The 133,381-nt window shown below is 34.4% G+C and overlaps 1 protein-coding gene across 1 annotated transcript; it reads left to right on the forward strand.

Moving 5' to 3' along the window:
• The first annotated feature begins 68,223 nt into the window (after nucleotides 1-68,223).
• On the forward strand, nucleotides 68,224-110,387 carry LOC149086720 (homeotic protein ultrabithorax-like). Its single transcript, XM_089231073.1, has 2 exons — nucleotides 68,224-69,037; nucleotides 107,436-110,387. The coding sequence occupies exons 1-2, from the start codon at nucleotides 68,554-68,556 to the stop codon at nucleotides 107,798-107,800; spliced, it is 849 nt and encodes a 282-aa protein (XP_089087199.1). The 5' UTR covers nucleotides 68,224-68,553; the 3' UTR covers nucleotides 107,801-110,387.
• Nucleotides 110,388-133,381: the final 22,994 nt, after the last annotated feature.

The raw sequence follows: 133,381 nt of genomic DNA on the forward strand, positions 1-133,381 counted from the left end.
TTTTTTTAAAGTAAAAACTCAAGAATTGGCAAATTATATTATAGATATTATGAATATAAAAATAATGTCGAGGGTAGTCATTCTCATAGGGTGTGCAGTGGCATCAGCAAACTAGGAAAGGGGCTAGAGACAGGGGAGGCGTACACAGGATTGACTTTTGCGGGGGGTACACCGGGTTCGGGGGTGTTCAATGTAGTATCACGGCTCTAAAATCAGGAAGTGACTCTCAAACGATGTCAAGTTATTTTTAGAGTGGCCTACTACTACTAAATCTGCATTCAGCTCGTACACATTACTAGTACTCAACCAAACATGCATCTGGTACGGGATAAGAAAATTTCGCCTTCGACATTTCGCCCCCGAAAATTTCACACCTGACATTTCACTTGTCCTGAACGTATGAGTGAATGACTGACTGTGTGAGTCACCAAGTGATTCGGTGAGTGGCCATATAAGTGGGTGAGTAACAATTAATGTGACCAAAAGTGTGAAATTGGCTGTATAAGTAAGTGGGTGAGTGACCATATAAATGACCAAGGGAGTGACTTATGTATGAGAGTGCAATTGACTGTAAGGGTGAGTGACCGTGTGAGTGACCAAGTGAGTGATGTATAGTGACGTATGAGTGTGCAATTGACTGTATGAGTGAGTGACAAAATGAATGACCAAGTGAGTGACTGTTTGAGTATGTGAACGTGAGAGATTGCATGATTGAGTTAATGACCATGTGAACGATCTAGTGAGTGACCGTTTGAGTGTGTGAGTGAATGTATGGTTGAGTGAATGACTATGTGAATAGCCAAGTGAGTGAATGTATGGTTGAGTGAATGACTATGTAAATAGCCAAGTGAGAGAATTTATGGTTGAGTGAATGACTATGTGAATAGCCAAGTGAGTGACCACATGAGTGTCCTCATGATTAGCCAAGTGAGTGACCACATGAGTGTCCTCATGATTAACCAAGTAAGTGACCATGCCATCATAATTGTTCACTCATACTGTTAAGGCAGGCGAAATCTCAGGGGTGAAATTTCTGGGGGTCAAATGCATTGGGGACGAAACGTGATATGAGTGAAATTTTATTTATTTATTCAAGATTAGATGTCGGGCACTAAATGTTGGGGGCAATGTTTCCGTAAACAATCTGATACACATTCCTCTGCAGAATTTCCAACGAATCAGTACTTGTCAGAAAGAGTTTTGAGTTGCTTGTGGGGGGCCAACTCATATTGTCATAGTCGTGCTTGTTTCATTTTCCGCTTGTGCTACCACCTGCCTTCCATATTTTGAAGAGGAGATGGTGAATGCTTGAATTTTTATGTTAGGAAAGTATCATTTTTAAAGTTTGCCTGCTCTTTGAGGAGAGACTTTTTCAAATGGGACACAGGTTCGCGCATTCACGCACTGGGCGTAATATTATTAAATATGTAAATTATATTGTCCCGAAGCACCTTGGAATCGGATAAGATTGTGTCTCAAGGTATTGAAATGCTAATCTCGTACATAGTTCTTTAAATTAACTTAAGTATTTAGCGTCTTTTCCTTCTTCAAATGCTATTTAAGTTTTTGCAAAATTGATATTCAATATTTTTATTCTCCAAAAACTGTGGAAACTGAAGAAATTTTATAAAAAGCGCGAGAAGCTTAAGCATATACATTTGTATACGTTCTACGATAATCTCAGCTTATACTCTGCGAAAATATCCAGGTTATTCCCATGCAGATAAGCTATCAACGCGTCTATGAAGTAACTGTATTATCATTATTCTTTTTCTTTTAAAAAGTGAAGAGCTGAATTTTTTTTTAACCTTCATTAAGCCTAATTCATCTCTCACGGAGACTGTATTTATAAGTATGAGCTTCTGAACCATATGGTAAAAAATATATCAAGAATACATTATTGCGAAACAGATCAGTATATTGGGCAGCAATAAGTTTATGAGAGAATACTAAAATCCAGACTTTTTTCATGAATTTCTGAATGAAACTAACTTGTATCAAAAGAACTCTAGAGATTCTTTTCACCAGGGTGCACAATCTCCAGCTCGCGGGCCAAATACGGTCCACCAACAGAATGCGCGAAATCCACCCTCCGGCCGCGAAATTTCGGTAAAGTGTCAGTAGCGTGTAAAAGCTTACTCATATTTCCTACATAAACATACGGGAAATCGGAATTCGTATGGGCCATCACCATGCCAATAAATTGTCAAAGTAAGTAAAGTTGCAAAGTCTAGCTAAAAAGAATTGTCAAAGTAAGTAAAGTTGCAAAGTCTAGCTAAAAAGAATTGTCAAAGATAAGTAAAGTTGCCTACTATAACCAAAAAATTGTCAAAAGTGTAGCAAAGGAAACTAAAGTTGCCAACTCTCACTAAAATTGCTGGAAAATCGCCAATGGCGGGAAATAGAGGCTACTGTAAGTCGCAATGCATTAAAATGTAAAAAAAAAGTTATATGTTTCCCAAATATGTGAGATGAACATATGTGCATATGACTACAATTGATTATGATAATTATTCATAATTACCACAATATAGCTCATTTAAGTTGTGAAAATAATTTCAATCTTTAATTTCAATAAAGAACAAAAATTCAAGCTTCATTGAAAATACAGAAAAAAATGGACATTTTATATATAAAAACGCCGAACAAAATTACGGGAATATCTCGTAAAATATGGGTCATACGGTCAGTATATATTCCAATTTCTTTCCCGTGAGCAGCAGAAATACTGCATATCTGGCACCTGGACTAAAAATGTTGTGCATTCTCTTGTCTTAAATCGATTATACATCGATTTATTGACACCATATAAAAAAACCTTGCTATCACACATCTTTCGTACCTATTTTTTTCCCGTACAATTTCTGCAATTGTATATAATCTTATAGTGCATCAAATAATCGTTGCTTATTGTATAGGGTTATACGTAGGCCTATAAATTGATATTTTTGAACGTGAGCAGCTTACTGCTCCTTGGTAAAATTATTTGAATTATTTATATATGCTATCATAAAAATAAAATAATTTGATTTGAGAAATCAAATCAAAACTTATTTGTTTATCCTTGCAGACAACAAACATCACGTCTAGATTATATAAACAAAAGAAGCTAAAAGCAATTTTTTTATTGCGGCTGTATATCTCTAAGTATTCAGATTTTACGCCCCAAAATTATTAATTAAATGAGAACAAAAATCTGTGGGGAATCTGAAACCGTATTTTTTTTAAATATGCATTCCAGAGAATTCTAATTTTTTCTTTTCCTTTCTCTCAAGCTTCCTTTTGCTCTCTTATCTAAATCAGAATATTTCGCTTCGTAGGATTAGGGAGGTAGAAAGAGAGCTCAGATAAGAAAGTTCAATTTTTAACAGGAGTATGGATCCACTCCTAGTCGCTAAGACAAGTTCAGCATAGAAAATGAACGAAAAATAGAGATAGCACAAATAGAGGAAACCAAGAGGAAAAAGACCAAAAAAAAAGTAAAAATATATAAAAAAAAGACTTTGGTAAATGCACGTGGGATGGAGATTGAGCTCTCCTCGCGGAATTACTTCTATCTATTTCTGGACAGCCCCAGAGTTCGATTGCCGATCGTGCTGCGGGTACCGAATACATGCAGATAACTTCATATTGATGCAGAGTTTCTCCGCGGGTCTTGCCTTATCACGCTCACAGAAGCAAAAAGAACAAAGTGAGCTTCCACACACACACACACACACACACACACACTACCACCAATTCCCACTTTTATCCACTACACCACCAAGTAACCCATCTACGAAGAAGGAGATGTTTTTTCCACTTTTCTGTTTTATTTTATTTGTTCCACTTTTTTTTTTTTAATCTAGAAAAATTGAGGAATGGAACTTTCCAAAAGTTCGAGGGCATATATCCGTCGCACGACGAATGTGGATTGGAAATGAAGTTTCGGGTGATGCTCTTAAAATACCAAACCCAAAAAAATGAAAGGGGGGGGGGGGAAGAAAAAAATTGTTGAATATAGATGCCTCTTCGTTCTCAAAGAACATTGAGAAATTTCGAATATTCCTGAACTTACAAAAAAAATTGAACGATGTTTTCGTATAAGCTACGGACTGAATATGAATTATTAATTTTACTCGTTAGATATCTGAGTTGGAATCGGAATTTCGTGAGTTGAACGTAAAGTTGTTTCCAGGCATATAAATTTGCGTTGTCATTTAATATGTATGTATATATACAGGGTGTTGCCTTGAAGTGGCGACAAACTCAGAGGGGTGATATTAGGCATCAAGAAGAACAAAAATTTCCATCGAACATGGTATCGCAAACCCCGTTTAGTCGGTGAAAATTGCAAAAATACTTATGAAGGGTGTGAAGTCATTTGATCATTTTTGTCGCACTACGGTCATTTTCTGCGCACGAGTGTTAATTAGACCGGGGCCTATTTCCGATTCCGAACGGCTGGCTTGTTTTTTATACTCATCGAGGTGCTGGTGCGCTAACCCTTCGATGGGGGACTCCTTGCAGTAACAATTTTTTCCGGCAGTCTTGTCGCCGTCTTTGTTGTACCCCTGTGTCAGGAAATTTTTCTGATAAGGACGCGCGCGAATCGGGTATCGAAACCTCTAAACATCCTTTGGTATTTCAGGCGAGCATCTTACCGCGCCCAGGGTGCGAAGTCCAGTGAGACAAAAAGGCCAATAATAAGTAGAAAAAACATTTATTTGACAGCATGATTACAACACAGCCTGTGATGTCAACAACTCCTGTAACCATTTCTCATCGTCTACTTTCTGACATTGAACAGCGTATTGTAATTGCACAGGCTGTATTGTAATCATTCTATCAAGTAAATGCTTTTTCTACTTATATATTTTACATTTTTGTAGGCTACTTATTTTGCACTTTATTTCGTACACCTCAGGTTCTGTTGTAATCAAATAAATGTTTTTTCTACTTATTATCGGCCTTTTTGTCCCACTCGGCGTCACACCCTTCATAAGTATTTTTTGCGATCTTCATCGACTAAATGGGGTTTGCGATATCATGTTCTGTGGCAAATTTTTATTCCTCTTGATGCCTAATATCACCCCTTTCACTTTGTCGCCATTTCAAGGCAATACCCTGTACATATAAGTTGTTTTATTAACGTGGAGGCATGTCTGGCTTTTCAGTACATATAAGTTGATCGCACTTTCAGAAGAATGAAATTTCAATTTTTTTTCTTCTTTTAATTATTTTAAACGATCTGGAGACGATGAGAGTAGTCTATATACAGTACAAGCGGAGTAGCTTCTATGATATTTGCGTACCGTATATACCGGGTAAACCGGTTCTATTGCAATATATCATTGTTTCCACCTTTTTATTCTTTTTTTCGGCTTAGCTTCATATTATTATTTTTTGTTTCTTCTTGTCTAATTTACGAGGGAAACCATTCTACCGTTTCACAAGATTGCAGTGGGGAGGCTAAATAATTAAGTCTGATTGAAAGACACTAGCTCTGAGATCCTCCTCCGGTGGAACAATGTTCAGCATGACCGATCTTGTAGACAACTCGGCCTGTGTCCTCGTAAATGTCACAAATATAAATCATTGTATCATTTTATGGCGTTCGACTTCACTAATATTTTCGCACTTTCTCGCTCTTGTAACATGCACCTCTCTCCTCCACCGTTCGCCACCGCGGTCTTCCCGTCAACACCGTGAGCAATAGATTGTATCAAACCAGAAATCCTTACGATTCTCCAACTATGATTTCCTGTATATCTCTATCCACTCCATACTCGCTTGTAAATGCATGTATGCTTATGATGGTTTCGATATCTATACACACATAGTGAAATCAGTCTTTGATCATGAATTTATTTAGAGGATATAACTTCAGTGAATAGTATTCGTATTTTATAGCTATTTTTAGACTTTTATCACTGTTTCTCGAATGACTCGATTTATTTGGATATATTCATGATTGAAGTATGAAACCAATAGAGAGATTTTCAGATTTCTGCATACGGGAAATTAGAAGTAGGCTATATAAAACATATAAGGCACTGGAAATTGCAAAATTAATCAATCCTCTTGAGAGCAATAGCCAACGTACGCTATAAATACAGATACAACGCCACAACAGGCAAAATTCCAACGAGGTAGCTATATAAACAAATCAATTTGAGTAAACGTTATAAAATCTCTTCTACGAGATTTAGTATACCCTTATTACTATGATACACGCGTGCTTTCAGTCATTATGTATCTAATTTTCAAAAATTGTCCATTGCACTGCTTTGTAAGAATTAAATTCATTGACTCTTTTAATTCCAAACCAAATCGGTAGAGTAAATAATAAACATTGCTTAAATCATAATAAATTTAAATAATATATATCTTTTTTATTTTTCAATTAAATTTCACGATATTACAAAGTGTGTGTGTGTGTGTGTGTGTGTGTGTGTGTGTGTGTGTGTGTGTGTGTGTGTGTGTGTGTGTTTTTTTTAAATATATTAAGTCTCTGCTTTGACTCGCATTAAGTAAATTTGTAATATTTTTTTGGAAGATCAAACCCTTTTGTGAATAAATGGCATTGAATAAAATTGTTTCACTGAATAGAAAACATTCGACAGATTGTACAGATTATCACTGGTCATGCTAACCTAGCGAAACACCTACACAACTGTGATTGCAGATTCACCTATTTGTCCTGTGTGTGGAGAGGAAAACGAAACTGGATGATATTCTGGCCTTTATCCTGAGAAGGAACTACTTTGGTGATCCTCTCAGGTGACACTAACTGGAGTAGTAAATGCAGCCACAGCATTTACAATTTGATAAATTTTCTTAATTATACTAAACACCTGAACTCATGGTGAGTATCTATTCTCTGCTCTAACTAGAACTTTCATGTGTAATTTTTCAATATCTTCATGTTGAGTTCTTGGTCATATCCCTAGGAAACCTCCTTTGTTCCTTTTCTTAAAAAGGGTGTCGCAGACAGGAGTCCTCATTTATTTAGATATGGCCTTCATCCGTTGCAGTTTTACTATACTGTAATATCCTACGTACAGGGTTTCAGCAAAATGGTGAAAGTTGCCATACTTTTCATTCCCAACGCTGTTTTACATAACATGTGGGAAATCTCCACAGTATGCTGCTACTTCACATCTACATGATCCACAATTCATGATATACTACTTGGTGTTAGAGCAATGGGCAAAATTGCATGAGCTCTTCCCACATGGGACACCATAGAATGATGATGATAATGAATAAAACTAGTGGAGAAAAAAATTCATTGTCTTTTGATTTGGAGACTTTCAATAAAAAAAACTGAATTCATTTAAATAATCTGTTGATTTATTCGATATCAACTTCTATTGTTTATATCTGTGGGAGCCATCATCGTCAATTTTGAGTTTTGATTTATAAGTAAATAAAACATTTTTTCATCAAAATACTGTTTAATAGTAGAGCTCCTCTTCATTTCTACCGTAGGCCTATTTATATTTAACTTCCTTTTAATATTATTTTCGTCTTTCTTCGAGAACGAAACTTTTTATTTTATTAGTTCTTAGAATTTTTTATCCTACAACATTCAACGTTAACATAACAAAATAAATAACATATAGCATGTATATTTACATTAATGTCAAGAGAAAGATTTTGATAATGTCTTAAACCCTTTTTAGTGTGTTAAATATGCTAAAATTTTGACTTGAATAAAATTCTAGTTCAAATTTTTTCAGATGTGTTTTATGCGAATCGCATTAACATTTCAAAATTCGTCAATAAAATAGGCGATGCAATAATTTATTGAGTTATTATTCATTGAGATTATTCCCATTGAAAAGCAAACGGTAGAAACAATTCCCCATTATCTCTGTATTTATTAATTTCTCACAAATACACCTTTTATAATTATTTTCAAGCTTAATATTCCAATAAGTAAGATGCATTTAGACACACTTTATCATTTTATTTAAACTGGCAGTTTTTATCTAAACATCTTTTAAAAATCAGCGCGTAATCATTGATTTCTTTTTTATCCGTCAAATCATGGAATTAGATTGTTAAATAAAAAAAATTGAATTTTCTCTTTTCAAAACGCAGTTTCATCACAAGAAACACTACTGTCAATAAAACTATCAGACAGGAGAAATATACAAATTCATATAAATTTTTAAAGTAGAGGTTCCACATCAATTTTTTCTAGAGCTTCGATGCGTGAATGAATTTTTCAAATTCTTCATCCGCCAAATAAATTATAAATTACACTTTAATTTGTATGCTATTGCATTGAAATCTGTTAACGGTTATATTGAAATTCACTTAAAATTTCGGAACATTCACTTGACACTTTCTGTTTACTTAACTTGCAATATACATTTATTATTGAATAAATATTGGCAAGCATATTCACTTGCAGTTGTGCTGATAGATTGCTAAATCACCTGCAGAGATAGCTGTTTCAACTTTTTGTATCTCAGAAATAAAATTTGCTTTCTGCTACTAATTCTATTTCTATGTATAAATTTATATTATGGTTTTTGAATGATTTGCTTGTCTTAAAATTATCAGACATCTATATTTTCGAAGCAATTGCAAATCGTTCACATTTCGATTATATAATTAGGCTACTGGGAGGATTGGCATTGTGACATTCCAGGCTATATTAAACAGTAAGATGCGTTCTACGATTGTAATTCATTCTTAAAGAATTCACAATTTCGATCATAAGAAAGACTGAATTTAGGTTCAATGACTGAAAATTAGTTTCAATATAAAGTAATTACCATTTTTCTTTTGCTCTTACACACCTACCGTATAGTTTTTAGAATAATTCTTACATTAAACGTCAAGAACTCTTTTAATAATGTTAAAATTGAATCTTTTATGATTTAGATGAGTCACAATTTGAGCCAATGCTGATTAACTTGCATGCATTTAAGTTTGAACTAAAAATAGAATGTTCTCCGTGTTTGAAGAATCAATCAACTGTGATTTTGATTATAGAAACCTTTAAATAATTTTCTGTTCAAGCTCAGGATCAAATCTGAACTCCAAAAAACATTTCATCACTGTCTATTTCTATTAATGTTAATTTTATCATGTCGACATTAAAATAGAGAGATAGGCCCGAAGAAGTTAAAAAAGAAAACCAAGGATTTCATAAATTTATCAAACCAAAAGAAAAACCACTCAAATTCATTATCACATACCCCTTCAAAACCAAGGCCCCATTTCAATTATTTGTCTTATATTTTGCGTTATTATAGAGTCAGACTATAACAAATATGACCCCCCCTTCCCCACGGATCATTATTTTCTAAGCAAATAAACATATTCATATATTGAATTGAAAAACGAAAAAAAAACGTACTTTCATAGTTTTCAGTCCCCTCTCGGCAGTGCTAAAAAATTATCCGAATTTTTTAACCTGATTTCCTGTACTAAACTGATTGAACTCTTTCCTATGCTGCCCCAAATACTGCAAGGTCAAGTTATATGGGCAGTACACAAATCGCTCTTAAATCACATAATAAGTTGTGTTAGTGTGGGAGGAAGGGAAGGTGGGTGAGTTTTTCTCAATAATTTTGCATTAACCACCCTATCAATAAAGTGCTCTCTCCCCCCCCCCCCCAATTATAAGAGATCGATTTTCATTTCCAGTTGTCAATGCCATGTACGTATATATGTTTTTCCACATCATTCATTAGAGGAGTGCAGACAAAAGTGTGGGAGGGAGGAAAAAATTCTAAATGCCCTCAACACCAACGCATCCATTTAGATGGTGGATTCCCATTGGCGAGCATAGCTATTACAGTTCAGAAGCACTAGAGTGATTGACGGGCTGCGAGCCAATGGGGTAAGAGAAGCTTCGCTATCTCGGAGGCCATAAACAACAGGTTATCTTCAGATGGCGACTAAAGAAGAGAGTTTGTCTTTTATTTAATGGCCGAAAAGAAACATCAAAAACCCGCTTTTAAAACCCAGAACATAAACGTGAAACATAAACCTGGATCATGGTAAAACGGCTGCATCGCGCACATAGCCATATGTGCGGGTGGTAGCCGAGAAGAAAACACACGCCACACCAAAACACACTCAAGACTAGTTCTCACACAGAAAAGTTAGGCTTAACAAAATATTTCACCGCTGGCTATCACCATAATTATTATATATGTACAGTATTTATGTATAAATTCAAGAAATATCAAACAGAGTAATTAATCATGGCTGTGATAAGTGCGCTTGTATATCGAAGTAAAATAAAATATTCCGAGTGTATAGCTCCACGTAGGCCGTGGCCAGGGGCGGATCCGTCACTCTTAAATCTTACGCATTTCCTGTTACATAAGGTGAGTTGAAGGACGTTGATATTATATCATCGATTAATCAACGCGCAGTCATTCTAAAAATTCTTATCTTCCGAATGATTTTAAGAATTTTTCAATAAATAATATTGTGCAATCATAATAAAAAGAAGATTCGATAGTATGTTATTTTGAGGAATCTTGAAATGATTAAAATAAAATTGTAGGCCTACATGAAAATACAAAGAATTATGCGATATTATCATGTCCAACTTTAATTGCAGAATTTTTTTTTCAGAGATTTTAATTTACTTACAAATATTTTGATTATTGCTCATACGTTATGTAAATGAAGAAAAACTGATCTATCCTCATTTAAAAAAGAACAATATTGCATTGCGCCAGGAAATCAAGTCAAAAAGGGAAATTAAGGGATTTACATCTTATACGAATAAGGAAAAGAAATGTATCTTTTATGGAGAGATGACAAATATTCATGCACATTGATATTTTAGTTTTAATATTTAAAAGTCAGCAGGCTACAGTCGGCGTGATTATTTTGGAATATTTACATGGATCACATTCGGTTTGTATCAATATGATGTCAATAAAATCATGTGCTACATTATTTTAACAGTCTTCTGGGTAAGGATATTTTTTAATGCTAATATCATTTGGTAGCCATAAGTAAAATTAAAAATATAATTAAAAAAAGCTTTATCATACCAATCCTTCTAATTTGAATACATAATTTTAAGATGACTGTCAATCCAGATAAAATTTTATGAGCAGCAATCCACATTTCTTTTTAATATATATACATGAATGAAGTTTTATATATATATATTTTAAAACTTCATTCCTCTTGAATCTTCGAGTGTTTGTATTTGAAATCTGTATCAATATAGTATAACATTTAGAATATAGGCTACAATAGATTTTGGAAACAACTTATGGTTGAAATTAATTATCGAAATCCAAAAATTTGAAATAAAATTCTGCTTCCCAATCAAAAAAATACACCTACATTTCATTTTTTAAATTAAAATAAATATGAACATTACTTCATTTTAATTATTGCTCATACGTTAGGTAAATGAAGAAAAAACTGATAAATTCTCATAAGGATATCGTATATGAGGGAAAAAATAACATTGCTAGGAAATTACGGCAAATTAATACATTTTACGAATAAAGAAGAAAAGGGGATCTTTCACAGAAGATGTGCATGCACAAATATTTCAGTTTTAATATTTGAAATTAGTAGGTCTATCAGCAGTGATTAGTTTCGAATGTTAATATCTATCATATAAGATTACCTATCATATCAATATGCAGTAGTATAAATCAATCATGAACTACGCAACTCAAATATTATTTTGTCAACAAGATAATTTTGAAATATTTGATTTTTTTACAATACTAGAATAATCCAGTCACTGATAATCAAAAGAAAAAAAAAAAGGAATCGCGTTTTCACATCAATTCCCCGCATTGAATGGGTAATTTTCATTTGATTACCGATCTTGATCAAAATTTTGTGAGGGAAAAATATTCACATTTCTTTTTACTACCCCAATTCCAAATTTTTTCTCCCTAAATATAAGCGTTTACATTTTAAATCTGTATCAATATAGCACATAAAATGTAGAATAAACTATAAGCTGTACAGAAGGTTTTGGAAACCGTTTGATTAAAACAAAATGATTGAAATCCAGAGTTGAAAAGTTTAATTCTAGATCATTAGAATTAAGAATTACACCTACAGTTAGTTTTTTTAATTTTAAAAATGCAAACATTAATTTAATTTACTTAATATGATAATTTTTCTTATATATCTTGAAGGAATTTCTATTAATATATATATATTTTAAATAATTTTACGAAAAAATATTTGAACGATATCCATGGATATCTTACCTTACAAAAAACACTCAAATTCTTTTCAATATTATACCGCTCAAAGTATTATTTACAAACTTTATTTCGTATCATCTATTGCAGAGATTTTAAAAGTTTTATTTCGTGCGAGACCCTTCATTTTTAAGAGATTGTGCGATAAAACAACACGTTAATATCTCTCTAATATGGATGCTTTTATTACAACATCTGTGAAAAATTCTACAGTAGAGCCCTAGACAAGCCCTAGAAACCCAGGGTTCCACGGAACACCAGTGGGAACTTATGTAATCCGCAGTGTATTTAAAAACCAGATTGCAATGAAAATATCCTTATAACTTCAAAGACAACTAGATGCAATTAAAGATTAAAGCCTACTACTACTACTATAGAATTGAATGCCACTTTTTCTCTTGTCATTCTGATATTTATTGGTATTTTTGTGATCGAAATAGTATGACACAGATATATTTCTAAAAATTAACCAAGTTTTCTTCGTGATTCTATATGAGTATAAATAATAGAAAAAGGTTTATATATCAAATGATGGGAAATGAATTCTGAGATTCCATATGGTTCTTCGATTGAAACTAATCCGACAGTATGCTAGTTCTATCCCCCCCCCCCAATAGCTAATATATTGTTTGTATATTTTTTATCATAATGTTAAAAAAATATATTAGTAATATAAATGAAGTTATGAATATAAGGTGGCTGAATATGAACTGGGACTCTCATTGAATTCTAACCCCCAAACCATCGAAAAAATTCAGTTTTGAGAAAAAAATCAGAATTGTTTGAAAAATCATAAAGATCCAAGAGAGGATTAATTCTCGTAGAAACAATAAAATATTTCGTATAAATCATCTAAGAAAGTTTCCAATACCAGCGCATCACGATGAATAACGCACATTTTTGCCATCAGTCATGAATCAATACAAGATTTTAAAGAAATCATATATATATATACATATTTTAGTAAAGCTATGGGGGGGGTGAGAAATTGATCTTTTCCCCCACTCAATCGTTACTTATATATGGGGTTTATCATGCACATTGAATGACTATCTGTACCATGCAAAATAGTAGCCTACTAATTTGTAAACGCTACCGTATGTATATAACCAGCTGAATTACTAATATTCAGGTTACGGTTACGTATAATATAGTGTATAATGGCATATAGTGTGCTTTTCATAATTCGTGAGAATTGGGTCTCTTTTACAGGTGTGCGATGTTAAAAGAATCTAATCTTTTTTTTATAAAAAAAAAATCAAAAGGTTAGATTTTTATATTTTTTTGATAAAATCAATCTTTTTGCTAAGTATGTTATTTTCTCTATTTTGAGTGCAAACTTCGAACGAATATAAATACGAATGGCAAAGTCACAGTAATAAAATTCCTCAAATATCTCATAGAGAAATATCATAAGTGGTGAATGCAACTCGATTTACAAGAAAGATTTTTTTTGAAAAATATAAGCTACTATATTTTTGGATCAATAGTAATAAGATCAATAAAATAAGTTTTCATTTTTTTAGCGAATTTTGTTTTGAAATAAGATGCTGAAAATTATCTGATCTGTGTAGAAAACGTTTCACTTTTTTTAACACTGATTCTTTGTGAGTAAACGCGTTTTACTTATCAACTCAATTGCAAGATAATTTAGTAAATCATGAAAGCCGTGTTCATTTCATGTTTTAGAACAATTTGTTCAGTGTTATTTAGACACATGCTCAAAATAAACTGGTGTAATAATATAAAACATTAGAAATTGCAATGCTGGTGAAAAAGGCGTACTTACCTTTTACTCCTTGTCAATAAATAGGCAGTATCATGATAAAGTCCAAATTATACTCATCAAACATTGAACATATTATTACATAGAAAGAAGCTGGAATGCACAAATAATACTATGAATAAATACATATGATCAAAATAAAATACAAATGATCAAAATAAAATACAAATGATCAAAATAAAATTCAAGTGATCAAAATAAAATACAAATGGTTAAAATGAAGATATATATAATCAAAACTACACATAAAAATATGTTGTCATTAATTTTTCATATATCAAATCATTCATAAAGATTATTTTTTTTAAATAAACTCCAGTTTAAAAATTCGGTTCATTTGCATAACTAAAAATATTTTTATCGATTTCAACAAACAAAACTTTACGATTTGATCATGTATTTGGGCGTCTGGTACATCATATAATAAAATTTATCAAAATAGTTTGATTATTATTTAAATATACACCTTTTCTTAAAAAGGAGCACCGCTTGAAAAGCGTTGAAAAATTCGAGAGATATTGCATTTTAATATTTTAACACTCCACGTATACACACACATATTTTTACACTTACTTAATTTTAAAATCTCCAAGAGCATCTTGCATCACATGCTAATCAAATCGCGTGTTAATTCATTTTCAAATCCCCTTCCTCCTGTCACTTGTAGGGTACAAGAGCAGTGAGAATGATGAGAAATAGGGGGGCACCTGCTGGCAGCTAATTGGTTGAGGTAATTTAGATGCCTCCCCCCTCCTTCCCTGAACCCTAACTTCATGTGATTACAATTTATTTTCTCAAGTGACATTCATCAGTGTTTATGACATGGAGAAATTGTAGAAAGAGAAAAACTACATGGTTCCAGGGTATGGCCCTTCCCCCCTAAAAAAAGCATTTCCTTTGTAAGAAAGGGCCATTCATATTAGCTGATGATGCGCTCAGTCTTTTGTGTGTTTTATTACTTCCCACACAATAACCGAGCAAGTATAATTCTACATATAGCTTTAATACTTTTTATATTAAATTAACGTACTTGATATTTATGGTGGTGCTAGTCAGAATTCCCATTTACAGTAATTTTAATATTTTCTCCATCATATAGCCTATATAATGTTTATAAAATTAGAAATGTATGGAATAGTTGTAATTTTTTCAATAGTTATATTAATAAATAATGACCATTTCTCTGAAAAAATTTAATAGTGAAGAACTGTATAAAGTTGCATGTAAATCTTGTTCTCAAGGAAAAAAAACATGCCATCGGATTCATAATAAAGAAAGGAATAAATATATCGCAGTGATGATTTCACGTGGTTCCCAACTCCGAGGCACAAATGTGGGCCGATCTCGGGCCGTAGTAGTATAGTGATGATTTCATAATTCATGAAACTATAGGCCTACCTGTATTTGATTTATTTCATGATCACAAAAAGTAATAGAGAATGTTAGGGATTATTGTTTCCTTTCAGATAGAATGTACTTATTATTATTTATATGTTAATAATTATTACGTAATTAAAAAAAAGAGGCATAAACAAAATATATTATGTGATATGAATTTCCGTTTGTAAAAAAACCCGTTCATATTCGCTAAGAAACAGTGTATAACTAACATGGCCATGAAACCAACCTATCCGCCTTCCATAATAATCTTAATTGCGATAACTGGAGTCAAAAAAGTTGATATGCAGTGAATCCGGAATTGAAATGGCAGAATCTTCCTCAAATAAATTATGTTATGATGCCTCAACATGTAGCTGTGTACATGTGATACAGAATATGAGTATTATCTTTTCGAAATAAGTAAAATTTATGTTATAGGAGATACCGGGGATATAGTTGTCACACACACTTTTTACATTTCAAATAAAAAATTTCGCGTGTGTAATTTATAGGGCTGGGAATCGGTTAAAATTTTTAACAGGTTAATCAAAAAATTTTAATCGATTAATCGAATTTTAATCGAATATTTTCAAATGCTATTCATGCATAGCGAACGTAGTGCTGGTAACTATATAATATTAACTGATGCTATATAAAAATATATTCTACTCATTTTACGCATCTATCCACTGAATGAATGTAAACAAATATAGAAATAGATTAAGATATAAACGCCGCTCACTTGAAGCTATTTAATATCCCCCTTTGCCAGAAACACGAATGTGTATAGTCCTCCGACCACGAGATGAATTTTCGCTGCGTCATGTCACGTCACGTCGGATGATTATTTTTTTGGTAAAATGATTGCACATCGAGAAAAGTTCATCAGTGACTGAGTTTTCACGATTGGCATGTCCTTCTAGGATAAAATAGAATCGTTTGACGTGACATGACGTGCCGTAGCCAAATCTCATCTCGTGGTAGGAGGACTATACATTTTTGGACCTTGGAAAACGACTTATGAATGTTAACTCTACCCATGTAGAGTTAAATTGGAAGTTCCTAAAATGTTTTGTAAAATGCGTTTCAATAGGGGATATACATTTGCGTTTCGGGAAAAATTTAGATAGCAAAATAAGTGATACAACCAGCTGATAAACCCAAAAGTGAAAATTTGCACATTCATGTCTCTGGTATAAGGGGGACGATATGCTGAGCATGCTTGTCATAGTCTGGAATTTCTTAACTTGGATCTTGTTTTTTCCTTTATCAGTAATTTTATAAATCATCGCTAGTTCTCGCTGAATCGACTTCTGCTTCCTCATGTCAAAAAATTTGATCAAAATACTGATTGAAATATTTTTATATGCGGCCACTTATCTGAAATGTTTTGTATAGGAACATAATTTTAACTAAGATATTTAGTCGGGTTAGCCAAATAAATCAAGTTAAATCATAAAGTTTTAATCGAATTTTGATCGGATTGATTGTGTCAATCGACTAAACTAAAATTTTCGACTGCGATAAACATTTGATCGATTAACCGACTTGATTAATTGGACCAGCCCTAATGTAATTCAAACCAATACAAATATGTTTGATATATCGACATCGTTTGAAAAATTAATATGCACCAGAGCATTTTGCGAATACAAAAAATCAATCTTTTCATGAAATATGAATTTTTTAAAATTTCTTGTCGAGTGTGACAACCCACCTCATATGCGGGCAATTTGTCACAGACCATGGATACATTATCACACAACGTTAATTAGGTATTCACCCAATATAAAACATTGAAAAACTCCATTTTATTGTAAATCTGCCCATCAAAATGGGGGGGGGGGAGGGGGGTATTCAACTATCAAAAGTTGAAATAATTATATAGTTTATCAGACTTATATAGTTTTTTCTACTAGACTTATATAGTTTTTTCATCTATCCCACTTCTCTTTCTTGTTACACTTGGAAATTATGAATGGTGACACAGTCATTGAACTGCAATTTGTTTGAATTTCTTCACTTATGGACATTTTTTTAACAGTAATTTTTGCTATTGCGACAAACTTTGCCTCTTGTACACAGTGGAATTTTAACAGAAAGAGTGGGGGCGAGAGAGGTGCAATGGGTTCTATACCGCACAGAGTGAAATAAAATTTAGAAATTCAAAATTTAAAATTCAAATGCCAGAAATTGTAATTTCTCAGGCTGCATTTTGGAATGAAGTTGTTATATATTAAAAAGTTTTTATGTAAAATCCACTATAATATACTGTGTAGTACTATTCTTTCATTATACATACATATTAAAGGAAATCAACCAAGTGAAGGCAAACTAACACGCTGTAATTCCCTTAGAGGTACATTGTCACATGAGAAAACGAATCCCCGTTTTGTGAACTAGTGCCAGATCCACATGTCTAAAAAAAATCCAACAACATGTTTGCAACTATGCAAAAATAATAGCTTATACATGCTTTATAATAGACACACTCGATGAAATAGAGTAGTAAAGGCATGTGCTACTTGAATAAAGCAAAAACTGAGACAACGAAATGTTACTAATCAGTTAAAATTCGGAAAAATCTTTCTAAAAATTTTCTAACGTGTCCGAAGCAGATGAATACTGCGAAGAAGAATCTCCTTTTAACTAGATGAGCAAATTACATATCTTATTATTAATGGATAATGGGTGCCATCTATGCTCTGAGAAATAATGCGTGTGACAAATACTCTCCCGTGTGAGAACTAGCCCAGGTCTCCCCTATATTTCATTTTCTCTTAAACGTTTATATTTAATATTTCTAACTTCATTTAAATTTTATTTTTAATTTTCAATTTCGTAATTTTATTTTTAATTTTCAATTTCGTAATTTTATTTTTAATTTTCAATTTCGTAATTTTATTTTTAATTTTCAATTTCGTAATTTTATTTTTAATTTTCAATTTCGTAATTTCATTTTTAATTTTCAATTTCGTATAATTTTATTTTAACCTCCCAATTTCATTATGAGTCCCAAGCTTTTGTTATTACGTTCTGAAAATAACAAGGGGTTTTTTTTTTTTAATTTTTAATCTTTATAATCGAATGAAATATGAAGAGTGACTCACGCAGATAATCAATATAAAACGCACTTATGGTGATTTAACCATAATTTAAGTTTCTTCAGAGCCTCATTTATGTATGAATTTCATTTCTACTATCAAAAGTAGTTTTTGTTTTACATATGTTTAAATACTTATTGTTCAGTAGGCCTACGTTACATGTTTGGAAAAAGAACAAAAATGATGTAGCTAACAAGATATATATAGTTCTCCTTGTTCCACTATCATTCGTCAGTTAGTTGTAAAACGGGATATTTTCCGACTCATATTTTTCCTGTTATAGGCGTTTACAATATCTAAAGGAAAGTAAAATTCAGTTGGCAGTAGCAGATAAAAAAAAAAGGTTTTTTAAAAATAAAAATTCCCGCTTACAAGAAGCACTAAAAAAAATGAATATTCATTTCCACTAAACTTGATAGTGCCCAAGAAAATAATAATTATAAAATAATATTAGTAATAAACTAAAAAACTTCGAGTTTCCTCAGATTTGTTGATTTCAAAAACAAGTTCATGAAGAAGGGTGTAAATTTGTGGAGTATTTTGACTGATTCACATGCACCATTCATTCTAATAGTGTATCAGAAGTTTTACAATTCGGATATCCCTACAGAAGTAAATCTTAGCTCCATCATAAACTAAACTATTCGCCTCTTGGTAGTTGAAAGAAGTTGATCCCAGATTATAGACGATATTTGGTCCTTCATTTTTATGTTGATATTAATTTATACTGTGTACCAGCAAGGTGATAGAAACAGCAGCAATATTCTTATCCTCTTCGCTCAACTTTTAACGATTTTTTAAATGGTTTTATAATGATTATTTTTTCAAGTTAAGACCTTAAGTACACGTATGTGATATTAAAGGTCTAAGTACACGTATAAAGTACACGTATCTGTACTTAGTTCAAATGTTCCTGGTAACGATATCGACCCGAATTAATTAATTGGTATATATAGTAGGCTATTAAAACGAGTAATTTTTTTAATTTCTAATTTATTTCATTTTCAAACTTTTTTAACTTAGTTATTTTACTTTAGCCTCTCAATTTTATTACGAATTTCACAGTTATTACGTACTGAAAATACCAAGAGTGTGCTTCTAATTTACAATTTTTTATAACGGAATGAATTATGAAGAGTGTTAACGGAGCACCAACACAGACTATTGATATAAACCGCACCTATTTATAGTGATATCATAGATATTGAGGTAATTTTATTGCGAATTTCTTTAAATCATTAGTTTTGTATGAGTTTCGTTTCTCTCCTCAAAAATAATTTGTGTTTTACTTATGGGTAAATGCTTATTAAAAAGAATGTGTCTGCATCTTAAAGTTGAGTGTTCAACATATATGTACAAAAATTTATCACACGAATTCGGTAAATTCAAAATATTCATAATTTTTCACACTACAATGAATGAATTAAAATGTATATAATGAAGTGAAATACAAATGGTGACCCCCCCACAGATTATCTATGTAAAACGTACCTATACAATCGTTGTCAATAATAATAATAAATACAAGTATGATCACTAAAATACTTTTTCTGAAGCAGAAATGTTTCTTCTGAATGATTTTAACGCATTTGCAAAGAGCTTGTGAAAGTCAATGAAAAAATGGTCATATCTAGTGAGTCTAGAATGTTGTCTAGTCTTTATTAAATAACATGTATATAGCTATAGGCAGTGCTCGTATACCCCTCCTATAAATACATTTTTTCTTTGAGCATTACTTATCCCCTCATTATTACCCACTCTTACACTGAATGTTAAATCAGTGTAAAACGAATGACAGCATTGAAACCAGTGGTTCTCAAACATTTGTCATCCATGGCTCCCTTGACCAATGCATGATTCGTCTGCGTCTCCCCAGACTAAATTAGTAGATATTTCCACACTAAGAACCCCCTCAAACCATAAATAGGCATGCAAATCAATATCTACAGCTCACCGCGACGACCCTAACAAAGATTGGTGACGCCCATAGGATCCGCGACACACACTTTGAGAAACATTGATCTAAATTGATGCTCTCTTTTTGGGAAATTCTAATATAGAGGGAAACGAATGTGATTATAAGGCAGCGCAAGATTTTCCTTCTGCTAAAGAACACTGTTTAGTTTGTTTTTCCTTCATACACTAACTATTGCTGTCAAAGTAAGAATACGTGTCGTACCGTTAGGAAAAAATAATCACAATTCGGCTTTGGAAGTTTTCACTTTTAATTAGTTATCCGAGGTTTATTGGTGTTAGTTATTTGATACCTAAATGGCAAAAAAAAAACTATTTTTAAGCATACAATTTTATAATCTATTTATCTAAAATTGATTTTCTTTGCGTCTGTCTGCGTGTAATGCAGTCGGGCTCGCTTATAACGAACACAGATATTACGAATTTTTACATATAACGAAGTTTTTCGTGTCCCACGAATTTCGTGTTGCTTGTCTATGTTATTTTGCTAGCTTATAACAAACACCGATTTCAGCAAATTACGCCCATAACGAATTTTCGACCTTATTTTCAAATATGGAATTGTCACGAATTTCTTTGTAATCTTATTGAAATCTTCTTATCTGTAAATTTACTTTTCTACAACTGATAATGTCTTTATCCTTTCTTTTCATGGAAGAAATTTCAGTATTTTTTTTTTTTTTTGGTACTGTATAATCTTATTTATTTTTTCTACTTTTCTATGTTTGTCTTATTTTGTTTGCAGAAAACCTCATTAGGAAGACGGGGGGAGGAGGGGACTGAGGTTATTTATTCCCAAGAATCTAATCTCAAAACCACATTAGGTGTATATTTGTCATTCCTAAGCTAGATTCAGTCATTGGTTGTGGTGATATCATTGCGTGAAAAATAATTGGGAATGGCAAGGTGCAAAACATTGTTTTAACTTTGCTTCAAAAATTGTAGTATATACAGTTCGTTCGAATCCACTAATGGAAAAAACAAGTGGGGCATCTCTCAAAAACTTCGAGATCATCTGAAGTATTTTATTTTTTCACCGAATGGTTCGAAAAGAAAACTTTCCGATGCCAGTGCGTTCTCTTACTAAAAGAAAAGAATGCTAATTTGGCAAAAATTATTTAAATTCAAATCGCTTGAAGTCCTCAAATATATCAAGAGGGGGGGGGGGGGAATGATTGACACATATTTTTGTTGATGTATTTCATTTACGTGAGATTTCAAGTTTTTAATCTTATTTTTTTTTAAATAAGTTTAGTAAGTAAGTAAACTCAAGTTTATAATCTTATTAAAACATATTAATTTAAAAACGTTTTATTTTGTTACGCATCATTTTTCAAGCCATTATGGATACAACGAAGTTCACGTATAACGAATAGTTTCGCTGTTTTTTCAGACATCGTTGTAAACGGGTATACAACTGTATATATAATTGGTTTCCTGTCTGTGTATTTTCTCTATACAAATCTACATTTTAGACCGTGCGTCGACAATTTTTACATATATACCCAACGGGACCCGACTTAAAAGAAAATCTACTTTAAAAATTCACCAGAGCTGGGCAAATGCCCGAAATGGACAAGAAACTGTCAATGACATTTGGAAAGTTTACTTTGGTTACCGGTGTTTCTAAACAATGCATTTCAAACATCTTTATCACTTTACACTGGTTTTTCACTTCTTTAATCCCCCAGTATGTAGAAAAAACCCGGGCAGCCTTGGATATTATAGTTAGTAAATAATATTCACTATTAGCAGAAACTGAGGCCCGCTGTGAAGTAATGTGTTTATCGTGAGGTCTTCCCATGCCCAGTTACGTGGTCGGTAACGGTGAATGCCCGGTTTTTTTCCGAGGAGTGAATCGGAGCCGGAATGTCTCATCACAGCTGTAACAACAATGTTTCATTGTGAATTAAAATTAAACTTAAAAGATTGGACTTTCAGGAGCCTCAAGAACAATGTTTATTTCTATGGATTTCGTTTGATATTTATTTTTCTAAAAACACTTATTTTTTATTAATCATATGATCTCTGCTATAAATATATAATATGTGTAGCGCATGGCTCATACATTTGAAGATACGTTGTCACTATCTGTCTTTTCTGTTTTTAAAATTCAAAGAAATTAAAAGCAGGCTTTTTCATGCTTTACTTCATATTAATATTTTTCCTCCAAAATAGAGAATTACTTACGTCTGAATCTTGGGATTTTACAAATAACTTGTGTCTTCATATTTTAAATAATCAGAAATAACTTGAAAAACGTCATTCAAGAAACTTATTATGGTTGAAAGAAGAAAGAAAATTATATCGTTAATGTTTTAAATGTGAACGTGCATTTATTTAAATGTTCTTGGATATTTTGTTTTTACTTTTCAATGTTATTTGTTTCCAAGAAAGTGGTTTACGAAAAAATATTAATAATTCCTAATCATACAACTTAATAAACATATTGTTTGCATTTTACAGATGCTACTGAGAGAACCAAGTAAATTTAATGTTGGGTGCATTATGTGTTATTAAATTGATCTGAATCGAAATCATAAATTCTTTGTGGAAATACATTTGAGTGTTTCAACAAGAGCGAGATATTTTTTTAATTTTTCGAGAAATTCTTATTTATTTATTTCGTAAATTTGATGGAGCAGTAGTAGATTTTGAGATAGCTTAATAACAATTTTATGACCAATTTGATGAGAACGAAACAATGAATTGGTTCGCACTCTCGTCAATTTAATTACGCAAAATCCATACTTTAATCTTAGTAGTTAGGTCTATCTGTCTCTTTCTCTCTCTCCCTCATTTGTTATTTCCACTTAAAAGGTGTGAAGTGAAACGTAAATGTGTGTGTGTGACAGCTATGTGTATTTGATACATACGCGTACCGACTGATTTTTCACGAGGATTCTTAAATATCTTCTAATAAAGATGAAAAAAATATATACCATTTATTCATTCTTTCACAATCACAATTACGCTACTTAAATTTTCAAAATTGTTAAAACACTTAACTATGAATATTTTGTTAATCTATAGTTTATAAATTCTGAGTTCGTCAATTTGATGACAATAATGGAAGCTCAGCAAATAAAGGGATTTAAAGAAAACTTAGAAATCAATTTTGCCTAGAGCAACGCTTAGTCGAAATTAAGTATTTAGTACCTGAAACTTCACTGAAAAATTAAAAATAAATAACATAAAAAATCATGAGTCCCACATTATTATTATTCGAATATAATAATTGAAACTTAGTAACAACTCATCACTATGCATCGAGATCTGCTTTCATGAAATGATGTGCAAACATATGGAACATGTTATAACATGTAACATATAACAGTATATGGAACATATATTCATTCGAATCTCTTTCACTGATTGAAATACTTCATGAATATCTGCAAGTATATCGGCATTGGAGTGACGTCTATCTGAAAAGAATTAAAAAAATACGTTAGTTGACTGTTTATTTCGTAGCGATGTAGTGAATATATATGCCTACGCCCAGATATAACTCTGAGCTTTGAAAAATACATGTGCATTCAAGAGAGATTTTTCGATAGCAGCAACCCGGGGAAAATATGTTGTAAAAAAAGTTTGTATGTTTTTTTTTTGTTTTTTTTTGACACTAAATAAAGTGTTCCAAAATCTGCCACGAAGCTGGGCTGGAAGAGATCTCGGCAACGGGATAAGTCCAGTGGCAAAGTTCTGGCGTTCATTCATTCATTCGATAGCAGCAATGTAATGTTCCCGTATGAAATCAGGATTAAATATGCAGAACTGTATTAATGCAAAAGAATTAAAATTCTCCTGTGATTAAACTTCACAGAAAAATATTTTATTAATTCTTTAAGCGGCAATTAGAAATCACTAAACCCCCCCACTCAAAATGTCATACCTTTTTTAATGAAGTGTTCCTTCTTCCGACAGATGCAAACTAAGGGATATAGGAAAAATTGTTCCATTGAGAAATCAACTTCACAAAACATCTGGGCTTGTCAATGCTGAAGTAAGAGTTGAGTATGCTGAAGTTAAGTATGGAGGCGAGATAATTCGCCATTGCCGCTTAAAGCATTAAATATCATTCTTGAATATTTTGTTTCACTATTTTTATTCATATTCCATTTTTAACCACAATAAAGTAAAATTTTTCAACACCCCCCCCTCCCAAAAAAATTTTTTTTGTACATTTTGATTCCTTTTTTTTTTATTTACCTTTTTCTTCCTGCTATTTTAAAATTTCATCATGTTTGAGTCTTGAAATTTATATTATTACTTTTTTTTTACTTCACAGACAAAAAGGCGATGAAAAAAAATAAATCTGTTCTGGAGACATTTCAGTTTTTTTTTTTTCGAAAAAAGATCGACTTTTTGTTGTTGTTTTTTTCAAGCTTTCTTCAGTCATTGATATGTTTCTCTTCAACAGAAGAAGTTCGTTTTTTACCTACCTACACTTCATTTTTTTTTTCACTTCTGTACGTTAATGCTTTTTTTTTTCGTTGCTAAAAGTAAAATAAAAAATCGTCTCATTTTAAAAAACAAATTTCGTGTTTACGGTGAGCTTAAAAAAACACGAAACTAAATATTACATTAGGAACATAAGTTTATAGGATAACATTTAACATCTTTTTTTTTATCAGATTATCTTTTCATTTTTTTCGAATTCTGATATTTTTCCCATAATCTTGATTCATGTTTGAGTGCCAAAGAATATGGAATACAATAATTTTGAAAACATCAGTCTATACATTTGGAAGTCTATACATACATAAAACTACAATGTTAGCACCATTTAGAAGGTTTTATTTTGAAATCATTTCCATTCAAACTAATAACCTTGTCAATTGTTTAATAAATTGTATAAAGTGTTTATCTAAAGACTTTTCATAAATTTTTACGATAAGTTTCTGTATTTTGATTATTTTATGTCACAGTTGTTTTTTTTTTTTCCTTGCATTCGAAACATTTCGTTTCACCTAGCAGACGTTAGCTAGGAAAATCAAATAAAAAAATTATATAACTCAAAGATTATCACATTTGACGGCAATCAATCTGGAAGTTTTCTAAATTTACATTTAATTTATCCGAATTTCTCATTTATGTTGACCCTGTATAAAACGGCTAGCGTTCTCAGACTCCGGTCTGCAAAGATGAGACACACGGTCCACAGATTTCAAAATTAAACTCTAATTTGAACAATAATTTCCACCAACCATCAACAAATACAATATAAACTATAAGGGATAATCGTCCGTCAAATAATTTCAGATATTTCTCTAATCCTTGTATCAAAAAAGGTTTAGAAACAATTTTATAAATGATATTAAAAACTCTTGCTAAACTTTCAACATCATTTCAATGGTCTTCATGTGGAATCGTCGAATATGGTTCTTCGTCTTCCTGTCCTCTTTTTATCATTAGCTCGTTATCTATAGCAGCTGATAACTAGAGGAAAAAAATACACACATTATTTTATATCTCTGCTATTGTATTTTCTGATAGTATTATCTCGATAAGTAGTTTAATGGAAGATATAAGGGGATACAACCATTCTAATTACATGAGATTTAAAAAATAATTAAGAATTATGTATCGGGGATTCTAAATTAATCAATTTAATCTTTTCATTTCCAAAAATATAAAAAAATCTTTGAATAAAAACCTATAGTTGTATAATTGGTAAAACGAAAAGTTTCAATTATTTTTGTCTCGAACAATTTCAGTCAAATTAACATCGAATGCATTCGGCAAAACAAATAAATAAATAAATAGGTATTACATAGCCTATACGTACTGTATATACAGTAATATTATCATTCATTTATGCGCCTTTCACGAGACAACTTAAAAATAACTTTTTGTGTAAATGATAAAGGCATATGGTATTACAGAAATAGTCGCATTTTGCTACATATAATTCGCACAGATTAAATATTAAAAAACATCGGAACCTAGCACTGATTCTATACCGCTTCGTATCATCTGTGGCTCATTTCTTTTTCTGAGAAAGGGGAGAATAGAAATAATTATTTTAATAATTAACTTGTAAAAATTATGTTTTTTACTTTTTATTGGTAATCGGGTATAAAAATCGACTTTTTTTTCCAACAAAAACGTGACAAACTATTCTTTCCATTACTTCAAATTTTATCATTGATGAATAAAATTCACATGCGTTTATTATGTGCAAGAAATTGCGATAAGGGTAAATTTTGAGTTAACTAAATGTTTCACCATAAAAGCCTACTGCAGCCTATTGCATGCACTTGATATTTGATTCTTTTTTCGGATTTTTGAAGTACCTGCAGCAGCCAATTATCTGTATATTATTTCAAAACAGTCAATATCATTCAAAAATTAATTTTTCAAGCTGCTCTGAACTTGGAAATTCAAAGGAAAAAAAAACTTGTATAGCTATTGATCTAATTTCTTACTTCAATTACGATGTTAGCATCTCATCGAGAACTCATTGAAATTATCTAGAGAAATCGGTTAGATCTCATTAACATGCCGAATTGGACTTTGTATCGCATGAAGTTAAATTCTTGAGATTAGTATTTTTTGGGCAGTTATTAGTATGGTTGGGATTTGAAAAAAAAAAAAAAAGGCTTCTCAGCACGTATTTCAAAAAAGGCCATGGTATTTATTATTTGAAACATGGTACAATTACTTTAAAACAAAAACAAAAAATTCATGTAGGTCTCTATCTTTTTCTTGAAAACTGCATAAAATAAAGCCCTTTTCTTTTCAGGAATTCTAGCATTTCTGAGTTTAATATGAAATTGAAGTTGCTTAAAAATGCAAAAAGTAGGCCTATAATCCAAATTGTGTGTAGTATTTATTCATTTTTTCATTAAAAAAAAATAAGATCTGTGAAATTAGGACAAACTAGAATAAAGTACAAGTAAGAAATGTTTGTATGACGGCCTACTCTCTCTTTTTATAATCGTATTATTTAAATGAATTTTTCTTACCGACTTTTATAAGCTCTTTTTTTTTTTAAATATATTTGCAAGATAAAGTTCTAAACAAAAGATATGTTATTGCTCTGCATAAATCATCGTTTATGGTAGGTGCAAATATTTTATTATTAAGATTTCGTGAATTGCTTTTTGTTTTCTATATGACAGCCACAATCAAAATGATAACTGCTATTTGTAGAATAACTTCACTCTTTGAAACGAATAATACGCATAGCATGGAGATTTCGGGGGATATTGGCCATACTTTGTGCATAGGCCTATACAATAGGCCTACTTTTTAAATAGAAAACCAAAAATGTTAAGACTTTTATTAATGGCCTTCCTCTGCAAAGGAAGAGGTTGTTGGTTAAGGGGGTAAGAAAGAGCACCCCTACAAAGGAAATGTTTAGCGGTCAGGGCCTGTAGGAATGAAAATAACATCCTCCCTTCTTCTTTCCAAGAATTCTGCAGAAAATGAGAGGGTGTTTTTCTGCATAATCCTTTCCTCAGGTCATAAAACAGAAGGCGTCAGACTTTCTTCTGATTGGTTTGAGACTTACTTATGCTAGGGTTTCTTGATGATTCTTTTTTTTCCCTTCTACCATTCTATCAATTAGTTTGATGGACGCTTCTAGACACTTCTATTTATTTCTGTACAAGTTGTTGGTATTCCAAAACCGTAGCCATTTCATTTCGTCTTTGCAAAGAGATATATTTTGTGACTGTTGGATCAACTTAATATCATGATAGGAAACTGTTTCGGAATCGGGGATTTTGGCACGTATGTTGAAGCTATGCCAGCGAAACCATGGCCGTTTTTGTACTACATGGATCAAACAAACTTTGTAGGTAAGTGTTTTTACGGTACATAATTTTCATTACTAAATTATTATGATGGTAAAACTGTAGGCATCTATCATAACAAATAAAATGAAAAGAAGAGAGAGCCATTTGCCTTGAAAGAAATTAATTTACATCTGAAAGTCTAGGTGATAAAATATCGATATTTTAAAAGTACTAAATTAAAACTATAGATTTTTATTTGATATTTGATTGAATTCATTTGAAAACATTCTACTTGTATAATTAGAAATCTTTATTCCGTACTTTTAGGAATTCATTTTACATGTAGGCTATTTAAGGGAGAAATAAAGTCGATCTCGCTTATAACGTACCCACTTAGAACGCTTTTCCGCTTAGTAGAACTCATTTTCGTGGTCCCAACTCTAACAAATTCTCATTAAAATTTTCTGTTTAAAGCGTTTCTTGCTTACTATGTCTTTTATGTAGTTTTTAAAACGTTTTAACTGGGATCCACTGTATATTTTTGAAATTATCACTTGTAGAAAAAAATGTATCATTGAAGAAAAGAAATTGTTTTTAGAAAGCAAGAAATTTGTTACTTTATGTCTTGTTTCTTTGTCATAAAAATTTTTTTAGTCAGAAGTTTCACCGGTGAAATATTTTACAATAATTTTTTTCATTTTACAAAACTCTAAGGCCTATATTTTACCTTAGACCTTATTATGCCTTATTTTACGTTCGGTTTACATCATTCATATAAATATCCATATCGTGCTAAAATTAAATTCAAATATTATTTTAAAAGAAAAATACTGTGTTATCCACTTTTAACCGGAAAAAGTTCAATACATTATCAAAAACAGTACTTGGATACAAACTTTGGTCCTTGGAATTGTTTGGTTCTTTGGATTCTGGTTGCTGGACATGAATTAAGTTTTTCTCTGGATTAGAAGTAAAGTTATATACATTTGCAGCGAATCAAACATCTTGGATGTCATTCTAAGAAATTGAAAGAAAAGGAATTATTTATTTGTATATAACATTAATATATATAAAACGTTTTTCCACACCATTCTATTTATACACGTACCATTTATTTGTGTAAAGAATTAAAATTGCCAACCAGATGAAAACACTACGTAAAATTTTTAAATACCGTAACATTTTTTATTTACAACATAACGTTTACTCAAAAAAGGTAAATCAAAAAATCAAATATACTTTCAGAGTAATAATTTGAAATAGGCCTATGATATTGATTAAAGCTATTAGCTAATTGGTATTGGGTATACTGGCATTTTAAGTGATTATATCAATAATGTAGAGCCAGAAATGCTTTATTGACGCCATTACTGGACTGATTTTTTCGAGGCGGTAAAATTTTGTTTATCTGATGTGAGAAATACATTTTCCGTTGCAATCGATATATAAAAATAGGTATTTCATTTCATACAAATTTCTTAGATGAAGTAAGACCTATCACATGATATTGTGAAGCAATCGTGATACCGTATTTGCTGGGATATCCCCTCTGACTCAAATTTAATATTACTGTATCACCTAGAAAATTTTAGGCGCCAGTTCAAATCCTTTAGTCACCATGGTGACCGGGATCTTCGTTGTTGGTCGAGTCCTGCCCTACTCAATAGCAACCGACATGTGTACCAGTCCATAATCAGCAAAGTCAATCCTCAGTTGTAGTCAAAAATTCCCGAAAAAATATAGCGATTCTTTCGAACGACTTAAAAAAACTCGCTCATTAGGCTTACCGGTTTCTGATTTTAATATGTATGAGAATCTTAATCTATAAACTCGCTTACAACTAACTATAATGTCATGGTAAAGTCTTTTTTTCGGACTATCGTTTTAAAACTCAGCTACAAGTTGGTTGCGGATAAATTCCATATTAATAGCACACCATAGACATTAGAGATTTACAAATACACGAAGTGCATAGCAAGCAGAGGTGTATGGCATTTCACTGGCCCACCGTTGATCCTAGGGGTATACTTCCAGTTAGAAAATGTTTCCAAATAGCGTGTTGTACTCAGATACGTCATTCATGTTTTAAGGGGGTGTAAAATTATGAAAATGACAAAAATTAACTTTTTATATGTTCCCCGTCTGCCGCCGAAACCCAATTAGAAAGTTATTGCCCTGTCTCTTGTGATGAAGAAAAATTCCATGTTTCTAATTGCAATATTTACAGAAATATTCGAATTCGAAAAACGGATGAAAGTTAGAAAAAAACAGCTGTAAATGCGGAAAAACCGTTTTACCCTCATTTAGCGCAGTTTTTTTCCCCCAAATTTCCTCCGTTTTTTGAATTTGAATTCTCTGTTTATCACTTAGAAACATGGAATTTCATGTATTTTATTTTTGTTTCAATCCAAGTTTCAAACCCAAACAATGTAACACTGGCGATGTTCAAAATCTAAATCCGGGCATGTTTCTCAATAGTTCGGAACCTAAGCAAACATGAATTTTCAGAACTCCACCCCTTGATGTATAGATTTCCCCGCAGAATTTTGAAGTCATTGGTTTAATTTATTAAGTACAGTATAGCTACTTAGGATTCCACTTACGATAATATTTTACAAAAATTAGAAAATATACTAAAATACGAGATGGTCAATGTTTACCCCGATGAGATGTGCATAAATAAATACATACAGCCAATTTTTAAGGCCCTTAAAATGTTTTGGGATTTTCGTACGTGCAATAGCTGCCCATGCAAGGAACAAGCACTGGTCAGAAAAAATACGATTTTCAGACGAGAAGAAATGCATATTTTTTCTAATTTAATTGATATTTTTAGGGTACGAGAAAGGCATCTTTGAAATATGTAACGTTTGACAATCCTTAATGAGAGCAATAAGAAAAAAAATGAGTTTCACCAGTAAGAAATTTAAATTTTGGAGCACGCAACTATTTCTGACCTCGAATTTTATACGCGTTACAAAACTTTGGCCACTAGTGTTATATACAGGGTAACTCCATAATTCACCTTGCCGCATTTTACTGGCGAACCGTTGATCCTACAGGCATACTTCCAATTGGTATTGGATATAACGTATTCAAATAACGTGCAGAACTCAGGTATATATACATAAGATATACAGTAAAACCTCTCTATAACGATACGGTAGGGACCTCAAAAAATATTGTAAAAGACAGGCTATCTTTGTAGACAGTTTGAGCATTTGCGCGTTTAATGTTTATGCACGTATAATGTAATGGACGTACGAATATGATATAACGTTATGTAGTGCTAACTAATTAATCAATCTTTCAAATACTCGCTTATATAGAATTGTATTTTATGAACTTTAAATTATTCAAACTTTTTTTTAAGAACTTTAAAATGGGAATTTTATTTTAAAATTTTTACCAAGAATATGCATAAAAGGAAGAAGTGAGCATAATTTTATTTCATAATAAAATCACGGGAAAAAATCTGTTAATTTTTTTTTTCTTTACTTGTTTGCCGCTGTGGTGGTCGAGTGGTTATAGTGACGGACTCGCGATGCGAGGATCCGGGTTCGAACCCCACAGTGGTGGTCGGCTGAAGTTGGTTTTCTGTGGTTCCCAACTTCAAGGCGCAAATGCGAGCCGATCTCCCCGTTAAAAAGTCTCGCCACAGAGAGCAACAGTCCTACAACGAAAAATCATTCATTCATAACACTTCACTCATAGTTTGAAAAACTGGTGGCAGATGGCAGCACTACACATAACAAGCATTACAGAGAAACAAAAAAACTTCACGTCAGGTTTCACTACACGTACACGCACATTCCCGCATGTACCGATTCGTTGGGGGTTCCGCGGGGGGTTGTGGGCGGGGTGCATTTGTGGTGTAGCAGTAGTAGGTAGGGTAAAAAAGGGCTCGGGGATCCATGATGTTCTTAAGTCAGCCACCTCGTTGGGCCTGTTGTGGTGTTGTATTTGTATTTGTTGATGCGCATCATCTGGACTAAAGGGTATCGTTTTCCTAAGTAAAATAAATCGGGATATATAATACAAATATACAAACAATATACAAATACAACGCCACAACAGGCTCAGCCCAACGAGGTGGCTGACTTAAGAACATCATGGATCCCCGAGCCATTTTTTGGAGGCCCTACCTACTACTGCTACACCACACATACACCCCCCCCCCCGCGAAACCCCCCAACGAATCGGTACATGCGGGAATGTGCGTGTACGTGTAGTGCAACCTGACGTAAAGTTTGTTTCTGTGTAATGCTTGTTATGTGTAGTGCTGTCATCTGCCCCCAGTTTTTCTAACTATGAGTGAAGTGTTATGGTTGAATGATTTACCGTTGTAGGACTGTTGCTCTCTGTGGCGAGACTTTTTAACGGGGAGATCGGCTCGCATTTGCGCCTTGAAGTTGGGAACCACAGAAAACCAACTTCAGCCGACCACCACTGTGGGGTTCGAACCCGGATCCTCGCATCACGAGTCCGGCACTATAACCACTCGACCACCACAGCGGCACTACCAGCGTTTTTCTAAAGAAGTAAAATTATCATTATAGGCAGGTACATCTAAGAAGTCATTATCGCTGTAAGGCAGGTTGAAAATACATTGAATAAATAGGAATTTCCCGGGACCAAAAAAAAAAAATCATTATAAAAACGTTTATCATTGCCTGTGTATATCGTATAGACAGTATCGTTATATATAGGTTTCACTATATACCGTCAATACCGCTTAAAACGTTCCCACTTTTAAACGTTTTCCTGCTTAGGACGACTTATTTCCGTCGTTTCAACTCTACGTATTTCCCGTTCAAAGCGTTTTCCCGCTTACAACGTTTTATTATGACGGATTTTTGAAAAACGTTATAAATGCGATCCACTGTATATATACAAAAATTTTAATTTGAATTAGTTCGAATTTAAACTTTTAATTGAATTTTTTTTTAATTGGACTGACCACAACACATAAAATATACAATCAAAACAACTGAGAAAAACCAAAATGGCATTACGATGACACAAACCACTTTTTGGAATCATTTTTCTAATTTCAAGATATTCAATGAAAATATGTTTTATCGTGCAGATTTTTTGAGATTTTTGCATTCAGAAATGTTAGCGCCCTCTAAGGGCTCTACAGAAAATAAAATAAAGTAATTGAATGTATGTACTGAAGACAGCCAAGGGCCATATTCACCGACATGGTTTAAACTGTAGTCACAATTTTTGGATAAGAGATCAACATAGATTGGTTAAAAACCTTAATTTAACCAATCCGTGTCGATCTCTTATCAAAAAATTGTGGCTATAGTTTAAACCAGTGGTTCTCAACCGGGGGCCATATGGCCCCTTTGTGGTACTGGGATACTTCAAGGGGGCCACGGAAGAAAATGGAGAAAGGTTACAGTGAGAGAGAGAATCCAATAAAACCACCCATAAAACCAGGGCCGTCTTTAGGGCATGGACCCACCCATGCCTCACGGCCTACATTTTGCAACAAGTTCCTTAGGATTGGGTTTTTCTCAAGTCCCTGGCTAAATTTTTTAGACCCCCTTCTCTTTGTAAAATTTATTGTATGAAAAACAAAAAAAAATTATGAAAACCATATTAGGCCCCGGTCTGTAGCTCTGTCAGTCCCACTGTTGTGAGGGGTCGTACCCAGGGGCCTCGTGCCCATAAGTGACCCCACCTTATGATATTTTGTATAGTACAATTAATTTTGAAAATAAGTAGGAAATATGTAGACTGTTTATTTCCAGCTAAAGTATGGGACTACCATAGCATCACTTTGCCTAAGGAGGGGGCTTCCATGATGTTGAGATGGTCCTGATAAAACTCGGACTAGCGGGGAGATCAATAAATTCTATGCTAGTGGTCTGGAAGCCAATTTTCTTTGCAAAATTTTCGTTCAGTATAAATTCACTGAAAAAAAATCATTTCAATACGCATAAAGTGTATTGCTTCTAGATGAGAGTTGAAAAGTCTGAGTAAGACAGGGGAGCCACGAGAAAAAAATATGGTTCAAAGGGGGCCACGGGCAAAAAAAGGTTAAGAAACACTGGTTTAAACCATGTCGATGAATACGGCCCTCAGGCACTGCAAGCCCTAAAGTCTGGGTTTTTTATGAGTCTTATATATAGAACTGTTGTTATAACTGGCAATATATATTGGTCATAACTTTCAAATGTTTTATCTAATAAATTTTAAAAATAAATAGTATTATATATATTTTATAATAAATTTATGTACGCACATAGTAGTTAACATACATTTATGGTTGTCGTGGGAATCGTTACATTCTATTAAGCGGGGAACCTTAACATCGGGAGAAATTTCGGTTGCAGAAAGATTTTATCCGTTATCTAATTAAGCGGGACGGACTGTATTTGCATATGATTCTATTTCATTCGATCTTTGATTGCGCAAAGAAAAACTGGGACAAATAGGAATCCCGAAAGCTTTTTTTCCCCGGAGACAATGAAATTTAATAGCGAAAAACCGCGACGTCTGGCCTAACCTCTGACTGTGCAGGTATGGGTTCGAATCCCGATTCGGGTATGGATATGTGTGTGTGTTTACTAACATTAACAAATTCCAGGGACAAATATTACAGATCTTTCGGGAAAATGCGTGAGGATTACATTGTATATATACATGGTGATTCAGAAAAGATGGGAAAAACTTAAAGAGGTGATAGTACACCCCAATACAAACAATTGTCATCGAAGAATGCATGGCCTAACATGAAACGTGAACCCGCGTTCCGGAACAGCCACTCCGCAAAGGTTAGAACGACATTCCTGTTGAAATTTATCGGGAGAAAAAGAACACCGTGCATGCAAATGCAACCTCGAGAAGAAGAAACCGTATGCAGACATACATTTCACACCCTGTGAAATGCATGCTTTTTCAGTATTAGTAAAAAGTGCCATTATTCCTATCTGTTACAACTGTTAGAACGGTTGCACGCTGACATAACAGGCTGTCGTCCTCGCCTTCTATTCAATGTGACGAAGATTTGCATACGGTTTCTATCTTTTCTGAATCACCCTGTATATATGGAAAAATTGTCGAATCAAAACCAGCGCTTGACAAGATTCTTTTTAACCCATCTATTTAACATTCGTAATTACATTTGCAGCAAATTTTAGGCCTGTGAATTTTACACCAAGTTATAATGAATATAATTCCAGAGAAAATGTAAATCACGGTGATAAACTGATTTTCATCTAGTGTTCCAACATGAATTGGGTGAAGAACAGAGCCATGGTCCTCGTATTCCATATCACCACCGTGGTTCGTCTTCCTGTAACAGATATACAAATTGTTTGAAGTTTCTTTTGCAACAATGTTTACAAATACAAATACAACGCCACAACAGGCAAAGTGCCCAACGAGGTGGCTGACTTAAAAACATCATGGATCCCCGAGCCATTTTTTGGAGGCCCTACCTACTACTGCTACACCACACATGCACCCCGCCCACACCCCCCCACTCGCGAAACCCCCAACGAATCGGTACATGCGGGAATGTGAGTGTACGTGTAGTGAAAGCTGACGTGAAGTTTTTTTTTGTTTCTCTGTAATGCTTGTTATGTGTAGTGCTGCCATCTGCCACCAGTTTTTCTAACTATGAGTGAAGCGTTATGATTGAATGATTTATCGTTGTAGGACTGTTGCTCTCTGTGGCGAGAGCAACAGTCCTACAATATGCTTTCATTTACATAATTCACATGCAGTTCATAGATACTAAATTTTTAACAAGGTAATATTTACTGAATCGAGTAATTTCCTTTTTGTACATACTAAACCCGTGGCCCTCAGAATTTTCTTAAAATGAACCAAGTGGCATATTTCCAAGTGACTCGTGGTGCATTCTGTCACGGTTTCACAGCTCCTACGCGGCTCTAGTCACATTTACAGGTAACTTGAGTGTCCGGCGGCACATTTACAGATCACTTGAGAGACCCTCGGCAAAATTCTGGAGCATCTAAGCGTCCCGCTTCACATTTCCAGATCACTTAAGCGGCCCGCTCTAAGTCAGGGCCGGAACTGGGGGGGGGGGGGAGCAGGCAGGTCTCCTGCCCCGGGTGCTGGACCAGAGGGTGCGCAAATTTTATTCTCAAACCTCTCTTTCAACATCGCAAGGGGGCGCCAAAATGCCATTTGCCCCAGGTGGCAAAGCATCTAGTTGCGGCCCTGCTCCAAGATCATTCAAGTGTCCCGCGGCATCAGATCAATCAGTTCAGTTGAGTGGCAATAGTCCAGATCAATTAATTTTGTGGCCAGGACTCACTCTCCAAAAGGTTGAACACCCTTGTTTATACCTATGCGGATTGCGATTGAAATGTTTTCCCCAATAACTACCGTATTGGTCCTGTATATGATACGTTGAATAAATTATAATTCGCCTAATATTCGATACTAGAAAACCGAATTTCGACATAACTTTATGTAGAGAGATTGTGATCACAATTTCTTTTTCATCCAAAACATGCGTTATATGTAATATTTCTGTTTTATTATGTTAATTGATATTTTTGTTGAAGTATTTTTCATGAAGTAATTTTATTTATATTTTAATTATTGATTTCGAATTAAGCTGAAACAAGTCAAATTCGAAACAACTGAGAAATGATTTTGACCCTTTTTTTATCATTTGTGCTGCCATCTGTGGAGGAGTGCTGAAAAATCAAGTTCTTGATTAGGATGTACATGCTGTATAGTGGCGATTATTTTTTCAACTCTTTTCAATCATACGGTTTTCAGCGACACACCAGGGACATTGAAAGATGGTGTTTGAATAGCAGTCAAGTTAAATGGTCGATAAAATGCCCTATTCATGTGGAGAGGAGCGTGCAAAATTGTAGTGTTGTTCTTGATAGAAAACTCTCACTTAAACCTCAATGTGATGAGGCAGAGAGAAGATTTACAGTAGCATCACAGGAGATGAGAAGAATACTGCAGAATAAAATTTCTATCTCAAATAGAAATAAAATTCTTCTATACAAGCTCGTTTTACGTCCAACATTGCTTCACGCTGCACCAGTATGGTTCTTCATGTCGGATGCAAGCTTTATGCAAATTGAACGTGAACAAAGTAAGAGATACTAACCCCCGACCCTGCAAACACAGTTTGCCATGCTGGGTACCCCGAAGGTCGTGAACGCGAACAAAATATTTTTTTTGCGCAAAGCACTAAAAGCAAATTGGTTAATATATAACCGTCATATTAGAAGTGACACAAAAACTGAGACAATTTTTGACTTCGTTCAGAGGCATGCCAAGAACCTCTTTGAACAATTAGAGACATCTGAATGGGAACATCTTAATAACATATCCCCTTGCAGAAGTGAGAAATACCTTAGGCTAAGAAGGCCTAAGAATTTATTAACGATGTCAAGGCCCAATTTGCTCGGCCTTTAAACAAAATATATCTCTTGTAAATAGTTAATTACTCCCTGAAGGGGAAGAGAGAGAGAGAGAGATGTTGTATAATTTTAGATCAATTAGAGTATAGGCTCCACAAGCTGTTGGAAGTTTATGATTTCTGTACATAGAAATATTTGTCATAGGAGAACTTTGACTACTTTGTTGTAAGTGCAACCACATAGTTGTAAATAAATGTAAATACAGTATACTAGAGATAAGCAAGAAATATTTTATATTACGAAGAAAAATGCATGAATATGTAATCGCGATTATCGAATTGGCCCGATGAGATTCCTTTTTGTAAGACACCAACGCTGAGCTTTCTTTTCGGTTTTCTTGGGAGTAATTAGTATAAGACAAATGGGAATGGTCCTGGTATTTCAAATACCATTGAATCCCATTCGAATCCCTGAAGAAAGAGACAGAAGACGGAATCACCATGAAAATCTAATGATTTTGTTCATTGCCTGGGTGCTCGAGCACCCACAGTAATATACAGGAAGGGACATGTTGGGGTCCACGCCTACCCCCCTTCCCAAGATAATCAAAAATGAAAACTATTTTTCAATATTTTTGGGGGAAAAATGAAATATTGAAAAAAAAAAAATACTACCCTAATACTCTATTTAATCAGTTTCTGTTAATTGAAAATACTTTATGAAAGTTAATGACCCCTATCCTTAACCTGGTGTGTCTCCTCTAAAGCAGTGGTTCTCAACCTTTTTTGACTCGCGCGCGCGGAGCCCTTTTAAGTAAAAAAATTCTATGGCGGAACTCAGTAGGCCAATTTTTTAATCATTCATCAAAGTTACTGATTTATTTTTACTATTTAAAAATATTTATAATTATTTTTTTGAACTTTATTGGTTCTTTTTTATTTCCCTCGAGCGAATGCGGAGAACCTGGAGAGTGCACAAGGAGCCCTAAGGGCTCCGCGGAGCACCGGTTGAGAACCGCTGCTCTAAAACAACGGTGCTCTTTATTTAGGGTTGTGCGGGATAATTCATTGATTTGAAAACGCGTAAGGAAAACACGACACATTTACAGATCTCTTAAGTGACCTACTACTACTAAACCAGACATGCACCTCGTCCATATTCCTCTGCGGAACTTCTAACGAATTGGTACATGTTGGAATGTGTGCTTACGTATAGTGAACCTCCCGTGAAGTTTGTTTCTGTGTAATACTTCTTATGTGTAGTGCTGCCATCTGCAAAGAATTTTTTTACACCGTGAGTTTTTTCTCAACTTAAAGTGATGAAGTGTGATGAATGAATAATTGTACCGTTGTAGGGGGCTGTTGCTCTCTGCGGCGAGACTTCTTAACAAGGAGATCGGCTCGCATTCGCGCCTCGAGAAACCGCAGAAAACCAACTTCAGCCTACCACCACTGCGACGACGGTGGGGTTTGAATCCGGAAAATCGCGATGTCTTAAGTGAGCTGCGGTGCAGTTCCAGATCACTTAAGTGGCCCGAAGCACATTTACAGATCGTTTGGGTGATTCGCATCACATTTACAAATCATTTGGGTGATTTGCAGCATATTTACAGATCACTTGAGTAACCTACGACACAGTTCGGATCTCTCAAGCGGCCCGCAGCACATTTACGGATCCCTTAAGCAGGGCCGTAACTAGGATTTTTGCCGCCCGGGGAAAACATTATTTTGCCGCTCCCGCAACTTCAAAATTCTATAACTTTACAACGGTGTTCTTTGTTCCCACCTAAAAAAACTGCCGCCCCCTAAATTTTTCCGCCTGGGGCAGTTGCCCCTCATGGGTTGAACATGCTAAAGGTTAGTCCTGCGTAAGCCCCTGATCACCACAGTATTTTGTAGCACTAGGAACTGCCATAATTGATTCAGAAATAAGAATCTCCTGCATAAATCTCAATCCGAGCACCCACACTTCCGAAACACTACAATTACCTTCTCACTACTTAAACTACTATCCACTAAATCCGCCGGAAAATGCTTGTATATATATTTGTGTGTGTACATATTATGATGTCTAAGGTGTGCGTGCGGCTTAAACTGTGCGCTGGGCAACCGGGACCTATAAGACTCCGAATTTTTGAGAGCCTCAGTTAATCAAATAAGGTAGATATAGGAAGGTGATAAAGAAACATTGGACGTATTTCATATTAGTTTTTCTGACCCCAGAGTTATGACTGTCTTCGGGGCACACCTAAACTTGATTTCGGTGACACGCCTAGAAGCAGATTTATTGCGCAATTTCTCTACTTGAGTGCGTTGCATTACTACAGGGACTTTAACCAATACGTCGGAACCAAAACTCGAGTCACTGAGGTTTCCGAGATGGGCCGTACAAATCCACTTAAAACCTAATCTAAATTCATTTGTTTCACCACAGTTTTCAGGGAGCCTTTTAACGATTTCCGTGGCCTGGGCTGAAACCCAGACATTTTGGAGGCTCTTCTTGACCAATGATTTTATACACACATCAATTTTTGGGAGAAGCCAGCATCCGGAACGGCATGGTATTATTATTACAGAATGCTGTGAATTATCGAAAAATAATTCTAAAATTCACAATTCATGAGAGAAATAATTTTAAAACTACAATATTTAAAGTTTTCAATTGAGAGGTTAGAATGAAAGTATGTAAATATTTTTCAAACAATGCATGAAAACCAAATAGAACTCAAACACGAAGCCAAATGCATGGGCCCATACGGGCAAGACCCGGATTCTCTATTGCAATATAACTATTTTTAACGTATAGAACTTCCTATAAAGTGGCTTTTAGGAAAATGTAATTCATATTTAATCACGATGATCGATATTTTTGTCAAAATACTTTTAATAGCTATCAATTTTATATTCACGATTTCAAATTAGAGCTAAATTTAGTAAAAAAAAACGAATTACGTAAACCTGCCAGACAGGCCCTTAGCAAAGAGGTTTGTGGGATAAGTTGAAACCCTATAAATTTTTTTAATTTCTTCAAAACTTCAAAAAAATTTACTTCTAAGATATTTTAAATTTTATTTTTCTTAATGAAAAGTCTAAAATATAAAAATATGGAACAACAGAAGAAATGCAAAAGAAAAGTGTATGTACTGTTTATCTGTAAAATCTTCCAAACACATGTTGCATCTTTGAAAAAGAAGGAAGGGGAAAACGTCCGTAATAAATATGTTCCTTTCTATATAATGTAGATGGCAGCACCTGATATGCACCTGAAGACTTGGTGGTTGTGAAGTGTGGATCCCCTGCGTTTATAAATTCTTATGAAGTGTTCAAAATAGATGCGAAATAATGTTTTATTCAGTGTGTTAAATCATTCGTATCCAAAGTGGGTCTCATTTTAAAGAAGAAAATAAAATAAATGAAATATATTGAATATGTGTAAGTGAGTGAGAGGGAAAAAATGTAGCATGCAAAAGGAATGAAAACTTTAAAACACCAAAATGACCAATTTATTAATTTCTCAAAATTTATTTATTGGTCTTTTAATTGGTGGTCGGATTCTACGTTTTTTATTCATACCTATAAGCACAAAATATGTTTTCAATGATAGTAGAAGAGAGAGAGGGAGGGAGCTAATATAAATTATAACATGATTTATATTAACTTGAATATACATGAATATAATATAAAATATCTAATTGACTATTCAGTAAATAAATCTTCAAATCATCTAAGAGCTGGACCACTAGGCTGGAATCTTTATAGGGCTCTCAGCCCAAGGCCGTAGTGGGGGGAAACTTAGGGGTCTGCTCACCTCCCCCGATATTTTGAGAAAATCACAGAAAAAAAGGAAAAATATGGCCAAATCTATTGTTTTATCAATTTGGTTCCCCCCCCCTCTCCCACCCGAGCGAAATTTCTGGCTACGGGTCCGTTTCAGCACAGAATTTTCATATGCCCTCTGCAGTGAATTTATATGTAAAAAAGGTCAAATTTATCCTGGGCTAGGATTCCAGATTCAAGAAAAATCCAAAATAAGGGCACACGCTTGTGCCGACTTGACAATGACCTCCTTATCTCTTTGCACAATAGATGGCGTCATTATACATGAAGAAACAATAGTTTTGCAATCAAAACTCCCCCCCCCCCCCCTTCCCAGAACCTCTTTTCACTACCATACACAGAGGTCCCGTGAGAGATCCCAGCATAGGGCGCCCACAGGATGTAATTCATGGTAGGGATATGGCTAGTGAACACAAAATGAAGTTGTAAAATATAAATGCACATTCAAAAAATTACTTACTTTTCTGGCTTTTTTTCTCCTCAAAACCATTAATACTATAATCATCGTCATAATCATGATCTTTCTGCCCTCGTTATCAAGTAGAGAAAACACTATGTATGTAAATCTGCGAATAGCACATGCATACGTAAATAATCAACGCTTCTTCATCACGAAAAATGCTATACACTGATTATAATGATACAATATAATGGCTATATAATTGCTACCAGAAAAATTCTGGAAAAAGCTTCTACTCATCTGTCTTTTACCATGGATGAGAAGAAAATAATGTTGTATGATAATCGATTTGAAACACATTACCCAAATCAAAAAATAATTCGAATCTTATTCCTATTCGTTCAACGCCATCGCTGTAGATCGTACTATTACCGTGAAAACTGCAAATTATGTTTCATGGTGAGTCAGACAAAGGATTAGTAGATTATATAGAGTTCAGAGCAGTGGTTCCCAAAGTATGTGGGTCATGACAGCACCCCCCCCCCCCCCAGGAGTAGCGAAAAACTCTCCAGAACTGTTCAAATAAGAAATTGATTTTTTATTTTTAAATATATCAAAACTAAAAAATGTCTTTACTCAGCTGAGCTGATGAACATGTTTCATGCAATGTAATTTCATCAAATTCTACTAGTACAATAACCAAATATATCAAGTTAATATTTGTACAGGGTGACTCTGAGAAAATCATCCGATTTTTGAAAATTAAAAATATACATAGAATGATAAGCAACACAATGTATGTGAATATAAGGGGGGGGGGATGTTTACGTTTTATGAAGAATTTTTATTAACGGTCGATTTCAAGTATAGAATCAATTTGAAATCGGATGATTCTTTCTTAATTACCTTTTTGAAAATCAAGGAACATACACCTCGCTACACTTCCATCTTGCATGGGGAACACTGAGTACACCACCACAAAAAAAAAAAAAATAATAAATAATAAATATTAATTATTTTTAAGAGGTATATAATATTTATTATATTTAATTATATATATATTTATTACAAGTTCTATAATGTTTTGAAAAATATATTTTCAATATCGTTAAAAGTTAATATTGCTTCGATTAAAACCGAAACAACCGTTCTGAAAAGTGTTTCGGGACAACACGTTTATTAACAAAAATAGGAATATACCGGAAAACCGAGACGTATGGTCAGCTTATGTTGTTGGTCGCTGATAAATTTTTTGGTTAAAAAAAGGATCGCGCTTCAAAAAGTTAGGATACAACTGATTTGGAGCAGTTACCAAGTTTATAATTACTGTAGGATATAGACTCTATACAGTTAGAATTTTGAAATTTTTCAGAAATCAAAATAATTTGTACTGTATTTGACAGCGGATCTAAATATCTTTTTCCCACAAGTGACCATAATGGGAATATTGAATAAATAATATGAGACCAGTCTCTGGTATTTTTGTCACACATAATGCAAATATGAATTTCGTGTCTTGTTTATTTAGAAAAATATTATTGCATTGGAGGGTGAACTAATAATCTTTAAAATGAAAAACTTACATTAAAGTTGAGGTAATTTTTCAGTACACAAATTTGTTTGACAAATTAGAAGGGAGGAAAAATGATAAGCGTTGTCAATCAAATCATTCTGCATAGGGGTGGGTGAAAAATCTATAACATTTTGGAAACTGATGAAATTCATAAAACATAACCGATTCATATAAAAAACTATGGAGTACTTATCATGACCTGAAATTTTCTTTTTTTTAATAATAATTTAAAAAAAATAGTTCGAAATTTTATTCACAGATAAACTCTGTATAATAAGAAACCCCCCACACCGCGTAGGTAAAACCGTTTGTGACAGTTCATAAAATATTGCGTAATGCGGCTTGATGTCCGATCATGTAGGTCGCTTTTTCTTTTCTGCTGAGCTTTCTGCAACAAACTGTTTATGTGCTGAACCCATGACCTCGGACAAAATGTGACCCGTGACACGTAAAACATTCAAGTGGCCCATGGCCCACGAAAGTTCATCAAACCGCTTAAGTCGCCTGTGGCGCATTTCCAAATCACTTGAGCCGACCCTTGCCACAACTCCAGTTCCCTCAACTTGCCCGTGGCACATTTATAAGTTAATTTAGTCACTCGTGACACATTTCTAAGTTAATTTAGTCACTCGTGACACATTTCTAAGTTGATTTAGTCACTCGTGACACATTTCTAAGTTACTTTAGTGGCTCGGGCAGATTTCCAGATCATTAAAGCTGCCAACGCCGCATATTCAGATCACTAAAGTGACTCCAAGTACATTTCCAAATCACTTGAGAGACTTGTGGCACATCTCCAGTTTACTCAAGTGGTACGTGGTAGATTTGACGATTACTTGACTAGCTGGCACATTTCCAGATCACTCGAATGGCCAGTGGCACGCTTCAAGATACCTTCATCATTTCACGGGGGATGCCAAAATACCCGCTTGCCCTGGCTAACCAAGCATCTACTTGCGGCCCTGCCCAGTGCCATCTTAAGGCATGGGCCCACCAGGGCACGGCTCGGGGGCCTCAAGAGAAAAGGGGCTTCGCAAAAATGAGATCTGGGACTTTGCCTGGTAGAACCTCAGAAAAATCACTTGGTCCGGGGGCCCATGATGCTTTTGAGACTGCCCTGGTAGTAGACGCAGCCAGTGTCTTAGCATTGCTTTTTTTTTATTATGACAGACATTTGGGAAGCCCCAGCGTTCATCTTAATATGAACCATGGGATATTTCTTGATTAGCCAAAGTTTTTTTCATGCAAGAAATGAATAGAAACGAGTTCTATCTAAATTGGTTGCCAAAATTTTGAATCCGTGTTAAATTGTCAATAGTAGAATCAAGTGAAATGATCTGTTGAATGCTCCTGAGCCGATGTTGCCATATGGCCTGGGTATCTTTCGGCTGAATGCTCCAGAATTTACGTATTATCGGGTATAATCGATAAACTGAGGACATTGCTGCTTCTGCGTGTCTCAAATTTCATCCCAAAATGTTAGAGTTAAGTATTTGAAGTACGATGAGAGACAGCTACACAGAGAAAACAGAAATTTTTAACATGGAATTTCACAGATTTTCGAGGGCACGACTTCCATCATGGTTTCGTCTTCACAATCATGAACTACTGCAATGGTAACAATATATTAACAGCGAAAACGAGTTTGAGACTCTATCAACAACTTGAGGTAACCTACAAAGAACTATGTCTAAATATTAATATGTTGAATTGATGTGATGAAATAAAGCACCTTAAATAAAAATTGATGATTTTTTTTTTAAGATATTACATTATTTATTTTTAAAATTTTCCAAATCCGATATATATATATATACAAATACAAGCATATGTTACCCGACACAAAACACACACATATAACACATAAAACACACACATACACTATGTAGCCCAAGGGACTATGAAGTCCTTCCAGCAGGCCTATATGATTTTTATTACATGATTTTCTCCCTCAGCAACAGCTCTTTTCTTCATTAGATGTATTCTAGTTTATAATTAATATGCATTGGTGCAATAATTTATTTCAAAGTACTGCATTAATATCTGTGTTTTTGATCAAAATAAAGACATTTTAATCTGTATTTTTATTACTATTTGTGTAATTACTAGAGTAGATGAAGTTCATTATTTTTGGTGCGGTGTAACAAAACCTTTTTTGAAATGATGTTTTGTTACTTTTAGGCACTTCATAGATATTTTTATATCTATTCTAGGTTCTGTTTTCATTTTTTACTAACCATTCTTTGTTTTTGATGATAAATTTATAAATTCTGTACATGTAGTTCTGTCTGAGTGTCAATATGTGGCACTGTATGTTTTTGTTTTCTGTTGGAACATTTATTAATTCTCTTAATTTATTGTAAAGATTGCGTATGTTTTCATAATTATTCAGGAAAGTTAATTTTCAGATTATTTATTAAATATACCGGGTGTTTCATGAAAGACCCGTAACTTTGAGAATAAATAACTCGGAAACGTGATAGATTAGAAGCATGACCGTGAACAAGTAATACAGAGCGCCAGATCAAATAATATTTAAATTTAGATCTACATCTCCTTCATCATGGGTTTTCACTGCTAACGTGAAAAATTTTAATTAGACCTTATGTTATATTCTTATTCAATTTTACCCCTCCATCCCCCCTCCACTTTCTTTTCCCAGATAATTGCAGCCCTCAGATTTTCAAAATCTCCTTCCAGCCATTACGCAGGATCGGTCAATCATTATTGTAGCATCATTCCTAAACAATCACGATTGTTTTTTTTTTATTCCTTTTTTTCCCCTCTAGACAATGTTTTTAATCAAAATCTGTCCTCATTTTCTTATTATCAAAATCTATGAAAAATTATCAAATCAAAAAATACATATGTTTTCTATACGTGAAAATAAAATATACTTAGGTAATATAGTAATTAACTTTCTTACCACTAAAGAAAAGAATATAAGAAGCATGAAACCAGTGGTATGTTTATTAAAACCGTAAGAACCTGATTCAGAAACCACAAAATGTTAGTTACAAATTGCGCCGATAGATGACGCTGCAAGCAGCATTACCATAAGTGGTTATTGCAAGCAGCCCTCGTTGCATTCACACCAAAAGCGATTCAAAATGTGCACCTTTCACACAACACACATGTCGCAAACGAAGAAGGAAATTGTCAGTGACTCTCTGTAGTGTGTCACCGGAAATCGACACACAAGCTTGACAAATAGCCTCCTCCAGTTCGTCGAGTGTTAAAGGATTGTTGCGGTAAACAATGTCCAGTGTGCTCCACAGAAAGTAGTCGCAGGGGGTGAGGTCGGGTGAATACGGAGACCAGTCCATGCCTTTTCTCTTAACTCGAATAGTTCAACGCTATCATCGAAATATTCGTCCAGAAATTCAAAAACGGCTTGTGTACGGTGTGGGCGAGCTCCATCTTGCATGAAACACGCCATGCCTGGTCGATCGTCCAACGCTTGTTGAGTGGCGACAAATTGTTTCAAAAGCGCAATATACCGGTCAGTCGTCACATGTTTCTCGCATGAAAAAAAAGCCCAATGATGACTTTGCAGGAGATTGCAGCCCAAACGGTAAGTTTTGGGCAATGGGGTGGTCGTGCGTGAGACAAATGTGGGTTTTCGGTACCCTAAAATGGCCTTGACTTAGATGATTAATTTCCTCTATACCTGCTGAGGGCTTTAGGACAATTGATAAATCACAGGCATTTTATAATAAAGCCAAAAATTTAAAAAAAAAATCACGAATAATTTGAACAGGTTTGAAGAGAAATTTTTTTGTTTGCATTTGCATATAAATATACAGTCAAACCTTGTTAAAGAGTCACTCTTGGGAGAGCAAAAATATGACTTAGTAAGCGGAGTGACTCGTTAAACGGAGTAAGCCATAGCTCCAATTCCTGCCTGAGGACAATTGGGACTTCCAAAAAGTGATCCGGTAAGCGGAGTGACGTGTCAACCGGGTGACGTACTAACGAGGTTTTACTGTATATACAGTAAAACCTCGATAAGGGGCCGTTCAAGTATTACGTCATCATCGATGACGGGGAGGAGGGTTTTGGATTATGCTTACGTCATCAACCACCCTTTATGAAAATATGAGTTAGGATTCAGAGAGGCAGAGCTGATGACGAAATTTTGCTGACAAGGGGGGGGGGGGAGAAGTCAGCGTTTTGCTGACTTTTGCTGACAAGAGGGGCGGGAGGGGGTTAAAAATGGCTAAAAATTTGCTTACGTAATACTTGAACGGCCCCTAAGTCGTCACATCAAGTTATCGAAAAATTATGACGGCTTAAGCGGAGTTCCGTCAGTAGCTTTTCTAAATAGAACTGTGCAATAGAGAGTTCATAATAGAACTCTCTATTGCACATTAATTTTACATATACAGTCAAACCACGTTAATGAGTCACTCTTGGGAGAGTAAAAATATGACTTAGTAAGCGGAGTGACTAGTTAAACGGAGTAAGCCATAGCTGTGTCAATTCCTGCCTGAGGGCAATTGGGACTTCCAAAAAGTGACCCGTTAAGCGGAGTGACGTATTAATCGGGTGACGCACTAACGAGGTTTGACTGTACATCAACTTTAATTTTAGTGTTTGAATTCTTCACCAATAGTTCATGATACAACTACAAAGTAATCTCGAACACTTTTGACTTGGTGGAGGGGCCCTGGGCAGGGAAAAGTAAACAGAAGACTTCAACTTGGGAAAGAATGTCTGATTTTTTTCAACAAAGATATTTTTTATTTAAATTTCAAGCCCTAAATTAGTAGAGTCCATGCTTTCTATGATTATTTATTATCAGTGCCCGTTGCACTTTGACATTAACTTGATTAATTTGATTCTTCGATTTACATAATTTTTGATTTCCTTGTACTATATGTAATCTTCGACGTATCAATAAATTTTGGTTTTGCCGGAGATACCCTGGTGCTCTCCCCCCCACCCGGGGGTGGGGGGCGAAGTGCTTACGTTGCTTCTTGCGTCATTGTTACGAAATTGGGTCTGAGGGGGCAAGCCACATCAGATAGCTTTCAGGGCCACATTTGGTCCACGGGTCAAGGACATATACGGCTTAAAGGATGGGTCGCAATGAATTTCTTAAAGAAGAACTTCTAGTTCGTACCCTTCAAATAACATTGAAATTAACAGAAATTGATTATAATAACACATAAGGGCATTTCTTCCGAAATTTTAATTTTTTAAAATCTTTTTTACATTAAAAAAACATTTTTTTCGTCTGGGGGGAAGGCGTACGAGCTCCCTATGCCCCCCTCTCGGGTACGTTTCTTATCCCACGAATATGCGTTAGGAGGTGAGGGCAGTGCTGACAAGTGGGGGAGAGGGGTCAAAATTGGCTAAAAATTTGCTGGCCCCAAATAGAAATGGTCTCACTTATGGGTTAGAAGTAGGAGGCAGTGCCGTCTTAACGCATGGGCCCACCCCGGCACGGCCCGGGGGCCTCAAGAGAAGAAGGGCCCCCACAAAAACGGGATCTGGTTGAGATTTTTGAAAATTTACAGGTAGGGCCTCAGAAAAACCACTTGGCCTGGGGGCCCATGATGCTCTTAAGACGGCCCTGATAGGAGGTCCTTAAATCCTTAAATATAACAGGGAGTGAATAAAAGGTATGGTTGAAAGTGGGGACCCATTGATCAGAAAAAGATTAGGAAACACTGCTCTAGGCTAAAAGTAGAGACAAATTACGATAATTGAAACAGAGTTCTCGGATCGTTCATAGTCGTGAGTTTTGGGGAAGTTTCATGCTGCCATCTATACTTCAGACGATGCACTATTTCTTGTACTTGGTTGTTTACATCGTCGTCAGATGGCAGCAGAAACATCATCGGGAGAAACATTCACAGCATAGAATGTATTTTTCCGAAAGTCGTTCTCTCTCTCTCTCTCTCATAAAAAAATAATTCCTTGGTAATTTTTTTTACAATGCATTTTGAATAGGTAGAAAAGTTTCTCTCTGAGCAAAACAATATTTTCCAAAATTTCCTGCCAAAAATTTAGGAAGAGGAACTTTTCGAAAATTCGTTGCAAAAACGGAAATTTCATTGTGTATACGGCAGCATTTGCGTGTAGCTATATAGAGGCCAGCTTTTCTCAACCGGTGCTCCGCGGAGCCCTTGGAGTTCTTGTGCATTCTCCAGGACTCCGCGTCCGTTCGAGGAAAATAAAAAAAAATCAGTAAAATTTAAAAAATAATTATAAATATTTTTAAATAGCAAAAATAAAGCAATAATAATAAAATAATCAATAATAAATTAACTTTTGTATAAAAAAAAATAATAAAATAAATAAGTAACTTTCATGAATAATTTAAAAATTGGCCTCCGGTGTTCCGCCATACGATTTTTTAGTTAAAAGGGCTCCGTGAGTCAAAAAATGTTGAGAACCGCTGAGCTAGACCATATGGCGCCCAGGTCCTCAACTAGATGCTTGGTCGCCCGGGGCAAGCGCGCGTTTTGACGCCGCCCCCCTTGTAATGTTGAAGGAGAGGTTTCAGAATGAAATTTGCGCCCCCTCAGGTCCAGTGCCTGGGGCACGAGACCCGCCTACTCCCCCTAGTTGCGGCCCTGATGGCTCCCCCATCCCCACCCTCCCATGGCCATCACTTTGGAAAACACAAACGGTTTAATCATACATGCTCAATTCATGGCCCGTGGTTCAATTATGACCCTAGGAGTAGTCTGATGTGACTCACGACCTCAAACGAAATTTTGCAAAAATGAACTCAGAGACACATTTCCAGATCACTAAAGTGCGTCTTAAGAGCACCATAGGATCCGGGACAAGTGATTTTTCTCATGCCCTCTACCAGGCAAATTTACAGGCATACTCCTCGAAAATCTCCACTGCATCTCATTTTTTGGGAGGCCGCTCTTATTTACTCATTATTCGATCTATACGTCACTCATTATTACATCTATGCGTCACTCATTATTACATCTATGCCATCCTGATTGAATTAGGTGTTCAGTGGGGGTTTAAAAACGGTAGTGAATTGTATGTGGTACACACAGGTAACAAAATTATCACAAGTTATATATACGATGTAACTGTGGATCCCGCCTTTAATGTTTTTCGAAAGAAACCGTCATACCGAAAAACAGTTGTAAGCAGGAGTATTAAAGAGTACGAAGTATATCGCATAAGTTGGAGCTACGAAAATAAGTTGTACTAAGCGGGAAAATGTTCCATGTGAGAACGTTATAAAGCGGAATCCACTGTATTCCTTTGAGCAGCAGTTCTCAACATTTCTTGATTCGCGGAACCCTTTTCAGCATATAATTTGTATGGCGGAGCCCTGTTTGACACGAGGAGTTCTTTTCTGTACATAATTTTTATGGCAGAACATTGTAGGCCTCTCTTATTTACTTATCTATCAAATTTACTGATTAATTTTATTTTCTTCGAGTCACCGCGGAGTCCCTGGGAGGTGCACCGGTTGAGAACAGCTGCCTTAGAGGGTAGTAAGGAAATCCCTAGGCCGCATTTTACTGGCAAATCCTTCTTCCTAGAGAGGCATGGGCTACTTCTAGTGCCGTAACTAGGCAGCTGCATTCCCACTGGTCCCACTTGGGGAGGGGGGGGGCAGAATGGTCCAGAAGGGGGACTGAATGCAAATGCTTGCACAGGCCACAGAAATGGCTTGTTACGGCACTTACTACTTTTAATTAGAAAACATCACGTGTAGACCTGAGATACGTCATCCATATTGTAAGGGTTGTATAGTTATTATAATAAAAAAACTGACTTTTTATACGGACACCCTGTCTTTAGAAACCAAATTAGGAAGCTGTTGCCTTGTCTTTCCTAAGACCAACAAAAATTTACACGTTTCTAAATGCTATTCACTGAGCTATTTAATTCACAAATTTAAGAAAAATTGGGGAAGAACATCGTAAATAACGCAAAGAAGCGTTGGCTGTTAGGTTTTTGGATTTTTTTCCACCCGCCAATTTTTCTCAGATTTTTCAATTTAAATATCTCAGCGAATATTGCATTTAGTAACGTATGATTTTTTTTTATTGGCCTCAGAAGAGACAGGGCAACACCTTTCTGATTGGAATTCGTATTTTAATAACTACACCAACATCATGTGAATGACGTATCTAAGTTATTTGGATACTTTTCGTAATTGGAAGTATGCCTCGATGATCAACGATTCGCCAGTGAAATGTGGCCTGGGATACTTTCCTTACTACACTGCATATAGTGTGTATGTATTTTTTACAACGTCTGTTCGGGTTCCGCTGTGGACATCCGTGTGTCTTTTAACATTGTCAAAAAATTATTTCATTTCACCAACTCAAGATCACTTCTAATTCTGAATATAAATACTACTACTAATCCGCGCATGAAGCCTTGTCCACATTCCTGACGATCGATAACTACTAGACACTAAACCGAACATGTACTTCGTAAACATTCCTCTGTGGAATTTCTAAAGAATCGGTACATGCCGGAACGTGTCGTGGGATTGTATGTATATGCACGGCCCTAACACAAACAATATGTATGTTTCCCGACTGTGTTACCTGTTTCGGTACTTGCTAGTGCTGCCATCTGTGCTGCGTATTTTGAAGTAAACATTTAAGGTAATTGTAAAGATTAAAGGTAAATGTAATGAATTTTCATGTTATGTCAGTATCGTCTATCCTGAAGGTAGATAGTAACACCTGCAGCATACTTTGTCAGAGTGTCTGTATCCACACCGGGGGGGGGGGGGGAATAAAAGCAACTTAAGAAAGCTGCATCATCAACAAATCAATGCAAAATTCAGGACCAAGTAGCTCAAGAGTGTTATGAGGGGGGGGGGGGATATGAAACTAGATGTAGCATTGTAACCATGCGTATGTGCGCTTGAAGTTTTTTTTAAATTTCTGCTTGTGTGTGGAGAAAAACTTTGGGCTGATTGTACTATTGACCGTGACTTTGAAAGGCCAGCTCATGAACAAGGGCCACCATTTCCGTAGATATTGTGTAATTGGGGGAAGACCATGAGACTGGAGTTGCATGAGCCCGACATTCAAGAACTAGTGGAGGAACATGGTCACATCCACAGACGAACTGATGGATCTCAATTGCGCGCAATAGCAAGAGCCTATGCACGTAGAATTTATCATGATCTTGCTTATTATGATTAACGCAAGAGGTTATCATGATCTCGTCTGAAGAAGACAAAGAGGGAAATGAGAAGGGATGAGGAATACACATCAGTCCGATCAACACTTAGGGGCCGTTCAAGTATTACGTAAGCAATCACTTTTGACCCCCTCCCTTCCCTTGTCAGCAAAAGTCAGCAAACCGCTGACCCCCTCCCCCCCCCCCCCCCTGTCAGCAAAATTTCGTCATCAGCTCGGATCCTCTGAATCCTAACTTATATTTTCATAAAGGGTGGTTGATGACATAAGCATTATCCAAACCCCCTCCCCCCTTGTCATCATCAAAAGTCAGCAAATCGGGAACCCCCCCCCCCCCATCGATGATGACGTAATACCTGAGCGGCCCCTTAGGTTAAATCGAGGAATGTCTTGCTCCGGTGGCCAGCCCAGTGGTTTCTGTCTATTGCCCCGGACGTTAACCAGGGTCAGACGCCAAAATCTGACAGACTCTGAGCCTCGCACTTAGGGGCCGTTCAAGTATTACGTCAGCAAATTATTAGCAATTTTTGCCCCCCTTGTCAGCAAAATTTCATCAGTTCTGCCCTCCACCATCTTAATGCATATTAGTGGGATCAAAGATCAAATACGTACGTACCCCCACCCTAGACGATCAAAAAAAAAAATTTTAATGAAAAAAAAATTTTTTTTTTAATTAAAATTTTGAAAGAAAGTACCTTTATATGTGTTATTATAATCAATTTCTGTTAATTCCAATGCTATTTTCGCAGGCTAAGAACTCAAAATTGCTTTTTAAGAAACTCATTGCGACCCACCTCTAAGTAATTTATGCTGAACGCAGAGACTGCGGACCAAATGTGGCCCTATCATCTGATATGGCCCGCCACCTCAAACCTAATTTTGTAAGAATTAGCAAAGCGGCCCATTTACAGATCGCTTAACTGACCCGTGGCGCAATTCCTGACCAGCATTTAAGCTGCCCATGGCACATTTACATATCACTTAAGTGACCCACGACACAGTTCCAGAATACTTGAACTATGCGTGGCACATTTAGAGATCCCTTGAGTGGCATGTAGTACAGTTTTGGAGCACTTAAGGGGCTCCCCCAGTGCGGTTCTACATCACTCAAGTTACCCGCGGCACATTCTCAGATTACTTAAGTAATCTGCGTTAAAATTATGGATCACTTGAGTGATGCGTGACACAGCTCCAGAGCACTTCAGATGTCCCGCACTTGGATCCGCGAAACATTATGGCTCTGTAGAGGACTTACCAATAGGTATAAAAAATGTGAGTTCATTAACCCACAAACTAGCGAAAGGTTTCTCTCGTTTTTGGCGCAGCTACTAAGAATTTTTGATAATTTTAGAAAGGGTGGTTAATGACGTATGACATCATACAACCCCCTATCCGTGGGCGGAGATACGGGGGGGGGGTGCGTAGGGGGGCATTGCCCCCCCAGCAATAATGACCGTGCCCCCCCCCCCCCAGACGTCCAAGTCTATCTCCGCCTATGCCCCTATCCCTTCCCTTGTCATCAAAAGTCAGCAAATCGGAAACTCCCTCGATGCTGACGTAATACGTGAAAATGACCGCTTACGGTAATCGAAGTGAAGAATATACATATACAATACATATACAATACATATAAAATACATTTCTTTTTAGTAAACAAGGAGTCTGAGCCTCCACTGATTCTAGAATTATTAATCTCATTAATTCTGAATTACTCCATTAAAATGATGGTTCTGAATTACTCCAGATAAATCTGGAATAATTCAGAATCGTCTATATTGGCCCCTTCTATATTGATTTTACTGCGGAAATAATTAAAACGTTGAAGTAAAATAAGAATAAAGATTAGTCCACCATCTGGAGCACTGTCAGTTGATGGAGGTTATGGAAACACTGTTGTAGGGTAGAAGATTTTAATCTTACGAATCAGCTCGAGACAAAGCAATACTCACAAAATTCCAAGTGATAATAAATGATTAAAAAAAATTTTTTTTGATGCCTGCAAATCCTTTTCTTCTTCTTCTCTCTCTCCCTTCTTATTTATAATCTTACTGATATAAATTTATTTTCTTGAAATGTATAGCGTTTTCTTTTTTTTGTTATTCACGCTTCGACTTCAGATCAGCAGGTGTCAACGTGCTGCCCTCTAGCATCATTGTTTTGAACTGATGAAATGTTTCAAAATGACTCCTTTTTGTAATTATTTATTGCTGTATAAATATTATATGAAGACCAAGACTCATAATTTTTGAATTTAAAAACTTTTTCTCTCTCTCTCTAAAGAAACAGTTGTGACTGATTGACTAATGTTAAACTTACTAATTTATTAGTAATAATTGGTGCTCACTATTATTATAATAATAAAACATCAATTAAAATTAGATTGCTCTTACTCCCGCTAATAAGTAATCGGTGAACACGATTAGTTAAAAATAATATTTTGTTCCTTTTGTTTTTCTTTCTGAATGTGAAAAATTAAATTCAATAAATTTTAATTTCATTGTAATGGACTTTGTATCGTTTCCGATTTCCATTACTATTATTTTTTTTAATTATCAACGAAAGCAATAATATTTGCAAAAGCATTTTCTTAAAATCCACGAATGTTGCAAATCTCGATACTCATTTTACAGAATTATTTAGAAGATTTTAATTGTGCGATTCATTTCAATTAATCATTAACTGAAAATCTAGAGAAAATTACTGAATGAATTGTGTATATTGTTTATCGAAATTATTCGATGAATTATTTATTCTCGTTTCATGGTGATGGTTAGTATTGTGATTGATTGGGTGAGCACCAATTGTGTTTTTAAAGTGCACACACATTAAAGAGTGTTAGGTTCCTTATTTAATTTACATAGTATTGAAGCTCCTTGGAATACATTAATAGTGTCACCTTACATAGTTATAATGTTGTGGCCCTTTGTAATGCACCGCTTTACAAAGTTTTCCATTTCCCACAGTTGAAAGCGTAATTCTCAAACAGAATTGCATGTACAGTATTAAGGCGTGAATATAAATTTCGTATTAAGGGATTCCATACATCTAAACATGGTAAAAATGCCTCAAAAACTTAATCACTAGTAGAAATGTCACTAAAAAATATTATTCAACCATTGACTTATATCAAATTCCGTGCACATATTTTCGATTGTACATGACTGAATCTCAATGAAATTTAAATTTTTAAACATAGAACAAAATTGAATAATTTTATTTTGCATATCAATTGTTTATGAATGGATCTCAAATATTTTGGCACATTTAATGAACAAGTTTCATGAAATATCAATCAATTTTTATTCAGATGCACGGCATTGGTCACATAACCCATGGAAATTTTTTCCATGGTATTCGTTGTCGATGGTGAGTAAACGTTGTCCATAAACCACGTGAGCGTCAAGAGGATACAGCTATTTTATATTTTTACATGTCAGAAAATCCTAGGAAGCTGTTTATGAGCAGTTGTCTGTCTTCAGATTGATTTTATTATCTTTGCAGATACTTACTAATCGGCAGAATTACTGAAAAATGATATGTATCATTTCCATTTCTATTTTAAAAAAACGGGTGCAGACCAGAAACAAGTTTTTTCCATACGTCTGGATATATGCATCATCACATCACTAACTGTTCGCTCAACAAATCTGTCAACATTTTCTTCCTTGGAATTACGCGTTTTACGGGAAGATGGTTGATAAAATGCTGCCATAAACTGGCGCACTACTTAATTCCTATAATGACGTTTCTCATTTCCTGTGATGAAGGTAGAATTTATAAGTAGGCTGGAATTCCACGTAATGAATTTCCAGTTATGTACGTATAGAGAAATACCGCGTGTCTTCAGTTTGGTAATTTTCACAATAAACGAATGATTTAGCGTTCCCAGTGTGTGTCTCCCCCCCCCCCCCCAGCTAATGTAGTGAAATTCAATAATGCAATGATTCGTCAGTTAACGATGACCATTCGTTATGGTTCGTTAGCCGAAACGTGATTTCCCATAGGTCTCCATAGAAAATCATTTAATTCGTTCCAGCTTCTGCCCAAAATTTAAAGATAAGCTTTTTAAAACACCAAGGAATGCTATAAAAAAAGAGAAAAATTGATTTAAGGAAAAACTTCAAAATTGGGTAAATGAGAATCGACAGGAAGAGGAGAAGATCTTTTTATTTTCCCGTATGTACGCAACCAACGCCAACTTTAGTCTACTAAAGCTCGTGTTGGCACTACCCAATTGAGCTCGTAGGTGTCCCCCATCCATCTGTGATTTGCTCATTTCAGTGTCTGATACATGCCGATCGAAAAGCTGAGCTCCTAGATAAAATGTTAGGACTGTTCAGCTTGATGCTAAGGGTCTTGCACTGAAAGAGCACGTGCTCTGAAAACAAGAAAACATAAGACTCCCCCGCCTCCATTTTTTTAATGCATTTTCTATTTTAGCTGAATCTTTCGTTTTATATGAATAATTTCCGGAAGAGAAGTGTAGGTACAACTGGAAAAAGATTCCGAGATGGACATGAGTTAATCGGGCTCTGGTGACAGTAATTCTGATAATGATTTGGGAGCGTGCATTCATATCAATGAAAACGTTCGTTAGCCGAAGTAGTAATATCATGATAAAAATTTTCGTTAGCCGAGGATTTCGTTAACCGAGGTATCACCGTGCAACGTTTTTCGACCGCTGTGGTGGTCGAGTTGTCACAGTGGTTGTCATCTGGAGTCGAGTTTCTGTGGTTTCAAACTTCTAGGCACGAATGCGAGTGGATCGCTCCTTTAAAAAGTCTCACCACATGGAGCAACAGGCCTACAACGGCACAATTACATATTTAATTATTGCGTTTCACTCATAGTTAGAGAATATGATGGGAGATGGTAGCACACACTACACATAACAAGCATTGCGTAGTAACAAACTTCACGTAAGGTACACAACACGTGCACGCACGTTCCAACATGCACCAATTCGTTAGAAATTCCACAGGGAAATGTGGACGAAGTAAAGTATGGTTTAGTAGTAGTAGTAAAGTTTCTCGAACGGTTCTCCGTGGAACCCTATGGTTACAAAAAATATATTGAAAAATAGGAGACACCATTTGGATTTTCGAGAAATGGGGGTTATTGAAAACAATGAACAAACGTGTGTATTTGCCTCTTCAGTGCTTCTCTAGACCAGTCATTCAGAAAATCCGGTCTATAATTATTTATACGAGATATATATAGTGTAGTTAATATTATATGAGTTTAATATATATAATAGAATTTCTGATAAAGTTATCCAAATTTTTTGTCTCTCGAACATCTACACTAATCTCTCTCTCTCTCTGACTTACCCTTTCCACACCCGACCTTTAACTTTTTGGAATTTTCAAGATATTTTTGCATTTTTTTTTAATCCCCAAAAAAACACATTAAATACATCAGCACACACAAGTCTGTGAAAGGTTTTTTTTTTCAAATTTTTCAATTTTCTTAATATTTATTTTGTGAACAAATATGTTACTTCATTAGTACTTTTTTTGCCAAGATGTTGCAGCGCATATTCATCTTGCGATACAATTTTTTGCAGAATTTTATTGCTAAATTTTATGCAATAAATCACACTTTTCCCGGAAGCACTTGGAAGACGTCTTAAACCCCCCCCCCCCGAAAGTTAACTTTACACTATATTTCTAATGCTGGGATTACACTATAAAAGTTTGATAAAATCCCTCTTATAAAACTTGAAAAGTCCAACCAATATAAAGCTCATAGGTTACATTTATGCGAATGCAACCGTTAATTTTATTGGTTAAATTATTGAAATTTTATATAAGAACTTTAAGAAAACTTTTATAGTGTAATCCCGGCCTGACTCTCAACACTTACATAATCCTTTAAGACGGGTTTTTTTTAAGGCTAAGGTTAAAAAAAGTTTCTACAGAGTGAGAAAAATAAACCCACACATTTTTGTGCATGCACGGTCTGAAAGGGTTGTACAATGTACACCCTCTGACTTATTTTCATATTATCCGTTATCGTCTTATAACAGAGAGAACTCAGTTATAAGACGATTTTCTACGTTCCCAGAAAATATATCAGAGAAATATTTATGTAAATAATGCTATTCACTTACACACCTCTCACTTATGTCTTTTTTCTTTTTCCCTTGCACCAGTGCATAAGTGAGAGGTCACTGTAATTGATAAACGAAAAGATTCATTCAGTTTTTTTTTTTTAATCTCATTTATTCACCATATTCCCCCGCAATCGCCGGCATGCCGTGAAACTCGAGATATATCAGCTTTTTGAATGTTCGGGTTTGGTCCGATCCCGGCATGCCGTCAAAAGCGAGGCTTAATAAGATCACAAAATATGCATATAGTAAATTCAATTAAGTTTTAGAATAAAGATCAGAATTGTCAGAATCTGTTACTCGAATTTCCCGGCTTAACGGAAAATAGGGTAGCCTATTCCTGACATGCTGGTGTTCCTTGTTGTTTTCCGGCATGCCGGGTAGTGCACGTAGGTACATATAACCCTTCAAGATCCTGCATTCAGAAATGTGTCGGTTGCTTTTTCTCACTGTAGGAAAAAGAAAATTACCTCAGGGAGTCAAGTCCTGACTTGAAGGATTATGTAAGTTTTGTGTTGGAAACAAACTTTTTGGAGACTTTCATCAGAGGGCAGCACTCAAAGTTGAACTTTCGAAGGGGGGAGGGTGGATAAGATGGCTTCCAGGAAAAGTGCGATTTATTACATAAAATTTAGCAATAAAATTCCGGAAAAAATTGCATGTGAACATGAATTTACTCTGCATCATCTTGGCTGAAAAAATATGAACGAAGTGGATCATTTCTTCGCAAAAAAAATAGAAAATAATAACGATTTGATGACATTTATGTTTTTAATGCTTTTTGAATATCAAAAATGCAAAAACGTCTTAAACATTTCAAAAGAAAATCGAATGCTCAGTTCTAAAATGCCGTATATTTTTACACCAACTGCAAGAAACTGCGTAGGCTTAACAGTCACGTGTGTAAAAGAAAAAAAATTAAATAATTTATTCCTCTATTTCCCGCTAGGTGCTTACATTAACGACAAATCCATATAATCCAATGTAAATCCCTTTTTTCCATACTACAATTTGAACTTTTTTTCATTCCATAACATCTGGAACATTTTGCAAGCATAATGCATTACAATTATTATAAGTAGGCCTGATCGATTCGATTCTATAAATACTGATGCAATTCTCATTTATCAGGCGTATTTTTATTAATGATGTCTCCTTCAAGTCACGAGAAAAATTAACGTATTCCTGCACAGAAAAGAAAACATGAAACATTCTTTTTTTAATAGTTGATTACACATAATTTATTTGATATGTATTTGGGGGGGGGGGGTATGTTATCAGTACGAAAGAAACATCTTCCGAAACTCACTCCATCTTACATACAAAGCAAAATCAGGAGATACGGATATATAGGCCCAAAAAAAAAAGTTTTCGAAATTCAATTCAGACATACCAGCCATTCAATATCAACCTCTGACCATCACCATAGCTGCCAACTTTTGAAAATGAAAATTCGGGAGATTTTCGCGCAAACCCGTATTTTATGCTAAAACCACTCCCTAATAAATACAATAGGGATTTTTCCAAATAAAATAGGGATTTTCCAAACATAAAAGTTAAAGCGTAGGGAATAAAATCCCTACTCAAAAACTGAAGTCAAATTAAAATAGGGATTTTACACACATGGAAGTTAAACCCTTGGGAATAAAATTCCTATGCAAAAAACAAGTGAAATTGGAGGCCAAAACTTCAATGATGTAAAAATAAATATTGTGTTCAATCAGAAACGCTGTGACCAAACATTCTGCGCGAATGACCCCAAAATCGTCGGAAGATGAAGGAAAACACCGTCAATTTTTTAAGAACACTGACTTTTTGTGACACTTGCTTGATGGGTTTTTTTTTTCATTTCACATGAGTGATGATGTCACTCTTTCCACCATGACTGATGTTTATGTCCATAACACAAAAAGGAAAAGTCGACCCTCTTCTGGAACGTTTGATGAAAGGAAATTCATCGGAATAAGTATCTTTAAAATTTATTAAATATGTTTTTGCTTATCATTATTCATGCTTTGTTATATCGCACGTACGTAACTTCAACAAAAGAAATTTTGACCACATGTGCGTCACTAGAATCTTCAATTATTATCCAGGACTATTGGCTGCTAAGCCATTTCCCTGCACGATAAGACAAACAACTTTCTTGTTACCATCAGAGGGTTTGTAAAACTTCCTTAAAAAGGGAATTTCCCCATTTACGACGTGTGACGTCATTTCGAAAGGGGAAAAAAAGAGGCTTCATGCCTTCAAGAAATTTCTTAGGGATTGTTTTCATGAACGGGGATTTTTTTTTAACGAAGTAGGGAATTTTTAGGGACAATTAGGGATTTTTGTGATTTTCGTAAAAATTCGGGAGATTTAAGAACTTTTCGGGAGGTCGAGCGATGAAGCTAAAATTCGGGAGATTCCCGAAAAATTCGGGAGACTTGGCAGCTATGTGATGGTGAGGGATGTTTGGGGACTAAAAACTTGAAAATTGGCAAGAAAACACGCTTGCGCCTCCTTAGAAGGTAAATCACAATTCAAAATACCTAATGACAAACGTACCTGCTCGAGAATTTGAACATTGTGTAATCTCGAGACATCGAAGTATGATTGCGGCGTTTCACCCCATCCCATTTAGATAAATTTCTGCCATTAAAAGTTCCAAGAATTTCACAACTGGTGTGGCTTTGTATTTAGGGAGAGAGAGAGAGAGAGAGCTCAAAGAAGAGGGAGGGTTAGTTCTCCAAAAACCCCTCCTGTTACAGAAAATTTATGAGCGCCATTGTTATCAGTTGCTACCGTTCCAGCCGATCGCTGAGCCCACGAGGTTCGGGAGGGAAGGACTTGTCCCAACCCCCCTTTTTTTTTGGTAAAACTTCCTCTATGTACCACCACCATCATCTTTTGACGCCTTCCGGCTACATTTTCGAATGTGTGGTTTCTTCTGCCAGGCCATGTCCCCAGAATCTTAATGGCCCCATAAGCAAGTCGTTTGAAGTTGGCAAGGGCAACTTTTGGAAAGTGTCTTCCACTCGGACCTAAATCATTTGGCTTGACATTATCTTTGGAAAAGATCCATGTCCCCCGACTCTTTAGTAGTGGAATGCAAAAGAACGTGAAGCTTGATGAATCTTCCCTTTCCTCCTCTCTCAATGATTCTGGCTTCTGTCAACTATCTGTACTAGGAGATAGCTGGATGTATACTCTCATTGAAAAAAGTCGAATTTCATGTACTGTATTGATTCAAAATTAAATTGGTGCAATGAATTTTTCCAAGATACGAAAAAAAAAAATCCAGTTCTTTTATAAGTTATCTTAAATATTTACAGCGCTAATTCATAATGACGTAAAAAATATATTTAACGTGTGAGTACGTGAGCTCTATATTTATTTATTGATTGATTGAATTTAATTCGGGATATATTTTATTTTAATTATTTTACTTAACTGCAGTTACTCATAACGACATGTAAATTTAACCAGTGCGTTTCTCCGAACATGGGAATTTCTTGCAATTGGAAGAGTTTTTCTTGGCGGAGGGACCATCATCGTGAACATGACCTGAACTTGAACAACTCCTGAGGATGTCAACGGCCATTCGAAGCTACAACTTCTCCTTCAATGGAAAGTTTTTCTGATTAAAACTGATATATAACTACTCATATCTCAGCAATGTCCAGATCAATCAATGCAAAAACTACTAAACGCTTTTGAATAAAAATACTGAGCTGAAGCCTGACAGAGCTCTAGCCTAGGGGCCCAAGATCCAATTTTCTAAACATATTTGAAACACTATAAATTTACTATAGTGTCCCGCTTATATCGTTTCCAGAAAACCATCATGAAAACATTGTAAGCGGGAAACACTTTTAACAGGAAATCTTTAGGAGTATTACTAATAGCTTAGGATCACGAAAATAAATCGCACTAAGCGGGAAAACTTCCAAGTTAAGTGGGAACGTTATAAGGGGAATCCATTGTATATATATGGTAGTTAAAAGGCTTAATCTAGGATCCTCCTCCAAGATGTGAGAAATATGAATAAACCATTAAATGCTCAATATTTTTTTAAGATGATAACTTTTTTCACCGTTAATGATACGCATTGAAAGAGAAAAACTCATTTAAATTCGAATTGTGTGCTGCTTGTACAGGGCCTTAAAGAGCCCCTATAAAATAAATGTATTCAAGTAATATTACATTCCAAATATATATATATATATATATATATATATATATATATATATATATATATATATATATATATTATACATATTTGCCCGGTATGCAAGGGGGTTCCGGAAGAGACAAATCACTTTTCTTTCCAAATATTAGTTTCGCATAACATCCAGAGAATTCAGTATCCCAGCATATCATTACCTTCTTTGTGATTCACACTATAGTAAGAAAAGAATTCGAATTGCAAACTTCAAGGCAAAAAAAAAAAAAAAAAAGAACTATAAACAAAATTTTTTTAAAACAAATTGGCGAAATCACAGCCGCACATGCTGTGCAACAAATTTAAAAAGTGTAAAATGGAAAGAATATGACCTCTTTTAGATTCCTGACCTCACTATGAGCAAAAGCAATTCCGAATTTTTATCTTCAAACTGGCTGCAATAATGAACGTTTAAAGAACCCTTTGCACACATGCAAAATTACGCTTTAAAGGGTTAAGTCAAGAAAGAGAATTTCTCTTCATACAGTCAAGTGTATATTGATTTTGATGATTTGTGAAATGAACTTAAAAATTGGGGTAAATCGAGAAGCTATCCATTCTCTTATAAGCCATAAATATTTTTTATGGGTAGTGCATTATATTCTATCATGTATATATAATTTTTAGGTTATATAATTGCACTTTTAATTGGGGGGTTGCTGTATTTTAGAAATAAATGACATCCATATTTTTTATGGGCATCTTTTTTCAGCCACCTCGTTGGTCATTTTGCCTGTTGTGGTCTCGTATTTGGTTGACTAATGATCGATTCAAAGAAAAACTACACTACATTTCTGGGCATCAGTGAGCAATAAATGATTTTTATAATTTTTTTTTATAAATATTTATTATTTTTATTATTATTATTTTTTATTATTTGCATTATTATTTTTATTTGCCATTTTCTCCTTTAGATATTTTTCTCCCAAACATCAAACGAGCACAATACGTGGCCAAATTTTATAAATATCCCATAATTTGTAGTTCATTTCAATTTTTTAGTAAAGTTAATATTTAATTTTTAATTTAATATTTAATTAGTTTTTTAATAACGAATTCTACGTTTTTGAAAAGTCATTTTAACATTAAATGTGACTACAAAAAAAATAATATATTTTTACCTTTTCATTATCAAATTAACATAAATTCATTTGATAGTAAATTTTATTGATACGGTATTTATAATTTTTATAAATCACCTATAATTTTATAAATTAGTGAAAAGTTGGAAACGTTTAAGGCTTTCATCTAATAAAATAATAAATTCATTTAAAATTATTTCTCATTGGCACGCATGTGAAATGTCATCAAGTACTTATAGGATATGATTTAACTGAAAATTTATTATGGGGAATTATTTTATGAAAATAAAATGAACGCGGTAAATCCATTCAAAGCCCACTTTAATTGAACCCTCTCTCTTTTGTTATTAATATTCTCTATTAAATCTATTGATTCTTTGATGCACCTTGGGCTAGCGTCATGTTTATCAATCAATCGCAGTATTTGGATACACATTTTTGAGATTTAGTTGGCCTCGTTTAGGGATAGAAATAGGCATATCTTGATCAATTCCACCATCGAAAATATTATTCATCACACTTTCATCAGATCAAAATATACAGTAGTTAGTACGCGCCTTTCTCACTTAATTGTACTGACAGAGGCACGCATGGCCCCTGTCTTGTGGGTATACAGTAAAGTATAGGTACAGTAGGCCGGCAACAGCAGATGTTCCGAATCCCTCTTCGACTTCCTATTGTGTATCGGGGCATAACAATTTTTCGGAGCCTCTTTTTTTCTCTTGCAAGCGCCCCCTTGTTGGCTTAATTTTTATGAGTCTCTCCAAAAGCTCAGCTGCTACCTCTCTCCGGGAGAAAACAAATTGAAAAACGGGAAGTTCAAAAGGAGGGATTGGACATCCCAGAGGAAAATATGTATATGAAAAAAATTGAATCAGGAAACGCAGTGGGGAGACAGAAAAAGCAAGTGAAAACCCTAGTCGTGAATCCACTCCCCCAAATTTTAGCTCATTGGAACCCCATTGGAAGGAAGGTTTTGTGGTCTGGGGGTCCCTCTTCTTTTTATTTCCCAGACGATGTCAGCAGCTGTAACTCCCACTGTTGGATGTTTAAGGGAAAAAAATGGTTTGCGGAGAGGGATGTTATATTGAACCTGTTTTCCCGCTTCTCACATAATCACCACCAGTGATGTCCTAATGAGCTAGACAATGGAGCTCAGGGTCAAACAAGTGGATTCCCAAATTACTTTGAATTTCATATTAATTGTTTTTAGATCCAAAATCATGATTAAGAGGCACCTATAAAGTTCCTTAGGTCCAATTTAAACTATATTCATCACTACTGGTTGAATTTTTTGAATTAAATATGGAAAAAAATTCTAATTGCTATTTAACCAAGGAATTGCCTTCCGAATTCAAACTTATTGTATATTTTTTACTGAATTTCCTTTGTTGTAGAACACAAATCGATGATCTAATTTAATTTAGACAGCTATATATTAATGTAAAAAGAATCTACCGTAATTTCACATTATATATAAATCGTATGTACACCAACATACAGTCGACATTCGTTATGAGCGGTTCTATCTATCTATCTACTTAGACGGAACAAAAAAAATTAAAAAACTAGTCATTTTTCGTAATCTAAGAAATACAAAAAGTTACAATGCGGTTAAAATACAAAAAGAAAAAAATAATAAAATTGTAATGATTAATTACAATGTACTAATGCACCTATGTATATATGAAATCATCGAATTTCAAGGTGAAACACAATTTTGGCGAACGAGAAATACGGATTTTGTACATTTCTTTCCAAAAAAAAAAGGGCGAGGCCGAGCTGAGTTCGGACATTGTATTGGATTGAATGGTCTTTGCAGGTCATTATTGGTTGAAACATAACATGGGGAGAATAGGACAACATTTAGCATTTATTGTTCTTGTCGTTATAATGGGATGATCGCAATAACGCATAGTCGTTATAACGAGTGTCTATTGCACATACATCAACTTTACGTATAAATAAAGTTTTGTGAGTGAATTTTTAATACAAATACAAAGGCCACAACAGACAGAATGCCCAACGAGGTGGAATTTCTTTTTAGGAGAGAGATCCTTCCTTAACCAAGGTGCAAAAACCCCTTGGAGTTCCTTGGAGGGGTTTAAAGGAGTCCGCTTGCTTAGATAGGAAAACACAATTAACTAATGCTATTGGCATACTTTATATTTTTGTCATAAACTCTTTTTTTTTTTCATATTTTCGATTGAGAGCAATTTTTGTTATAGAAGGAAGTCTTTGATTTCTATTGAGTCGGGAATACCATTTATCAGAAAAAAAGAACGATCATATCACAATCCTTGCATAAGCTGAAACCTAATCAACATGATGTTAGTCAATGATCACGATTGGTGTAGCGATCAAAAGGATTGGTGTAGCGATCTATACTTTCAAGTAAATGATAATTTTGTGCTCGTAAACAATGGTTTAAAGATATCGCCATTAGTCTGTACCTTTTATTGTGGGTGTCTACCTTGAATGCTGCATTCAAATCCATCCTTCGGAAGATAATATGCTTTTATTGATACATTAAAATCTTCTACAAACTGTTCAAAGTAGACAAATATGAAAATTAATGAGCCTTTGTACCCCGATATAGTCCTCGACCGGTTTTCAAATCATTTAAACGTCTCGTAATTTGATTTGAAGACCAGGAAAGGAAACCGTAAAAAAAAATACAATGCTTCTTTTACCATGATTTATTTGTCTATGTTAATTCGATTGATCTTGGACACAAAGAGAATCAAATATGGCCTGAAATTTTCTTTTATTATTATATCATTAGGGATAATGAGATTCTCCTGTGAACATGTTGAATTTTTTATGCAAATCATTAGTTTTATAGGCCTATAAAATTAATAGTATTCTTGTTGTAGGCGCTAAATTTTGTCAATTATGTCTATAAATTCGATGGAAAAAAGAGTAGGAGTGAAACTGATATGATATACAGTCATACGTGCCGGAACCTAGGGGCTGAGATCATTTGAGCTCCCCAATAAATTTTCTAAGGGGGGCTGACCCCCCCAAATAATTTCTGAAAAACAATGCAATGCACCTTCCCTCTCCTGCGTACGCGCTTGAGTCCCGTATATACGGGACAACCAGCAATTTTCAGCTTTCCCCCCCCCCCAAATATTTTCTTCACGTCGGCGCCTCTGTATACAGTAGGCTATTTTACCAGTAAAACCTCTCTAAGGGGCTCCTATCCTCTCTTAAATCATTAAGAGGGTCACCTCTTGTTATTCAATAAAACCAATCCCGTGATAGGGGTGCAGAATTGAACCCCTGTCTGCACTCCTCTACCTGAATGGAGGTGGCCCCTAAAAAAGCCTCTAGGTTTCACTGCATTCATGAATTTGAATAAGAGCGGGATTTTTCATGCCATGGATCTTGAATTGATAACGCATACATACTGATCAGAAATCAATCACGAATGAATATAACGCTGTAAGTAGGCTTGGAATATGTTGAAACCTTCAATCGTCTAAAAAACCTTCAAAACGATTCTTTCCTAAAATTTCATTCCTTTGAAATTTATTGAAACCATTTCATATATATTAGAAATAACATTTTGTTCTTTTTGGAAAGTAGGCATAATTGATAAAAGAACAAAAATCTCGTGTATTCTTCATTTTATTCTCAAGTTACAACTGTGGAATAATACATACAATATTCAATCTCAGGTATACTACGGAATGTGCTCTAGATATAGCTTGAATCTTCAGTTACCATCTGTCAATACATGTATTGGCCTTACATTTATTTATATCCTATTTACAACTACGAATAAGCCGCAGGTCGAACCAGACAAACCACAACAAGAACGCATAAGGTGAGAAAAATAAGACTTGTTTTTGAGGTCATGTTTGATTTCGTGTTTTCTTTCTGCATAGTGGTCGGACCTCCCTATACATCCCGTGTCCAGTTGCCCTTCTTCTTAACAACAAGACGGGGGTAAAAGGTCTCCCATTTATCCCATTTGTGTGCTTATTCCATAATACTTTGGTGCAAGTATTTGCGCAAAGAACGTCTCGCCACGAATTGTATTGCACAGGGTCGAACTACCACATAACAGGTAGTTCTCAACAAAAGAATAAAAAAAAATTACCCTCTCAACCTGTATTTTTCATTTTCGGTGTAACTCAGCCCCCCCCCCCCCCCCCATCCCCAAAAATAACGAAGGTACTGTTTCCCCTGTTTTTTTTCTTTCGTTTTCCATGATGGTGGACACGTTGGGTGAATGGCGGCGGAATACATTGTTAGAAACGTGAGAAAAGAGTTCGCCCGCCTCGAGCGCTGATTGGCTGGGACGGTGGTAAGGCCTTCCTGGGAGATGGTTGCCTCGTCGCAAGAGAGAGAGGATGCTCGAATTAAAATCCAACCCTCCGTCTGTTCGAAGATAAACGTCACCCAAACATCCTTTTAATTCATGAGCTCGTATTCCTTTGGTTAACGTTTGTGCAGTTTGACAATATTGCCTCTTACGGAGATAACATAAAGCTCCGAGTGAAATAAAATTTGTCAGCTTAAAGACCTCGAAAGAAAGAGGAGAAGGAAGAAAAAAGTGCGTTTGTTATTTTTTTTTTTAAACGGAGAAGATAGAAGAAAAACTTTTAAATATGATGAACTCATACTTTGAGAACAGTGGCTTTTACAATGGGCAGTCTGGCGTGTCCGAGCAATCCTACCGCTTCCCTCAAGGTCTCCTGGTACCTCCGTATCACCAGGCCGCTGCCAGACCGGCCCACGAAGCGACATACGTAGACTCGGCCTCGACCAACGGAGTAAATTCCACGACCGCATGCAAATTGTATCCGGCCAGCGACGCCGGTGGAGTATTCAAGGCTGAGTGTCTCGCCAAAGATCAAAATGGATTCAATCAGGCCGTGAAGGACATGGCCAATTGGTCCGCTAATGCACTGTCCAGTGTCAGACAGTCCGGTGGACTAACGGCTGACCAGATGAGATCTTTCCAGCAGGGTGGAGAGAGTGCTGTCGCCTCGCCCAGGGCGAACGAAGCCGCTTGGTCCCAGTGTTGTCAAAATTCACCCGCCGCTGCTCAGACGCCGACAAACGCTTTCTACCCTTGGATGGCCATTGCAGGTGTGTACATTATCATTAAAATATTTCATACAATAAAATCAGTTCGTGGGAGGAAGAAATCACTCTTCAAATATTCTATTTCTCAAATTGGTTCTTTTCTGGGTAAATTATCTTACCCGTGTGTCTTGCCAGATCCACACATTGCGATGGCCGAACAAAAAGAAAAACAGATTAACGGAATTTATAAATGAATTTTCTGAATTCAAAAATATCTATGTTCATATATAAGGCACAGAAAAGGAAAATTATTTCCGTGCGATATTTTTGTTCGAAAAAGTCGATTTTAGATAAATCATGCACAACAATCTCAATATTTTAATTTCAGAAAAAAAAAAGATCAAAATCAGTGCAATTTTAATGTCCATTAATAAACCATGATAGGTTATATTGCGATACTAAAAAATAAACCATAATTTTTTTGATAAAAAAGAAAAACTTAGATTGTATATTAATTAAGCAATTATTAAGCAATATCAAGCAATTCTCAATTTAAGATCAAAATAGAAAAGTTATTTTTCATCATTTTTATTATTTTATTTTTAATTATTTTTAGGATAATTTGTATTTTCCAATAATCAACGTGATAAGATTGTATAGCCTGATATATAACCAAAAATGCATTAAGAAAAAATAACTGATTCTATGATTAATATAAAAGCTAATCTCAATTCGAGATTAAAATTTTGAAATTATTTCTCAGAATAATCTAGAATTTCTAAAGAAATAGAAATGTATTTTGTTTTTTTTTCAGGCATTAATTCGTGGCAATTTAGCAAAGTTTATTTTCCCATCTTGTTCCGCTTCTGGATGTGGAAAAATTGCACAAAGTGATTTAAATAACACTGCAGGATATAAAATCTGACGGATTGTTAGTTTTGATTCATGTTTTCTATACTTTTTAGATAAATCTATTTTATTCGGAGGAAATTCAATATAAATTTTCCGTAATTTGCTAGCTATAATGCGCTGATTGTATGCAAAAATATCTGGATTTTTTAAGTGTAGGCATTTGCCGCTGCGATTTAATTAATCTACAGCTACCGGAGGTTTGAATAAAAATGAATATTTTTTTTAGATAATCCATGAGTTATTTTTTTTCAGAAGATGGCAGATAGCATTTATAGATGAGAGTGGAAGAACCAACATTTTCCTGTTTTTAAAACGAATGTTATAACGTATAACCAACAGCCTTTTTCCGTTCCTTGAGATTCCTTTATTGGTGATAAAAATAGCAAGAGAAATTTGCATCTGCGTAGTATAGAATAACAATTTTTTTCAAAGAAGCGAAATTTGCATGTTCTTAATTCAAAAAAAGGAAATTATGGTACATTTAGGTGCCTCTCAAATACTCGAACATTCACACATTTAATTTTATTGGGGAGAAAAATTAACTGTATAGTTATGTATTTTAAAAAGAGAGATAGAAATTGACGGATTTGCGTTTTAAGTATTAAATTCTGTAAGGAAAAATGGTAATTTTGAGAAGCCATATTGTGAAACGAAACAAACCGATATTGCTTTTTAGTTGGTATTGAATATAATTAAATGCCATTTCATAACAAACGCATTGTTATCTTACACAAGATCAAATTATTGGAAATTAGTGTATGATTTAAATATTTTATTTTATTTCATGTGGGAATTATAAAATCTTTTTTTTTCGTATACATACCAACTTTTTTTTTAAATTTTTAAATGTGATCGTCACGTATGTAAAACATATACAATGTTTTCCTGCAATCCAAATTTTTATTCATAATCCGAATATTTTTCCTCAAGTGAAACAGTAGTAATAATAATAATACAGTAACAACATTCCGAATGCCCTCACTCGTTCAACAAGTTGTAAAAACACTTGGTGGCCTGTCTTTTTATGTAATGGGCTCGCGGACGGCTTTAGTACCAATTTCAAGATCGTAAAAATTTGAAAGCTCTTCCTTTCCCTCTCGTATATATCTCGCTCTCTTGCTGGTTTTGAGAGCTTAGAATTTTATGTGTTTTTAAAGGTGGATGTGAAGAGAGATGTTATTCCGCGTTTCACAGTGTGTTTCGATGCTGGGGAAAGAGATGAATAAAAAAAGAACTTGACATTTTTATTTTCAATAAAACACGTAATCAATCAAGCTCAATTAATGCAATGTTTACTTTTTGTTGTTTATCATTTTCAATATAGTCGACTTTAAATGAACTCTTGTATCATAAGGGAAAAGAATATGTGAATACGTCCGTGATCTGGAAAAAGTGAAACAATAACAAAATGAATTTAGTTCATATTGAAGGAGTTTTCTATTAAAATGATACGAGAATCATGGGGTGCTCAACATATCGAAGAGCATGGGGTCATCAAAGTTTTTTGATAACCTGTGTCGTTTCATGACAGGTCACGGATCGTGATAAAGTGGTTCGTATTCCTTAATTAAAAAAAAAAAAATTTGATGACGCGCTTTTTAGAATGAAACGGAAACTAGGATGATCATTTCCCGTTGGAAAAAGTGGAGACAAAGCAATCTGATGCGGTTTTCAATTTCATCCATTTTTCAAACAGCAATGGAAAGCTCTAGCAAGGATAACTTGATTGGAAGTAGGCTATTCAGTTTAATAAAAAGGGCTTTCTAACAAGGGACACAAATTTTCATCCTTATTTTACTGTGTCAATCCTTCCTAATTAAAATTCTTATTAATTAGCTATTATAAAATGTTAGAATTTACGGTCCACATCCATCGACTACAAGTGTCACATTTTACCCGTTAGCCAAAAGTTGAGCACATACGATAAATATTTCGTGTTTCATAGGGAAGCACCGAAGGTGAACTTACAAAAAAGAAATAAATATTGATATTCGCTTAGTGTAGAAAATTCTGAAATATTCTCCAATGGGATTTTTTACTTTCCCCAATTAACCGCATTTATTCATTTAGTGTAGCAATTGTCATGAAATTATCAGTGAATGAGAAAAAAATCAATTAATTATGTATCATAGATTAAGTTATTAATTATTTATCGAGAGTATATGGCAGTAACTTTCAAATTTACCACCTAATTAACTGGAAGAGGAATTTGAATCGTCCATTATATATAAATTTTCAGGGGTGATTGAAGTAATTAATTTAGTGTCATATTATCATATGCTCATTTACATACGAGAAAAAAATTACATTTTTTGAAAAGCACCCCTTTTGCTTTAATAACTTGGTTGACGGAAGCGAAAGGAAATGCCATCATCGCAAAAAAGAGATCTCAACAGAATGCACACATCTTTGTCGATTTTATCTTCTCTTCGTTTTCATGCTTTCGCTTCTAAAACAAGGCGCTCGCTTGTTATGGCGGCGAGTTCACCCCCCCCCCCCTTTTTTTGTTTTCGCTGCACAATTTATTTTGTTTATGAACAGTATACCAATCAGTCCTCTCTCTTGTAACATTTTGTTTACTTCTGTCTTTATTTCACGTCGCCCTTCCCAAAGCATAGCTTGGTGCACTCGTGGCAACCTTTTTCGGTTTAAGAAATATCCTAGAATAAACATGGAATGTTTCGGTTTTCTTATTTTGCATAAAAAAATGCTTGGAGGTAAGAAAAAGAAATATTGATTCAGTGAGAGATACACTTATACGTTTCTCTTAGTTATCAGACGATTCTCTGCGCTGTCAGTATGTATAGCCTACAGGGTGATTCTATGATTCCTTTTTAATAGCTATAGATCGCTTTGCAATTCGAATGGCGTATCTAAAAGTCGTTCTACACGTTATTTGGATACTTTTTCTAATTGGAAGTATGCCTCTAGGACCAACGGTTCGCCAGTAAAATGCAACAAGGGGAATTATGGAATCACCCTGTAGGTAAATAATGCTACTCACTAATATGTCTTTCTCACTGAGACGTCAGAGACTACTGAAATAAATATTTTCATTTGTTGGCCGAGGCTAAAGTTTTTTCGGAGACACTATTATGTTTTTAAAATTTCATCCTTTGACCTTTGCCGGGGCAGGTATTACATGCACATGAGGGTAATTAAATCAAGATCTACAGGCACTGTTTAAAGTCAATTCAGAATGGCCTTCCTACCATGTCATTCTTCCAGAACTGAAACGGGGATTGGTGAGCTAACCATTTGGCTACAAGCATTGGCGTACGCAAAGGGGGCTTTTGGAGTTCGAACCTCCCCACTTAAGCCGAGATTATACTGTTATTTTGCAGGAAAAATTGTAAACCACCTCTTGAGAAAATTCTGCGTACGCCTATAGCTACAAGTCATAAAGAAATTGAGAGGAGTAACTTAAATGATAGGCCTATAAGTTATATTTATCACTGCCATGAGAAGATTTTCTCATTTCTGGATTTTATGTGATGGGTAAATTTGTGGATTGCGTAAATAATTTCGCTTCCGCTGGTAACGTTGTATTCTCATTAGTTAACACGAGAACATCCATGTTGTTAAGAGAAGCGGCCCATAAACGTGGGTATTCCGTATTTACTCTTTTTCTTTATTTTTTTTTATAAGATTCCTTTCCCACGTATCTCTTTTCTTTTAGTTTCCCTGTTGGTTTATGGGTACAAGCAGTGTTCCGTTTAATGTAATAGGGTTGTAAACGCTTCATGCGACTATTACAGCGACCTCTAATGGCGTTGGATATCACCAGTCATGCAATATATCTAGGCATGCTGGTGCTATACTTGTCGGGAAGAACCCGGGACTCTTTTGATATTTATATTCATACAGCGTCCTGCTTTCTTTGCTCCTGAAAAAAGGGGTCTTGTATACATTGCGTTTTCTTTGGTCGAGTACAGTCAGCTTATAATTCATCGACCATTCCTTACCTATGTTCCGTACATTCCTTTTCTACATATTACGCGTGATGATGATCATGTGTGGCATTGCACATGAAAAAAGTACGATTCATTAAATTACATTACAAAAATTAAACCACTCATTCTATGAAATATATAATAAATAATTAATTTATATATAATCACAAATTTTAAAAGTTTCGTGTCGAGTGTGACAACCAACCCCATATACGGGGCAAGTTGTCACAGATCATGGGGTACGTGTACGTTGTCACACAACATTAATTAGGTATTCACTCATTATAAAACATTGAAAATGGTAGAACTAAATAAGCTTTATAAAATTTATTATGAATTATCTTCTTCAACTCTATATTCTATTATCAATCTGCCCATCAAAGTGGAAAAAAAATCTGAAATTATTTATTACTTATGTTTATATAGACATTTTTTATGTATCCCCCTTCTCTTGCTTATTACACCCGAAAATTGTGAATGTTGACAACGTGATTATATTACATTGTTTGAATTTTATTTACGGCCGCTTTTGAACAGTAATTTTGGATATTGTGACAAGTGTTGCCACTTGTACACAGTGGCATCTTAATACAGAAAAGAAGGGAAGGGGGTACTGTAAGTCCCGCACCGCAGAGAGTGAAATAAGAACCTTCGAATTATTGAGAATTTTTATTATGCAACATCATACATATGCAACATTTTAAATAAATGAATTCAAGGGGTTCCATAAACAAAAAAAAAACAAAAAAATGCTTGGGGCCCTGTGTATCCTAGGCTCACTTTCTTGGAATCAACGCTTGTTGCATACATCAGAGATTTATTCTCTGAAATTGTAATTTCTCAGACGCATTGAAGTAATATTACTACAATAGTATTATATTATAGTGAATTCACTATAATAAACCAAGTGAAGGCAAATTAACGCACTATAATCCCCTTAGGGGTAAGTTGTCACATGAGATAACTAGCCCCAAATCCAAATTTCTAAAAAACTCAATCCAACAACAATTTTTTTTTTAACAAGGAAGTTTGCAACAATGCAAAATAATAGCTTATACATTACTTTATAATACATATGCTAAAAAAAAAAAAACGATTAATAAAGGCATTCTATTGAAATAAAACAGAAACTGAGCCAATGAAAAATTATTATTACAGTAAAATTCATAAAAACTTTTCTAAAAATTTACCGAAGTATCTGAAGCAGATGAATACTAGGAAGAAGAATCTTTTCAACTAGATGAACAAACTTTACCATTGTATGGACAGCGGGCACCATCAGTGCTCTGAGAAATAATGCGTACGTGACAACCTACCCGCGTGACAAAAAGCCCCGGTCTGCCCTACATATTATACATATGTTGACCAGACTTCTTGATTTAAAAAATATATCTTTTCTGACCAGATTTCTCAGTTGTTCTTTAAGAGTATAACATAGGCCTATATTGGATTTGAGTAGCTAATAGGCAATGCTGTCGGTCCCGCTTAACTGGATCCTCCGCTTTAACGGATAAAATACCCTCCATTACCAAAATTTTTTCTCATGGAGATAGTGTAAAACTTCCTCAAAGCTTAATATGATAATTTTAACTTTCCCCCGCTTAATCGAATATTATGCTTCAGATGTCAATCCATATAATACACACAATACACATAATGTTTTCATTGAATGAAACATTTGGAGTTAATAGAACATATGTTACTAAGTTAAGATTATAAAAAAAGTACTAGCCTTTAAGTTGTCAATCGTACATTGTTTTATTATTTAAATTATTTTATTTTTGCTCTCTGTTGAACCAATAGAGGGCGCTAACTTTCCTAGGGAAAAGTAAGCATTTTAAGTATTTTGATCACACTAATGTAATTTTCATTTAATTTTTGACGTCTGATATATTCGAGAGGCTTTGTCAATATTAATCCTTCATCAGTTTTCAATATACAAACTATACTAACGCTGTAAATTAGTAATTGAATTGTTCCCCGCATAATCGAATATTCGATTCGATAATGCTGGAATCGTTGATATCTGATTAAGCCAGGCCGACCGTATTTGGTTATATTTTTTGAAAAATATATAATGCCAAAATGTGAGTGTTTTTTAAATGAGAATAGTTGATTCTATTGAAATCTAGTCACCCGAAGGGGTACCGTAAAATAGCTTGAGATATTTCGGGGATAATTACGGCTGTGATTCCCGATCGTTGTGTCATGGCACTCTAGCGATGCCGAATTAATTCGAGATTCCGCACGACGCTGCGGACAGGAAAAGTTTGAAAATTCCTGCTTCACATATGAGGCCTTACGTGTGTAAATTAGAAATACGTGTGCGCCTTATGGTTAGGTATCGTGTTATCAGCTTTGTAGTCAGCTTATTTCATGCATGCCAAGTGGAAATCTTGTTGGATTTATGGAAATTATTATTTCTAAATTTGTCTGAGTTTGAGTGAAGTGTTGTGGTGAAATACATTAATTCTCGTTTATGAAGGTATTTTCAGACAGAAATAATATACAACAATGCGGAAGAAAAACTTATAAATGAAAACGAAAAAATGGGGTTGAAAATACAATAAAGCTTCATCATATTATATATCTTATTTAACATCTAGGACTAAAGAGTTTCTTAAGATTTTTTCCCTTGATTATGCTTCTTCCCCCCCAAAAAGCGCGTCTTTTTCATATCACGATCCAATTGTAATAAGAGACAAGAAACACCAAATGAATTTATAGCATATTGTCCATCAGATGCATGTAAAAATTAGGACAAGATCTGCATTTACGAATGTGCACGTTCTTTTGTCTACTTTAAATGCCTGTTTCACACTATCGCTTAAACGTGATTAGAAGTTGTAAAGATGCTCACATAATGCTTTTATATGAATAAAAATAGGGAGGGGGTATATATTTTGGTGTTAGGTACAGAAGCTGAGTTCGAAAGGCCACTCACTCTCCAGTGATGGACGAACAAAACAGGTCTTCAAATGTGTCCGGAAAGAAATTCAACCTGTTGTTGCTGGTGATGATGATAACTCGAGAACTCAATGCCCGGAGTTTTATGATGGCCCTGTTTCTTCCGCCAGTTTCATGCTAGATAATCTTTCTTGTCTGCTTTCTTTTTTTTTTTCTCCTCTTATTCCATGTTTTATAAGCCTCTGAGTTGATGATGATTTTGGTTTTCGGATCACGTTTCATTCCTTGCTTTTTTTGTTATATTCTCTTTTATCTGATATATTGAATTAGAAGGAGAAAGTCTCTATCCCAAGTCACGTAGATTCAACAGAAGGGTTGACGATAACAACGCTTTTTGACGTTTGTATTGTGCAAGGTCAGAGTATTTAGTGAAAAAAAAGTGCATTTGATAGAGATATCTTATTAAAAAACAACCAGAATACTTTTATGGTCAACATTTGCTAGTACATTTCTTGGATAATTTTAGTGAAATTACTATGAATGAGACCTCACACCACGTGACCCTTGCAAAGCCGTGAGATCGAGTTAGATTGCGGGGTGGTTATTTATCTTTTTTGTTTTTTGCATGTATTTTCGATGCGCATATTATCAGTATAATAACGAGAATGACCGCGTGAATAATGATGTCTCCTCGAAAATGCGGCGTTTCTTTCCTTGCTAGTGATTATGGAGAAGGTTCAGCGTCCTCATGTCACATGCAAAATTAGAGAAGTGCAGATTAGAAGCCGTGTTTAAAAAAACAAGGCACATTCACGTCGTAGATAATGCCATTCTACAGAAAATTAATTTTAAATTCATTCATTGAAAGGACAAAATAAGCGCTCAACGAGACTTGGTGGAATGATATCTCTAAATAAAAGGTCAATGGAAACTCGAGTTATGAGTGGCTCTCATCCATGGCACCTACAAGGGTGTGGTTGATAGGGCTCAAGCCACAGGCGTAGGCAGTCCCCCCCCCCAAGACGATCAACAATTAAAATTTTTTTAAAAGAATTTGCAAAATATCATTTAAAACATCGAAATAACACACATTTATATGCTACCTCAATCGATTTCTGGTGATTCAAAATGCTGTTTGAAGGTTGGCAACTAAAAATTTGTGTAAGAAATTCATGGTACCCCTCCCAGACAAGTGTATCCCCCGCCGTCCCTCTGAAGATTAATCCTGCATACAACCGTGGCTCCAACCTTGGGACCCCATGACGAGACTCATCATTTTTTTTCACATTATAAAGTCACATAAAGGGGTCCTGCTGCAGGATGTGCAGCTCCGCTTTCCAGTAATTCCAGTTACAATAATAATAATAAGAAGAATGCTTCATATTACGAGAAGATATTCGATTTACCAGCTTGAAACCTACGTGAAACAGCTCATTGGATACAAGTTCGGTTGCTTCCACAAATTCTACTCTCAATTTGAAGCATTTTACTATTCGGCTGCAAATCTCGAGAAGAAATTAATCTTATAACTCGACATACCCATGTATTTCCAAAAGAATATAAGCGCTTGACTACGTTTCAAGCTTCATACAATTTTTCTATGAAACATTCAGATTTTCAAGTCTGTATCATAAAAACTGACGGAAAAGCTCAATCTACAGATTCATAGATTTAAGTTGGCATTTCTTTGGAAATACAGTAAAGCCCACGTGAAAGGCTTCTTCCGTAAAAAGGCGATTGTTTCTAGAAAACTCACTTTCTCTACACTATACAATTAATTCAACTCTATTAATTAAGGGTCTCCTTCTCAGAAAGACCAATTATTCCTAAGAACAAGGGAACCATCTTTGACAGATTTCACAGCTCTTGTCATGTAGTTTAGTGTTTCTCGAAGTGCGCGTCGCTGCTGCTAGGGATGTCGCCAACCTTCGTCAGGGCGTCGTGACGAGACGGAGATATTGATTTGTGCGTCTATTCATGCTTTGAAATGATTTAATATATGAGAAAATATCAAACTCTATTCTGGGGAGCCGCGGATTACATAAGTTACTGGTGTAGTTGAATGATGACCGTGATAATATGAATGCGAAAAATATATTCATTTCCAACAATTTGTTATGACAATAATTATTTAATTATTTAAGCATCATATTTCGATCATGTCAAGCCGATAGTGTGTGAGAAACGTTTTTTTCTTCATCTATGGTCGCTTATATTTTGAGCGCTTCTTATGTGTGTTGTAGACGTATATCAAAGACATTCCGACATTCTTGAGCCTCCTCCCATGAGTGGAAAAAATATTGTATATAAATAAAGAGGAGGGGGGGGGGGAGAGAAACCCGTTCACGACCCATCTGTTGAGATGAAAGGCATAAGAAAAAAAAATGCATAGGAGAGAAGCGGATTCTTTGGGGTCGAAAAGGTCTCAGAAAGCATGACTTAAGAAACGAAAAAATAAAAAGACGGTGAAATTCACTATGAGCTGCTGCTATTTTTTTCCCTCCTCCGTGTGAACTAAAAAGGAAGAGTTGAGAAACTCTCTGCAGGATTTCTGAGAAAGGCGTTTTTAGGCTGGAGACATCTGGGGAAATATATATTCTCATAGGAGTAGACAGTGTCAGGGGGCGTTAACGATAGTAAGAAGTATGGGCATGAATTCCAAATGGCCTGAAGTGAAGTTCAACTGATAATTGTTCCAGTTGATGAATATGTTTCCCAGCAATGGAATGAATACTGATTAGGTGATAAAAAAATCATTCTCACAGTTGCGAGGAAAATGTGTTTATACAACAGCACTCTAGTCATTGCGTTCAAGCCGTGACGATTTGTTTGGAAAAGTACGTCCAATTTCATGAGCACTGTTTTGTGCCACAGTTCCTCGACTAAAGAGATAGATGCCTCTCACGAAAATATCGTGCATGGTTCCTGAAGTGACCTGGAAAGTCAGGGGAATTAATAATGGTCACGGATAAACAGGGAAAATGCAAAATATTTGGCAAAAAAGTCAGGGAAATAAATACTCAGGTATTTCGATGAAACTCAAAAGGAAAAATCCTGTAAAAGATGAAATTTGAAAAACATTCTGAAGCTAAAGATTTTGAATTACAGTGGATCCCGCTTATAACGTTCTTCAAAAAACCATCATGGGAAAACATTTTAAACGGGAAATCTTAATAAGAATTTCTTATAGTTGAGACCGCGATAATTAGTCGTACCTAGCAGGAAACATTATAAGTGGGAGCGTTATAGAAGTTTTGGTCAAAGAAATTTTCAAAGAAAAACTTTTATCAGGAAAATGATTTTGCTCAGAACCCTGTCATAGTAAAATTTCTCATGCATAGTAATGGAAAATCTTTTGGTTGTTTCAATAACCACCGGAGCCGGTTGTTCGAGTATTCACAGCAGTAGGCCTATTTCGTCACCGAACGCTCAGAATTAACTCTATATTAAGAAAATCCACTCCATGAAGCTCATGTAGAGCAGCCACAGGTCTGAAACGTTTCCGACACCGCTCACTCCTTACCATCACACATAAAACGTGCGTAGCTTATGGTTGAAAAAAAAAATGTTCATAGCAGTCAGACCTCGGTCCCCAGTGGTGACGTTATATCTGCCCTGATTGATTTTCATGTGGTGGATTTTAATTTTGTGTTAATTCTAGGTGTTCGACAACGAAATGCTGTGAGTGCTCGAGTTACTATGCACGAGAAACTTTATTATGACAATATTCCCAGCAAAATCTGCTTAATCATTTCCCTGCCGAAAACTTAAAAAAAAAGTCTTTGACCAAAAAAACTCTTGAAGAAAGAAGTATAATCCAAAATCTTTACCTTCAGAATGTTTATCAAATTTGTCTTTTAAAAACTGGCGTTGTAGGTGTGACGACGTTAAAAACGACCGTCATTTTATCGTGGTATTGCTATAGGATAGTACAGTGTATATAAATGTATATGTATATACGGTATAAGACTACTCTATGCCGTGTAGAAGCAAATTATCTTATAAAAAGAATACCTACTAACAGTTCGCAAGGCTTTGGGTTGTTTCGTGCGTGTAGAATAAGCTTTTTTTTTGTACGTTGAATAGCCCCTATTTGCTCTCGAATTTCTGCAGTTTTAGCGAATAAATTTCCGTTTGTAACTTTGACAAGGTACTCGCAATGCGGAAAATACGCATGTCGTGCTCCGTTGTCTCAATCTTTTTACCTTTGAGATAGTATCCGTTTTCTCTGAACCCCGACAGACCAGTCACGACCCAGGCTCCGAACCCCAGCACTGAAAAAGTTGTTTAGAGCAGTGTTTCTCAACCGCCGGGCCCTGATATCATTCACACCTAAGCCGCGAATGATTTGCCGTTTCATCTTTTCACGTTTATTTTCCGTTGGTCGCGTGTTTGACCGGACCTTCGACTCACAAAAATGAATGAAACCGGGCCACGGGCTTGAAAAGGTTGAGAACCACTGGTTTAGATCATAACCATAACCACACTATTAGCACTGTTATTCATTATTCATTAATATTTCCAAGGGGAATCCCTACTGAAGTCTCGATTGAGAAACGGGAATTTATATTATGATCAGATATATTTTGAATGTCAGTTGCGTCGTCGTCTCTCTCTTGTCTGTGCTTGTATGCCTCGACGGAGGTTTGAAGCGAGCTCGACTAAACCGACTTGCTGACACATTGCAGCTCTGTACAAAAATAAACAGTTCGGCTGCCATATCAGACGTCTATTTATGAGGCTGCTGCCGTAAATACAGGCAGTTGAGGAAAGAAATACCCTCTTGTGTTTTTGCTGGATGTTTCTTCAAGACTAGCAAGGAGAAGACAGACAAAGAAACATCTGTTAAGTCTTATATTATGATGCTCTTGTAAATCCCCCCTCCCCTTCATTAAACTCTACTTTCTTCACTTTGACATTGGAAGAGGGGTTGGGAAAGAAGGATGCGTGTGTATATATTCATCTGTGTATATCTTGAAAGGCTGACGTACGAACGTCTTTCAGAGGCTATCTACTAAGATCAAATAAATGCTTTCATTATCATTATGCCAATGAACTCCAGATCTCTCTGTGCGCGGTTCCTTCTCTCGCTCTCTCTCTATTTTTTAATCAGGTGTCATGTTACATCTTCTTTCCAATTCCTTACAACGAGTCTCTAAATTTTTCAAGTTACTCAGGAAGTTGCTCATGTCTTTGTCCCATGTGTTAAATTCGTGTTTTTATTTTTAGACTATGTTATGAAACCTGTTCGGAAAAATGAGTCACACGCTGGTTATCAATACGCTTTCGGAAAAGGAGGTTGGAAAAAAAAAACCGAATTCCTATTAAGCGATTATTATTATTTTTCCTGATCGTAAATCGGATTAGTAACATCGCACTTACACCAGTTTGACATTTACTGAATAGAGTCACGAATGATAATAAAAAATACGATGTTGTAGGTATACGTATTATAGGTTTCGAGATTTCTTCAAGTGTCGTCATACATTGTCACTTCGAGTTACGAGTTTCGAGACTTCCAAGTAATCCAAGTTACGTGCCAAAAGTTCGAGCAAATGCTTAACATGTGTGAAAACTTGGAAAAACTTATTGGGTATAAAAAAGCTCGAGAACGAAAGTGCAGAACAAATAGAAACTGAAAAAGATTTCTGGACTGCCTGTATCCGAGTGCATCTACTTTTAGGTGAATTGTACAGCCTTCAAAATAAAGTGCAACCTCGATAACTCGACATTTATTATTCCTATGGTTGGCACAATACTAAATTCAATGAGAGAAAAACCTATCTAACTCGATACATGATAATCAAATCTCACTTAAGTTGACTACGATTATATGTTACTACTACTCAACCGTACATGCACCTCGTACACATACCTCTACAGAATTTCAAACGAATTGGCATATACCGGAATATGCGTGTATGTGTTGTGAACCTAACGTGACGTTTGTTTATGTGTAACGCTTGCTGTGCGTAATGCTGCATCAGTTTTTCTAACAATGAGTGAAGTGTAACGATTGAATAATTGTACCTTTGGCTCTGTGGTGAGACTTTTTAACGGGGAAATCGGCTAGCATTTGCGCCTCGAAGTTAGGAACCACGATTTTATACTCCGTTATCACAACTCATTTTCAGGAATCATTGCTCCTATCGTCCGTTTGTTGATTGATATGTGACGAGGATTCCCCCACCCTAGGGTAGGTAGGGTTACTTCCCAATATTACTCTGTTTGGAACCTGAAAACTCAAGTTGCGAATCAGGAAGCCACGGATAGGTGTGAATGATTTCTGAAATTTTTAAGGGAGAAAAGGTCGAGGTAGCTAGATCGAAATGTTCCGCTTCCTGAGAGGAGAAAAGTTATTTTGGGTAATCGCACTGGTTATTCTCAAATTACAGCAAAATACGTTCGGCAATCAAAATATTTTTCCAGTGAATTCGGGATTATTCCCAATACAAAAAATTTTCATGAAAAATTTCGGATCAAAACTGTAGACTTTTTTAGACTAGACTTTGTAGATGATGGGATATAGAATTGTCCAACAATGTTCAGCCACATACAGGGTGTCCTGTAAGTGCTAATGCGGTCTTTATCAACCGTCCGCCGTATTGGTATGATTCCAGTTTTAAAAATGCTCAATAGGCGTTCAAAAATTACCCTTCACCAGTTTTGAGAGTGAAAATACGGTGTGAAAAAAATTAAAAAATTCAAATTTTTATACTGTCCCCCTGTGCTCCAATTAGAAAGTTGTTTCCCTGTATCTTCCTGATGCCAAAAAAAAAAAACAAAGTAGAAAAAATTCCATGTTTATAAGTGCAATATTGACAGAGATATTCGAATTTGAAAAACGGAGGAAAAATTTGGGAAAGAACATCGTTAAATGCCACACACACACATTTAGCTTTTCCCAATTTTCCCTCCGTTTTTCGAATTCGCATATCTCTGTGAGTATTGCACTTAGATACATGAAACTTTTTGTTGGCATCGGGAGAGACTGTGAAACAACTTTCCAATTGGAAGTTAGAGCACAGGGTAACCGTATGAAAATTTAGATTTTTCATTTTGTTACACACTGTATTTTCACTCACAGAACTGGTAAAGGGTAATTTTTGAACGCCCGTTGAGCATTTTTAAAATTGGAATCCTACCTCTACGACGGACAGTTGACGATGTTGTTTTTTATTCCTTCGTGGTGTCGAGTTGTCAAGATTCCACTGCATTGATATAGCTTACTGCATTGTTTCCCAAGCATTTTGGAAAGTGACCCTTTTTTTTGAGAAGAATTGTATTGATGACTCCTGTCCCCCGCCATTCTGAGCCTCATTTAGAATAAAAGAACGATTATATATTGCTATCAAATAGTTTTATTAACTAAGATTTTTGTGTGTCTGGATTTTCACACCTTATTCAAGGAAATGACTGTTAGAAAACTTTTGAATTTTTTTTTTTCATATAAGCAGCAATGCGTGAGCAATCACGGTTTCTAATTAAGAGTTGTGTGCTTTCCTATTGACTACTGAGCGCGAAGATGGATATTAAGTAGCTCAGCTAAGAGTTGACGAGCTTTTCTTCTAAAGTTTGACCGTACTTTTATTTATGGAACGAAAAATGAATTTTTTTTTTTATTTTGGGAAATCTTTCGCAACCCTCCCATCCAGCCTCATCTTTCAAACACAAATTTTGAGAACTCGACTACTCCTACTGTGAATTGAATTAGATAGACATCTAAAGTTTTAAAATAGAAAAGTATGCTTTGACATACGAATTTTATACAATACAAGTAACTCTCAGGAACAAATTGAATTCAAAACTTTGTAGGCCTACTTTAAACGCCAACAAGTACAAAAATATTTGTATATCTTCACCGAAAATTGTAATAATACCTATTGTTGGTACCCGAGTGTATTTAGATTTGTTATTCTTTGGGAATCTTTTGTTTTCAATATTATATCGTCCAGAGCCATTGTAGACGCATCAATATTGCCGAGAAAGAAAAGCTAGAATTCAAAAATGATAGACCGTAAGAGAAAACGACTGTGAGATAAAGCAAAGAAAAACACCCCGGCGATTGCATTAGTGATGATGGACCCACTAATCACAAAGATAATGATGACAGGAATGATTTAAAAGGAGACGGGGAATCGATTAAAGAAAAATAATTCTGTATAAAAAAGACTGTTTATGGCTTATTTACTTATGGCATAATCTCTGAGCGTTATTTTTCCCCCTTCTTATCGATGAGATAAGTTGATGGATGTACAGAAACGTTGATGATCAATGAATCATCATACTTATAAATCACATTGTAAAAGCTAGCAAAAATATTATTTTTACCCAGTGACTATCGAGACATCTGTTGATGTGTTTAACATCAGAAATACAAATATTAATGAATGGCTGCAAATAGGCCTCCATTACGTATGTATAATAGCCTAGAATATGTAGTTTGTCCTACTTATTACGTATTCTGCTTATGGAAAGACAATCAAAACCCGACTTTTGCGTCGGTAACCAAAGATTAATCGTGCTTTATGCGGTTAGTATCAAAATCAAACTTTAAAATTAGGGATTTTAAATATTGATGTTTAAAAAATATTTAAATCATACGCAATATATGACAAAGTGAATTTTAAATTGAACGTGGCGTAGGTTCTTGAATTTTGGATATGCGTATTCCAGGTCTTGAGTTGCGGATTCTTCTTCGAAAAGAAATGTTTGTTGTAAATGTAAACGAAGAGAATAATATAAATTAATCCATAAATTCTTTGCATTATTTTTAACGACAATTATGGTGTGTAACGAAATTTCATTTCAATTTTTCATATCTGTGTTTTGATTTTTTTTTTCTTTATTGCGCACACACAAAAGTATTTTCGAGAAGTTTAATATTTTTTGTTTTCTGTTAATGAAAAATTTAAACAAATTTAAACCGAACTGAATGAATGGTTTGTGAAGAAAATGAACATCTGTTCTCTCTCGATTGCCCGCAATCTCACATATTTATGTGTATCCTAGGGTGGAACATAACAAAATGATGGGGGTTCATATTTTTTATCTGCTTGTAAAGTAACTGAGTTTTTAAAAAAATATATATATTTCCTCCATAACATACGATTAATTCTCTTCTCCTCTTGAGAAAAATGAATTAGTGACTTTAAAGATCTCATAAATAATATGAATTAATTTTTTTAGGATTTATTATTGTTGAAAAAAGCAAAAACAAAACTGAACAAAATGGTTTTCGAAGTGGGGGGGATATCTATTCTTAATCATCCATAGTGTCGTATATTTGTGTTCATTTTAGTGGAGAACATTGCAAAATTATTTATTTGATTAGTTTTCCTTAAAATTATAATTAAGTTCAAAAGAAAAATCTATTTTTCTATAACACAAGATTTAAAAAAAAAACAGCTTCGATATCTTTTCCCGTTATTAGCAATTCACTGAGCGAAGAATCGCTGGTAAGTGATTGGATACGATCTTTATGACATCATTCGTCTTGCTCCGCCTTTTGTGCATTTGTTATCAGGCCGTACGGGTTCTATATTGGAGTTTTTTTTATCTTTTTTTTCTAGTTTTCACCCAGTTTTTTAAATTTATTTATTAATAGCAAACAAAAGTAATAATTGCGTCTTTTAAAGGTTTTTCAGTGAACGTGCTAAAGGGAATTAAATGTTAAAACTGCAATTGCCATAAAATTATATGATTTCAATTGTTGTTATCCGGGATTCACAGACTATAGGCCCTATAATGAATATAATTCGTTCATTGAACATTTTTGTTAAAATTTAAGGTGGGCTTATAAATGGCCGTGTGATTGTAAATTCGATAATTCCTCTTATTAGATTGAGTGTTGATGTTGAAATAAAATTGATTGATCACAAAAAAATAATCATAAATGCTATTAAATTTCATCAGTTCACTTTAATATGTCGAATCAGTAGTAAGATAGGATAAAGGCCTATATGTAATAGCATCAAGAATAGAATTCGTTGTTGTGAAAAGACTAAAGATTTATATGAGAAAAAAATGCCATAGAATATGAGAGTTAAAGGCTTTAATATCACACTACTTTTTTGCTTAAATATGAATTTAATGATACGATAAGACTATTCAGTGAAAAATTCCGTTTTCGTATCGATCATAAATTTTGAGATTATTTTCAACGTTATGTAGCCTACTATCGGTACAATATAGTTATTTATATTATAATAATTATTCAATATAATTCTTTGTAAATTGAAATTATTGGTGAAAATGCATCGTCACTAGAAATGCAAGAGTAAAATCGTCTACAACAGAAGAAGAGCGTGCTAAAAACAAAATTGTAATTACCGCTTTGTAAAATTCGCTATTCTTTACGATTTATTTATGAAAGAATCACAAACTGATGAAAATAATGCATAAAGATTTTGATACTAAACTTGATTTCAGTTTGGTAATATTCTTTCGACTAATTTGCTAAGTGTATAAGATCAAGTATACAGTGTATATTTATTTTCCAACTTAGATAATTAATAATCAATAAAGTCTTAAATATATTATGCGCATTTGGCCATATTTTAAGAGTCATAGCCATATTTTGGGGATATTTTTTCCAATGTGGGTGATTGATATCTGAATATAAAGTGATTTGATTTCTGTTGATTTATGGTTATAAAATTCGTTTGTGTCCTCCAAGTTAGAATTAGATTATTAATTCTAAAATCAAAGGCTAAATTTCTACATATAGATCTGGTATTAAGTTTATTTTCTTTTCTTATTCCTTCCCAAAAAAATGTTTATGTTAAAATAGTTTGTTGGTCATTCCGTTTTTTCTTTCCACCTGGAATTATCAGGATTTGTTCTTAGCAAAAAACTCATTAATATTGAGGAGCTTGCGATCCCTTGTGGCCAGTATTTAATATATATTTTGTTTTTTCTCTCTAAAATTACATTTCTGTTTATTATAGTGTATTTTTGTAGGCACTTTCGTTAAATAATTTTTTAATTTGACAATGTACGAGAGAAGATGGAAATGTTTATTATTGCTGTGGCACAAAAAAAAAGGACGATGAAGAAGAAAATATTTAATATAACGAGAGTGCAATAATTTCACTCATCCTTTCGCGTTTCAATGTTGAAAAATGGCAGATTCTCTCCGTTTTAATGTTTAAATACTGATTCCTTACTTAACATTCATGTATTAAAAGTTATGAATTCTTTCGTTTCCATGTCAAAATGGGGAAATTCATCTATGTTAAACATAGATGAATTTCCCCAGTTGAAATATTGCATAGGAGAGATACGCACATTTTCTCCAATCACTTGCAATTTCTTAAATTGAAATTTCGAGAAAACCTATTTAGAAGCAAATTAAGAGGGATTGAAAGATGAAAATTTCTTCAAAAGCCCGTATTTTGATAGGCCCACAGTTATGTAAATAGAATATAGGAAGTTTATTAAAAATATAAATTCTTGAAAAATCAAAACATTATATTACAAAATAGTTAATATATGTTCCTATATTCTGACCGAAAATACGCGTTAATTTTTTTCATGTTTGGATTTGACGAAAGACACTGAATTTTTTTTAATTTTTGAAATTACTTATTTGACTTGGTTGAGAAATTGTATGTTAAAAAAAAATTGCTTAAACACTTTGCACATAATTCCTATCTATTATTTTTTTTTTTTGCTTTGCTTAGCTACTTGACGCAAATATAAAACAGAAAATAATATACGAATACTACATTAAATGACACGTTGAGAGAAGTGCAAAAATTATGTGATAGTATTAAAAATAATTTAAATCATATTTCTCAACGGTTAGGCTTTCATCTGAAGTTAATTTAATCTCCACCTCAAGTAAAAATACATGCATTTTACGGTCCTATCCAAAGAAAAGCTGCACTTTCCTTGATGAAGTAAAGGTCAAGAAACCTATAATTTAATGAATCGATAAATTTATTTACTTTCCAGATTATTGCGAAAATTCTCGTTAAAATACAGCAGGCGCACATTGTCGGTTAAATCGCTATAATTCCCATATATGCTCTCTGCGAATAACTTTTACTTGGCAAAATATATAAACCATACATAGGAAGAGAAAAACGTGAATGAATATTTACATAGCAAAGACAGATAAATTTCTGTATGATTATTTTCAATAAAAGTGCATTCTAATCGAAATAACCTTGAAATTTGATCATAAAAACGTTAGAAATACGCAATTCTCTTACATACCGGAAGATATAATTTTGAATCTTTGCAAATTCTCATATCACTGACTTCAGAAACTTTTCGATTATTTTCATGGTTCCAATGCAGGTTTTTCCATTTGAATATTAATTTCATAAATAACAATTAAGCGTTTCTTTTCAAAAATAATTTCAATAAATATAATTTGTTGAACCCACATATTATGTGCAAGGCAATTGTTTCGGTGTCAGCATGGAGAAGTTTTTAATGTGCGCCTACTCTTATATGGTTTTCAAAGTATATCTTGATGATTCAGTAATATTTATGGCAAAAAAAAAAAGTTTGCAGTTTTCAAAATGCGGCGGATACATGAATGTTTTTTTTTTAATTTTTGAAATCGACTTTTAAGACTCACCCTTTCGTTGCGGAGAATTTCCATGTTTGATGATGCGAGAGTTTCAATACCCGATGGTTTTTTTTTCCACGTTTCTCAAACAAATATAAAGCTTGAATTTCAGAGGAAAATGTCGATTCGAAATTGGAGTAATCACAATACGTAATTTACCGGCTTCAATTCCAGTAGTCGGAAGTGAACTGGACATGGGAGTAGATAATCGTTTTGGGGGTGGTTTCAACAAAATGTTCAAGGTTTACGCGGGTATGCGGGGAGGGGGGATGTCATTTGTAGAAATGAGGGAGGGGATGATACAAAATAGATAGAATTCCCATAAATAAAATAATACTGTATTTTTTTAAAAAGGCTCACCTTCCCCCTCCCCCCCGAAAGGATTCTGGTATCTGTGACGTCACATAAGCCCAAATTCTGGATTCTTCCAATAATCTTCCAGCGCGGCTCACAAAAACATTTTATGGTCCAAAGTCCTATGGTATGCTCGATGAGATTCTCTCCTACCTTCCCAACCTCCTTCCAAGCTTCTCCACTGTATAGGCCTTAAAAGGGCATATGGGGGGTAGAGAAGAAGAAAGGTAGCCCCCCCTCACGCCCCTGGGATTCCCTTGGACAGTCTTAGGGATTCCTTCAGTCAAGAGAGGAACCTTTTTGGCATCTTGTCTTGCTGTTCATTGGCGTAAGCCTGTAGCATCTTCAAGTAGTTCGACAATGGGACCCATTGTGAGTGTCACTTTGTGAATAGATTTATGTTAAACAGGAGGTTTTTACAGATACTGGACGTACCTTGGATTATTGCATTTTGTTTGGGATTGTATTTGAATGGAAGTAAGTCCGGCCATCAATATTTCTGTTCAGAACCCCCTTCCAGATTTTTGCAAAATGAATTAAGATGAAAAAATTTAAAAAATAAATTGTGGGCTTATATAACACAACAAATAATAAATAATAATAATATTGACACTCGCCCAAATTTTATTTTAAAAATTTACCTCTATATATTTTAGCCACATTTACTGTATATTAGTGTTAGTGATCATCAAACTCTGAAATTTTAAAATATGATTTTTGGTAGTAGGTCAATGCAAAAAATATTTTTGATGTGATAATAATCATGCACTCATGTAATTATATAACGCATAACCATACAAACCTATTTCCGATTATCGCACCAAAAATATAATCTGCAAAAAAAGAAAGTTATCATTGTAGAGATGATATAATGAAGAGAATATCTGCTTAAATCTAAGCACAGCAAAATAATTTTAAAAAATTATATCAAATGTAATTTTTCTCATTAATTACAAATTTACTGATTATATTTTATTGTTGGCTGTTGGGTGTATCCATTTTTGTGCAAGAGGTTATGTCAGGGTGAATTTCTAGGACAAGTAAAACATGAAACTCTGAAAATGGAATCCTATTACACAATAAAATTCAAGTGAGCATGAATTACACAAGTTTACTGATTGAAGGATGTACCTAGACGAGAAAGCATTGAGCGCACTGAAAGGGGGCAAGGAATATCGAGAGGAAAAATAAGTCGTTAATTTTATGATGCATACTTTTTAGAGTAAAAAATGTTTCACACTTTCTTAATTAGATGTAAAATTATGAGTGTTGAAAAAAAAATTGATTCTGCAAGTAATATTAAAATACAATATCTCATCGTTAAACTTGATTGTCAGTATCATGACAATAAAAATATTTTTCAATTACTAGTTTCTTTAATAAATGTATTTATTTAAATAATAAATTGCATAATTAAAATTCAATATCAATCATTTGAAATCACCAATTATTTTATTTTCAATTAAAATTTTATCATTTGTTCCCATTAAAAACACCAATTTTATTCATAATTGTGGAGAATTTTAAGAAATCAAGAAATTGATATAATAACTTAAAACTAAGAAATTTGTATTCGTCCTCCGAATATTCGTTATACGGCAAAAACATTAGCAGAATATTCGCTTATTGGACCAAATCACTATTCCTCCCATCCCAAGTTAAGACTTGAATTACATTCCTATTTCCTTGAGTTTTGGGTAGAGAAAGTCGGTAAAATATTTGAGTTTTGATCAGGGAAATTGAGTTTGATTAAGCAGATTTTATTGGAAATCCCCGCTTTATGTTGATTCCTTTACACAAAAACACCGTAAAAATTATCCTGTCAAAAGATCATTTGAAATTTATTTTTTTACAGTAATATTGCATAAATTTCATCGGTGAAAAATTCGTTTACTCAATCCATTCTTTTCTTCTAATTAACTCAGAAATTTCTTATTTCTAATCAGTGCAAATAGAATAACGCTAATTAGAATATAGCATATAGCTATATGGATTGCAAATTAAAATCCTACTTGAGCAATGCAATTTTTATATAAGAATCATGTTTCCGTATAACATACGTATTCAAGCTATTGTAGATGAATTGCGCTACGGTAGATTATTATTTTAATATTTTTCGTACTCGCTTAGTGTTTGTTAGAAGTTGAGTTCTTGAAACTGAAATATGTATTTTAAACCAGTAATGAAAGTAATCTGAGTCTCTTCAATATGTATATAAAAAATTTGAGGGAAAATAATTTTTTCACTAAATTTATGTGTATTACAGTATTATTCACATAAAACACACAAGGCTTACATTTAAAATCATCAATTCAGTTACTTTAAAAAACAGTATAGTACAGTGATTCACAAGCTGAGCGCGAGATTATCCATGGAAGCCACGAGCTATTTCAATTATGGAATTGCATTGAATGTAGTACATTGCGGTACCGCCGTTAATAAAATCAGCCGCTTTAGAAAATTAAATTCGAAAAACGAACTCAAATCTGTAACAATCACATAGATAAACTTCCGTTTTATACAATCAACATCGCCGCTTTAAAAACGAAAATAAATTTTGGAATGAATGTCATATACAAAGAGAAATTGTATTAAACTCGAAAGAAAATCCAGCTTTGTAAATTGCAGTATAACTCCGTTAATTTGAACTTGATTAATTCGAATCTTTACGAACTCTCCTTAATTTTTCCAATTTAATGGTAAACTTTCTTGTTTGGTTCCAACATTTTTGAAATTATGGATAATTCTAAGTTGGAGGGGAAGAAATCATGATTCATATTAACCCAGGAGCAAATTTAGTTTGGAAAAATTCCTGTGAGAAGCCGGATTTCTATTTTCTCGATCAAGTTTCTAAACAAAAAATCAACTGATAGAAGTTTGAAAATTAATTTTTCCTCCATTAATTTTCATACATTTTTTTGTAATAATTTAATATCCGTGTTAAAACATTGTTCAACTGGAGTGCATCGATACTGTGTACCACTTGATACCGATTATGCTTTTCAACCTATCGATCAAGGTGTAACATTCAAAATCTGAATCTTTTTACTTCTATTAAGAGTATGGGAAATATCGGAAAGTAAAAATATATTAAAATACGGGGATAATGAAAGTATTTTCTTGATAGCCCATAAGAATGGTAAGAAAAACTCAGGAAACTTTTATAACTTCATGATCATGTAAATCAAGCTTTGAACAAGGCCAAGAATTTCTGCAGTGATGCTGATTCCAGAACAATGAAATAATATAGCAGCTGAGATTAATTATATATATATATATATAGCCTCTATATGTTATAATTAATAAATTATTAAAATTTGGAAAGCCGTTTGAACTGTTGATAAAATTTTTATGAATGACAATTGTTATTGTCATTCATGTCGTTCAGTGATGATTGAGTTGCAATTTGTAGTCATTTTACGCATCCAGGATAGATAATTCGAGCTTTTATCGAGTGACTTTGGACTTCGAATTAATTAATCAAGTTTGACTGTATTATTTGGTGTTATTTTTGAGAATCTGGACTATTTTCTTTTTTTTTTAAATCTAAATTTGAAAAAAATACATAAACGAAATTAAGTTATATAAATTATGTAAAAATTATGAATTTCATAGTTTATTTACCGTACTTCTTGTTCTACCGTAACCATCGTAGTTTTCAGAATTTTATGAATGTACGTAATTTTGGATGCTTGCGGGGTGCTTGTAGTAATGCGGCACCTACATTAATTTTGTTTTTTGAAGTACAATCTTTACGAAATTGACCATGAGCGAGTGCACAACAAGAAATCGGGAAACTCACGAAAGAAATTATGAACTCGGGAAAGGAGTTTTCTACTTCTAAATCGAGCACAACTTCGGTCTATCGCTATTATATGCAATTAAAGTATTTTTCAAGTACCGTAAAAGAAATTATAGTCGTGTGGGTAAAAATCCAATTCAGAATATTCGATAAATTACTTATTGACTCAAGTATAAATTCAATATGGAATACATCATAATTTTTACTTGATAGAATATTTCTTTCGGAAATATATTTTCTGGAACTTCAAGCTTTTTTCGATTGGCAGGCTATAAAAATCACCAGCTTAGTGAAATCATCAGGATAAAATCATCATTAATATGCGGCAAGCACTGTAATGATGCTCCGATAATCTACCCTATCAGTGAACATGAGTTAAGTGCAGTGTGTTTTCTGCTGTTTAATTCAGTTTCCTATGTGATCGAAGTATCTAAGGTTCGAAAAGTTTCGTATCGTTAGATTGTTAGAATTCTGATTTCATTGCCGAGTGTATAGTTATGCCTACTGCGAAAATAAAAAGTTTCATAAAGCTTCGTGACTTCCAACTGTTTGTGAAAATGCTTTGAAGGTCAGTAATCCAGTAGAATATACCACGATAGACAAATAATCTCAACCTTCAGGTCGCTGACATGAAGTTCGAAGTATAAGTAATAGAAAAATTACAAAAAAAAAAAAATGCATATAAAATTATCGTTTATCCTACAATATGCAATATTTTTGAGTTGAAAAATGAAATAAAAATAGAAACAATATAATTAAAGTTAATTGGTGTATATAAGAGGGAAAAAAATATCAATAATTAAACAAAAAAGATGCTAGCGCACAATATGAAAATTGTAGGCCTATGTAATAATGGGATTGAAAGTAGTTTTGTCTATTTATCTCGATGTTGATCGTTTCTCTTTCCTTTCATTGATCACCATTTTGTAAATCATTATCTCATTATTTTTTAGGCACTCTTCAATTACTTCCATTTAATTTTCTTTTTTTTTTACGATTTATTATATTCGTGTGGAAACCAATCAGTAGGTTGCACGCAGAAGGCGGGAACGTTATGGCTCATCAAAATATGAAATCTTCCGTAATGTAGAATCAATGTCCATGCTATTATTTATGCCAGTTGATACTCTCATCAACGGTGCCTACAATTTTGTTTTTTTCGTATTCATGTTCAATTCCATCTTATTGAAAAATATGATAATTGTTTTTTTATATATATATATAATTTGTTTTTAAAATCAATCAATTATATTTTTCAATAAATATATTTTTTTCTCCCGTATTTGATGATTAAAAAAATAACTAACAGTTGATTGACTAAAAAAAGTTCCTTTTCAATTAAAATCAAATAAAGAGAGGAGATCTAACTCCAACATGCAATCCTTTATTTGAAACAGAAAATTACAAAAAGTACATAAAAATAGGCATAGGCACGAAAATTTTCATTAATAATGGCTATTCCTCTCTATAATCCAACATCGATGCATTGGACTGCATAAATGTTTCTATGTATTAGTTCTTATATATATATATATATAATTTTTAAACTATAGGCATTATATCAGTTATACAAATACAAATACAACGCCACAACAGGCAAATTGCCCAACGAGGTGGCTGACTTAAGAGCATCATGGATCCCCGAGCCCCTACCTACTACTGCTACACCACACATGCACCCCCCCCCCCGCGGAACCCCCCAACGAATCAGTACATGAGGGAATGTGCGTGTACGTGTTGTGCAACCTGACGTAAAGTTTGTTTCTGTGTAATGCTTGTTATGTGTAGTGCTGTCATCTGCCCCCAGTTTTTTTTTTTTTTTTTTTTTTACTAACTATGAGTGAAGTGTTATGGTTGAATGATTTACCGTTGTAGGACTGTTGCTCTCTGTGGCGAGACTTTTTAACGGGGAGATCGGCTCGCATTTGCGCCTTGAAGTTGGGAACCACAGAAAACCAACTTCAGCCGACCACCACTGTGGGGTTCGAACCCGGATCCTCGCATCACGAGTCCGGCACTATAACCACTCGACCACCACACCGTCATTTTAGATTACATGGAACGCTCTGGCTCTGCCATTGTGTCAAAATCGAGTGTCATCGTACAGCTGATATCCATGGGTTAATGTAGCTATTTAATATTGACATCGGTGTCGTGAAGCACGACGTAATAATAACCGGTTATTCAATACCGAGTAATAATTAAATACAAGTATAATATCGAGCCACCATTGAATGTGCGACAGGTGCGGCCGCGGAAGACCTTGAGCTCGCCTTAATACGAGTAGAAACGAACAAAATATTGATCACGTTTTTTTTTTTAAATATATGTAATGCCAATAATGTGTAAAAGGGCTGCCATTTAACAATGAAAATGCTTATGAGCAGCTGAATTAGCTTAATGTAGCCTGTTCGTTCAACTAACTGCGGCGTAATAACGATTTTGGTAAAGAAATAGCCTTCGCTCTGCTTAATTCGTAACTAATGACAATTCAAAAATGTTGAAAATCCGAGAATTAATGAAGGATTTTGGGCTTGATGAAAACTCAAAACTAACGAAAAATAATTGAAATTATGAAATTAATGAAAATTCAAAATCAGTGAGATAGATAAAGTCTTACATTAAGCCAGTGAAGGAACGGTGCTATTATTTTCGCAGAAATACACGTTTTAGTAAAGACAACTGTGGTACAGCCTGCTATCGAATTTTCATCCATCTTTCGTATTCTAAATTTTCCTTGTTTCTAAAAGCGTTTCATTTAACATGATTATTCACTATCTGAACTCATTAAAATTTCATCATTTTTTGGGAAATTAATTAGTAATCTATACACTACTTGTTCTACTTGGGAAAATTTCTATGCTGTTAAAGGCAATCTCATATAGGCCTACCACCTCACATTGAAGTCATATTTTCGTACGAAGAGGATAAAAACGCCATATGTGCATACTCTGAACGTGGCGGCTTCATAGAGCAAACAAACATTCCTCATTGTCTTATGACCTTCCTGTTTGGTACAACAACAAAACGGGTTGTGTGTACAGGTTCGCTATTATAGATGTGATAATAGGCTGCGAAGGACATAATGATTCAAAAACTCTTCGCGTTATGAAACAGGCTCCTCTTTTTTTGTTTTGTTTCATTTTTACTGTTCTTTCATTTCAATTCGCTCTACTTCAACAACTGTAAGAATGAGGTTAACAGGTTGACCTGCCGTTACATTAGACTGGAAAAAAAGGATAAATAAGCTTACGCGAATGAATCATTGGACATGAGAAAAGAACTTATCAGACTCTTGTGTTTCCATGACATGACCAAATGGTGGTTATTTTTTTTTTTTTTCATTTTTTTGGCTATTTTCGAAATGGCAGATGCTTACTTATCTGATTTTTTCAAGCTGATTTTCAAAGACTTTAAATTGATAGCGATGATAAAAATACAGTAAAGGCCTTCTCAACGGACGCCATTCAGATGTGGTCACCCCTTTTTTTTCAACCAAATAATAATTTTCCATTGTATAACAAAACATTGCATAACAAAAATGCATTTCGAATCCCTGATTAACGGTCATTTTCTCGTTTCTACAGACGAATTTTTTCGTCCCGTTGGTGTCTGTAAAAGAGGTTTAACTGTATGTTCTTTTATATGTATTTGACTAATTTTACTCATACCGAAAGGAAAAAACGAATTAAAAATACATTTCGAATTTAAGACGTGAATCAGATACACACCTACTTTCTAATGATTTATTTCTCCTTCCATTGCTATGCTCTATTGGGATCGATTACTCGGTTTTCTCATCGCTCATCGCTGAATGCACGAGTATACTTACTCTCAGCGTATTTCCGCCATTATCAAACTTTGACGGTTTTTTTCCCCCGGACGTAGTTCAAACTGAAATATGAAATAAAAACAGTTAATTGAAAATTCAATTAACGAGAAGAGAAGTATATTTTCATTATATATAATTTTTTTTGTGCATAACTTATTTAATTGAGATGAGAAGAATTCCTCCTTCTCTACCTCCCCCCCCCCTACCCCTTCAGAAGAGAAAAAAATTTGAACCTCCCTGCCCCGAGAAAATCGTGCGTACGCCTATGAATCGGGTCTATGAGAAAAATTGAGTAAGTGTATGCGTTTTGATGGATGAAATTGCTTAATTTAATATCGTATTTATTTCCAATTAAAAATCTTCACACACAATGTAATAAGCGGATATATTGAATTTGCTCTGAACCGTTTCTTCCAGTACAGGTGTAAACTTATTCGTCGCAGAAATTTACTCGTAAAAACTAGTATTTACTCAATTTGCTAATAGAGTAGGCTAGCTACATATTTAAAAAAATTTTCATGAAGCAACTTAACTGTTATATGCATTACTGTATAAATGGATAAACCGTTTAATCATTCGGTCCAAATGGTTCTATGAACTCCTTTTTAGTCGTTTGAGAGATTTCAGAGGGTACGTGAGTTTGGATGAGGAAACAGTTATAACTAGAGATGGGATGAATATTCAGCTTCATTCGGTATTCAGCCTTTCAGCAATACCACAAGGTTTTTTATATCCACGGCTAGACATTCATGGGATGCTGCACTGTGTACATGTTGACTTCGTCTGTATGCTGAGGATGGGCATCACGGCCTATTCGACACTTTCGCCGAATAATGCTTAGGTATTCGGTAGAAAATTTGTTAAATCTAAGCACAATAAACTAATTTAAAAAAAAATTATGTTAATTAAAATTTTTCCCATAACTGATTATATTTTATTGCATGTTGTAGTGAAAGAGGTTATGAGAAAGCAATTATAACTGCAGATGGGATAAATATTTGGCTGTGTTCGGTATTCGATCCTTTTGGGTACCGCATTATCAGGGTGAATTTCTAGGATAAGGAAAACATGAAACTGAAAACAGAATCCTACTGCAATAAGGTGAAAGTAAAAAATTGATTCTGTAAGTAATATTAAAAAATACATCATCGTTAAATTTGATTGTTAGTATCACGGCAATAAGATTCTTTAAATTACCAGTATTTTAATATTTATTTAAATAATAAATTGCGTAACTAAAATATTGAATGTCAATCATTTGAAACTACCAATAATTTTATTTTCAATTAAAAACACCAATTTTATTAATAATTTTAGTAAAATTGATATTCCGTATCCGGTTATTCGTCCAAATTAATAATTTTCCCATCCCTAATTATAACTCATTTTCTTTACCTTGTTATATGTGTCTACTTAATATTATTTTGTAAAGGTTCCACGTGACATTTTAATGGCACAAAGAGTTCTTTGAACACCAAAGGTCAAGAATAAAAAACTCTGATTCAGAGAGAGGGAGGTTCGACTGCATTATACAGTAGACACATGGGTGGAATTGAAAATCGAGAATTACGAATCTTTTTCACAAGCTAACACTGCTTAGTATGTGGGGGGTCCGTTTGAAGATTCTACAAGCAGGACTGAATTAAAATGTGCATGTGTTTATTGATATTTTGTCAGTGTTATCGTGTGTTAGCTGTGCTTATTGATCATTTTTGTCGCATCACGGTCAGATGCACCGACATGAAGGTGGGGGGACATGAAGAAAACATTTGGGGGGGGGGGAATGAAAGTTGCTGGTCGTCCCGTATATACGGGACTCAAGCGCGTATGCAGGAGAGGAAAAGTGCATTGCATTGCTTTTTTCAAAAATTATTGGTGGAGGTGGGGGGGGGGGGGCGTGGTGGTACTCAAATGGCTCCCGTCCCGGTGCCTACTACCACGGTCATTTTCTGCACACGAGGACTTAATTAGACCGGGACTTACAGTTAGTTTATTACCGATTTCGAGCGTCAGCTTTATACTAACGGAGAGATTGGTGCGCTAACTCCTACGTGTGGGACTCCCTGCGGTAATAATCTTTTTCTGTAGTCACCGTCACCATTTCCGTAACAATGCAAGTGTTTATTATTTAGTGTTTATTATTTTTGTTAATGTTTTGCCCGCCTCCCCTACTTCAATATCATAGCCGAGCTGAAAAATCAGTATCAGTCGAAGCGTGTATTTGAAGTGCTGTTCACGGCTGGTTTCGCCCATGAATTGTGGTCGTGTATTATCTGATAGGAAATTTCTAGTTGGCTGGCTTCGTCCGGAGCGATGGCTTTATCATTTATAGCTCTGTCTTTCCATATGTATAAGCGTGTGTGTGTGTGTGTCTGGGTCTCCCTCTTCCGAGTGTCATAAATTGAATCGCACATTATTATTATTATTTTTTCGGCTGAGCCGCTAACAGAATGTGTTGATGGAATAGACTGCAGCTTGCCCATCCCTTATACTCAACCATGTTCTCCCAGAACATCTCGAGTGACTGACGGTTGAAATCGACAGAATTAAAGCGTCCGTGTATTGAAAGTTTGTTTTCACACGTGGTAGAAGAAAATGCCCGCGATGAGAAACAAATAGCCCCCACCCTATGTTCCGAAAGAATCTCTAGAATTCTCAATCCAATGAGTTCGTTCGGAATGGAATTTTACATGTGTTTCTTTATGTATGCTCTATTATATACAGTATATAGCAGTGGTTCCCAACCTTTTTTTCTTCCTCGCATCCGCAGATCAATACGACTTACCTTCCCGCATCCCCCTTGAATTATACGTTTTTTATATGTTAGAAAATTCAAGTTTCCTATTTCTGTAATTAATTGCATTTAATTATTAATTATTCGTTAATTAATCTCTATGAATTCTTTTACTTATCGTTTGTCTTTTCGACTATGGCTAATATTTAATTATGGCTTCATTTTTTTTAAAAATTATTTCAAAACGAAACAAAAAAAAGAATTTTCAACATATTTTTTGTGATTTAGAAAAAAAGATTCATCGAGAGAACAGTTGGTTCTTCACTTATTGATTCCACCCACAACAACTATAAATTAATGTTTCTTTGATGCTTGACTGAATTTCTTGACGTTTTTCCTGAGTCGTATGTTCACGACAATATTAATTCTAAACACAACATGCTAATAAAACGAGATACCAATGTAAACAAACCGCGAAATAGTTTTTGGTAAATCTGCGCTCAGATGGCAAAATGTAACAAGGCACTTTTTCAAAATTTTACGAGGACAAATTTGTAAAAAATATTTTGTAAAAATGTGATACTGTGGCTTTTTGACTGACTGCAATTTGCCTTCGTTGGTCCCTCATAAACCGAAAGAGATGGACGAAATTTTGTCACCTTCCAAATTTTGACGAACGAGACTCCAGAATGCGAACAACTCAATTTTTTCGGAAAAATTACTTGTGATATTTTGCCATCTGACCACAGAAATAATGGTATCTTTTTTGAACCGGAATAGAAAACAAATACTATCGCTAATCGAAAAAGAAACTTTTACAACGCAAAATCCGTGTAACACATTTCTGCGAGCAGAAGTCAGAAGATGAGACATCAAAATATTGGTACGCATCATATTTTCTTAGGAATTGAAAAAATTCAATTTTTATCAGGATTTCAATTTTTCTGAACAATCAGTCAACCAACATGTTGTAATCCATTTTCCATCTCGCCCCCCCCTTCCCCCAAAAAATGCTCTCCCGCACCCATAGGGGTGGGCGCATCCCCGGTTAGGAACCACTGCTCTATAGCAAGGTTGGCAACGTATAACCCGCGAGGTGATTACATGAATCAAATGTAAAGTTTAGTTAATTGGTTAATAAATTCCTTTTAAATGTTTGTAGCCTCGATGAGAGCAATCATACTGGGTACGGCTTATATGCCGGTGTTCTCTCTTCCATTATGCATATGCGGCTTATATACCGGAGTTTTGTGTCCCTGGTGCGGCCCCCGACACTCTGACCAGTATGTTGGCCCTGAAACAGAGAAGATAATCACCCCTGCTCTATAGTGAGGATATGCTAGCAAGGGCTTCTTCCTTCACATGAAAGCTCTCTTTTTTTTCTTTTTTTTTTTGGTGGTCCTATAGAATAATAATACGAAACGTACATAATCAGCATGTATCATACTTTACGTTCGAATACGTACCAAGAATTCATTCTTGAGTAGCTTAATGCTTTCATTAGAACTTTTTCATTTAGCAGATACGTTTACTAATGCTCGTTGTTAGATACCCGTTAATATATACTCTCTCGTTCAACTTCTTTTTTATTCTCTCATGATTGGATTTTTTAAAATTTATTTACATTTTCAACATTGTTACTTCGGTTCACACTGGCTGAATGCGAACCGATGCGATAATTTAATCAGGCATAGAAGATGATCGTGCACGTTTTCTATCTTCAAATATAATAATTCTTTTAAAACGATCTTGTAAAATATTGCTGAGGTATACCGGATGTCCAAACTCCAGGATGTCCTTGTGTGATCTTTATCTCAGCCGTTCGTCGTCGAGGTGTGATCAATTTACAAAATCCTCAAAATGTGTTCAGAAATCACACTGTTCCAGTTTTGAATCATGTTTCCAAGTGCAATAGTCGCTGAGATATTTAAATTCGAAAAGCGAGGGGAAATTGGGAAAGAGCACCAAAAATTAACGGACAACGCGTCTTTCCCCTCATTTACGCTGTTCTTTCAAAACTTTTCTCGAATCTTTGAACCCAAATATCTTTTTGGATATTGCACTTGGAAACGTGGAATTTTCTCTGTTGGCCTCAGGAGAGACAACAACTTTCTAATTGGAAGTTAAAAGACAGGAGGACCGTTGTAAAATTAAGAATTTTATTTTTATTTTGTGACGTATTCGATCTCAAAACTGGAAAGGTAATTTCTGAATACACTTTGAGCATTTTTTTAAATTGAAACCATACCTCTACGACAAACAGTTGATGGGATAAAAGCCGAAACTGCCCGCCCCGGGTTGCAAAACTTCAAAGTGGTTAAGTTAAAGTGTATTTCTCGGCATTTAGTTTTTTTGGGGAGAAGTTCTCATATATGAATAAAAGCACACTACAAGAAAAATGTTAATTCGGGCTCAACGACCTTTCATGTTATATAAATACAGATTTTTAGTGTTCGTATTTCTTGCTTGCAGTTCGTTTGTTTTACTGTTCGTTTCTTATTGTTTGTTAGTTTATTCATTAATGCTAGATTAATTTGAGATTAGGTGAAAAAATATGCATTCTTGATGATGATGATTAGCAAGATTTGTTTCAATTTGTAAGTAGTCAGTTAATTTAAATCAAAAAATTCGATTTAAATCGAAAATCTAATTTAAATTTAAAAAAAACATTAAAAATCCAATAATTTTTTTAAAATCACGATTTTTTTTTCATACCCTGGCACCGATACGGGATTGGGAAGGTTCGCAAAAACTGATTTTTTTTTAGTTCATAAGAATACAGAAAGAATGAAATTAAATGAATTGGTATGTTCATCATACAGTACAGTTACAAGCGTATCAATCGAAAAATGGCATGCTGCTATTGTGAAACAGACATGAAAATTGAAAAAGAAAACAAAAGCTTCCCAAAGACAAATCGTTGTGTAGCATTGTAGCAGACCGTCTTAACGCATGGACTCAAATAGGCACGGCCCTCAAATGTAGAGGGGGGTGGGGAGTAAAATTTACGAAAGTAAATATGCCTCACCAGAGAGGGGGCCTTCAGAAAAATGATGCGGGGGGCCTTCAGATGAAGGCTCCTGCCTCTCTCTCTGGTTGTTTTTAAAACGGCTCTCCATTGTAGTGAATTCCCTCAAAATCCATCAATAACGACTAAATAAGTTGTCAATGAAGGATTGCCATTCATCTCTAACAAATCATTTCGTGGCATGGACATCTAAAGGGTGCAATAACTGCCTATGAACAGTGGTTCTCACACAGAAGTTTGAGGGGAGCACTGGCCTATATTAAAGTTAGATTTTCCGTAAGATCTTCCGGTTCTAACTTTCTGTCCGTGTTTATTGTTATTTCAAAGTGTTATATGCAGTACGAGAACAATTTGAACGACGAGGATTTTCTATTCACCATAGCTGTGTTTTTATGCTGGATGGCATGTGTCTCGAGAAAGTCAAATGATATTATCTGTAAGTGCCATCTGTGGCAGTGATTTAGAGGCACATCACTTCAAGTGGCACTCACCAAGCCCACCGCGGAAGTGCAGGGCGTGGTCTTGCTGAAATAGTGGGGTCTTTGATTATTACAGCCGTTGTTAAAGACAGGAAAATAATAAATTAAAATATTTAAAAATAATACAGTATTTCACTTCTCTTAGACACTAGCTATAGATGTTTTCCAGAAGTCTTCCGTTCTTGGTGTATCAGAATTTTTTCCTCGTGGCAGAATTACAAGTCCCTCACACTGGAGTCCAGTTAACTGCAAAAAAAAAAGAAGAATAAATTTATCAAAGAAATTATTATTTAGAGATTAGAAAGACAATGATAAGAAAGTAGAACAGCATTTCTCAACTTTTCTAAGCCTAAGAACCAGTAAAATCACAAACGTTTCGACGGATTACAAACTGATAGCATGAGTAGTGCGTATTTTAGGAAACATAAATACAGGAATAAAATGTAGAGTGATACAGGAATGTCCGTATTTTATATGAAATCCCTATACTTTTTGCCGTTCAAACGTTTTTTTTTATAAAATTTCATGATTTTTTTTCAGCTAAGCTTATTTTAATTTTTAATGTTTACTGAATTCGACTAATATAATTTCCAAGTTATAAATTATATTATGATAATTACGGCTATAAATATATTCATCTCATATTTGTTATGTTAAAGCAACTAACTGCGTGCGGGACACTGTTAAAACAGCGTTGTTTTTACAAAATATATGCGGTTTTAACCATAATACCGTATAAAACAAGGAAATACAATGAACTTTTTCCAATCCAATGAATTTCTGATATATTTCTGCAACTTTTCGAGATATTTTATATAATGTTCTGAAAATTAACTTATTTTCAGCACTTACGTCAGACAATCTACACTGATACCTCCAGTATATATTCGATTAGTTTTGGTATTTTATGCTGCTAAAATGACTGTAATCTGTGCGATTATCGCGGTTTTTGTGAAACAATACGCTAATTTTTACCAAAAAAATTAATTTTTTTTTTCACACAAACAGCTCTAAAATATTAAATTCTTAACAGAGGCCCTAGTTTATTGCACAGCTAATCATATCTGAAACGCTGTGTGTTGAATAATATCATGAGTATATCTTACATAGTGTTTGAGAAATTTAGTTTTTGAATAGAATGAAGTAACAAATCTTCAAAAAATGAGCTTAAAAATTTTTTTGTTGCCTTTGAAACTATTGTCCTAAATTATTTTAATCAGCCGTAACTCTGATTTACTTATCGCATCTGTAAAAATAGAACGGTTTTAGATTCTGTGTAAAAAAAAAATCACTCTTTCAAATAATTTTATAAAAATATTTTTGATAATTTTTAAAAATTTTGTAATTTTTGAACTTAGTTGCTTTAAATGTTTTTCCTTGAACACGTTTCAGCTCACCGTCATTTTAGGTAGCTTTTCATTTCTCCACATTGGAAATTTCTCAGCAATGTCAGCAAAATCTGATTAATTTGCTGATGCTTTTGTGATTACGGGTGATCTCCCGTATATTTCATCGTATTTAAAATCCCAATTCGTCGCGGATCACCGCTGGTTAACGAACCATAGGTTGAGAAACACTGGTATGCAGTGTGCGGTGGTTCCCAACTTCGAGGCGCGAATGCGAATCGATCTTCCCGTTAAAAAGTCTCGCCACATAGAGCAACAGTCCTACAACAATACAATTATTCAATCATTACACTTCACTCATAGTTAGAAAAATTGATGGCAGATGGAAGCACTACACAGAAACAAACTTCACGTCAGGCTCACTATACATACACACACGTTCCAACATGTACTAATTCGTTAGAAATTCCTCAGAGAAATATGGGCGAGGTGCATGTATGGCTCAATAGTAGTGGTATGCAGTGTGCGAAGGGGGGGGGGGGGGGAATGAATGCTCAACCCCCCCCCCCCCCACTTAAAGCCATCCGGGATCGGTTCTAAATTGTAAGTTCTGGTCCAATTTATAGAAAATTGAATTAGTAAAATGAATAAAAAAAGTTCACTATTTTTTTAAAAGAGTGTACACCAATGCTCAAAAGTTAAGTAACAAAATCAAAAATGCGTATAAAAGCAAATATTTCAAATATTTAATTCTTGCAAATTTAATTAAGCAAATATTTTTTCTTGTTGGAGAACACAGGCCGTAGGGACACTCTCTGGTGAAAAAAATAGAAAATCCGAAATCGAATACATGACGTAGAAAAGGACAATCATCATCAACCATTTTCAATCCACTGCTGGATGAAAGTCTCCTCTAAATTTTTCCATTTTACTTTGTCTGATGCTTTAGCCATCCAATTGACTCCAACCACTTTTCTGATCTCGTCGATCCATCTTGTGTGGAGCATGGGCGGAGATACGGGGGGACGTGGGGCGTCAAAGGTGAAATTGACTGATCTAATGTATACATGCATATGTGAATTGACATCATCATCATCGTGCCCCCCTCCAGAAATAATGACCGTGCCCCCTCAGACTTCCAAGTCTATCTCCGCCTATGGTGTGGAGACGCCTTCTCGGACGTTTAACACCACGAGGGTACCAATCCCGAATACTTGTAGTCCATCTGTCTGTTGTCCTGTCTTGCAATATGTCCAGCCCATTCCCATTTTAAACGTTTAATTCTTTCCATGATATCATATACTTTTGTGTGGCTTCTTATCCAAGTGATTCGTTTTCTGTCTGTTCTCGGGATGCCTAGCACATGAGTTTAAATGCTCCTTTGTGTTGCCTGTAGCTTTTGCATTGTCTCGCTTGTGAGTGACCATGTGTCAGCTTCATGAGTCAGTGCTGGTAGCTCACACTGGTTAAACACTTTTCTTTTGAGGCATAATGACTTGTGGCTCATCAGAATTACACAGTTTTTGCCAAAAGTGCTCCATTCAATCTTGATCATTCTGTTTATTTCATTAATGATTCCGTTTTCCATGGTGATTTCTTGTCTCAGGTGTACAATGTACGTTGTACATAGCTTTCTATTTCTTCTGTCTCTGTGTTGTTGAGCAAGATTCTTCAACACAAAGGAGTTGAACATAACTTTAGTCTTTTGCAGATTAACGATCATATATAGAGCCACAAAAAGTTCAATGGAGCTGGTTGGTCAATATTGCATATGACGAACTATGGTGGATACGCAGGCTCGGCAACGCCGATCCATACCAATAATAAGATTATCAATGGCGTTTTGCGATATAAAAATCCATTTAAGCTAGTGTTGTTCGCAGCTGACCGAGGTTCTGCGAAGGGCCAGCTGTTGAACGTTTTCCATGGATGTCTAATTCTACTGTATTCTCTATTGCAGTGATTCTCAACCGGTGCTCGACGGAGCCAAGCACTTCCCAGGGGCTCCGCGGCCACTCGAGAATAATAAAATAATTCAATAAATTTGATAAACAAACAAAAAAGAAAGAGGCGTAAAGGGTATCGCCACATAAATAATATACTAAAAAAGGCTCCTCGAGTTTAACCGGGATCCGAAAGAAAAAATTATTCACTGAAAAGGGCTCCGCGAATCAGAAAAGGGAATTGGGTTCATGTCGAAAGAAAGAAATAGGTGGCTATTCCTTACGCACCAGCGTTTCAGACTGAACGTAATGCTCGACAACACAAACTATGTTAACTTTTCCATTATTCTCCATCAACATGGCATCAGATCTCGATAGTGCATTACCGTCTCTGAACCTCTGATGAAGACATGAAGGTCAATGCGGGCACCAATGGCAATTTCTGCCCAGATCATCATACCGTTACAATGTGGAATTAACAATTTGTTGCTTAACTTTTGAAAAGCATGAATGTAGTAAATATCCCGAACTTTGTGAAGAGGTAATTGAATTATATTTGCTCCATTTTTTTTTTTTTCGTTTTTTTAGGCGCTAATGGCTTACGGCGGCGAGGTAGACAAACATACACTCGTTACCAAACACTGGAACTCGAAAAAGAGTTCCATTCAAGCCATTACCTGACCCGGCGCAGGAGGATCGAAATGGCTCACGCCCTGTGCCTGACAGAAAGGCAGATCAAGATCTGGTTCCAGAACAGAAGGATGAAATTGAAAAAGGAAATCCAAGCCATCAAGGAACTCAACGAGCAGGAAAGGCAAGCCCAGGCCGCAAAAGCCGCAATAACCACTGGCGGCAGCAGCGGGAACGCACAGAACGGCGGTTCATCAGGTAACAGTAGCGCCAAAACCTCACCAGTTGTCGAAGGAACGACAGTCATCAGCGCAAAAACGTAAGATCTAAGCAGTTTTTGCTACTTTTTTTTTCCTACATATATATGATTACAAAGAAAACAACATCTTTTTGTTTGTTTGTTGTCGGAATTTGTTTCGCCTCCAAAAAAAAAAAAATCCGTCATCTCTCGTCATTCGCCCAATTTGTCCGATGGAAACCGAACTTTTATTTCATTGAATATCCAGCAAAAAAAAAGACGCTAAAGCTTGTGATTATCATTGTGGAACTTTTGAATAGTTTGTTTTAAAAAAAAAAAGACACAGAGAGTCAGCGTGTGATAAAAATGGTTGATCTCTGGTCCATCCGATTGAATGGCAAGGGAGGAGGTTATCATTTACATTTTAGTCATCGTTTCCATAATTTCCATATTATTATTATTATTTGTTATATTTCCCCCTTTCCCTCAATTGTAGATCGTGTGTGTATATGTTCATCATTATTTCAGTGCCAGAAAAATATCATGCTCGTCATTATATTATTATCGTTTTCTCGAATGATGCCATTCAGTAAGACTCGTTTCTGTAAGATGTGAAAATGCTTTGAATATGAGTATCCAGTGAGTTGAGGACCTTCACAGTTCCATGTAGCTGTTGTTGACTCTGGTTCGGATCACGGAAAGTGAATCTCATAAACATTCATACATAAATATATATATATAATGTATAAAGATTCATTTGTGTCTGTAGCATATCATTCGTCCGAATGCGATCAATTTTTTCGTCTGTTCGAAACGCAAAATACGTAATCTGGATTGAAAAAAGTGAGATTTTTCTTTGTGCAGTTTATTTTCTCTCTTCATGTTGAATAACTTAAAATGTGTGCCCTGCCGAAAAATTTGTATCCATCAACTCATGATCATGAGAAGTGTCTTTTTCCGTCAACGCCCGATAAATATACGTATTTTGTCAGAGCACTCATGGGATGGATATTCAAGATATTATCAGTATTCTGAATTTATTTTCGACAAACAAGTCTTTGTAAAATTTATTAACTCGATGGATATTATAGCTCTCCCTATTGCGGTAATCGGATGGATAATAGGAGAATTATGGCGTCTCTCTCATCTACTTCTTGAAGAAATCTCTGATTTTTTTTTTCTTGTTTATCATATTGATTTGATTAACTTCGATTCTGTGGTTACTGCAAAATTGTTCTATCCTAGCATGGATTTTTGAGATAGCAACTGAAGTTACGTGGAACGAAATTTTCAGGGGAATCCAAGACCAAAGAATGTAATAGATCTAAATAGTTCCAAGTATCATTTTTATAATATTGAAGCAAATAGCTTTCTCTACTTTATGTTTTCTTCAATATTCTTTTGTACAACTTTCTTGCTTATGTTAAATCTTTTCAAAGCTGCCTAGAGTTCTCGATTTTTGTTTTTTAAAACAGGAGTATTACACGTTGAACATTTAGAATTGGCAATCTTCACATTTTTGTGACAGCTTAAAATGAATATTATACAATATCAAGTCATTCGAACATTTTTATTCGATGGAGAATTTTCGAGTTTGACTAATGGAATACAGTGTTACAAAAAACATCAAAGTTTTTAGTATACACAGCTATGTACCGCCACGTATTATCGGTGACTCATTTTTCTCAGTAAGTATTTTAAAAAAGTACAAAAAATAACTAAGGCAGTCGCTCTTGAACCTACGGGTCGCGCTCCTAATCATCGTCGCGGTGAGTTGTCGATATTGATATGTGCCGGTTCGGTGTTTAAAGACTGGTGTTCTCTTTCTTCGGTAGATTGTTGTGGTGAGTCGCAGATAGACGTTGACAAGAACAAGGGAGCCGCGAGTGACAAAAATTTCGGAACCACTGATCTAAGAAATATGAATTCCCTCAGATTTCGCAATAGATGTAGGAAATTGGTATAGGCGGGATATTGGTATAATTGCGGGAATTAGCGGTATATTAGCGGGAAATTGGTATAGGCCTACGCATGAAATTCCTGTGATTGATTTCCAAAAATGAATGAGGAAACAATTTGAGACTCCTGCGGAACATTCGCACAAGTCTCACGGAACACACTTTGAGAAACACTGCATGATATGAATTTTTTTCCTCTCCCTCTGCACTATTTCGTGTTTTTCCACTTCACTTTTTTTTCTTGTTGAATTCTCCTGATTTATTCAATTTAGTATGTTGGCCTAATGAACACACGTCATGAAAATTAATGTAGGCATTTCGATGCAATTAAAGTAACTTTGCAACGAGCATGAGTTGCTACTGTATACATCTCATTTTATGCTCGAACCATCTAACCTCCAGATGAAAGAAATATAAGTTTATCTAATTGAACATATCAAAATATATATATATCTCTAGATCGGATTGATTATTCCTCTATTTTCGATTCGATTATCGCAGTAGGGTTCATTTTTTTTCGCATGTGAAATTATCGCAGTTCATTCGTGAAGGGAAACGTTCCTTCATTTTGTTTTATTTCTTTGTAAGTGCATGTGATGGCATGCTCATTAAATCGATCTCCTGTAAAACTCGTGGAAAACAAAAAAGTATGTTATTGTCTTGTATCCATCTTGTGTAATAAGTCATTGAAGAAGAAAATATATTGATATACAAAAAAAAAACTTTGAAGATTTTTTCATTTCAGTATTTTTTCATTTGTTTTCAAGTTTTCATGCTTTCTTTAATTCTGTGCATCTGGAAATTAATTTCAAACCACGGTTTTGAGTCAGCATTTCTCCTATGATGAGTTAGTGGTTAGTTAAACTCGGTTATAGCGACCTCGTTTGTAACGATACCTCGACGATAAACGTCAATAATTGGCTGTCCAGACTGATTCTCATAGAGAATAATGTTAATATACCTTGTTTATAACGACGATGAAAACGCAACGACCTCGGATATAACGACGTATTTTCGTCATTTTTGCCCCCCCCCCCCTCCACGAAATTCCTAGAATAAAAGCTAATCATATTATCATGTTTGTCTCTTGGGGACTCTAGGAAAAATAATTAAATTATTACACTTTCGACGTTCCAAATATGCAGGTTCGTGTAAGCCGTATACGGGAAATTCCTGTATTTTCCCCGTAATTATTACCCTTTCCTGAATTTTTTTTCTTTATAACAAATGAGCACCGTTTCTTCCTCAAGGTGAAATTTGTAATTTTTACTGGAAAAGGGAAGGGGGAGGTTAGTTTGCATAATTTATTAATTGTTTTAAAATGAATATGTTTGCAAAAATATTCCTCTCCTACACATATTTACCTCGTTAAATTTTTATTTTTCCGTCCGAAAAATACCTGGGACATGAAAAGCAGTTTTTTTACTTGCTATAGTAGGGAGACCGAAGATAGTTGTCAGTAATAGAGCTTTTTACACCCTCTCTATGACACAACATTAATTAGGTCTTCACTCATTATAAACATTGAAAATGGTAGAACTAAATAAACTTTATAAAATTTATAATGAATTTTCCGGTTCAACTCTATTTTATTGTCAATCTGCCCATAAAAATGAAAAAAAAAAAAACTGGAGTAATTGAGTACTTAGGTTTATATAGATATTTTTTATGTATCCCACTTATTTTGCTTGTTACACTCGAAAATTGAATGTTGATGACGTAATTATACGGCAATTTGTTTGAATTTTACTTATGGCCACTTCCGAACAGTGATTTTGGCCATTTTTAGCCAAAATGGTTTGTTTCAACGTTTAGCACAATAGTTTGCTAAGCGGTGCCACTTGTGCACAGCGGCAAATTAACAAAAAGGGGGGGGGGGATTGCAATGGATCCCATACCACATAGAGTGAAATAAAAGTCTCCAAATTAGATAATGTTTATTAATATACGTACGCAACATTTTAAATAAATAACTTCAATGAGAGAATCCAAAAAAAAAAAAAAAAAAGCTGGAGACCCGTGCCCCAAGACTCACTCCTCGAATCAACGCTGAGTGCATTTATCAGAATATTCTCTGAAATTGTAATTTTTTAGGCTACATTGAAATAAAGTTGAGGAATTCGCTATAATATAATATTATTCTTTCATTGTTCATGCATAGTGAAATGAATGAAGTGAAGCCAAATCAACACACTGTAATTCCCTTAGGGGTGAGTTGTCACATGAGACAACTAACCCTGTTTCTTTTGGGACACAACTAGCCCCAGTTCAACATATCTCAAAAATTTAATTCAACAACGGTTTTTTTGTTAACGGAAGTTTGCAACTATTAAAAATAATAGCTTATACATTACTTAATATTATACTTTACATTATAATAGACATACTCCATAAAATTGATTAATAAAGGCATGCTATTGAAATAAAACATAAACCTAGACAACGAAAAATTACTAATCCAGTTAAAATTCAGAAAAATCTCAAAAAAATTACGGAAGTGTCCGAAGCAGATGAATACTAGATAGAAGAATCCCCTTGAAAAGATGCACAAACTGCACCATTAGGGACTGTGGGCACCATCTACACTCCGAGAAATTAAGCTAACGACAACCTACCCGTGTGACAAAAAGCCCCGGTCTCCTGTATTATTTGCCAAGTGTAATTTGTAAGAAGTATTTGGCAATTGCTTACAAATTGCCGTTCTACCGCCTGGCAGTCGAGTGGTTAGGGAGCTAACCTCTGACTGTGCAGGTCTGGGTTCGGACATGGATATCTAATAACACCAACAAATTCCTTGGACTGATCATGCAGATCTGGGAATATGCCAGGCTCATGTTTAAAAAAAATTAACCGACAATTCGCAACATTTTTGGCGAGAATTAGTGATGGACCGCATTTATTACCTTAATTTCTGCATTTTTCTCGATTAAATGTAGAGTCACCCGTTATCATAATAAAAAAAATAACTTCTTACACAGCATTTGATTGAATCTGATTTTTCGTCCAAAAAGGTCTTGTAAACGTCAATCGCAGATGTAACGTTACCTCCTCACTAAAACGACAAAATTTTATGGAATCATCGATGTCGTTATATCCGAGTTTGACTGTATATATAAACTAACCATCCATTCATTTCCCGTTTATTTTATCATGTACTTTTACCCTGAAATAGTAAAAAAAAAAAAAAAAAATAGAGAAGAACGAGGTCTGGGAATGAAGGGAGCACCTGACCGGATCGTTTTGGGAAGTCCCTTATCTCTGAAATTCCGTATTCGAGCTGTTGCGGCAACGCTATTATTGATCCAGAATGTTCCATTCTGCGTGAAAAATGGGCAGCTGCTGAAAGTTGGACCTGCTGCTGCTGATCCAACTGCTCCTGTGTTGGAGGTTCTCCTCTCCTTCTCTCTCTGTCCTATGGAGAGGATCCCGAGAGAAGAGGAGAGAGAGAGTTTATCTCGGTTCTTTCTCCTGACTCATTTCTAGGCACACATACCATATACGTATCACACACGCAATTTCTTTCCGCCCTAGAAAATGCATTTCCCTTCCTACTCCATCTTTGCTTCTTTTCCATTTCTTTGGAAATTCTGTATTCCTACCTTTTTTTCTTCTCTTTTTTTCCGGACTCTCCTATATATTTCTAGCTATACGCTTCTATCTCCTCGTCTAAATTTCAGGGGAAGATGGAAACCCTTGTTGCTTTGCTGTCTTCTATCTTCGACTGGTAAATACCCCTTTCATCGCTTTCTCATGCGTCATGTATTGTTGCACAACTTGTATATATTTAATTGGATATATCGAAATACACATACTGAACTTCTGTTTCTTTTTCCCTGTTTCTTCATAGCATTTCTTTCTCTTCCCTGTGTTATTTCCTAGAATCTGTGAAAATAAAACTTCTCTTAATTGTGACTCAGAACGGTTATAGAATGATTCGTGGACATAAAACTTATATATATCCACACACACAAGTTCATAATCTTATGAACTTGTGAGATGTTGGGAACTAGCTATTTAATAAGAAACTAGTTATAATACCCGGCGCTGCCCAGGTTTTCTTCAATCACTGGGAGGATTGAAAGAGTGACAAACTATTTATAAAGGAATAAACTATTTAGTAGTAAAATATTATGGTGCATATAAGATATAAAATGCCAAAATCACATGGGTTTTTGAGAAAAGTCGATTAGGCAGAGTATAAAATCAGATAATTACTGGAGAAAATACTTGGAAAATTATATTGTAATTATGTAATAGTCTTCGGATAATATTTCTCTGATGTAAGAGCAATCATCGCATGAGCCGTTGTGTGCAAGAATGGTGGAAGTCATTTTTCGTGTAATCCGGACACACACACCATATATGGATAGCTTAACCTCCACAATCGTATACCGTAATCGTCACCTGCTCAAATTATTAGATATTTCTCAATTCCGACTAGAATATGATAAGAAGAAATACTTCATCCAAAAAATAACTCAAAATTACAGAAACTTCCCGTAAATAACTAGTTATCTCGAAAGTCTATTTCGACTTACCAATCTTGCATACAACAGTTCATATAATATTTTGCTATAAATGAATGGTATTTGATCACGTGGGCTAACCATTTCGAATTATTTCCTGATATAATTTCCTATAAAGTAATAAGTATAGACCTCAATAATATGAATTTGGTGGTAAGGATTTCTCCATTAAGAAATGTGAATAGGCTACTCTGCATATGCAGAAAAATTTAGTAAACTGAACTTTGGCAACCGTCCAGAACTTTACAGAAAAATCTACATTTGAAAAAAAAAAACTCTCGTTAATATCCATAGAAAATGCGGAAACACGTTTCTACATTTTCTCTTCGGAATGCGAAGCTCCCGGTTCTCTTTTAATCCGGGTTCTAAGAATCATTTGTACAGCAAACGCGCGGAGGCCCCACCTCCCCTCTCAGTGAATGTGTGTTCGAGTTAATATGCTGGATGGAGATGAAAAAAAAATATACTTTAAGGAGAGGGAGAAATTTTCAGGGAAAACACCGAAAAGTAGGGATCTAATATTCTGTTCTGTATTATGAGAATTCTGTCAATGCAGCAGATAAGGATAAGTGGGGAGGGGAGGGGGGCTTTGTAACTTAGTAGCCTTCACTAATTAAAACTGAGAGAAATTAACTGCATAAACAAATCCACGGGGTACGAAGTTCATTAAAGTAATTAAGAACTTCTCCTAATTAAGCTGAAAGCACGAATTCACCGATGAGCAAACAGGCTGCTTGATGCTATACGATTGGCTCTCTTCTCTACATAATTTACTTGGGAGGATGGAAGCGATTGCTTCTGGCGTTGTTGACGTAGAAAGCGTTAATGATTTCCTTTAATAAGCAAAATACTCTTCGCCTCCCTTTTGCTTAATTAAGGCAAGTTTCCCTTATTACCGCTATTTTATTATTATCTCTTTCTGTCTTTAGTTTTTTTTATTTTAATTGATTTCCAGGAGTATTATGCATCGCTAGAGTTTGGTCTCGTATAATTAGCATGTCTCCAGCTTTTCTCGTCCTATTTTCATAAAATAAATAATGAAAGAGGAGAAAAAAATTAATATAATATTGGTCTTTTAAATTAATCTCTCACTTTTTAATACACGTGTTTACCTCAGTGTATTGCCAGATGGGTCCGCTATTAATTGACATACATTTATGTAAAAGCGGTATGGATACGATATTTTTTTTAAACTTATACTGCGAAATTAATTTTACTGGAGAAAAGTATGTATATGATGTGAAATATCAATCGAGATTAAAGAGAGGTGAATTTAAGTCAAGAAGGCGTATCTAGCACTTTTGTTATGCAAATTATACATGAAAACATTAAAATTGCAGTAACAACAACTTTTCACAGGCCGGTATTACACAAATCTATAAAAGTTTTGTAAAAGTGCTTTCATAAAACTTGAAAAATACAACCAATAAACTGATTGGTTGCATTTGCTCCAATGTAATCGATCAGCTTATTGGTTGCATTTTTCAAGTTTTACAAAACTTTTACAGTGTAATCCCGGCCATACAAACAAATTCTTCTGCATCTCCTTTGCTACAGCATCAAATGTAAAGAAATTTTAAAATTCCATTTTCGTCCATTTCGTGTTGCAGAATTCGTACAAAATTATGGTTATTTTAATTCTTATGGTTACATTTACGAGTAATAATTAGTAGGCTCTAACGAATGTAAGAAAGTAAATTTATAAGAAAGGTGTACATCCTTATCGTTATCCAATAGCTAATTCTTAAACCGATTATTGCTTAGCTAGAGGTAACTTTTAGTACTAAAACATATTTTAGATGTTTTCACAGATGATCCTAGAAACCGAATCAAGCAAGAAAAATTCATAATTACAGTGAATTCTGATTGTAACGTTCTTCAAAGAACCGTCATGAAATATCGTTGTAAGCGAGAAAACGCGTAAAATGGGAGGTATGGATGAGTGTCAGTAAAATTTGGGATCAGTCGTACTGAGCAGGAACATTATAAGCAGGAGGATTCATTTTTTTGTTTGAGGAATATACGGAAAAGTGTAATGAAGTGTACAAATAATTTTGACTAACTATTCTATTCATTGGGAGCAACGATTAAATTTCATTGTTTATAAATTTGTCAATTTCGTTCGTGAAAGAATTATTTATTTTGTTGTTTTTATTTCACACGTAAGTATGAATATAGGCCGCGCTATTTCAACCAAATATGACTACAATCTATCATGCCTATAACTTTCCCACTTAGAACGTTTTCCCGCTTAATAAAACTTATTTTCGTGCTCTCAACGGTTATACCCTACTTTAACGAAATTTTCAATTTCAAGATTTGAAACGTTTCCTGCTTTTAACGCTTTTTATGACGGTTTATTGAAAAACATTGTAAGCGCGATTCGTTGTGATAGGAACCAGGGACAGAAATTTTTTTTTTTGAGAACTAATTGTTTTTAATTAATCGACGTCTTCTTGGGAGCATTTGCAACATTTCTTGCAATCGGTAGTTACGTCTCATGTGATCTAGGCATTAACTAATGGAAAACGACACGAAAAAAAAATTCTCTGTATGCAATTTGTAGCTAGCTAAATATCTTAAATTTAAGTGAAGAACGTTTCCGTGTTTTCCGAGAAAATCGTTATTATATTTTGCAAGTAATTGCGATGATTTATCTAATCAGTAGGGCTACAATAATGATTAACTAAAATTAAAAAAAATATATATATATATAAATGTTTACATTTGTAAGCCCAAATACTACTTATCAGATGCAATATCAGTGCGGTCTGTTGAGCAAGAAATAATATTAAAACTTCAACAGAAAAGATAATAGGATATAATTATATATATATATAATAACTAATAATTATAATAAAATATAATACACAGTCCACACATAAAAAATCATGGTTGTTCTATGTAAAGTACGGATTGTTTCTGAATTTATCCTAATAGGAACATCGTATTTTTTTTTAAAAGTGTGAAATTAGCAGCATTTTAATGAGGTATTCATTATTTCGTATGCCTTCTGTTAATATTTGTTCGACGATGGCTCAGACTGTAATTCTTATTTAATATTTTAATTATATAATGCCTCATAATACCTACGTTATAATTATAAAATTAACCTTATATTAATTAAAAATAAATTAATATCAACATTCTGCTATGATTAGACAACGTGGCAATAAGTTTGCGTTCAGGCACTTGATGAAACTTCTTAAAGAAAATTAAATTGATAAATGTTTGAAATAATGTTTAACAAACGCTGATTGAAATATTTTCTTTTATAACCCCTTATTTCAAATCGATCGTTGATATGCAGTTTTTTAGGTGCAAATGGTTAATTACGTTATGTTATAATGTGGAATTAATTCGAAGAATTATTGAATTGACATTTAAAAATAATCTTGATGTCGAATGTAAACGTCAGTGCGATATTTACTGTAGACATAAAAATCAAAATCGTTTGGGTTAATTCCACATTGGAGGAAAATATATTCAGATCATAGCTGTTTGACCGACAATACAACTGTCAAGCTCCTCCTCTCAGCCCCCAAGAACCAGATGTAAACCAACTGCCTGGTACAATAGCAAATAAATAGTAATAATAATGAGATTGCCCAGCAGGACGTCGCAGAGTTTTCTCCATGGTCGCACCCGAGGTTGGCACCTCCTTCTGGAAGGAGTTAGAGCCTATCTGATTTCATTTCTCCTAGGGGCACAGGAGGCCAATAGTATTTTCTTTTGAACATTCATTTCATTAGGGGAAAAAATAGATTAAATTCATTTTCGCAAAATTTCGGATTTAGATAGGACAACGACGTGAATGAAGAAAGATTCTCAGGTGCCATGCGGCAAGGATACCGAATACAAGTAAGTGAATATTTCGTTGTATTTATACAGTGATATTCAAATTCATTAACTGTATTTCATTAAAATTAGGAAATTGCAAAATGGTTTTTCGAAAGCCTTTCTTCAATTTTTTTAATTCGATTTTTGTGCGAATTAAGCGAAATTTGATATTTATTGGTGATGATCACATTCTTAAGGTTTTGTGACCATGTATTTTTCAAAGCAAAAAAAAGTAATTTAGAAAATAGTTACATTAATGATTGTATTTTTGGAATTAAAGTTTACATTGCTTTACTGTTCTAAATCATGGTACTCATGAGCAAATACATTCTCACGGCAGTGTTAAATAAATAATCTTGAAAAAAATTAATCTGAAAGAAAATTATAAGTGTTATTCCTGTGGAAGGGTGGGTATTTTTTATTAATAAGAAATAACTCAATAAAAAACGCAATAAAAATTTTGGAGGATTAATTTAGGAGTTTTTTCACTCGTCCACGAAAGTTCGTGGAGTAAGAATCATGCATCTATATCTTTTGACGAACGCAGTCGGGTATTGATATTTGGTGAAACCCTAACTTTTTTCACTTTTCGACTTTTTATTTTGTGAACAAAGTATTTTAAAATACACGATGTATATATATGGTGTGTTATTAGTTTTTAGTTAGTCTACTTAATCAGTTTCATGATATGTTGACTGTTTATAAATCATCCACAATTATTTTGTTAAATATATTATAATTTTCGGTATTATTATCTGCAGATTCATTCTTCAAATAAATGTTTTCGGTTTTGTTTTTCAAATCCATCATCAACAGGGGGAAAACTGTGATATGATAGAATGTTTGAGATCTTTTTTAATTATATCCCTTTAGCGCTATCAAATTTTGTGAGGAGTAATATCAGACACGAAGCAGTAATCAAAAATTTAATTACTATTAATTATACTCAATATATACAGTATTACTATTAATTCTTTCCGAAAAATCTACTGATATTCATGCAAAAATAATATAAATTTCTTAAAATCTCATAAAATGAAAATGAATGGATAAAACTGAAAAGCATTGACACTTACTACGAGCTAGAATTTTCCCCGGTGATAATAATCATCCGTTTTACACTTCATTTCTTGCTAATATAGTCATTGATGAAATTTCTTCTTATAATACTCTGTATTTCTTCTCATAAAAACTCAGCATCAACGAGACAAACATGAAGTAAAATAAAAGAATAATTAATAATTAATAATAAAAGACAAATTAATATTCGTATGCTATGTTAAGGTATAAAAGAATAATTAGACTTTTAGAAGGGAATTCGCGTTAATAAACTTGTTGAAAACTTGATAAAATTAAAATTGACATGTTATTTTCAAAAGTAGTCCATAAAACAGAAATTTTATTTGGTAAAAAATACACACACGCATGGCAAATGATCGTATGGTAATGGCTGCAAATGATAATGATGGATAATAAATCTGTATGGTTCACCAAAAATAACTTAGAAGTTTTAATTGAACTGAGAGTAGATTCAGTTGAATTAAAATATGTCGGCCCAGTCGTTTCGTTTTCTAAGACATAATACTACATATTAGATATACAGTATCACGCTGGAATTGCGCTGTAAAATTTTGATAAGACATCTGTTATCAAACTTTTCCCGAACTTAGAGCGTTACGGTTATCCAGCAAGCTTTTAATTTTAAATATGAAAAAGAAAATATTGTCCACAAAAAAAATGTCAAATTATCTTATTAAGCCTACTGTAGGCTGAAAATTCAAAAATTTGTTCATTGTGATAAAATATTTGTACTTTAAGAATCCAGAATGGAGCCTCAATATTTAGCAATTGCGTAGCCTATATATAAGGATAATTAGCAGTTTTTCTGTTGTGGTTATTAGAGCACGCTCGTAATATAATAAAATGCATTGTTAACGTTATGGCATCAAGAATCACTATTCGAGTTAGGTGTGCCAGAGATGATAGAGGTTGCGACTCACTTTTCTAATAAAATATTTATTTGTGGAATTTAAAAAAAGAAAAACTAATATTAAGGTAGTTAAAAAAACGTGACGCTTGCTTGTGTTTAGCTTACGAATATTTTTTGATGATTAACATTGTGGCACATATTTGTAGGTTTCCCAGAAAAATGTGGTAAATTTAAATTTTCTTTCACTAATTATTAACCCGTGAATGCACGGGTTTTGTCTCATTTACTCATCTTTGAGTATTTTTTGTGTAAAATATTTACACAGCTTTCATTTATGATAATTTGATTAATGATTATATCATTTTATCTACATTATGAAAATGAATGTAATTTACCATTGCATAGCGAGAAACTCCAGAAAATAGTCCCTACCATCTGTCGGTAAATGAGGGAAATACCTGTGTATAGGTCTCAGAGACCCAACCCGTGCACTCACGGTTAAATTCGGTTTTATATTGGAAAAAATAAAGAAAAGATATATACTGTAGTCCTATTATACATTTTATATAAGAAATTGACTGATTTCATGAATCAGCCGATGTATGTTGCAACAACTACACAATTTACTTCCAACACAATTTTGTCTAGTAGGCCGGCCTACCACGGTTTTTGCCCGTTTTAGTAGGATTATTCCTTGAACATGCGCATATGACTTGCGTAAGTTATGGTACTGTATATTCATTGTGATATTGACATTTTACGTGTTTATTGCTTTAATTTATCCCACTGTTCGAATTTTCAGTCAATAAGATATGCAATTTATCTGGGAATGAATTTTTTACGGAGTAATTGATAATAGCCTATCGCGTACACAGGTGGTGCGCGACCCGTTGGGCAGATTTTAGTATCAGATACATTAGCTTTGTTATATCCACTTCACACCTAAGCCAAAACTGTTAAAAACATTTTTTTTATCAATTTGCATTTATTGAATGTCAGAATGCCCTTTAAAAAGAATTTTATTACTTAATCAATTAATCGATTTGGGTCCATATCTTTACTAGAACAATTTATTTCTACCTCAGGTCTCAACTTGATAAAAGTACCGTTAAAAACCATTAAAAACCGTTGAGCGCTCGTATGTTTACCTCAGGAGGGAAGAAGTTACAGCCCTATTATCATAATGTAAGGTTGAAAGTTCGTGTTTCCCGTCCCTCTCATTATTCGCAGTTAATATAGTTATGTCGTTATATCTTGTTGTAACATCATAATAGTAGCTGGCCAAAAAGTTATAATTGTATTTGGCTGAAATTATAATAAAGCTATTAAATTATAATCGAAAAGTAGGTCCTACTTCTATATCCAGTAATTCATTCATACATTAGAGCCTGTTGATAACGTATACCCATGAGGACAAAAATTGTGTTCTGCAATGGGATTAAGTGTTGAAATAAATGCATGGAGGTCTCACTCCACTGAATTCGAGAAAATGCCCGTCAACGGGAGTGTCCGTTTTAGAAGGTTCTGCAGTAGCCTATTTTCAATTTAGCTGGAATAATGAATAAATAGGACTATATATAAATGTATATACGTATATATATATATATATATATTTCAAGAAATAAAATTCTAATCATGGTTTTTTTTTTAAATTGGTCTTATGAGTAGGCTGTTGCTTTATGATAAAGGAAATATTCATTTTAATTAATTAAATTCAGATAATATTTTGGCTACGGCCACATGAAATCTGTGCGGATTCACCTCAGCTTTTGCAGTAAACATTATGTTAATGCATGCGTGCGTATGTGTTACTTATTTTTCAAGAGTTGTGTGCTTGATAACTATTTATGATGTAAATTTATGATGAAAATAAGTGATGCTACGTTAATAAAATATTAAAATAAGTTAGCAATGATAGAGCATATAGATAGATCCAAATGATGTCGATGTGCAATACAGTAAATACTGTCTGGATAATGGAATCGCGAGGGACCGAAATTTTTTTTCATCGAACACAGGTTCTCGCGTAATAAAGGTTCAATTGATATAATGTGTAAAATAATGTAACGATCTCGTGTGTAATTGGAATAAAATAAAAATAAATTAATCTCGAGGATGAAGTAAATAATTAAAATACAGATAAAATAAATAAATAATTAATTAGTGTATAATTACTAAATATTGTATATGGGTTTTGACAGCATCTGTATAAAATTCCGACCTACACTGTTTTTCTTATAAAATAAAGACATTTACGTTCTTTTTACTTAGTGAAAAATTTTCAATTAGGGTGTCAATATCTGTCGTGTCAGGTTCGGTTTGTACATCATTGCCTATGTTTATGTAATCCTAAGCATCAGCGTCGTAACTAAGAATTATGCGAGGGAAGACAGAGAGAGCAACATGATTTTGCCACCCCTACCACTGTAAAATTCAATGATTTTATAACGGTGTTTTTGTCAACACCTAAAATTTTCCAACCTCCTGAATTTTGCTGCCAGGGCAGCAAATTCCAGGGCAACAGCCCTTTAACTCTTTTTAATTAATTCCAGCCATGCGATCACGGAATGTACACAGCTTGCCCACAATTTTGTAAGTTTTACATATCATTTGGCAATTCAACCTTTACACTGATTTCTTCCGTGGAAAGCCTGCTTTTCCGAAAATTTTTCTTACAATTTCAACTGCTCTACTACATATGGCTTATCAAAACCACAGAACAGAAACGAACTCACATTTTGAAGCGTAGATTGCGGAAGAAATTTCGGTGGACCACTTTAACATTTTGGATGATAGTTTGGTCTGTATTGGTTGCCAAACACTCACAGTGTTTGTGTGAAATTTTCCGTTGAAGGGTACAATTTTCCTTTCCGTTTCCGCGTTATACAGGTTCCGTCCGTTCAATCCAGGATATTTTAGTGTGTATTTTGGAATTGAAATCACGAGACCACGATTTTTTTCCATTGAAGACAGGTTTCCGCTTAATACAGGTTCCATTAAAGACAGGTTTTACTGTAAAAAATGGGGAAAAAAATTTAGAACGTAATTTATATAATGTAAAGTAAAAAAAATGATTTTCCATTATATTAACCATAAATAGTTTCATGTCACAAATATTCATCTTCAAAATAAATGTTGTTAATGGATTAATTGAAGTTTAGAGGAGTTCTAGAGGTATAAATAATTTCTTTCAACCATTCAATTAATTCTCAATTAATTTTAAGAAATCTTATTTCTACTTCGAAGTTGAAAAGCAGCACCTGAACGGATGAGGTAGCCCAATGCAACGTTTCTCAACCGCCTGGGCCCCAACATAAAACAACAAGCCTATTCATTTTTCCCCATTTATTTCTTATTAGTCAAGTGTATTACCGAGCATTCCAGTGACACACCGGGCTGCGGGCTTCTAAAGTTTGAGAACCACTGGCCTTAGTGTATTATAAAACCAGTTTTCAAGTTTCTTTATATGCGTAACGGAGCCAACTTGCAGAATCAGAATCGGAAACCAACGTGCGCTATGTTCGTACCCTGATGCAGTGATGCACCAATATTTTGAAGCGCGACCCAGTTTTGACCAAACAACTTCAACGGCGATCCCTACATATGCTGACTAATTGTCCCGGAAAACCGGAAATAAAAATGAATTTCTTATTTGGAAGTTTTTATTTTGGAGAATCTTTTACGACGCCTAGTTCCGTAGACCCACGGTTTGCGCACTATTGCCCTAATGCACCAATCCCTGGTTTGATTCGTCTTTGTTCTAACATTAGTGAAGAGAATAAACTCGGCAGAATCTGCTTTAAACTCTAGGTTCTGGCAACACCATCTACAGCAGAAATCCTCCGCTCGAAGCTCGTGACGTCACTGAATAAGTTATTTCGCATATAGTCCTTGGATATTAATGCAAAAAAAAAAAAAGATATCTCCATGCGTCGGCCTGCCAAATCCAATAGCTATAGGTGAAATAACTTCTTCAGTGACGTCACGAGCTTCGCGTGGTGGCCTTCTGCTATAGATGGTGATGGCTCTAATCTAATTAGCTCCTGTATGTATAACATAAAGCTGTTGCACTATGATCCGAATATTTAAATTCGAAATACCTTGTTCAAACTGTTAGTAAAACTGGTTTGGCGTGATTGGGCTTACCGGAAACATACCGGAACTGGCTCTCACAGAACTAGGTCATGTTGATGAGCTTGAATGGCGTTTACATTGGAGAAATACATTCTTGATTTGAAATCTAATCATTTTTTCCTCATCAAATCGTCGGGTGAATATGGTCTACTACAACTTGATGATTCAAAAATTTGAAATAATTATGCGAAATTTATATATAATAAATTAATTTATATATAAATAAACTAATTTATATATATTGATATAAAAATTTGCGTTATTATACGATTATAAGTTAAGAAACAAAGGAATTTCTTAGTGCGTACTAAATACCGCTGCGGCTTGACACTGCAGGGATTTTTTTTTCCAATTTCTGAGGTGTTAAAATAAGAATAAATATCTTTAACATTAAAATTGTAAAAAATATTTTTTTCAGACCCAGTGAGAACAAACCATGGGGGTTGTTTTTTTGTTCTTTCAACCTCAGGGAGTTCAACCCATACTTCAAGGATAAAATGCCCATAAGCCTCCGAGTCAGGGATGAACCTTGGAGTAGATATATATAATATACCTTCCCTTATATATCCTTCAAGGGCCAAACTCCCTGAGGTTAAAAAAAAAAAAAAAAAAGAGTATCTGCAGCGAGAAAAGCAACCCCTACATTTGTGCGTAACCTACAGTATCTGGAAGTGGCATACACTGTAGATATGAATAGAAAAATGGATACTTTTTCTATAAATCTGTGATAAACAACACTTTGAATTTCTCAAAATTTCCTTATTGATGATGGAATTTTGTTTTCACATGCGTATTATACGCCAATGCGGACTACACGATATTTTTTTTCTGAAAACAACGGAATTCGCATCTGCGGATTACTATATGCAGGAAATTACGATGAAAAAAAGCGCCTTGTGTCAAGCGTTCTTAATGCTCTACAATCCATAACATAAGTGTAAGCGGAGTTATTTTTGTATGTTTCAATGTCAGATAACGTCAAAGTATGCTATAGAGGCCTGCACACTGTATTTAGTTTTCAAACGTGTATTTGTTAAAAATCGAGTTATCTAGTTGTAGTAGGCCTATTCACCGTACGAAATTGTAACGTTATTATATTTATATATATATACTATATTGATTTATTCAGGGTTGTTTCATATTTAAAAAATATTGATTTGTGATTAAAATATCTAAGCTATCTTTAACTAGTTCAAGTTATTGCTTAAAACTGCATTAAATTCTTTAATTCTAATATAAATGTTGCGTGGTCAATTTCTTTTATAGAATAGGCCTATCTCTTATTAGAGATTTCTGTAGATTTCCTCTCCAATTTATTCGAACATTTTTTGCAATACGTAATCCATATTGCATGTGAAATTCGTGTCGTTATTATGTAGGTGCCAAATATTATTATGTATCCAGACATAAGTTATATTTCAAATATAAGAAATTCACGAAGAGCCTAAAGACATAATTTTATAATTGATCAATTAAAAGAAAATAAATGCTGATGACGTTCTCAAATATTTTCTTAAATTTGATCCAGCTTCAATTATGGAATGTTTATGAACTTTAATTTTATATGTACAGTATAGTATAAGATCAATGCCGAGTCAAAATATGATTTCTAACACTCACAGTTTTATCCGTTGAAAGAAGAAATCATTTTTTCTCGGGAATAAAAATTGTGGGACATGTGGATTTAAGAGGAAAATAAAATACGCGGATTTCGCGAATGTAACGACAAAAGAAACATTCGGAAATGAGGTATGTGCCAGAATTTTTAATGTTGTGTGGCTCTTTATGCTCCATAACTCAACATAATTCACTCAGAATCCGGAACTTGGGTGGTCCACCCATTCAGAAGTAAATCTCCAATAGCAAGAGCATTTCTGTTCGTGGTCATGTCCTTACCTGTCCTCCGGCGAATCAAGTTTGTTTTCTTACTGTATTTTATTTTATTCCTCCCTACTTGAGAAATACTCGGAACATAATGTTGAGAAAGCGACCAAAGTAGGAGTGTTGCCGTATATTCCAGAGCAAGTAGGGGCACCCGAGGGATATTCGAGACGAAAGACAGCGGGAACAGCTTTTAGCGTCACCGCTAAGAGCGTTATCTCGACCACCATTGATTCATTTGAGTGGTTCTGCAATGTCAGGGACGGCGCCATCTTTATTAATGGTTCCCAAAAACCAGTATTTTTATTTTTTAACCATTTTTTTTTTCTTTGAATCTCTCTGGCTGTACTAACTTTTTTTTCTTCCAAAACTAGGTTACTTTCTTGATTATACAGCATATAACAACACTATAATCTGAATTTGTTTTACTGATCATTCATCATTCTCTTGCAACACTGTTGTTTTCTCTTTATGTTCACGTTATTCACAGTGTATGGTGCTTTTTTTTGCTTTATATCAGCGTTTCCCAACTTGTGGTCCGAGTGGATGACATAGGTGGTCGGACGCAGGCAGACTTGGTAATTTGATGCTAACTGAATGAAAAGTTATTCATTACTAATAATATCCATATGGGTTCAAATATAAATTGTACCTTCATATTTAGGTTCCCCATACATCATCAAGGAAAATGCGGGAAATATCGATCCTAAATACTAATTGTAGTCAGAAGATGCAATTTACGAAAAGCTTGCTAATTACTGCAAAAACTGATAAAGAGTGGGGGAAATGGGCTGCCATAAATTGAGTGAGCAAAAATTTATTTGACGAAAAAAAACATTCAAATGCTTCGATGACCATATAATTACGGTAAAATGCGGGACGGTCACATTTGCTAAAACTTTGCCATAAAAAATCCCGGATTGTAGTCAAAATCACTGAAAAAATAGAGGCAAAAATGCGTTGAACCTGGCATAATATGTAAGATGACAATATTTATATTTACAGCAATAATTGCCATAGTAAGTTATGAAAACGGCATTCATTCACGCGATGTCAGTAAACATTACTAATTTAAGTAGGCATCGTTTAAATAACGGAAAAATGTATAAAATGATTCGGAGCTTCTGAAAATACGGGAACGTCCCGTAATACGGGATGCAAATGGTCTGTCGAATCGTTTAAGACATTTTACTTATCCTTAGATTCAAGAAGATTGAGAAACACTGCTTCATATGATATCAGTAAAGAATTTATTGATTTTGAAATTTCTAGTGATTTCTATCCGATACATCCAATCTGCGATATTTTACTTAATACGCGATACTTAATCTGCGATATTTTACTTAATACGCGATACTTAATCTGCGATATTTTACGCTGCTGCGTTATTTTACTTAACATCTCATTTTCTGTGGTAGTTTTTAGCCCTCATAAATTAAGAATTACGGTCATTCATAATGTGGTCAGTCACCAGACTGAACAAGCATACATCAATGTCGCAAAATGCAGGGACGCGACTGACAAAGGTTGGCGGCTCCTCCAGGTGCCGCGATGCACACTTTGAGAACAATTCGCTTATAGGCTACAGCAGAATTTCCAAACACTTTGTGGTTATCGCCCCCTGCTCAGAAAACGTTTGTCCCCTCATCGATTCCTTTCCCGAGACATCATTTATTGCAACGGTTCTCAACCTTTATTGACTCCCTTATCAGTATATAATTTATATGGTGGAGCCTCGTAAGCTTTTTTTTGTTTTAAAATCAAATTTACTGACTTATTTTATTTTCCACCATTGGCCGAAGAGCCTCAGGGAAGTGCACACGGAGCCCCAACGGTTGCGCGGAGCACCGATTGAGAACCACTGCTATATTGTATTCGTAACCTCCTCTGTGGTACGTTCCATTACTCCCTGGAGAGCGATATTGCCCTCTTTGGAAAACACTGATTAATAATGTGATCAAAGATTTCTTGGTCATAAAAGCATATCATCTGTAAAATTAAGAAACTTTGAGCACTTAAATCATCACTGTTGGTCATCGTGGAAAGTTTTGTTTCTCTCTGTTAGGAAGTATACTATTAATTCAGCGATTATATTATTGCAGTTTTGTGAGTCGAATTCGTAATAGCTTATTTCGAGAGAGCACAGATCTTCTTTCGGATGTTTCGGAAACAAATGATGTGCGCATCGTTTGAACTGAATTTTTTTGAATTGAAATAATTTTCAACTTCATCCATTTGAGAAATTTACCATTAACTTTTCAGCTTTCAGAGATAGTTAAATTTAAATCAGAGATAGTAAAAAAATAATTATTATGATTTCTCATTATTATCGAATCCTCATCTAGTAAGCGTATTCATTATCAATTACAATCACTACATGCTGTTGGCTCTTAAGCTACTACTCGTTCAAATCGTTCAAATGTATTCTCTCACTTTAAATGTATTCTTGAGTTGAGCGTGCGAATGTATTTCTCATTTATCTCTCTGATTCAAGGATTCGTATAACTCCCATTATTTATTTTCCTTTTCTTCGTAAAAACTATGAGTTTCGGATGTATTTTAGTAACCCAAGGGAAAGTAAATAAAATCGCCAAGAGTGCCAAGATGTAAAATGAATGTGAAGCAGCTAGAATGCATAATAAATATTTCGGAACTGACTTATGTCTCGTATGTGCCTGTTATATTAATTACCCACCTTTACTGACCTTTAAAAAAAAGAATCACGGTTCTTTTTGCTGGAATTCGAAAAATTTCAGGTATTTTCCTAATTCTTAGGCGTGGCCGAGAAGAAGTTGTATATGAATTGACTTTAACCCCAGTGTCAACACATCAGAAACTTATTTTTCGAGTAATAAATGTGTGTTTGAAAACAAAAACCAGAAACTCAAATTCCAATGACTTACAAATGATGAAGAGAACCGTAGATAGGCCTACATCATAAAAGAAGTAATGCTTCTTTGATTAAAAATTATTATTTTTTTATTAGGAATTATTATATCTGCCCAAAATATAAATAGTATATACATGATCATATCTAGGCCCACGAGGCCCAGAAGGGATAATGTATATACTACATAAATGGTACGCATTTGAAGAACGCCGGTGCCAGTGCTATGTGTGTTTCAGAAATGTCATGCTATTGGTATGCACAGCCCACTATATTTCGCATAACATTGTAGAATGAAATTTATTGGCTGCCTCTCTCTATGAAGATAGAACTTTATTCTTACCTGAATATTTTCTAATTCCATTTGTCTCATAATAATAAAATTTATCAAAAATGTAAACGAGAGGAATATATAGAAAAATAATATTTATAATCATTATTGAAGTAAAAAAGCTCGCGATTCTTATACACGTATGCGAAAAGCGTTAAAATTGACATTATGCATGTATAAACGTTAATATAAATGGGCTGAAAGAAGTCATAGATATTTATTGTATACATTGCTTTGTGGCAATTGCATGTCCCTCGACTTCAACATTAAAAAATTGGGAAGCTTCATTTCAGCTTAAAGCTTGTGATAGTTATTCTGATGTCAAAAGTGTCCATTTATTTTCATGAAACATTCGAAAAGCGAACTGAAAATACCGATTTTATAAAAATTGATTGTAAAAAAAAAAAATAGCGCATCCATATGTCAGCGATTTCCTCATCACTTTCAAGCAGGGGCGTACGCAAGGATCGACTTTTGGAGGGACCACAATAGGCTTTGGTGTGGGGAGGGGCTCAAAAATTTTCTTCTCAAGAAATTTTGAGTGTTGTGCCCTCTTTCAAAAAGCATAATTAACAGAAATTTGTTAATATGGCTTACAAAGGGTATTTTCTTTCGATATTTTAAGTTTTTCATCGAAATATTAAATCATTTTCTTATGTTTTAGTCGACTTGGGAGAGGGAATACAAGCCCCCCGTGGCCCCCACGCGTACGCCTCTGCTTCCAAGTATTAACTCGTTGAATTGTACAGTAGTACGCATTCGAAATTGACTATGATCATTTCATTAGCATTTTATAATGAATGTTGCTGTATATGATGAAAATATTTCTTAACGTATAATAGTGGGATAATGCAACGCGCAAGTATTGCCTTTCTTAACGTTTATTTACATATACATGTTACCGTTAAACTGTGCAATTCATTATTTCATAGAATAACTAAATAAGTGTGGAATAACACATATTTATTTCACACTTTAACTATACTTTACACTCTAACGGTAACAGTAACAATTAGATTCAGTTAACAGTGTGATAACATTTTCGAAATTTTTTTCAAATAAGAGAATATTTTGCATATGGTGCTACTTCGTAAATTTTACTGAGAACATAATTTACACCGCTATGTAGAATGAATATCAGAAAAGCTACCGTAAAGTGATTTCTTTCCCCTGAACATAATTTATAGCTGTAAGTAACTTAACTATATACAGTGGCGTCGGAGCTGGGGTCGCCCGAGCAGTCACGGAAATTTGTGGAACGGGTCTGATTTGAAACACTTCCGCCCCGACATGATAATTACGCAAATGTTTGAAAAATACATTATGGATGTTTTGTGAACTAAAATAAAGCGCATGCATGCGTGATTTTAACAAAAATTAGCAAAAAGGAAATTATAGAATCAGTTTCAAGGCTGCACGGTGCAAAAAAAGAGAAAAAAGAAAATGTAGGCTATGGTATATATATTGAATCTCGATGGAAAGCGAAGAATAATAAATTTTCGAAGGGATAAGTGTAGATACAGTTCAAATGGAGTCATTGTATAGTTACTTATAAGACGTTAGTTTAATAAATAGAGGGAAAAAAAGAATGTATGTTCCCCTACTTTAATTTTTTTTCTTGAAATTTCAACTTTTGGGAAGAATTTCAACATCATTGGGAAGAAAGGGCCTCCTATTTTATTTAGTGTGAACACTATTGGTAGTTTCGACCCTCTTCACTCTTAAATCATTGGTTATGAATGGTCATGACTGATAGTCAGTTTCTCCAAGATTCCTTTTAACTGAAAAAAACTCCGAAGGGTTGCACACAAAAGATCTTCTTTGAACCAACCCTTTCTATTTTTTTTCCGCAGTATTGCTATTATCATTCTATATAAAAATGACATTATATTTTATGCAGTCTTTTCTGCATTGTTATATTTTTGTAAGGAGAAAAGAGGGAAAATTTCTCATATACAAAATACGTATGTGTTTGGGGTGTCATACGTTTTTGAGTTGTGCCAATTTTTTTTTTCCAGTTTTTGTTTAACATACAGTATATCTCTAGGATTGCTATTTCGATAGAGACTTGAAGTGAAATCGTTTGAGTAATATTTTTGAAGAATTTTTATTCAAATATTTAATAACTACATAAAAATGCTCTTGTGTAATATACTTATAGGTGTATATTCGTGTTCGTGAAATTTTCGAAAATTTTCAATAATTTGTGCGGAATTTAATTATATTCTTGGCAAAATCTCGTCGCTAAACTGTTATAATGAAAGGGCTTTCATCAAAAGAGCTTTCATCATCAAATATAGGCTTTTAAGTTTATCTCTCTTTTTTTCGATTTTGTGTCAGGATAGCAATAAGTATCGAAAATCTTTGGCTAGAAATAATATTTTGTACCGCAGATTCTCAATATTTTTATTGAACATTAATCATTGCTCAATATAAAAGAATCATCTAATAGAGATACACTTTGGTTTAGGAGGCTATGATGGCTATTACTATGGGATACCCTGAATCACAAATTTCAATAAATTGTTATTCGACACGAAAGTTGAACTAAAAAAATGAAGAAATAAAAGTTGCTGAACGTTTCATGAAAACATTTCGGATAGCCATTATGCAATTTGTGTGGGCTACTTCATATACATTTCTAAATTTCGACCGGATGGACAAGAAATAATCAGAACAACGTGCATTTTGTTTTTGCAAATTTATGCACAAGTTGGTACAAATTTGTTATGTCTATAAATTGTCATCCATTAAATAGATCAATGAGTGAAAGTGCTTAGTATTTACTTGACTATAAGACTACTTTGCTTACAAAATTGAGCTCCAAATATCCATCTTAAACCTAAAACCTTGAATGCGTGAATTTTTATTCTCTTTATTGCATATAATTCAGAATTCACCATGTGTTTAACTACATGTTTTTATATACAATACACCATTATTCCCTAAAAACTAGATCAGAGCGCAATGAAATAATTTTTCCTGATGTCACACAATCACGTGTAATAATTAATTTTTGATTGCGATTGCAACATATCAGCTTACACTAGTGGTCCAACACTTGATCCCCCGCAAATGTCAAGGAACAAGTAAATTCAAGTACTAAATGGGAAATTACTATTGAACGACGCGAATATTATTCAAGCATGTGATATACATCAAAATGTATTTCCACTCTCATACAAGATGATGGTCGCTTCGAAATTTGCCGACGAAAATTTTGAGAACGAAAACATCTTATCGTCAATAAATACGGTACATTTTCTACACGCTTTCATCATAATACACTCACAGAAAGTCACGAAAAAGAGGTGCATATCTATACAATGAAAACGGGAAGATTAGTAGAAAAAATGATCTACGTAATGCAAATATCAATATTCATTCAATCGAATGATGTATGTTTATGTAATTTAAAAAAAAAATAGATATTAGTAATTCTGAGAATCGAACTGAACGAGATAAATAAATATGGAACTGAATATTCAAACCCAATCCGTATAAATTCGCTCAAGTTCCCGAAGTTTTCGGTTATCTAAATGTTTTTCTCTTCTCCATTAGCGGTAATGGCATTTCCCTTATCTAGACAAGTAATGGAATTCCTAACTAAATGCTGATGTTAGGGGAAAAAAATCACTTTTAATGTCGTTTCAGATTTAAAAAAAAAAAAATCTCACTCCTGCAGTTTTTTTTACGGTGAACACTTTTTTTAGGGTAAAAAATGATTAAAAAATCGTAAATAGGTTCTGGCAGAAGTTTTCTTTTGAAATGAATATCGATTAAACTTTAAAAACAAAATTACAGTCAAATAACTTACAGCCTTTGATATCACGTTGGGCAGTGTCAGCGTGGTTTTTAAGACGTGATGTAAATATGTATTTATCAAATATGTGGAAGTACTGAACATGGAGGGCGTATTATGAAAGTTATTAATGTTTCGTCATCTTCAGGGGCAACATAAATAAACGCCTTATGTGTCCATTATCCATTATATGTTTACGGTGAATTCAGTTCTAAAATTAATTTTATTTTGGGTATTTCAAGCACAATACGATCACTTTGCTCCACCATATTCTTTGTATAATTGGAATCATTGAATCATCATCTTTTATCTTCTTATCTCCCGTATAGAAAATGAATTCTATAAAAATCCGCATGAAAATCATTATTAAATTTGTT

The sequence above is a fragment of the Pholcus phalangioides genome, unplaced genomic scaffold, assembly GCF_987345545.1.
Source record: "Pholcus phalangioides strain wild (caught in Gottingen) unplaced genomic scaffold, Ppha-v1.0 ptg000004l_1, whole genome shotgun sequence".
NCBI classification, from domain to species: Eukaryota; Metazoa; Arthropoda; class Arachnida; order Araneae; family Pholcidae; genus Pholcus; species Pholcus phalangioides.

Bases quoted from the DNA above. Each gene is read 5' to 3' on its own strand.
- LOC149086720 (XM_089231073.1), top strand. From the start codon at position 68,554: ATGATGAACTCATACTTTGAGAACAGTGGCTTTTACAATGGGCAGTCT. The intron at 69,038-107,435 runs GTGTGTACATTA...TCGTTTTTTTAG, and splicing joins CCCTTGGATGGCCATTGCAG to GCGCTAATGGCTTACGGCGG.